Source organism: Alnus glutinosa, chromosome 11, assembly GCF_958979055.1.
Source record: "Alnus glutinosa chromosome 11, dhAlnGlut1.1, whole genome shotgun sequence".
NCBI classification, from domain to species: domain Eukaryota; kingdom Viridiplantae; phylum Streptophyta; class Magnoliopsida; order Fagales; family Betulaceae; genus Alnus; species Alnus glutinosa.
The window spans coordinates 5,966,611-6,097,273 of NC_084896.1; the positions used below are offsets into that span (position 1 = coordinate 5,966,611).

Sequence of the window (130,663 nt, forward strand, 5' to 3'; positions counted from 1 at the left end):
AACATAACTGCTACAGAAAGTTGGCTGCTCCCCACTAACACACAACTGCCCAACTTCTACTAACTAAAACATAAACTGACCCACTACTGGGCTACAACAGCCGAGTTTCATGTTCTAGGAACATGCGGAGTAGGAATAGGGAACTGCAAATTACAATATAAATGTAAAAGACACTAACAACCTTATAAACACCCTTGATTACAATAATGCCCCTGACCCAGCTGGTATGCACTCCCATCTGCCTGCTGCATAGTAGAAGACGTGGCATTCATCTAGCTTCTTGATCCCTGGTATCAAGCAAGTTGTCCGAATGCAGACCACTCCATCCTCGACTAAGAGCATTAGGGAAATTAGGGCAGAGGCACATAACACATTCCCGATCGCATTGATCTTCCTCTTCTTGTTGCTATTCGACGCGGCCTCGTCCTCCTCGGCATTCGATTCGGAGCCTTGCGAACTAAGCGGCGATTTTTGGGAGGGCAATCGGAGCACCAGCTTCAGCTTCTTCTCTTAGCGCTTCCTGTCCAATTCGTCTTCGTCGTCCTCCTCCTCCTCATGGCGGATCTCGTCGTCGTCGTCGAGGTTAGGGTTCCGGCAGATGGATTGCCGCAAAGGAGTAGGACCCAAGGCAGGGCCTTCCTTTCTTCTTCTTCTTCCTCTCCACCACCTTACCCATCTCTCTCTCTCTCTCTCTCTCTCTCTGTATCTCTCTCTGTGGCCAGAGTTGGATAAACAAACAGGGTATTATTTTTTTAAGGGGTGCGTTTGGCATTGCGATTTTGTAGAGAAGAAGTGCGATTTTAAATTAAATCGAAGAAAATAAACAGTTTGGAAACTGTTGTTTTAAAAAATTGTGATTTGAAAACACAGAAAAGTACTTATTTAAATCGCAGGCAATGTGGTGCTTTTTTAAAAATGGGGTATTTTAAAAAGCTAACCTACGATTTTAAAGGCCAACCTGCAATTTTGTTAAACGCTTAACTACATTTTTAAAAATCGTTTTTTTTTTTAAATCGCACATGTTAAATTCGTTATTTTAAAATCTCACTTTTTGAAATCGCAAACCCAAACGACACTTAATAAAAATATTATTTATTACAAAGGCGGCATGCGAGGCACGTGATGTTCGCACGGAGTTTCCTTACTTTGACACGCGTGTTGAGTAGAGAGAAAATGATAGAAATTTAGACGGCGTCGTTGGGATGGTGGAGTGGAGGGAGTAGGAGGAATCAAACCGTTTGTTACTTTTTTTTCTTTTTTCTTTTTTTGTAAGTAAACCATTTGTTACTTGTTACTTAACTAACAGCTCTTCCTTTTTTTTTTAGTAATCAAGTTAAGTTCATGTTCACATTTGATGCTTCATTTGTAAACTAAGTGCCTTTTAGGGTAATTAATAATTAATTGAGAATTTAATGATGTGATTGTGAAAATCAGCATTTTGATCAGTACGTGTAAAAAATAATAATCAAGGGCCGAATTTTTTGGACAAAAAATAACTATGATTTGTAGCTAATTCTTATAAACTAGTCTAATAAATTAAGGACATAAATTTCTTACAAACTGGTGTAAGAAAATTTCTACAAACAAACTTCTAATAGTGGCACGTGTTTCTTGCATGTGGGAATCACAAGTTTTTTTAATTGCATATGCTTCTCATATGCTTTTTTTATAGTTTAAATGACACATGTTGCTATTATAGGCTAATTTTGTATGAAATTTATGTTCATAAATTAACATGTGTTCCTTTTTATTAATACTATTCAAAAAAAAAAAAAATGAGAATCACATGTTATTAAAAAAATATGTGTTTCTCACATGCTAAGGAGTACATATCACTTTATGAGACTGTTTGTAGCTAATTTTTATCCGATTTTTATTGCCATATCATTCAAATTATATGACAATTATATAACAGTATACTAAATTACATTATTCATTACTTAATAATGACTTTGAAAATAGTGTACATTTCATTATATATATATATATATATATTAAAAAAGAAGGTATTTTCAAAACCATTACTAAACGAGGCCCAGTCACATATGATTTTATTATTTTGTTTTCTCTAGCATGTTAGATTGTATTAAAAGAAATAGAAATTATATGTGTCAAATCTATCTAAGACAACGTCTTTGAATTGTCTGTAGTACTATGGTGTAGAAGTCATTTAGTAGTAAGTTTCTCCAAATTAGATTTTGAGTTATCTCAAAGTAGTTTATTTGTATTATGAGTTCATATCATATTCCATTTCTTTGTAATTCTCTTATTTATAGACGTTAGTAATTAATAAAAATGAAGTAGAATTAATCTTAAACCTTATGTTTGAAAAGGTTTAGGTTTCCTTATAATCTAAAAGTTCCAGGTTCTCAGAATCTAAGGTCTAGGTTTCCTCAAAACCTAATAATCTATCATGTTATGTGTTTGCAAAACCATTTACGTAACAGTGGCCTTCATATAAAAATGCTGTCTATATAGGCTTTTCAGAAAAATTTGGGGTGTGCAACGTCCCACTACCCTTCAACGTAGGTTCGTCCATGCCCACATCAACTCAGTTCAATAAAATAAAATGGAACAAAATACACTAATAATAAAAATAAATGAGTAACACTACTTTTTAATTTTATCACACTTATTTTACATTGGCTGATGTTATGTATTTTAAGTGGTTTATTTTTTGTAGAGGTGTAATTCTGAGCCGGTTATAACCAGCCGAGAAATCGTATCCGGGTAATCGGAAAACAGGGAAACCGGTTTTGTACTTGGTTATTTGTAATCAGGCACCCGGAGCTGATTATTCAGTTTTTAGGCACCTGGTTATAACCGGGTAACTGGCTCCAGGTATATATATATATAATTAAATTGGCAGTGCTTGCCGTGTTTGGCAACGCACAGACCAATACAGAATCGTGCTATGTAAGGAAAAAATCTAGAAAAAACGTGATATGGCAGACTGATTGGCAATTTTTGACACGACCCGCGAACCCGACACGAACACGACACGGGAAAATAGGGTTTGGGTTAAATAATCGGGTTCGGGTCATAATCGGGTTGACCCGATTATGACCCGGTTAAATTAGACCCGATTTTTTTTTTTTTTTTTTTTTTTTAAAAAAAAAAAAAAAAAGCAAAAGGGCAACCCTATGCGCAGATGCCCGCATCTTTTCTTTTCCCTTCAGTGCCTTCACCTTCTTCACGCGGCACGCCTATCGCCGGGGATCTGAGCTTCGGGATCTTGTAGTCTTGCTGTTGGAGATCATTAGCGGCAGGCACGCCATCGACGTGAACTACAGCCCACCCTCGGTGGTCGACTGGGCGATGCCGTTGATCAAGTACGGCAAATTCGTCGAAATCTGCAATCGCCGAATCGGTTCTCGCCGAGAACTTCTCGGATCCAACTGTCCAAGCCCAGTCGAACCTGCTCTACCTCATGTCCTCCGTCCGCGTGGCCTGTGGGATGAGGCAGTGCCGGTGAGCAGTGGCTAGTGAGCTAGTGAGCAGGCGTTAACAGAGTTGCAAAACGTCTCCGTTGGGTTCGTGTCGTGTAACCCGATTCGTTATTGGGTCGTGTTCGATTTTGCAATTATGACCCGATTAATAATCGGGTCGGGTTCGTGTTGAACACGATTATGTAATCGGGTCAGCCGGGTCGACACAAACCCGACCCGCTGACTCGAATTGCCAACCCATTGGCAGTGTTTGAACAACGCGCCCCTCTGCCGGGTGATATGACGCTTTGACCGACTTTCCCTCAAAAGATTAATTTTTTTTTTATTCCAAATCTACCCTCATATCACCTACACCTCTTCTCTCTTCACCATACCCCTCACAAATCTCTTAAGACTATTCTCTCTTCACATATTTTCCTTCTTTCATTCAGCTTCAATTTTTCCTTCTTTTCTCGCCATTTTTGTTTGACCTCAAACCTCATCTCTGGCTCAAGTACTAGATATATCTCCCACCCTCTCTTTTTTGTTGGTGTTTTCTCATTCCTTAGGAATCTCCTATCTCCCATAGGCACAGGCCTGTCATTTCAAATGTTGGAAATGGCAGAGAAAAAATCCAAGGAAAAATGGAAAATCGAGCGACGGTTTTCGAAGCATATCTCAGGATTCTCTCACAGAAAACCGGTACAGATAACCGATTTTACCCGGGGTAACCAAGTAACCCCCGGTTACCCGGTTAACCAGGGTACCCGGTTTCGGTCCCCGTTGCTGAGATCCCAGAGCCGATTCCCGATATTGGCCAATAACCGGAAACCGATCCCAAGTTTACATCCCTAATTTTTTTGTTTATTTTGCTCCTTTTGCCAGAAAAAATATTGAAAGCTTTCCAACCAATATTGACGAAAACCTTCAATTTAAAATGTGATATATTTTCAACCACTAAGTGCAAAAAATTATTAAACTTTATAGGCTATTTCCATATCTCTTTTTGAAAGCATTTCTCTTGAGTCTCTCCTCCTTACATCTGTTATTGTCGGTCTAGCAAAAACCATTAGTGGGCTTAAATTGATCATTTTCGGAGAATTATATACTCTTCATGAACATGCTTTTTATTTGATAGGTAACATTGATGAAGCTATTGTAAAGGCTACAAACTTAACTTATAAATTGACATTAAATCTTTGTGTATTCACCCTTATTCCTACCCCATAGGTGAAAGAAAAGATAAGATAAAGAAAATTAAAGCGGGATAATAAAATGGAGACATGAAATTTTACGTGGTTTGATTTATGGTTTACGTCCACATAATAAAGCTCAAATGGTTATATTATGCTCTTATTTTTCTTTATAGAAATTGTACAATAAAGTTGCTTATTTATAATTGAATGAGGTCATGAATACAATAGTTACATAATCAATATGTGAGTCATGAAAATTATGAGAGTTACATAATCGGTATGTAACATATGATAATTATGAGAGTAATGCATGGGATTTACATAATCAATATGTAATGTATAAAAATTATGAGAGTAAATAATACATTAATAACATGGTATACTCCTTTCTCTTTGCTTTATTTTGTAATGACATGTCAAAGATCCATGTATTGCTATATTTTAATAGGGTAATTCATAGTAAATCCGTTTTAAATTTTTTGGAGAAATTACATTTACCCTATTCAACACGCTATTACTAGAACATGAATTGCCTGTATTCCTGATTGTATTTGTCAAGTTGTTGTTTCAGATATTCCATCTCTGGTTTTATAGAGCTTTTTAGGCTCTGGTTGATTTACATTTTACCAATGAAATCATTAATATTTCTTAAAAAAAAAAAAAAAAAAAAACTTCAAATGTTTAAATTTTTGTAGTGTCCCAAATTATTAGTGGGATTAAAATGTCTCCATTCCACGACCTAAAATACAACAATATCCCCAATCTACAATTTCCTGATTTTTAGAATATTTTGTTTTTTCATATATATATATATATATATATATATATATATATATATATATATATATATATATATATATATATATATATATATATATATATATATATTTGGTTCTTGTCATTTTGAGCGGAGAAATGGGATATTACAAACTTGCAACTCTATTGGTAAATTGGGAGGAGAATTGGAATGAATTTGGATTATGAAAGAATACTAGAAAAATCAATAATTTCCAGAACAATAATATTTGTCTTTTGCCCCCCCCACCCCCCAAAAAATAAAAAAAAACATGGAAAATGATCAAAACACTCGCAATGTACAACACCAAGGCACCCTAATGTGCCTTGGTGTTGTGCTATTGTTGTGCACAAAGAATGCAATGATCACTCTCCAAAAAACATTTATCTATTTTCACATGAGAAATGATCAAAACACTCACAATGCACAATAATGACACAACACCAAGGCACATTGGGGTGGGGCCCACACATTGGGTCTCACCCCAATGTGCCTTGGTGTTGTGCACAAAGAGTGTAAGGATCACTCCCCATTCAGTGAGTTGATACACACAACATTATCTAGAGATTGTGTGTATATATATATATATATATATATATATATATATATATATATATATTCTCAATACAAATATAAGAAGTTTCTCCAAATTTTCCTCTTATCTTCTCAAATTATCATCTTATTTGTAGTGTTTCTCAAAATTTTAAGTAATGTTCCCTGCTATTCTACCGGCCCTTTTAGTTATTTCACCTATTAGGATTTTCTTTTAAATTTTAACGGAAGAAGTAAAAATGACAAAACTCCCATTCATAAGTTAAAGAATTCAAAAAAAGGGACCCACGGCCTGACATTGGGTCAGTTTATTTTTTGTAAAAAAATTATATAAGGGCATAGTTGTTTTTTTAATAAATTCCATGGGGTTATAAAATATATTTTCCATCGCATGACGTGTTAGTTCACTGAAAAAAATTTACAATAGGGATAATTGAAAATTTGAAATGAGTTGGTACAATAGTAGGGAATATTGAATCTTTTTAAAGCTTAAGAGAACATTACAAATATGGTGATAGTTTGATGGAAATAAATATAGTTTTTCCAAATAATGCCATTGGTAGATAAAAGATGATAGTCAAAGACAAATTAGTAATCAAAATGTTGATTACTGGTTAGAGGAAGTGAGAATAAGTAATGCTATAAACTACATATTTTAACTCCAAAAAAAAAAAAAAAAAAAAAATTAAACTTAAAAAAAAAAATAAAGGAAAAATGACACATAACTCTCTCAAACTACCACTTCATTGTCAATGTATCTTTCAAACTACCAATTGTATCAATCTCCCTTCCTAAACTACAAAAAAAATGTCAATGTCCTCCTAATGACAAAAATACCCTTCATCAAATTATTAAAATAAAATAAAAATACTAAAAAAATTATTAAAAAATATAAAATAACAAAAATTTATTCCTAAAAAAATTAATGTGTACTTTTTTTTTCGTTTGTTTATTTTATTTTAAAAAGAATAATTTCTAGTTATTTTTTTTCGTTTGATTTAATAAAAAAACTGGTTTTTATTTTTCATTGTTTTTATAATTTTCAGTTATTTTGTCATTTGATTTTTTTTTTTTTATATAAAAAAAATCATTCTTTTTTTCGTTTTTTATTTAATTTAGTTAATTTTTTTTATTATCTTTTTAATTTTTTAGTTTTAGTTTTAGTTTTTTTTTTTTTGAATTTATAAGGATATTTTCGTCTTATTCAAAAAAAAATTAGGGTCATTTTTGTCTTTTTGTAGGTCTTAGGGGTACATTGACATTTTTTGGTAGTTAGTTTGTGGGGTACATTGATATGACCTCTGAACTACAAAATGTATTAATATGACCTCTAAACAACCAAAGAATGTCAAAAAGATTAATTTTATCGAAATATTCATATAATACCCTTGTCACGTGTCATATATTCAATTAAAAAAAAATTAAAAATCAAGGAAAAATTAAAAATTTAAGAATCAGCCCAATTGAGTACTACGGGAAGCATTATTTTGTTTGTAATTTCATTTTCAAGAACTAGAAAAACAAGAACAAGAAAAACCCAAAAAAAAAAAAAAACGGAAATTCCTAACGGGCCGGTGACTGGGGCTAATGGTATGGAAATATGATGATAAGAGGAGGGTATTTTAGTCCTTAAGAACAGAAATTAAAAACATCGATCATTTTAAGCTTCAGGTTTCTGGTTACTGTCTCTGATCTCTATATCGTTCTTTCTTTTTTCTCGGAATCGTTCGATTTTCATAGAAACAGAGGCCAAAAGCGATAATTGAATACGTTCGGGTGCTTCGCAGGACTAACATTTCTGATGTGCACGCGCCCCGATTGGAGTTGACTCCATGCTCTGATCCGCGAGAGTCAGAACGCGATTGGGCGGTGCTGTTGAATCCACGCACATGGCGTCGGCGCCGAATGTGGATCTCTTCGATGCGTATTTCCGTCGGGCCGATTTGGACCGCGATGGTCGTATCAGTGGCGCCGAAGCCGTCGGCTTCTTCCAAGGCTCCGGTTTGCACAAGCAGGTTCTTGCGCAGGTAACGCTCTCTCTCTCTTTCTCTATGAGTGTTTGGTTTAATTTGAATTGGTAGTGCTATGGATCGGATTGATTAGGAGTTTTAGTCTTTGAGTGGTCTAAGGTGTTAATGATAGCTTGGGGTTCCACGATTCTGTAATTGGTGCTAGGGTTTTTCGATGCTTAATTCGATTTTCGAATTCGCGGTGACAAATTGTGGCTTGCTTATAATGGATTTTTAGTACGTCTACGTTGTGCTTTGCTGTTCGGTGCGTTATTCAGTGAACTTTGTTGAACTGAGGTTTTGAGGGAGATTGTACTAGCAAGGGGGCCTAGAAATGTGATTTTCTTACATCGGTTTATGAGCGTTTCAGTTGGTAATGTGACAATGTAGAAGTGTAGAGTACAACACTCAGTTTGTGAATCATAATACCTGTGAACGATTTGAACTTATAATCGCTGGAAGATGATTGGTTCATAATGAGAGCGCGAATATTTATTTGGTATGAATTGTTATCTTTCTGGTTCCTAATAGTCTGAGTAACTTATATGCACAAGATGTGAGCAGGATAGTAAGTGAGATTGGATGTATAACAGTTATGAATTTTCAGTGGACTAGGAGCAGGACTGTTTTTTTCTTTTTCACTTTCACCTAAGCATTTCGAGAATGTTAACATTGGAATTATGTGTCACATACAGCTCATACAAACCTATAATTCATACAAACACTTTAAATCATGTCGTTCTCTTCTCGGGTAGAAAATTTGGATATGCATTGAGAGAATTAGAAATATAACAATCATGATACGTTATTACAATTATTATTATTATTTTAATTGGGAAAAATATATATTTGTGTCAATAGGTAAAGATTTCTTGTGGTCGAATTAAAACTTGGGAATTGCTGGGAGAATGTGCTTTGGGTCTTAATCGTTTTTGAGCAAGTGGCTTTGGAGGTTTATTATGGAAAGGAAGACCCTTTGGTGAAGGGCGGTGGGCTTAGAGTATGGGGTTGGTTGGGCTGATTGATGTACTTTGGAAGCGAGGAGATTATGTGGGGTTGGTCAGTGGAAAATTATAGCAATAGGGTGGCCCAAAAAAAAAGGTGTAGGAATAAGGTGTCTAAGGGCTTTGGCTATGGTTGCAGGGTGCATTTCAGGCATGATGTGTGGTGTGGCGAGTCTCCTTTTATAATATAGAAGAATCAAAATTTTAAATTAGCTGATTGTGAAGGTCCTTCTGTAGGTATCCTACATTGTAGCCCTAAATTTTGGAGGTCTCTTTACGATTGGGAAGCAGACCTGTGGTGAATTTTTTTGCATACTTTTTTAAAGGATCGATGTCTATGGGGTTGGAGAGGATATGCGAGGGTGGCAGAATGCTAACAGTAAAATATTCGAGGTTCAATCATATCATGAGGTACTTCTAGGATGGACCAAGAAGACTTGGAATTGGATAAGTTGTTCTCCTACATTTTTTTTTCTTTCTTTCTCTGTATTGAAAGCTACTCTTTACAAAGTTCTCATAGGGGCCAACTTGCTTAACAGAGAGCAAGTTGTGGTGAAGTGTATACGTGCAAGAGAGATGGAGTGTCCGAGGGTCGTCTCTTATTGCGTTTCTGGAGAATATAATGCTATTTCATTTTTTTTTTTTTTTTTGTTCTTGTGATGTAGTTAGGGATGTAATCGAGCCGAGCCGAGTCGAGTTTGAAGATTTCAAGACTGGCTCGTTTATGAGTCGAGCCTAAATAGTCGAGCTCGAATTCGAGCCGAGCTATAAATTACATGTTCAAGCTCGGCTCGTTTAAAACTCGGGCGAGCTCGAGCTCAAGCTCGAGTTCGTTTAAAATGACATTCGAGCCGAGCCGGGTTACTAGACAAGCTCGGCTCAACTAGAGCTCGATGTAAACTATTAAATTTTTTAATGAGTGATCAAAGCAGAATTCAAGCCCAAGGTTATGAACAACCTCTATGCATTTATTAATAACATAAATATATAATATGTAAGTATATAAGGCATATTATAAAATATATTATTGCATATTATAAAATATATTACATAACTATAGTTTATAAGTAACAAATTAATAATATGTTATTATATATAACTACAGAGTATAAACAATGGTATATGTATAATGTGAACAAATAGTAAGTCTAATATATTCTATATAACTAAGTAACTATAATATAAGTATAATATATAACTATTGTTAACCATGTGTGATGTGATATATGTGTTTATATATATATGCTAACTATGTAATATTGTTATATTGTTATATACTAACTATTAATAACTTAATATGTTAATTTAACATACTAAATATTGTTATCAAAGTATTATAATTAATATGTAATACTATATATATTATACTATGTTTACTATTTACTAATATATATGTAAGATATGAACGAGCTAACGAGTCGAACTAACGAGTCGGGCGAGCGATCTGGTCGAGCTTTAAACGAGTTGAGCTCGCGAGCCCCTATCGAGTTTTGTCGAGCGAGTCGGGTATGTATCACTTACTAATCGAGCGGGTTTCAACAGTAACGATCGAGTTTCAACAGTATCGAGCTCGAGTTCGGATCGGGCTAAACCGAGCGGGTATCGAGCGGGCTGTCGAACGGACTGGCTTATTTACATCCCTAGATGTAGTGTATATGTGCAAGAGAGTTGCAGATTCCTTATGTCAATGAAATGGGTCTTAAAGAGTTGGCATGGGAAGTTTGGGGATTAAAAATGTACAATAGCTTGGGGTGATGTGCCATGCGACAGAATGGCCCATGAAATATGTCATTTCTTTTTTTTTTTTCCCGGAGTGTTTTTGTTTATTTGCAGGAGTCGTGTTTTCTTAGTCCACTTAATTTCTTAGATTTTCTTTACCTTAAACCTAAGTGCTTGCCAGCTCTTTAGGGATTTGTCTTTCTATGTGCTTCTTGTGTACATGGGTTGCATCCCCCTTTGGCGCTTAACTTTCTGTTGAAGATAACAAAGACACAATTATGGATGGAATGAACTTGAGAAGTAGATGATTCATTCAGCTTTAGTTCATGGTGGCATCTCATCTTTATCTGCAGATATGGGCGATTGCCAACCAGAGCCAGAGTGGTTTTCTTGGTCGGGCAGAATTCTATAATGCCCTTAAACTTGTCACTGTGGCACAAAGTAAGCGAGACCTTACACCTGAAATTGTGAAGGCAGCATTATATGGCCCAGCTTCAGCTCAAATACCTGCACCACAGATCAATCTTACTGCCACCCCTGCACCTCAGTTCAATTCTTCTGTGGCTGCACCTACCCCTCAGGTTCGTGCTGTTACTCCAACGTCCTCACAAAATCTTGGGTTCAGCGGACCAAAGGTACCTTCAAATGCAGGTGTAAACCAGCAGCATTTTCCTTCGCAAGCAAGTCAGTTGATGAGGCCTCCACAAGCCATATCTGCTTCTGCTTCCCACACGACACAGGGTGCTAGCATTCAAGGATTACCTGGTGGAGGCACTGTGACTGGGCCTCGTCCTCAGAACATGAGCATCTCCAGTGATTGGGTAGGTGGAATGACAGGTGCAGCTTCACCAGGAACTTCCTCACAAGTACCAGTCAGTGGGATAAGTCCCTCAACAGCTCGTGACGAATTTGGGCTGGAAACAGCTGGATCAACTGCTGCACTGCCACCTAAACCACAAGCAACATCTGGAATAAAGCCATCAGGACCAGCTAAGGATTCTAAACCATTGAATGTATCTGGAAATGGGTTTGCTTTTGACTCAATTTTTGAAGGTGATGTTTTTTCTGCTACCTCATCTCAACCAAAGCAAGATTCTTCTGCACATACAATTTCTCCAGGCAATTTGCAGGCCTCATCAACAATTGTTCCAGTATCTGCTGGGACTAATCCTTCTGTTAGGCCAAGCGCACTTGATTCTTTGCAGAGTTCACTTACAAGGCAACCTAGTGCTCAGCTTCAGCAGGCCCAGTCACTTGAGAATCAGAACCACAAGGTCCCAGCTGGAATACCACTTGGAGCTGAGAATTCTGCTTCCAGTCAGTCCCAGCTGGTATGGCCTAGGATGACTCAGACTGATTTTCAGAGGTACTCTAAAGTGTTTGTGGAAGTAGACAAAGACAGAGATGGGAAAATCACTGGTGAAGAAGCCCGGAATTTATTTCTGAGTTGGCGATTGCCTAGAGGTAGAACTATATTTTCGTTATGTAATTTATCTCTGGGCTTTATGCCATTTACTAAATCGGCAATGCGGTTTATCAAAGTTTGCTGTTTATCGTATGTTTTTTAGTTTGAGTCCAAATTAGTTACAATCATTTAATGCTTCCGTTATCCATATCTCTTAGCTTAGGTTGCTGTGGATTATTATTTTGCTGTGTTTCCCTGTTGAACTTCCTACTGATATGTTGATTCATACAATTTAGTTTATGGCTTGAAGCTCCGAATTTCCCAATAGAATAACCCAGATCATCTGATATATGACTTTAGTGTAGGAGGAGCTTGCCTACTGGGTCACCTATTGTGTGTTTTATGTGCTGTAGAATCTCTTCAGTGGTTACAACCATCAGATGTTCGAAGCCCACATGAATTTGCGCCACCTCCATCATATTAGACTACTTGTATTAGATGGCTGATTATCATGTACCAAATAAAGCTATTGATGTTGCTATTTTCAATTTTCAACTTGATAGAAATGGAGTATTTTATTTATACAAGTTTCCATGTTAATTGGATTCCAAAGATTGGGCTGGGAAAACTTTTGTTTGATATCGTTTTAATTCTAATTTTAATAGTGTATTTTGTTCCTCTCCTCTGCAAATAGTGAACATAGCCATAGCGCTGATCTAAAGCTAGATCACGTTTGTTGCTCTAATTTCTTCGACATATTTCATGCAGATAATTTCTTCATGGCAGCTTTTAATCCCATGATGATATTGTTCTCACCATTATATATTGTTTATATTTGTCAGAGGTCTTAAAGCAGGTGTGGGACTTATCTGATCAGGATAATGATAGCATGCTTTCTCTCAGGGAGTTCTGTACTGCTCTGTATTTGATGGAGCGGTATAGAGAAGGACGTCCTCTTCCAGCAGTGCTCCCAAACAGCATTGTGTTTGATTTACCTTCCCCTGGCCAAACCATGCCCGGAGCATGGCGACCTACATCTGGTACTCTTCCACACTATGAATCATTTAGTTTATATCAACTAGCACAATTTGTTGAAACTCAGCCCCTATATTTATTTATTTATTTTTTGATTAAAGGTTTTCAACAACCGCAAGGGATTCCTTCGGGTGCTCGGCACATAACAGCTGCTGGTGCAGCAAGGCCTCCAAGGCCAGTTGCTGTCCCTCAGACTGAAGGGTCACAGGCCAATCAGCAGAAGTCAAAAGTACCAGTGTTGGAGCAAGACCTTGTAAATCAGCTCAGTACAGAGGAGCAGAACTCGCTCAACTTAAAGTTCAAAGAAGCGACAGAGGCTGATAAAAAGGCACTTATCTATCTCTGTTTCTTGCATCACTTCTTTTCTTGAGCCATTTTACCATTTATATATATTCATTCTTCCTATTCGAAGGCCTACATCAAGGTAATATTAAACCTCCTGTTGTGACATTGAACTTCATAATATTAGTTGGCAATGATTAGCCACCTTAAAGATAGTCATCTCTGGATGTGTTTAGGGCATGGCTTGGTTCAGTCTTGAGCAATCTCTTTTCCATTTTCAGCTGGCAGCTTTTCTATTTTTACCAGGATGCTATGATCCTCTTCCCTTTAAGCGTGCTGAGCATCCTTCTGACCGGATCCTTTTTGTCTTTGTAGGTAGAAGAACTGGAGAAAGAAATTTTAGAATCTAGACAGAAAATTGAGTTTTTCCGTGTTAAAATGCAGGAACTTGTGAGTATTTAATGTTCTTTCTACATAAAAAAGTCCACTTAGTGTGGTCATCTTCTTGTTTGTAAACCATTTCTTTTTCCCTGGACAGACTCCCTGATTGCGATCTAAATTAAGCTGGATCAACTTTGTAAAGATATCATGTTTCTTACTTTCAACATTATATATGCTTATTTTCCCTAAATTTCTTTTTCAATTTGGTGCAAGGTTCTATACAAGAGCAGATGTGACAATCGCCTTAATGAGATTACAGAAAGAACATCTTCTGATAAACGTGAGGTATATTTTGGATGCAGTGCTTGTATATATTTCCTCATCTTTCTTCTATATTTTGTTCTCAATGAACAGTATCTGTGCTTCAGGTCGAGTCCCTGGCCAAGAAATATGAAGAGAAATACAAACAATCTGGAGATGTAGCCTCCAAGTTAACTATTGAAGAAGCAACATTTCGTGATTTACAGGTGTCTGCTACTTCTTTTCATGATTGACCTATAAGGGGCATTCCATTGGTCATTCAAGTATTAAAAATGTGTCATTATGCTGTCATTTCTGTTAGATTTATGTTAAAAAATCTTCTGCTATTTATTTTAGGAGAAAAAAATGGAGCTATATCAGGCAATTGTCAAGATGGAACAAGATGGTACTGCTGATGGTGTTCTTCAGGTATGTCTTAACAAATGTGGTCCCATGCAGGTCTTCTGAGAACTTTCTAAGTCCATTTGCAACTGAAATTTCAGGTTCGTGCTGATCGTATCCAATCGGATCTTGATGAGCTGATGAAAGCTGTAAACGAACGTTGTAAGAAGTATGGATTACGGACAAAACCAATAACATTGACTGAGCTTCCCTTTGGTAAGTTTCTGTCATGCTTTCCCCATGTTTTTTATTCCCTTTACCCAATTAGGCAGTCTCCAGTCATCTTCCACATTTTTAGCTTTTTTATGTGGCATGCACAGGACATTTTATCATATCTTTCTCTTTCATTTTTTGAGGATGAAAAGTATTTGTTAACCTCATTACCCATGGGGAATTATTGCTGGAATCACGTTTCAGTATAAGTGACATAAGTGGGCAAATCCTTTGACACTATAGGATATTAGTATATAGCTCTAATTGAAACCTTTGAGAAAGCAATTTCAATAATAGAATACTTGTGCTTGAAGTTGAAATTGTAAATGGATAAAGAAGGATTGGTAGAAAATTAAGACTTATGGCAAACATTTTTTTTTATGAGAAAAATTTGGGCTTATGTGACTTATGGCAAACATTTTTTTTCATTAACTTACCTAGAATTTTCAAAACTTTTCTTTAGCTTTTCCCAAGCTTTTTCTGAAGCAATTTTATAATGTAGAATGCAACCTTTTAGAGAGGGTCCTTTAACATTTGTCTTTATTTATTTATTATTGTCCCTCAAAACCAGTTGAATCCTTTTTGGATTGCTTGTAAGTAACTTTGTGCACTTGTCAATGAAACTTTTCACACATACAACTCATTGGTTGTTTTTTTCTTTTTTTTTTTCTTTCCATAAACACGGAAAAAAACAATACCTTTACAGGGGATGGAAATTATTCCTATTTGTAACTGATAAAAGCTTTCTTCCTGTTTAATAAGTGCAACTTATTAATTGCCATCTCCCCTTTTGCTTGTGAAATAGTAAACAACATAACAAGGCTATATTATGATTATTGAGAAGAAATGGTGTTGTATGATTGGACATTGCTGCCCAAATCATTATATATTTTTCCTCTGGGCTTCAGTTGATTTAATCCCAGTGTACTACTATTCATCCTTTTGGGGTTGTCCTGGGTTTGCCTTCCGTGTTTATTACATTTTTACTGCTTGAAGTTTGTAGTTGAGGCTCTATCACATTCCGGTTACCTAAAGGATTTATTTATTTATTTATTTTATTATTATTATTATTGTTATTTTTAGGCTGGCAACCTGGCATCCAGGAAGGTGCTGCTGACTGGGATGAAGATTGGGATAAGTTTGAAGATGAAGGTATGCAAAAATGATTCCATATAGGATTGAGGTGGTCTTTACTTTTTAACTTGAAAGAGTTCTTGGTGAGGCATGTTAAGTGATATTCATCTTTTAGGTTACCAATCATTCATTGCTACATGATAGTACATGAGAATAGTGATTTCAGTATTTATTCAATGACAATGATCATTCACATTTTGGTACTGCTCGTTTGTCAATGATGTAATGCAGTATGGTTGTGGCTGTAAACCAGAGGTGATAATGGTTTTATATATGATGCATGCGGTGGTTCTGTGACTTCGGTCCTTAAGAATCTTGAACGGGGGGATGTAATATTTGTGTTGGCTCATCCATAATTTTTCAATTTTCAGGCTTCACTTTTGTCAAGGATCTTACTCTTGATGTCCAAAACGTCATAGCACCGCCAAAGGAGAAATTTAAATCAGTTAGGAATGAGAAGGCCTCTACAGCGGAGAGTCCAACAGCTGCTTCTTCACCTTATGTTGATGCTAAGTCGGAAAAGCCTCAGATTATGGATGAACAGGCTGTTGAAAATGGATCAGCATATAACAAAGGTGAAGATGACTCGGCAAAAAGTGCTGCTAGTAGTCCAGCGATGAGGAGTGCTATTGAAAGTCCAAGAGAATTTCCAGATTCTAACTTTGACAAGGCTTTAGGTGCAGATTCCTCACCCCGTGATAAAGATTATCAAAGGTATTCTTCTAGGATTTCTATATTATAGTTTTCCATGTAGTAAATTTTGCTTGGTTGACACCTCTTGATGCAACAAACCTGGTTTCGACATTATCAAAGATGTATTTTATTTTTGATTTGTCCGTAGAGAGATTTGTATTTGTTTCTTTTGAAGTTATTATTTCCTCATTCCCTGTTGATTCATGATGCATTTTACTCAACAATGTATCATATTGTTCTTATCAATAATGGACATACGTCAACTACTGATAGCATAAATGGTTTTTTTTTTTTAAAAAAAATGCTAGACCATTTCTTTCAATAACATGTATTTAGAGAAGGATCAAAATTTCCCTCCAAACTGGGTTGGAGGTCCAACCCAGTCTAATAAATTGCCATCTCTCCCTTTACCATGTGCTTCTCACACATTCCTTTAATATTCTTAACAGAGTCCCTCTTCTGTTAACTTCTTCTAACTTTTAAAATTCCATCTCTCTCAAATATTGTACCAAGAGTTTCTCCTCAGGCATTCGTCTCCCTTCTATCTCTCTCAGACATGGCCTGAGATTCATCTCCCTTGTCTCTCAAACATTCCGCTAGTGCATTCACATAAACCACTTTGGTCAGTTAAGATTTGTTAATTTTGGTCCCCTTCTACAAATAAAAGAACGAAAAAAGAAAAAAGAGTTAGACCCCCGTGTCATCCCCTCCCCTGTTTTTGCAAGCCAAAGCCCCCTCCCCTGTCGTTTCCCCTGCAGCGCCACAACACCGAGTGAGAGAGAGAGAGAGCTGAAAATCTGTGGGGTTTGAGAGTGAAGCTGTTCGAAGAGGAAGAGGCAAAAGATAACCATGGTAAAAATTTTAGAGATTTGTTCATATTCCTTTTATTATTATTATTATGACGAGGAACTCCTAAGGCATGTCCACTTCGTTCACTCACCATTGTCGGATAAACTTCGGACTTGTGCATGGCACCCCCTCCACACGAATCAAGTAATAATCCGGTTTCGCCAGCAGGCCGGCCCCAAAGAATTGTTTGCATTCATGGGGATTCAAACCTTAGACCTGATGGAAATGCCACCAAGACCAAGGCCTTTACCACTTGAGCCAACCCCGTGGGGTTAATATTTGTTCATATTCTTGCAAGCCCATTCAATTTAAAGTTTAGTTTTTCAGTTTCGATGGTGAATTTTTTTAGTCCCTTTGGTTGTTGGAAGATTTCATTTTGGGTTGTGGGCGTTTTGAGTAGGTGACAGAAATGTGTCGAATTTTGGTTCCGTGTTGAAAGAATTCTTGGTGGGTAGCAGTTTGGTTGAAGTGGTGGCTGGTTTAGTTGGGTTTTGTTTTGGGTTGAGGCTGAATGAGTGGTGGCCTGTCTAGGATGTATTTTCAATGGAAGGAAGGGATTGTGGGTTGTTGGTGACCAATTGAGGGCAGTTTTCTTTGGGTTAGTTTTGATATTGGGTGAGTAGCCAAACTTTTTGAGGGGCTTCAGCTGATGATGTTCAGCCGTGCGTGGAGGAGGTGATTTTTTATTGGGATTTTGTTTGTTTGAGATGTTTAGTAGTTTGATTTTTGTGGAATCGACTGTGTTGTTTTCCTTTGGGGATTTTGTGTTGATGCTGCTGAAAACGTTGAGGGGAAAAAAAAATGATTTTTGGGTTGGGTTTCGGTTTTTATTTCTAATGATTGCTATAAACGGTGACATCCAGAAGTACATATGGGTGAAGCACATATACATGTGATGACTGTGCTCATGTCTGTATAAATGATATTGTCATCTTCAATACCCCATTTTCATGTCAAATGGTAAGTCATTAATCGGTTCTTTTGTTGCCCCTTCTATGCTTTAAGTTTAGTAGCCCCTTTAAAACACCAATTTATATCTTGGTTAAATTGAAATGTTTTCTCTTGGTTGGCCCCTCCACTTGATGTAATCTGTATAATCTATATACCTATGTTTAAATGATACATTTTGTGCAGTGATCATGGTGGCACTGGGTCTCTGTTTTCTGGTGATAAGAGTTTTGATGAACCACCTTGGGGAACTTTTGACACTAATGATGATGTTGACTCAGTGTGGGGCTTTAATGCAATTAGTACTTCCAAGGTATGCAAATTCTACACCATATTTATTGAATACTCTATTTAACACAACTTGCCATGCAAGGACATGGGGATGTATACAGAAGCTCCCAATTCCTTAAAAAAGTTATAGCTTGATGTACTTTTGCATTATTTTTTCCTTTACTCTTGATAGGCAGCAACTCAACTGGTAGTACAAAACGTTTTTATTCTACAGCCTTGTCAATAGAAGCTGTTGAACTTTATGTTTTGGTCATTAGTATGCTGGGTTCTTAGTCAATATGCTGATTTAAAAATGCCTTGTCTAACATAAATCATTAATTGCGTAGGAAACCGATCAAGAAAGAAATGGAGATAACTATTTCTTTGGATCTGGGGGCTTTGGTCTGAACCCTATCAGAACGGGAGCGCCAAACTTTGGTCTAGACCCTATCAGAACAGAGTCACCCCAGGCAGGTGGTTTTTTCCAGAAGAAGAGTGCATTTAGTTTCGATGATTCCGTTCCTAGCACGCCACTCTTCAGTTCAAACAATTCCCCACATAAGTACGACGCGCCAGGGCCCTCTTTCGACAACTTCTCAAGATTTGATTCTTTCAGCACACAAGACTCTGGATTTTTTGCCCCGAGGGAAACAATAGCACGATTTGATTCCGTTCACAGCAGTAAAGACTTTGATCAGGGTCATGGATTCCCATCCTTTGATGACTCGGATCCTTTTGGATCCGGGCCGTTTAGAACGTCGCTGGAGAGTCAAACTCCTAGAAGAACCTCTGATAATTGGAGTGCATTCTAGCTTGGTGGTTCTGCACCCTTATCTGTATGTTTCTGCCTCAAAATCTTCCTGAGCGCTGTTTTTTCCATGATATGCTATACTGGGAGTGGTTTGTCTTGGTATAAATTTAGTTTACAACCACCGAGTGTTTGTAATGTATTTTTTGTTTTTCTCCTTGTGTATCTTCCCCTCCTCCCTTTTTTTTTTTTTTTTTTGGTCTCCTTTCAATTGTTTTTCCTTCCATTTATTTTTTTTCTAGCTTGTTGGGTTGATTTTTTTTTTTTTTTTTTTTTTTACCTGTTATTTGGCAGTCTCAAGTCCCTGTTAGAAGGAATATCCGAAGTATTTTTTTATAACACATATTGAGGAGCATGTTCTTGTCATCAAGGAGTTAAATCTGAGTCTTGAATAAGATTTTTGGTTGCTGATTTGAGCCGTCATAAACTTCAACCCATCTGATAGGTTATAAAAATTGAACGGACATTGCATATTTGGAATTCGCACGATATTTTGATGTAAAAAAGAAACAAATAATTGTAGAGTTGGACCTCTCCCTAAACAGTTGCAGCTATTTTGATGCTCGTACACTTACTTTTAAGTATGTAATTGGGGCATATGAGTTTCTGATGACCCTTTCAACTTCGTTGTCTTTCTGCCATCTCCGCCGCTAGCAATTTTGACTCCCAATGCGATTGGCTTATTGATTCTGTTGTAAGAGATGCTCTCCTCATTTTGAGGAACGTTTCCTGTTGGTCTTGTCTCCAAAACTCATCACAACCATTCTTTATTAAAAATCACATTTTTATTTGACGTGATAGTTTTATTTAAGTATTGATTCAATGACCGGTTGAAATTGTCACATCAGTGTTATGAGATAATTGTAAGATAAAAATGTGAATTTTAGCATTGCTAGTATTCGCTCTCCCTCCCGAGAGTTGTGGTGTGCTAAGTAACCCAAAGCCTCCGTGATCTTGTAGCTGGCTTTGTTTTTGTTCTTTTCTTTATTTTCCATGTTTCGCTTTCTTCCTTGTGTTTGTTTTTCCTTGCTCTTACTTGCAGGAAAAAAAGAAAAAAGAAAAAAATTGCTTTTGCGCCACCTGTACCTTATCGAGTACAATGACAATCTTTTGGAATCTCTCGGTCCCAAAAGAAAAAAATGTAGTGCCCACAAAGCTTAAAGTTGATTGGGCATGAAAGAATTGAATAATACAAATTTTAGATAGAATTTACTATTCAAAACCGGTTTAGAAACTTACTATTAACCACCTTATTTGATCTACTTTGCCTTGTTTACCGCACCCTAATTTCTCTATAAATATCATCTAATGTAATACAATTTTTTTTGTTTTTTTGAAGCTTCAATTCAATACACTTTGCTCTCTCTCTCTCTCTCTCTCTCTCTCTCTCTCTCTCATACAAACATAAGGGTTTCGAAGGTAGGAGCTTGGATGCCCTTCTGTTGCCCAAGTTTATGCCTTCCCTCACTTGCGTGAAAATCAGTGTGCTTTTTTCTCTGTGGGAGTTTTACATGCATTCTTGCGTAAGGGGAAGGGGAACCATCTAGGATGGTGGTTTAATGGCCCAAGAAAATTTTCAAAGTAGTTAGGTACACACTAAGATATGGGTTAAATTACCACAATGACTATCACGCCTAATTAGTGTAAACCACCTTGGTTCCTATTGATGTCCTAGTAAAATTGTGTCAGGTTATGACTCAGTTAGATTTGAGGGAGCATGTGCAGTTTCTACCGTCTAAGCCTATCATGTACGGTTCTCAGCGAGTAGGTGCTACTATAGTCACGCCCAACTAGAATTGTCACAATTGGTCTCCTTGCTTGCCCTTTTGAATAAAAAATAAAAAGAAAGAAAGGGGAAGGTGAAAAGGGGGTCTATGATTTGAATTGGTTACATTAGTCTTTAGGATTTTTGAGGCATTTGATCACTCAATCTAAGATTTTCTTCTGAGTGTGTGTCAAGGACCATTCAGTAAAATTAACCGTAGATGTCCTTATGCTTTGATATTTTAGGTTTAAAACACTGAAGTTGATGGCTCTGTCATATCCAATAAAATTTTGATATGTGTAATTGAGTCAATACCAATTATTTCGCACATCATTTAAAAATACCACATTAGAAAAAACAAAAAGAGAAGAGAAAGAGAGAGAGAGTTTTTACTAAGAATGGTTCAACCATCTCTAACCACTAGGGTTGGCTCAATATATCGGTAGGTCACTTAGACCATTGCCTATGACCACCAAATGGAAGCAAAAAGTAAATAAATAAATATATATATATATATATATATATATATATATATATATATCGTGGCCAATGAAAATTGTGAGCGCATCTTATCTCCCATCGTGAAGAAGTTTTAACACTTTGTAACCTATGTATTCTCTTTGCGATAGTTTTATATTTTGACCCTTCATTTCTATGCATGTGAGAGATATAGAGTTTATAACAATAGAATCAGCAAAAACTTAAATAGTAATTTTGCATCTCATATAATAAGAAGAACGAATTTTAAAGGGAAAAAAATTAACATAGAAATCAAATAAATATTATTTAATTGAATTTTTAAATATAATAAAAAGTCTAACTTAAAATTATCGCCTTAATTCTCAAAATTTATTGAGCCTGCCAACCATCTCTCTCTCTCTCTCCTTTTCCTTTTTCATTCTTTTTCTTAGGTTTCCTTTTTGTTGTTTTTTATGTGTTATTTTTTAAATAATATGGTAAAATTAATTGATGCTGACTCAACAACATGTACACGTGGCCATCAACCTACGTATCAATACTCACCTTTAACAAAATCTAACAAAGGAAATGATTTGACAATGATACATACCTTAAGAAGTAATTTATTGGGATTTAAATCCCAAAGAATGATTTTGATAAAAAAAAAAAAGTCAATAAAATAAATAACACTTAATTTAAAAGGTGTCAAGATAGGACACAAACTTTATATATATAACACATGTTAAACAAGATTGGAACTTAGGTCACAGAACCTATTTCCATCCCCATCTCACCATCAATTAATCTTCTAGAAAACGCATACTTTATTCAACATTAGAAAATCCACAATCTTGTCACATATACATCTGCACCAATCTTTTCAATGTCGCCACCAGGGGAAGTATCCTTCTAACCTTTTTCCCAATTTAAATTATTCAAAAAAAAAAAAAAAAAAAAAAAAAAAAAAAAAACACTCCACTTCCAGATAATGACGCCAGGCGTTATCCACTGACACCTAACAAAGACGGGAAATGATGGACTTGTTTGTTAAGAAACAATACATTACAGTACTGTTTATGTATTTTTTTTCTCATTTTTTTTTTTTTATATTTTTCACTACTAATCAACATCAAAACATTCCCACTTTTTTCACTTTTTTATATCACATCAATAATTTTTTATTACTATTCAAATAAAAAAATTCACTACAATACAAAACTTTTTCACTTTTTTACACAAATTCTTTTTATTTTATATCATATAATCACTTTTTACTAATTTAAAAAACTAACAACTCACTATTCTATTCTGTTCTGTACATGTCTTTGCCAAACAAGCCCGATAATACCAAAAACAATGGTTTCAGTTACCCAATTATGACATTGAGGAGGAGGTCCCATATTTTCTAGGACCTTGGGGATAAGGTCCAATTTAAGGGAAATGAAATGTTAGGAGTTTACAGTCATATGAAAATAGATGTTATTTATCTAATAAGAGTATTATTTCTTTTAATAATCTAGTAGTAGATAATAGTAGAAAATAAAGAGATAATATGTTATGCCTAAGTAGTTGTGTATTATCTTTATTATTATGTTTATTATTATCTTTATTAATAGTTGTTAGTGATAGGATAGTAAAATGATACATCTTTATGAATTGTTAGTGATAGGATACACCTATATGAGAGTAGTTTATGTTTATCACATTTCTTTGTAACTCTATATAAACCTATTGAGTTGATGAATAAAGGATGCAAAGATTTTAATATTCAGCTCTTGAGTTGATTTGCGAGGTATTAGGGTTCCTCAAACTACCCTTATTTATCCGTTAAGTGTTTGAGTAATTAGGCACGTAACAGTCTAAAACATAGTAGTGATTTTATGTGTTATAAAATTTCATGAAAATCCCTGAATCTCTTAGAATTATTTTGAATCTTCATACAATTTCACACCGGTTGACGTAGTGTGTTTGAAGTGGCTACCACTTTTATTTTTTTTATTTTTTTAAGTTACTAACAGAAGAAATCAATTAAAACGCGCTACCGGTATGGGTATGAAGAACAGTATTACTCATTTAAACCACTTTAATGCAAGAAACGTCAAATTTTTATTTTATTTTGATATGTCTACACAAGAGGGGGAATGGAAATTCGAACTAGTGACCTCTACTTCATGAGGTATGGTCCCAACCGATTGAGCTACTCCTTCGGGACCAAAAAACGTCAAATTAATCAACCATGGAAGTTACCAAATAGTGAATTTATCAAATAAGGAATCCCCATATCTAAAGATTTTGGATCATCAAAAAGTAAGTTCAGAAACCTAAGATGTTAATGCCAAAGCTACAGATGGAGCAGGCTGCACCATCACAATAACTTCACCAAACAAATCTCGAAATAGAAGACCTTGTCCCTAGATTCACAATAACAACTGACACTAGCAAAAACTCTCCTTGTAATTGCTTGCTCCTAACAAGCAAATGAAGCCAAAAGGGCAAGATAAAAGATGGTGTATGGTAGATGCTCCTCACTACCAAGGACCAGAGATCAGAAAAAAAAAAAAAAACTTTGGGAGAAACAGAGCATTCTAGTCTTTTGAAGAAGACTTAACAGCTACTCCAAAACAAGAGAAGATGACCATGAATTGGAATGGAAGCCTTGACTCAACAAACATTAACCTGACCCGATCATCTTCGGTCAGTTTCGCAAAATCCTTGTTTGCCATTGGCTTATAAACTTCAATTCATGCCTTCTTTTCTCCATCCCTGATTCACATATACAAGGTCCAGTTGCAGATAACCCAAACCTTATTTATCCAACTTCTGTTTTCTGACTATATTATATCTTATTCTGCAATTCATCCATCCCAAATGTCTCATTTCAATTCAGCTAGCTTAATGGACGTATTCCTGACACAACAAGTACAACTGATGTAATTTTACAACATTGTAAATACATGTATATTGATATGCATTTTATATATATATATATATATATATATATATATATATATATATATATATATATATTGTGGTCTGTTCTAGCATCCTAACAAAAATGCATACTAATACTGAAAATTGAAAATTCTGGTTGTTCAAGCACCAGGATGGATCGACTATGTATGGGCAGAGAATCTGACTATCATCTAAAATAAAGTATTCTGCTAACAAAATTCATAGTTGAGAAGCTTAGCAAAGGTTAAAAACCAAAAGAACAAAAGAAAACCTTTCCTTTGAAATTGCAAAATCAGATGAGAATGGAATAGTAAATATCATACCATTGATATAACAGTTCGCAATTTCGTTAAGATTGCAAATATCATATCTTCATAATTTATGACTGACAATGCCATTTCTTACCATCCTTGGTAAGACAGATCACAATCAACTGTATAACATTCACAGTTGATACTCATTTGACATCACTTAAAAAAAAAAATACTCAATTGACATTATTATATTATGCGTTTGCGGAGAAAATTTCTAGCAGAGCATACCAAGTTCCTGAAACCCCAAGAACAATTCCTAACACCCCAATCCCCACATCCAAAGACCATCCTTTCCACCCCATCTCATCCTTAAACACCAGAAAATGAAACAAGGGAGGCAAAACAAAGCCCAAAGCACAGCATACGCCGCTCCCCACCAAAGATAAGAAGTCAGCAAAATTTGGGACCGACAAAGCCACCAAACTCACCAAGAAAACCAGCAACCATCTCAGCCACAGGCAATACGAGCCACCCCAAAACCGCCTCTCCACTATCTCATAGACCGGGTTCATCATAATAGGCAAGGTAAAGAACAAATTCACGCAGAGACCAAGTTTAACCAGAGTGCTTACCAAGCCTGCGCCCAAGTTAGCTGTGATCATATCCTTTGTTTCTTCACCAAAAGCAAAGTAACCCAACGCTCCAAATCCCCCATACATAAAGAAAATGAAAGCCACGGTGAAGGCCAAAACTTTACCAAACTTGTCCTTATCTTTCATCTCAGACTCTAATGGCAAAACCATCCCAACTCCTTCAAAGGAATAAATGGCCACACCCATCCCATAAAAGAACACAGAAATACCTCCAAAGGCCTTCACAGCAGGCCATTGTTTCAAAAAAACCAACACGTCCTCAACCATCACCACCCCAATTGCTCCAAGATCAACCACATCAGCAAAAATACTCAAAGGGGCCAAATGGGTTAACGATGCTATCGAATTCAACCCCAACTGGAACGGCAAACACCCCCATATGTAAAAACTCTTGGGCACCAATCCCAGAATTCTGGGGCTGAAATTGATAAGATCGGCCAAAGTATTGCCGATGAAAATCAGATAACCAACGCAAAAACCAGCTTGGGACAAAATAATCAGAATATCTACAAGGAATTTCCCAATTGGGCCACAAACCGTGAAACCCAAATCGCCAAAAGAATTAATCTTCGAGAACCCATTAACGGATTCGAGCTTGCGGCGAGTGTAGACCAGTAGCATCATGCAGTGGTGAGTAAGAGCGGCCACGGCGAGAAGCATGAGGAGGCTCATGACCCAGCCGGTGCGCTTGAAGGCGTAGGGGAGACCTAAAACTCCAGCGCCCACAATAGCAATGAAAACATTGGCAAAGGTCTTGGATTGTGACGACAAGGCTTGTGGCTCACCCAGAAGCGGCGTGTCTTCTCTGGGTGGCGGTGGAGCTGTCAATGCCTTTGAGGAAGACCCTGTTTCTAACCCCATTACGCACTCTGATTGAGATTAAAGTTTATACTTCTTCTTCGTCTTCTTCTTCTTCTTCTTCTTTTGTTTTAGAAATTTAAGATGATCAATGAAAAATATGTTATGGGATCAAAGGGTTTGGATTTGCAAAAGAGTTGGAGAGGATGTGAGACAGTAAAACTCTTTGTTTGAGCTGCTTTAATCTGCATCAGGCTGTGCCATAAAAGAAGAGTCAAAAATGGAGAAATATCTATGGGAGTCCTAACAGTATTTTGTTTTCACAGGTGGATATTATGATATTATCCATCATGATTCTCTGAGGATCTGGTTGATTTTGGCCGAAGACTAAGCCAACCGCTTGATTTCAAAGAATCGATCATTAATCCCGTGCGTTTAGGAGTGTAAATAAGCGGACCTATCCGTTAGCTTACTTTAAAGTCACTTAGAATAAATTAAATTTGTGCTCAAATCATTATTAATGAATTACTCGTAAATATGAAATTATACTCGATTATTAAACGATATAAACTTGATTCGACTCGATTAATGCTAGTGAATCTGTTCATATAAAGATCGACTCGTGTATATATATATAAGTTATATATTAATTTGTTAATATGTAATTTATTTTTATAATATAGTATATTAATAACAATATACTATATGTAAGCATAAATTAAGTAACAAATAACAATGGTTATTGATCAATATATATTAATTAGTTATATGTTTTTTTTTTTTTTGAAAGATAGTTATATGTATATAACATAGTAAAAGTGAATAATATCAATACTTAATTGTTAGTCATATGATACAATGACAATCCAGGTACTTAATCATATTATTCATGTAATATAATAGACTATATGATCATATAATAATATAATATTGTAGCATATGACATATAATTACTTTATTATATGTTATAAGTATTATCATTAGATATTTAGTAATCATTACATCACGTGATCTAATATCTAAGATCATACATATTGTTAGATTATGGGTGGCTATTGGGGGAATCGGGGACAATAAGGGGTTTTCCGCCTACTGTCCCAACTTTGTCGGTGACGTCGGTAATTTCACCAACTTCTTTCCGACTTGGTATATTTCACCCGTTACCGTCACCGGTTAATCAATTAAGGTAACGGTCGGTAATCGATTAGAGAGAGAGGCTTTACTGTTAGTTTGTTTTTAGATCGATGAGAAAACTGGCTTCCACGCCGCTGGTTCATGAGGCGGCAATGTTATGGTTATAGTGGTGGTGGTGGCGGGGGCGATGGGCTGGCAGATAACATAACCATAAAACCATCAAACTTAAAGCTATAAAACCAAGATAGCTAGTTATTGCTTGGAAAGAGAAAATGAGAGAGACCAAAATGAGGAAGACGCAGATGAGAGAGATGCAACGATAAATGGCTGGTTCCAAACTTGGACAAACTAGAGAGAGAGAGAGAGATTGTTCACATGAAGTACAAGTTGGTTATTGTATATTTTAAACAACAATTATATATAGGAAAATGATTATTGCACAACCGACTTACACAAACCAAAACACATTGGTGAGGCCCATGCATGGTGGGACCCACATGCATGGATCCTACCAATGTGTCTTGAGTTGTATAGGAGTTATATAAGTGGGTTGTGCAACAAACGCATATCTAACATATGTCATACTCACCCGACCAAAAGAGAAAAAGAAAAGAATAGAATCTATACTTTAAAGTATCTATACTTTGAGTATCATAAAAAGTGTGAAAAGAGGCTTGCACAGTGCTTTTTCTTAGACACATGCGGTTTTACGATTATACCCTTTATCTTTCATCACTGGAGTTAAATCAGACAAGGCTATTTATGTCTTTCTACGCATGAATTTACGGTTCTGCCATCCTTCTTTCTCCATTAGAGTAAAATCAGGGGGTACTATTTTTGTCAAAATGCCAAATTAAGAGTACCATAAAAAAATAAAAATAAAAATAAAAATAAAAAAATGGAAGAGTTATAAGAGATTTCTCTATCACTTCACTTGGAATCTTAAAATCATAAATGAAAGATTGAATCCTAAACATCAAGACTAATAAGAGATTTCTAATCAATATGAAAAGCTATTATCAAACTACCAAAACTGAAAACCATGCCAAGAATTTATAAATAGAATGTAATATATTATATATACATTAGTAACATTTTGAAATCACCAAAAAAACTAAAATTTAAAAAAAAGAAAAAAAAAAAAAAGAAGAAAAAAAAAGAAGAGTACTTTAAAAAAAGAAATAATTGACATGAAAAAATGTTATTGCTTACATGATGAGATAAATAAAAATTGAGAGTATGAGAGAGAGAGAGAGAGAGAGAGAGAGAGAGAGAGAGAGTACTCACCAATCACCACGGAACAACCTGGTCCCCATCTAGAGGGGAAGCCAAGGCCCAAGGGTAAGACTTATTTAAAAACTTGTTGTTGCTTATTCGGTGTTCCAGGTCAAATTCAATGGCCAGGCATGTTCCTAAAAAAGTGAGGTTGTTCGTATGACGGTGTATACTGAACATTATCCCATTATTCCCATGTGCACAGGCTGGATGGACCTAAGAGGTCGCGGATGAGTTGTTATAGCTGCGGAAGGAAAGGGCTTCAACTGAACCAAAGCTGAGAACAGGGTCAGAGCCACCTTAGGCCCCCCAAGGCCCAAGGTGTTTTTTTTTTAAAAAAAATTATAATTTTACTCCTAATTTTATTTTATTTTTTTTAGTTTTGGCCCCCCTAAATTATTATTATTTTTTTTTTCAATTTGGCCCCCCAACTTGCAAAAGCTGGCTCAGCTCTTGGCTGAAAATTGAGAAAATAGGGGAGAAAATAATAGAGAGAAGATTGCTGAGAAGGGTTACCTCGTTGCAATTACAAAATGATTTCCAGCTTGGTGCTGAGTAATATTGTGCTCCCCTGGCTTCTGACCCGGTTTATTTCTTTAATTTAATTTCATCAATTATATGGTTCTAATCAGCTAGATTATTGAAGGCCGACTATTTTTTTTGTGAAAACAAATCAATCCATAAGATAGTAAACTTCATTTTTATTTCTCTTTTTCTATCCTAATATTTATCATCAATTCTACTCCATTGATTTGTTGAAAATGTCTTGATTCCTTCCGAAGATGTAAGTCCCATTTTTTTTTTTTCAATTAAAATCAAATTGATTTATTAGTTTTTTCAAAAAAGGAATTTTTCTTTTTCTTTTCCCAAGAACCATAGCTATTTTAGCAAATTGATTTATTGTTTTGGTTTGGTTAACAGATATTGAATACTAGCATGGCGTTTGGTTCACGAGCTACAAGGGGGTACACCCATGCAGGTTGGTGGTGGTGGTTTCGAGTAGGGGTGGGCACGGGACGGGTCTTGTTCCCATAGGTAGCTTGAAGCTTAATTTGCAGAGTAGCACCAGATCTCACCTAATCAACCAAAACTAAAAACAAAACACAAATCAACATGTTCAACACCAAATCGCATAAGCCGAAACAAATAAGATTTATAAATTATAGAACCAAACAGATCCAGCATGTAAAGGGAGCGAATGAGAGCGCGAAACAGACCTGAAATGGCAGAATGTCAAGAAAAGAAAGAGATGAGTCCCGATTCTAGAAGATGAAGATTGAACTTTGAAAAGGCTTAGTGGAATTGTGGAAATGGAAGAGCGGCGCTAAGGTTAGACTTTAGAGAATGTAGTGACGAAGGCTCTAGAAAGTAGAAAATAGAAAATAAGATGGGAAAAAAATGGTGCGGCGCTAGCTTTAGTTAGGGTTTTTTATTTTTTTATTTTTTATTTTCCTTGCGTGACAGGGCAGGTCCCTGGGTTTTTTTAAAACCCCAACTTGCATCCCGTCCTGCCCCGCACGAGTTGGACAAAATTCAACAGTACCCGCATATTTTATGCTTAAAACCGTTGAAATAGGGGCGAGTCGGGGCGGGTTTTTGCCCACCCTAATTTCGAGAGAAGAACATGGTCTATGAAATCTTCATTCATGCCCCCCTAAAAAAAAAATAAAGTCCTTAATTGGTAATAAAAGCATTAAGAGGCAATGCTTACTCCTTTAGTTGTTGTCACAAATATACCCCAACATGTTAAACCAAAAAGAGATAGATCTGTACATGGAATTGTTGTCGCTTGGGTAGTGTTTATGTACAAGTTATTAGGACCGTTGAAAGGGAAATATAAAAATGAATATGCTATTGTGGTTATAATTCATACATGTATGCTTTTCAAGGTTCATGATGTATTATAATGAAGAAACATTTGATAGAATTACAATTGTATGTACCTTTTGGCTTGAAGTGACAACATATGTGTGCTATCTAAATTAACTCTCTCTTGTTTTTTTTGTACTTTTTTCTTCTTGTATGTACAAAAAGAGGAGAAAAAAAGAGAGTCAAAAACAGGGGGGGTGGGAGCTTCATGTAATATATTACGAGATTGCAAGCTCTCATTCATCACCATTTTATTTTTAAAAAAGAGAGTCAACATATGCATTTATTACATGTATGCTTAGTACTGATTATTGAGGGTGGCTGTGGAAACCTCTCTTATCTCTTTCTCTATATGGACATTTAATTAGGACCTGCAGACTATTGTTAATGTTTAAATATATGGTAAAGTTTCTGCAGTTCAGATGGATATTGATAACTGGGCACGTAGGGCATTTGTTCTGCACTTCCAGCATGAATTTTGGATGCTCGCCGAACCCGACCTGAGTCTGTTGCACAACTTGCACCGTCGGAGAATTGGCTGCACAATTAGCTCCCAACCCTGCAATTTGTTTTAGCATCTGGTTAGCTTGAAACAAAGAAAAAATCACAGATAATTTGTTAATTGTGTATGTGGGTATCTGAGAGAGAGAGAGAGAGGGAGAGAGGGAGCATGGTATAATAGAGAGGAGAATGTAAGGAAAGAGCAGAGAAGCTTGGAAGCTGGTTGGGTTTGCATTTTCAGTACTGCCGAGACTGTGAGTGAGGGGAGAGTTCAGGTGGCTGCATTCCCCAGCTTAACTAAATGTTGACCATTACATCACTTGATCAAGCCCCTAGGCCACATATAGGATTTATCTTGATGAGAACAAGATCGACCTGTGAAAAACAAGAGACAAATGAATGAACTAAATCCATCATCAAGATAATATGACCTCATAACCAGAAGAGTGACAGAGGATATAGTAATATACCTTGTTTCAATATTGCATAAAAAGGTCAATATTGTTTCAATATTGCATAAAAAGAGCTTGTTTTATACTTTCCCTGAATTCGTATTGAATTTTCATGCACATGATTCAAGATATTCTATTCAAATTTCTACTCACTCTTGAATTAATAACAAATTTTTCTTACCTTTCAAGGGAAAGGCCCCATGCAATAACACGAACATCTTCTGGTAATCCCATAGCCATAGGAAGCAGCATTTCAGGTCTAAACATGCCAGAGTTTCCAACCTCTACCCATTTCCCAAAGCCTTCATGATAACTGGAAACAATAAAAGATATATTTATGAATTTTCTCATAGCTAAAGATGAAATAGCTAGCCTTATTAGAGACACTCATAATTCATTACCTGAACATCTCCATGCTAGGTTCAGAATATGGATTATAAGCAGGCTTGAAACTTAGCTTGGACATGCCTGGACACAGGAGATGGAATTGAAAATGTCAAAATTTTCATTATATCAGTGCCTCCAACATCACAAATTCACAATACCCTTTTCTGTCGTTAATTATCCATGTAAACTATAAGCAGCAATAGTTTATATATGCAAGAAAACCACCTAGCTTCATTTTAGAAGAAAAAATCGATGCTAATTATTTAACATTAAGTGCATAAATTGCATTTACAGCAAAATATCATAATTTCCATTAGGTTTTAAGTTAAAACTGACAGTGCAACAAGTCCAGACTGAGCTCTGACAGTCCTAACCTGAATACAGGAAGTTCTTCAGGTCAACATGAAAACCACCTAGTGCTCAGCCTGGAAAGGTTCCAACTTGAGCAGAAAAATTCCCCAACCTGATCATAAGCGACACCAAGCATTTTTTGCAATGTGGTCGCAACAAATAATTCCTGCCAAACATAAAAAATAGAAAGTTTGGTTGGACCAAGTCCAGAATCCAGGTGTTGGGCCAAAAGTACAAGAAGGGTCACTTATATTCAGATGCTATGAACCCTCAATCCAGTCTAGTGTTTCATGACTGACTAATCTGAAAACAGGCCAGTAATCAGCCCCTTCTATTACAACAATAACATTGAGTTGGTTTTGGAATCAAGAAGGTCATAACTTGTACAGATGCTTTGAACTCTCAATATAGGCTTGAAGTTGAAATATTATGACAGACTGTGCCAGCACAAAACAACTTAAAATCCTGTTGAAGAACCAAGGACACCCCAAATTTTTTTTTTTTAATTTTTTATGTGATAGTTTACCCCATCACACATCTATCAGCTTGTCAATACCTTCGATCTGGTGGAACTCTGCAAGATGAGTTCGATCTGCTGCTTCATTTCTGAAAACAAGATCTATAGATAAGTATCTTTTGGGAGTAAAAGGTTTCTGCACACATTCAAGAAAGAAAAACAATTACAAACACAAATATCTATTGAAGCAGAAAACAAGGGCTACTTTAACCGTTATATTATTCTTTCGCGTGATGGCTAACACAGGATACAAAATATAGACACACTTTAATGTTAGGGAAAAAATAAAACATGTGCTTGTTGGGGTTTATATAATTTGGCCACATACTAATTTAGGGTGATGGAATAAGCCAAATCTCGACTCTAAAATATTAATGAAAGAAAAAGGAGGTAGACTCATAGCAAAAAAAGGAACCAAGGCTCTAGATGTGATACTTTTAGATGCAAAAGCAATTACCACTACCAGTAAGGTATTGTTCATATGGTTGCAAATGTTGTGCACCTTTATATGTCTTGTTGTGCAACTGTTATGCATATTTATGTTGTGCAAAAATCATTTTTGAAGTGGCATCTATCAATTTGTCTAGTGGATTTGGGTTAAATACCCTATTGGTACCAAAGTTTTAGGCTTTTTTAAATTTAGTACCTGCATTTTCGTTTGTTTCATAGGTGGTACTTGAATTATGGGTAAAAACCCGTTTAGTACCTCTGTTACATTTTCCGTCCAAATATTAACGGTCTGCCACGTATCAACTGCTGGGGTTGACACATGGCACTATATAAAAAATTTAAAATAAAAATCTTTAAAAATTAATTTAAAATTAAAAAATAAAAAAATTGAAAAAAAGAAGAGGAGCCACCCTTGGCCAAAATGGGGGTGGCCGGGCCAGGGGGTGGCTCAGCCCCCCTCTTCTTTTTCTTTTTCAACTTTTTTTTTAAAAAAAAAATAAAAATTGTATTATTTTATTATTTTTATATAATTATTTTAAAGATTTTTATTTTTATTTTTTTTAATTTTTTTTATATAGTGTTACATGTCAACCTCAGCAGTTGACATGTGGTAGGCCGTTAATATTTGAACAAAAAATGTAACAGAGGTACCAAACGGGTTTTTACCTCTAATTCAGGTACCACCTATGAAACAAATGAAAACGCAGGTAATAAATTTAAAAATGCCTAAAATTTAAGTACCAATAGGGTATTTAACCCTTAAAATTTACAGGAGCTCACTCTTATTGATATTATCAAATGACTTATATTGAATCGTGAACTGCAATTAAAAATTAACGGTCAAGATCACAAGGAGTGGGATCCTCTCCAATTGATTTTCAATCGGAGAGGAGCCGGCCCTTTATACACAAGGGTATTTGTGTAAAGGACCAGCTCCTCTCCAATTCCTCTCAACTAGAGAGGATCCTGGTCCAGATCACATGCATCACTTATTTTAACTACAAACGCGCAGACTAATATAAACTCTCAATTTTAAATGGCAAATGGATCGATGCAGTAAAAACCAAAAACTGGGTAAATATGCAGGAAAAAAAAAACCATATTTACCCATTCTGCATCTGGCACTTAACAATAATCTTATATTAGGAGCTCCTGATCGAGTTTCCTCACATGCACATGGATCGGCGACCTGCGAAGAGGGTGGGTCTGGGTTGGGACGTTCTTCCTCAAGTCCTAAAGGCCAAAGAGATAATTTTTCTCCTACCGTCCTATAGATCTCTCATAGGTTTCCTTATATTTGTTTAAATTTGATTTGTAAGTTTAGTTTATTATATTGTATAATTTCTTATGTAATTATTTTTGGAGAAATGATCGTTAATAAAATTTGTTTCTTTTTTATTTTTATACTGAAATTAAAAAAAAAAAAAAATCCCAATCTAGCCGAGTGCTCGAGCTTGAGCTTGGCCAAAATGATTGAGCTCGAGCTCAATCTCGCACAAAGATCCCACCTGTTTGAGCCGAGCTCGAGCCTGAGCTTAAGAGAAATTCAAACAAGCAGAGCTCGAGCAAGCACTACTCGCTCAAGATCGGCCCGTTTACACCACTGTGTTTATTGTTGGAATATTTTTAACTTAAAAAAAAAAAGTGGGATCCAAAAGTGAGTTTGATTTAGTTCTAAAATTCACGTGTTATTATTCTATCATAAGTATCCGTTTTTTATTATATTAGGATAAAGTTTTCTTTTCTTTTTTCGTCTTTCTTCTTTTAATTGTTATTTTAGAATTATGTTAAAATTATGTGAACTTGGCTATGATATGGTGATTAGGGATGGCAATTTTTGACACAATTCGCAAATTCAACACGAACATGACACAAAGTTATAGAGTTTGAGTTTAGGCAAAAGGGGTTCAGGTCATAAATGGGTCAACCCGTTTATGACACAATTATGACCATTATAAACATATCGTGTTCAGGTTTCGTATTTCAACTCGTTTAGCTAATCGTGTCGGGTTCGGGTTAGCCTAAACGGGTTGATTGCTCAATCAGGTTGGCTTAAACCCAACACGATAACTCGTTTTACCAACCCTAGTGGTGACAATGGTGTAATTGGTTTAGAGTTATACTACAATTATAATGTCATTTATGTGAATTTGGATTTTATTTTTTTTAATTATAAGTGCTCTTCTATGGGTTATTAGACTTGCTACGTTAATCTCCTAAAATATTTAAGACACAAATTTTCTACAAACTGGTTAAGGAGCCAGCACGATTGCCACCAACTAAGAGCTTCGACCACAAAATCAACCTAACAAATAAAGCTAAACCAACATGTGTAAGACCCTACAGGTACCCTTACTATCGAAAGGAGAAGATCGAAAAGTTAGTTGGGGAAATGTTAACTTATGGAATCATTGGGCTCATCTAAAGTCCTTATTCTTCTCTAGTATTGATAGTAAGGAAGGCTGATGGAAGCTATAAAATATGTGTGGATTATCTTGCCCTTAACAAAGACACCATCAAAGATGAGTATCCCATTCCTAACATTGGTGAACTTCTAGGCGAATTGCATGGGCCTGTCACCTTTTCTAAACTCAACCTTGAGTCTGGTTATCATCAAATCAGGATGGAACCAGAAGATGTACCAAAGACTGCATTTAGGACTCATGATGAATACTAAGAGTTTCTAGTAATGTCCTTTAGGTTGACTAATGCTCTATCGACTTTCCAAGGGTTAATGAATGAAGTGTTTACGCCACACCTAAGGAAATGTGTCTTGGTTTTTTTTATTTTTTAATGATATATTGGTTTACAACCTAAAAGACCACCTTAAACACTTAAAAGGGTGTATTAAAAATTTTGCAACTCCATCAACTATATGTTAAGATTTCTAAGTGTCAGTTTGGGTGCATAGAAGTATACTACTTAGGCATTTAATTTCAAAGGAGAGAGTGAAGGCAGACCCAACCAAAATCAAAGTTATGCTTAAATGACCAATTCCCAAAACCATCAAAGCCTTGAGAGGATTTTTAGGCTTAACAAGGTACTACCGGAAGTTTGTCAAAAGATATGGGGAATAAAAGTTCCACTTACTACAGTACTAAGGGAGGATGCCTTTGGATGGAATGAAAGAGCCGGGGAAGCTTTCAATCGACTCAAGGAGACAATGTTCGCTCCCAAGTTTTTCAAAGCCCTTTATAATCGAGTGTGATGTCTCAGGCGAGGAAATAGGGGCAATGGTAATTCAAAATGGGAGACCCTTGGCCTATTTAAGCCAAGATACAAATCAGCTTTTAAAAGTGACATGTGTCATTTAAATTATTAAAAAAGTTCTCACATGCAATTAAAAGATAAATATGATACATTTACAACTTGTGTACAACTCTAACTTTTTTTAAAAAAAATTAATCATTGGATATGTAAAACGCACGTATAAAAAACAATTTTAATGATTAGTTTAAAAAACAGTTATTGAAATTGTGATAAAAATTGTGCAATAATCATTTATTATTAAAAGAAAATGTTTTTCTCAAGTGAAAAAAAAACACGTTTTATTTTGAAATTTCAGACCCTCAAATAAATAGAAATGGGGGTAAAAGTGTAAAGACGAAGCTTCGCGCACCGCGAACGCTTGAAAGTCGTGTTCAGAGCCCAGTCTGAGTAAACGCCATTACGCCAAGCACTTTCAGAGAGCTTTTATTCGCGCTCACAGATTCAATCAACAAATTGTTAAATTTGATCTCTCTGATATTCATCTCCAACAGATCCATCCCTTCAATATTTCAATATATACACATATATACATAAAGATTATGTAATTTTTCTTTTTCTTGTCGAAGAAATCAGAAATGGCAAACGTAGTTTGCGACTATCGGATTCTTCTCGTTGCAGCCGTGGCCTTCATCTACATCCAGGTAAACCCTCGAAAACCCTAATTTCTCAATTTACACGGAAATTCAAACACGAAGTTGAGCTCGCTTTGTTGTTACTAATTGCTGTGTTGCTCTATTCAACCCCATTGTTTTGGTTTCTTTTTTTTGTTTCCCGTAGATGCGGCTGTTCTCTACGCAATCGAAGTATGCGGATCGTCTTGCTGCTGCGGTGTGTGTCTAAAGCGTGTTTCATTTCTATGTGTCTGTGATTGTGGTTGTTACTCTTATTGTTATTTTTGTTTTTTGACATTTCTTGGACATTGATTTGTTTTTGACAGGTTAAAGCAGAGGACCATTGTACAAGTCAAACGCGATTGCTAATTGATCAAATTAGCTTGCAACAAGAACGACTTCTGGCCCTTGAAGGTGGGTTGGGTTGGGTTGGCTCTTCTCTCTTTCTTGTGATCTGCTATAGATAGCTATAAATGAAGTGTGTGTCTTTGGATTATTGAGAGATGCATAGGCTGTGAGGGAAAGCATAGGAACCCATTGGTTTGGACAACTACTATCAAAGCTTTATCAAGCAATTGGTTAGTCTAGATCATCGAATGAGTCCCAAGTTGTGATTCGTGCCATACTGTCACTATGATTGTGGGAGTTGATTTTTCATGATTGCATGGCATATCTATGATAAATTTGGTATATGGTACCTTGTTTTGTAGTCACGAGATCATATGACTTTTATTAGTTTCTATTTGGAAAAGACAACCTTATAATCCACAATATTGTTACTTTGTTAAAAAAATGAACCCATTTTGATATGTGGTAGTTCTGACTAAATTAAGTTCCATTTGAACCCATTTTGATATGTGGTAGTTCTGACTAAATTAAGTTCCATTTGAACCCATTTTGATATGTGGTAGTTCTGACTAAATTAAGTTCCATTTGAACCCATTTTGATATGTGGTAGTTCTGACTAAATTAAGTTCCATTTGCTTCAATACTCTCTCTCTCTCTCTCTCTGTAAGTGGTGGATTAAAACCCACAGAGATATTATCGGTACTTATTCTTCTGAGACTGCTATTATTTTAGAACAAAGGAAAATCCAAGACCAAGAGTGTGGACAGCTGAAGGCCCTTGTTGAAGAACTTGAAAGTATGTCTTTATCAAAACTCCAATAAACTCTCTTTTTTACCCTTTTTTTTAATCTCTTAATATTTCTCCTTCCCTGTGCATAACATCTAATAACGATTGCTAATTTGAAACATTTTGTTTATTAATAGATGTTGATGGAGCAAGTGGTATAATGAAATCTGTCACTAATAGATTACTTTTTAAACTTTGAAGAAGCCTATATGCTTTTATAGCATGCGTGCGTTTATGTTCTGGTTGTATGGTCAAAATATGTAAACAAGTCAATCTATTTATTAAAAAAAAAAAAGTCAATCCTTCTCAGACATATTGAATAAAATCAGTAATATGGTTTGGTTGTTTACATTTTGGAACATATCTAAGGTTTATATGAATCTTTAATTTCTGGCGAAAGGTTAGAAACCTCAAAACAGCTAATTTGGAATGATAAGAGCTTTAGAGACCAATTAAGAGGTATAAGAAGAGAAGATTGTTCTTATCTGAACCAAATACTGGAGAACCATTTTTTTTTTTTTATTATTATTATTTTTTTTTTATTGAGAACTCTAGGAAATTAATCTCCTAATATGTATTGCATTTGGATCTCGATCAAAGTGGAGAGGGCATGTAGAAGAGAATCTTGAAAGGTTTCTCTCATGTTTTGTTGTGGCAGATAACATTGCTTCCATTTGGTTATGAGACTTTCTTTCTCTATGTCTCTTCACATTTCACTGATAATCTGGGATTCACATTTTTTAAAATAACATGTATGGTTTTGTGCTTTCACTCTTGAGAGACATGGGGAAACTCTCTATTCATGCTTGTGTTGTATGGATTGTACGTATTCACTTCCTTTGTTGCCCTATGGTCAATTGACCTTAGCTTTTCTCTTTGTAATTGGTTTTTTCTTTTTGGGTAATTCTTTTACTGTGTATTTCCAAATTATTGATTAAGTTTCTGTGATGCTGCATTCGGGCCCTTTTCTTTTCTGTCATTTTGATATAATATTAAATTTCCTGGTTGACACAATTCTAGGCACTTAGCATCCTCCTTTGTTTATTTTTCAGGGAAAGGCCTACAGAGACTGACTGACAAAGTACGGGTTCAGATGAAATAGGGTGCTTTGTAGCTTTCCTTCTTCTCTTGATTCATTGCTTTTAATCCTTTTAACAAGTTTTTCTGCCAAACTTATTAGGTACCAGTGGCAGCAGTGGTGATTATGGCATGCAGTCGTGCTGATTATCTGGAGAGGACAATTAAGTCTGTTTTAAAGTATGTTTTAGTTTTGCAGCATGTGTTCCATATGTTTTGTTCTTTTAGCTTAATTTTAGACATTTTCAGCTGACCCCTGGCAATATTCTCCATTTTCCAGATATCAAAGTTCTGTTGCTATGAAGTATCCTGTTTTTGTATCCCAGGTACATACATTTGTAGGCTTCTTTTTTCTGTGACTGAAATTTACATTTGTCTTTTGGGCATGATTAACGCATATATATTACTTTTGCAAAGATTTAGATGAGTCTAAACAGCTTAACATGGTGGCTTTTACTTTCTCTCAGGATGGATCACATCCAGATGTTAAAAGCAAGGCTTTGAGTTACAATCAGCTAACATATATGCAGGTAAACGGCACCATTGTGACTTTGGTTTTCATGGTCAAGTACTACGGCATAGATCAATAATTGTGGTTTCTCTATCAAATTGCTTATGCACACTGGTTTTAACATATTTCAAGTAAAAAAGGTTTACTTGTTTGTGCTGTCCAAACTGGTTTTCATGTGAACAGGAGGGATATCCTGCAACTGTTTATCATGTAGATGTTTTAAAACCATCCTGTATATAATATATATCTTCAAATTATTTATTTTGTTGGTGTGTTTGTAAATGAATACAACACAAATTAATTTGTTGGATAAAGAGTTGGCTTTAGTTGAAATAATTTTAATTAGAAAGTAATTTTAATGTTCAGTCGGCAACATATATCCTTAAGAATAACCTCAACTTTAAAGTGAATACGGCTTACCTTGAAGACTGACTTCGTTTCATTGCAGCACTTGGATAATGAACCGGTGCAAACTGAAACTCCTGGAGAGTTGGTTGCATACTACAAAATTGCTCGTAAGGATATTTTCCTTCTTTTGTAACTACTATAAACTTCACAGCTTATGTACTTCCTTTCTCTAGGTCATTACAAATGGGCACTGGATGAATTGTTCTACAAGCGTAACTTCAGCCGTGTGATCATACTTGAAGGTGAAACGGTCTTGCTTTAGTTTTTTTCTTCATGTTTTTATCATGTCCCTTTGAGTTTATGGAAAAAGTGTGTTGATAAAGAATATCCCTGAACACAGATGACATGGAAATTGCGCCAGACTTTTTTGATTACTTTGGGGCTGCAGCAGCTCTCCTTGACAAGGATAAGTATGCCTTCTGGGAGAACTAAACCTCTTATATGTTGGATATCATTATATACGAGTTATGGCAAATTCTGGGAGATTTGATTTTTTCTTGTTTTTGATATTGAACCGTGGTAGGTCCATTATGGCTGTTTCCTCATGGAATGACAATGGGCAAAAGCAATTTGTGCATGATTCTTGTAAGTTCTTTTCAATTTTTCTTCCCTTTTAGTATCATTCATGCATTATATAGTTATTAAGATTTTGATGATTTTCTGAAACAGAATTTTAATGTAGCGTTTGTTCCCTTCTCTGCTATCTGATGTCTCTGCAGATGCACTCTATCGTTCAGATTTCTTTCCTGGACTTGGGTGGATGCTGGCTAGATCTATATGGGATGAGCTGTCTCCAAAATGGCCGAAGGCATATCCTTGTTGGTTTAGTGTATTTTTTGTGCTTAGACCCAACTATCCATGCATCTTGTTGCATCTGTTTTTAACGTTTTCTTTAACAAAACCTTACTTACTGGGATGACTGGTTGAGGTTGAGAGAGAATCACAAAGGTCGACAGTTTATTCGCCCAGAAGTTTGCAGAACATATAATTTTGGAGAGCATGTATGTACAATGATCTACGTGTTAAGAATTTCTCTCTCTCTTGGTGATCATCATTCCTAACCTCAGGTGTACTTACTCTGGAAGCATATATTGGCATATTTACTTGGTGAACATTTAGTGATATATTTGTGTGCGTGTTATGCAGCGAAATAGTTTAATGTTATCAATGATGCCACCAAATCTTCTTCTAAAGAAAAAGTTTTTTCCTTGCAACAGCAAATATACATAGAAAGTGAACTTAGTGAATTAAATGTTTGTGTTTATATTGGACAATTCAACCCCTTTCTGCCCAAAGGAAAATAAAGTATTTTCAAAATGTACTGGAAACCTTAATGCTGGATAGATACAGACAGTGCTCTTATTCTATCACCCCAGCAAATCTTTTATGGGCTACATGCTGGTTATGAAGCTTCATTTGAAAATCACCCATTTTCAGAATTTTGAAGTGCCACTTTAAGGTGGATGCTAAATGTTGTGAAGCTTTTGTTGGTTCGAGGGATATTGATTACTTAACTCAGTGATTAAAGTAAACCTATGAGTGCATGCAGCTGTCTTTAATCACCGAGGATATGTGAAGCGTTTATATGATTATGTGAAGCATTTATGTATTTTTTGTAGGGTTCTAGTATGGGGCAGTTCTTCAAACAATATCTTGAGCCAATTAAAATGAATGAGGTCCAGGTAAGTGACAATTTCTCTATTGACACTTCTTGTTTGATTTAGTGCATTTGTCTTCACATTTTAAATTTGAATTTTGTTTCTCTTTTTCTTTCCAAAAGGTTGATTGGAAGTCAATGGATTTAAGCTACCTGATGGAGGTAAAAAAAAAAATTTTTTTTAACAGGTGACTACAGCCTTCTTTACATTTATGGTGAATAAAATCTCTTTCTATCTTCAGGACAAGTTTATGAAGTTCTTCGCCGACATTTTGAAAAAAGCTAAACCTATCCAAGGAACTGATGTTGTTTTAAAGGCATATAATATAGATGGCGATGTACGTATACAATATAAAGACCAATCTGACTTTGAGCGCATTGCACGCCAGTTTGGAATTTTTGAAGAGTGGAAGGTAATTCCTCACTGTTATTGTGTACCTTTCCTTTTGTTTACACTAATATTAGGAGTAAAGTGTTTGATTTGATTGGAATATGGTGGATGGCATGTTAAATAAGTTTTGTTTCTTCAGCATAGAGCATATTTTAAACCTATCCAAGTGCTAGAGCTTTCAGTATAGCAGTTATATAATTCAGGTTATCTAGCTGGCTAATTAATTGTATATTTCAATTAGGGGATAATGTCACCTGGTTTCCGTTTTCTTGCAAATTTGAATCCCAGTGTTCCCCATGTGGTGAAACAGCTTGCTATTCAAAAATGTTTTAAAACCCTCTTTGGCTTTCTTATGATTGAGTGGTAGAGCATTCCTTTAAGCACAGCTCTTTTTAGTCATATTCTGACATGGTTTTTTGACTTTATGTTCAAGGTCTTTTGTTTTGTTTTTTTTTTTAATTGGTTATGATGTTATGTTCAATTAAGCACCTGTAATTGTGGTTTTGTTTCAGGTTGACATTAGAAAATAATAAAAATGTTGAACTGATCTCTCTCTCTCTCTCTCTCTCACGCACATACTCCTATACTTGTGCTGGCACATTTACACCCATAAAGTGGAATCTGAATTATTCAATGATATGGCCTCTTTTCTTTCTGTGTTGTGTCAAATGTGCTTGTATGATCTTTATTTGAAACTGATTTTGTCCAGCATTTTCATAAAAAGTAGGCCTCAGTTATTCTTGCTTTTCCTGATTTTCCAGGATGGTATACCGAGGACATCATATAAAGGAGTAGTTGTTTTCCGATACCAGACCTCAAGGCGTGTATTCCTTGTTGGTCCAGATTCCCTCAAGCAGATTGGGATTGAAGGTGCTTGATGCAAAGACAGGTTAGTTATTGAGCACTATATATTATAGTTTGTAAATAACCACCATGAATTTTGTTACTTTAAACTGTTGGAACAAAATAGAGAGGAAGTTAATGATGATTTATTAGCTTCAATTTCATTTTGGTGCCAGCGTTGAAAAGTTTTCAAGTAATGCTAGAAACCATATTTTTATTTCACAATGTTGACGTGGCATCCCAACCAACCTTTGAATAAGTCTTTGTAAAAAAAAAATAATAAGGTTGGTTAGGGCTACCACGTCAGCATTGTGGAATAAAAATGTGGTATATAGTATTACTTAAAGAGTTCTCATTAATTTATTGACATGTATAATTGTCTCTCATTTTAATGGACACAGTTTATATGTTTACTGTGTAGACACCGCGGTTCTGGCAAAAGAACTATTTTTGAAGCAGACGGGCCACTCATACAATTTTAGATGATCTATTCAATTTGCACTAAAGGATCTGGCCCCGAGTTCACAGTCTGAGTTTCTCACTTTTAACTACTAAATGTAGCAGACACCAGATATTGTGCTCTTCAAAGGTGGTATTCTCAGGAAGTGTAGACATATGCAAGATGGTCTTAATATGGGCAAGGAGATACCATGACTTTTGTAAAATTTTCAATCTTCATTAATCCCTCTAGTTTGGTTGATTGATCATGATCCTTTTCATTTCAAACCATCTCATGGTTCAAATTTTATTTTGTTGCATCTAATATACATTATGCCACATAGTTTCTTATGGGAAATGTGTTACCATCTCATAGGATTGTGACGTATTATTTGGATAACAAATTTGAGAGAAATTTGAGAAATGCATTTTTCTGATAACTTGATGGATGGTGCAAGAAATTGCCTAGCAAAAAGGAGGATGTATGTCAGGCTCATTTTTTCTTTTTTTGGTAATGTATGTCGTCTAATTAGATGTACTATTTGCATTTGGTGCATTTCAACTTATTCTTGTGATATAAAAATGAGGCCCGACGTAATAGAAATGCTATTGTGGCCGCCGGTGCCATTCATGAAACTAAAGTTTTCTCTTTGAAAACGAACTCTTGGAAAAGGATTCAACAAGATTCTGGTTATATGCTTAACTATTACTCCTTTCCATTGGAGCTCTGCGTTGGCATGTTGAAGTGTGTGATTTACTTGAGGATAAAATCATTGCATTTGATTTAGCTGAGAAGAAATTCCGCAAGGTGCCGATGCCCATGGATGATGAGGAAGACGAGGAGGAGAAATGGTTGTGACCTAGCACCTGTATACTTTTCGAGAGATGATCATCTTGTGGCAATAAATCAGCCTGTGGCAACAAATAACGTAGAGGACTTAATCATGTCTAATCCTGAAGGGGAGATTCATTATGATTTGCAGTGACCCAGTTGGGTTTGAAGCATGTTCCTTTCTCGAGAGTTTACTTTGACCTAATGGGTGATTCCTTCTCAGTTATGAAGAGCAACGATAGTTAGGGCACCCAAATGCAATGTCATTTTAGTTCCACCATTGTTTGGTTCTTCTATCTTTATCACTTGACTGCCTAGTAAGATTTTTGATTGGATCAAAATTATCTTATCTTTTTATACTTGATTCATGTGTCCTGGTTCTAATACTTATGTTTGTTTTGGTGTAAAATGGTTTTTGGAAAATATTTTTTGTAGTTTTCGATGTTTGGTATGACGGAAAATATCAGTCAACCGAAAACATTTTTGATTTGACCAAAAAAACTTATTTAATTTTCGTAAAATGATTTTTCTTTTTTAAAATCGTAAACAATTTTTTGAGTTTCAGCTTCTCATTCTCATATCGCTGGTCCAACGCTGGAACTCCACCATAACTCAATTTTTGAGGTTAATATTTTTCTAAAATTAATATTTTTATGTATGTGAATAAAAATTAATATTTATAGGTTTATATGCTTGAATAAAAATATAAAAAATATTTGTGATTTTCCAATGCTAGCCCACGTGCCTCCGCCCATCTTTCTGCCACCACGCATGGGCCTTAAGCGCCACCTCACCATCGCTCCTCACCGCTGAAGCTACTACGGTTTGGATTTTTATTTTATGTTTTGTTGTTGTATAAAAAAATTATGTTGTAGTTTGTGGATTTTAGTCTCCTTATCATGATGTTGTTTTATCCTTGTTGTGAAGACTTTTGTAACCGGAGTTCGTTTCTCCTCTTTGAAGGCTCTTGATAAAAAATTAGTGCCTCTCCTTCAACAACTTCCTTTCGGTGGATGTTGTAGTATTCAAGCGGGTTAGATTCTTGGCTTGCTTCAGTTACCGCCTCATGCAGCTTATTTCTTGACTTTTTGCCCAAAATATAAATGACCGGGTCGTATATGGTTTCTTTGGGATCATTTATGGACCCATTTCTTATTTATTGTTCTTATTTTTGGCATTGTAATTTGTGTCGGTATGTTGCTAGGTAGCCCACCCTCTCTCTAATATTGTGTTCCCATGTAACCCTTTTCCCCATAGTGATTAAGAAAAAAAAAAATGTAAGCCCTTGTAATATTTTTCTAGGAGTTCGGATTATAGAATTAGTAATGATATATACTATATTTTTATTCCACAATACTGACATGACATGACATGACCGTTCCAACTAACCTTTGAAACAGTCATTGTTAAAAGAAATAAAGTGATAAAAATATGATATATTGCATTAGGAATAGAATAAGATAATTTCCCATTTATGATATAATGATAAATAATAATTTCTGAACAAACTAAACGACTAAAAAATATTTTCGATACAATGTTCAAAAAGTTCAAAGCCCCCATCTGACGCCGTCCGGCAAACTGAGCCACACTCTCGGTAACATTGGCGTCGTTTGTTATTTCCATGACGTGGACCTGTCTCAAGACCAATCTGGACCTCTTGGTAGTCTAAAAAGAATCTTTCTCGAGATATTTTTTATCCGAGGTTGGTGCGTAGCAAGTCAAAGACGTTGGTAGATAAATTGAATTTTCATGAGCTTTTTAGATAATCACAATCTTCATGAGCCTGTGTAGACCTTTTTGACCTATAATTTCAGCATGGTTCGATCTTGGTCGAATTATTTCCTAATGCCATTGGAGATGAGCTGCTCGAGGTTTCCAATCTTGATAAACCCACCTGCCCATTACATGTGAAGGGCAGAGAAGACATCGATGACTCAGAGAGCAAAATACAGTTTTGTGCTTAGTTTAAATAGCTTGGGATGTGGATTTTACATAAGAGATAATTTTATGATACATTGCTACTCTAAAATATAACTTCTAATCACCTTGTCTGTGCGGCAACTTTTATTTTATTTTATTTAAAAAAAAATCCTGAAGTTAGCAGAAAAAAAGTAGGGGTAGACAAATTATCCGACTACCGCCTACTGATCGCTTACCGAATCGAACTGCAATCGACCACTTACTGACTAATTTTCAATTCGGTAGGCGATATAAAATTTTGTTCTGAAAGTCGAATCTGTTAGAATTTTAACCGACCGATTAACCAAATCAACATAAAACGAAACGACGTCGTTTTAGTAAGAATGAAACATTTAATCTTCTTTTTTTTTTTTTCTTGAAAAAAAAAATCAAAACAATGTTGTTTCATTACCCATGTTAACCGATTTAACCAACCGCCTATTAACCGACTTAACTAACCGCCTACAAATCGACTTAACTGATATTTTCAAAAATATAGTTTGTCGGAATGAGGTCGGTTAACCGCCTACTAATCGACTTAACTGATATTTTCAAAAATATAGTTTGTCGGAATGAGGTCGGTTAACCGACCGAAATAATCGACTTAAACGCCTACCGAACCTATACCCACTCTTAGAAAAAAGTTACTACGTGAACAAAGTAGTCATGAGTTGTGTCTTGTGAAAAAAAAAAAAGAAGAAAAACAAATCTTATCTTTTTATATAGACCAGTTGTCTAAAACTTGAAATAGAGGTAATTCTTGCACAATAACCATATATAATAATTATATAACTCTACTCATATATTACCGTTTAAAGTGAATCCGTTAGTTCCTTTAAAAAGGGGAATTAAGATCCCCTCAAATTCTTTGCCCGAATTCGATAGAATTCGGGCAGGTAGTTGTAAGTGAGCATTTATGGGATCCACCTGACCAAATAAAAGTTGGGCTGCCCAACTGTTTATCCGGTCAGGTGGATTCCATAAATGCTTACTCACAACTATCTGCCCGAATTCTATCAAATTCGGGCAAAGAATTTGAGGGGATCCTGATCCTAAAAAGGGACGACGTCGCCTGCTTTAAAAATGTTTTCATTCAATCTTGACCGTCGTTTTTTTAACAGCAGAGAAGCCGGATCCCTCCCTTAAACCCCACTTTGCTACTCTCTAAAATCTCAAAACCTAAACACGTGCTTTCTCTTCCTCGCGCTTCAACCAACAATGGCTTCCGTGGTTTCAATCAACAAGCCAAAGAAGAAGAAGGCGAAGCACAGCGTGTCTCTGTCAGAGCTGAAAACCCTAGGCCACCAGCTCCTCTCCTCCCGAGCGCACATCAACAACCTCCCTCTCCTCCTCTCCTTCGTGTCCCCAACCTCACCTCCTCCCTACGCCCTCGAGTCCCTCCTCTCGCTCCAGTCATTCTTCACCCCTATCCTCCCTTCCCTCCCTTCCTCTTCTTCTTCCAAGGCCTCCTCAGCCAGCCTCGGGGACGACCCTGACTTCATCTACCTCACCTGGCTGCGCTCCAAGTTCGACCTCTTCGTCCACTCGCTCATCGAGCTTGCAATCTCTCCAGACTCCGATGAAACTCTCAAAGTTGGTCTCTTTTATGTGAATTTGATTTATTTTATTGGGTTTAGTTTTTTTTGGGGTTCCGTTTCGCCGGACTCCGAGGAAACTCTCAAAGTCAGTCTACTTTTTGTGAATTTGAAATGGGAATTTGGCTTATTTTTATTGGGTTTTTTTTTTTTTCGTGGGTTTTATTGGAAATGTTGTTTTGTTGGTTTGTTTGTCTGATTTGGAATTTGTGTGTTTTGTGTTTTGTGGGGTGATGGGAGTAAAGGAGATTGTGTTGGATACGATAATGGAGTTTGTGAAGGTGGGAAATAATGGAAGGTTTCACTCTGCTATATACCACAAGTTTTTACATTCTATTGTAAGTTTGTTTTACCACTTCTCTGGCAATTGCGTAGTGTTTCTCTGAGGTTTTATTTTGTTGTTGTTGTTTGATTAGTATATGTGTGTGTGGATTCTTTTATTGCAGGTTCACTCTACAATGTCCATTTATTTCTTAATAGACTTGCTCGCATCGAAGTACTTCCAGTACATTGATGTACGGTATGATTACTTTCTTCCTTGCCCAATTTTTGGCCAATTTCGTCTTTTAGATGGGATATGATCCCGTGATTAAGTATTCTCAGTAGTACATAGAATTAGAGGCAATCTCGGTTATGCCTATGTGGTTCTGTTCTGTTCGGGCTATTCTAGGTGAGTTATGTTAATTCTTATTTTCTGTTCTCAAGTGTTTTCTTTTAGGTACTGGGTTACGCAAGAAATGCAAAAGCGTGATATGTTTGAACGAAATGTTTGTTATATTATTATTATTTCCGCTTCTTGCAGTTATTTTACCTACATTAGCCTGGAAAAACTTGCTAGAACTTTGGAGTCAAAAAACATCTCGGGTACTTTTCCTGCCATGCTCCTTGTTCGAAGCTTATTCTGCTAACTTCATCTACCTGAGTTCATATTCTTTGTTCTTTTCAGTTTTTTGTTTTTTTAATTAATTTTACCCCTTACTAGATAACACTGAAGTGAATGCTGATAGCAACAATGAGAGTCATTCAAGAACAAGGTAAGTATTTACTCTGTAATTGTCACTTTCCGAGGAAAACCAATTTCATTTTCATCATCTTCCGTGTGCTCTCCTATATCAGGATTTTTAGATGACATTTTTTTCCCCCAATATATTCTACGTTGTACTCTCTAGTGGATACTATCTGAATTCTTGAAACTTGAACAATTTAATTTTGGATTCAACCCTTTAAGTAGTAGCCAAAATCTTTTTTCTTCTTTTTGATAACTAATTTGCAAGGTTAGAGACATTTAATATTTGACGCCTTTCTTGTAGGTTAGTTTACTTTTTTGGCAAATTTATTTTGAATTTGATAGTAGTCATAAGTTAGTGACGCGTTTCTTTACACGCTTCACATTCAACTCTTTAATATTCTTTTTACATTCAACATGTGTTCATCTATGATATTCTCTTAATTTTCCTATTGAGTATGTTCTAGAAATTGAAATACATGGAAATTAGACCAGATGCTATTGTCTTATGTGCAAAGTAAGTTATGCTTTCTAGTACATTGATGTCGCCATTTGATAGCTGTTGAATTTATAGGATAAGAGTTTACTTTTCTTGCAGCATGGAGGTTTTTATTCACAACATACACTATATTTTATCACAAATCCCCCATCTGGAAGGCTCGGATGAAAAATCTGATTATGAGATGTGGAGCACATCAGGTGATTGCTTGCTGGTTTTCTCTTGGAGCTTTTTTGTTGTTGTTTTTTTTTAATGAACGCACCAAATACATCAGATTTGTGCTTCCAAAAATACACCCAAAGTGGCATCATCAATAAATGTCACAAAGTAGTGGGATTCACCTTTAGATTTGTTAGAGAGTATAAGTTCTATTTTTGGTTGAGAAAGTGTCATGCAATACAAAATATTTGAAGACCGAATGGGTTTGGCGAAAATTGTGAAAGCTAATTGAAGTTTTGAACCTAGTATGTTTCAGCTAGGGCTAGGGGAATGTTAAAATCAGTAAGTGTAAGGTTGTTTTTTTAGCTTGATAGTATTTTGCCTAGACTAAAACAAAGTGTAAAAGGAAGAGAGAGAGGAATATGATGTATTTCTCCTATATTTTCTGTTACTATGTCTCAGTATTCATTATTAGGCTGGGTCAATCTAGCCAATCGTTTTGGTGGCCTATACTCAGTTGCATTAAATGATTATTGTCCAACATTTCACTGTAACTCCCTGGTTGAACATTTAAAGTTTAATTTTTCTTCTTAATTTTTTGCTCAATTAAGTTTTAAGTTTGCTTGTTCCTTTACTGATTTGAGTTCTTATCTAAAGGAAGTGATAGTAAAGAGGTTTCTGCGAATTCAAAAGCAGAAGATAAACAATCCCAGACTGAGAAGCATAACAATAATGTAAGTTTTCGTTTATTTACTAATGCAGGCTGTTTGATGCTTTTATTTACTTTTAGAATAGTTCTACTTGTTCATCTATATACTCAATTGTATTTGTACTATTAAAAGGATTAATTGTGCCCTTTTGATTTTCTCTTAATATATTCCTTTTACAACATTGTGTTTAGGTGTTGTCTGCAGCCAAAATTTCCAAAAAGATGGGATTAAAATTTACAAAAGCATGGATTTCATTTCTTAGGTTACCACTTCCACTCGATGTGTACAAGGAGGTAAGCCTCAAAAGATGAGATTAAAATGTAAGCATAATTCTAGTATATCTTGATTTTCTTCATAATACATGGAAATGATGCTGCTTTTCTTGTTATGACTAGTCTCAAGGTGAGCCTTTTTTTGATAATAGTCTTGAGGTTAGACTTGAGCTAAATGCCCTTGCAATCAAATGGATGCTCAATTCCTAATAGGTACTTGTGTCATAGTTTGCGCCCACCAATGAAGATAGTGGCTATACACTTTATGATTGGATATAATTTCATATACCGCGCCAATTGTCTTTGGACTAAATGGCATCTTCTCCCACATGGTGGAGAGTAAGGTGACAGTTTCATCTCATATGGATGCATGAGTTTTGTTTTTATATAAAATATAATTTATAAGTTGAGTTGTTCCTTAATATTCGCATTAGTTCACTTGTTTTTTGACATTTGCATTCTGTGTGTTTGTGTTTGTGTTATGCCCTTTTCCCTTTTTCTTTTCCTGGTTTTAAATGCACCATTTTTTTCTGACCTGCTTACATTTTGATGTTCAGGTTCTTGTTAGTCTCCATCAGGCTGTTATTCCTTATTTGAATAATCCTATCATGTTATGGTAAAGTTACATACACTAGATTTAATATAGTATTATACTTTACTACTCGAGTCCCTCTTTTTTAAATGATGAATTAAGTCTGATTCATTACCTGATGACATGCAGCGATTTTTTGACAAGATCATATGACATTGGTGGTGTTGTTAGTGTCATGGCTCTTAGCAGCCTCTTCATCCTCATGACACAATATGGTTTGGAGTATCCTAATTTCTATGAAAAGCTTTACGTTTTATTGGTCCCTTCTACCTTCATGGCAAAGCACCGGGCAAAGTTTTTTCAGGTAATGGTAAATAGTTCATCATTGTGTCTGAAGTTAAAATTTTTGTCAGCCAAGGCTTTAAAAAAAGGACAAAATATTGAGGAAAAGTTTGTGAATGAAAGGTGAATATGAATATATGATGTCATAAATTCAGCCACTCATGTGATAACTGGAATTCTATTGACTTTTAGTTTTATGTAGACTTCTTTATGGTGGCATAGTTGCATCCTTTATTTGGTGGTATAGTTACAGCCAACAGATAAATTTACATGTCATGCGCAAGATAATTTTATCTCAGGAACTATTCATCAAAAATAATTTTATCTCAGGAACTACTTTTGGTGTTGAGTTGAAACTTTAGCAGATCTAATTATATTAACTTTTTTCTATGAAACTTCAGAGGATATTGACACTGTCATTAATTTTACTAAGCTTCCTATCGTATGTGGGTGAGTTTTTATACTTCAATTTTGGGGCCTCAGCTACTTTGGAAGTGTAATATACTCAGAATTTGTCTTAATTTGATTCTAAAAAAAGAGTACAGGTAATTATTCTTTATTTTAATGTATATTTTATATTTTCAGTTGCTCATTTTCTTAATATCATACCTCATGGACATGAGGTTTCTGGACTGGTCTGACAAATATCAAAGACAAAAGAAGATGCACCTAGGCAGGGTTAAAAAACTAAATTGGAACAACAGATCTGGTGTATATTTATGTTGAGCAATTGGTTATTTTCTAAGTGAATGAATGTATTTTCTGCAGCTTCTTGATTCTTGCTTAAAATCTCCACTTCTTCCAGCATATTTGGCGGCTGCTTTTGCTAAGAAATTGAGTCGGCTATCACTGTCAGTTCCTCCTTCAGGAGCGTTGGTTGTTATAGCTCTGATTCACAATCTTTTACGAAGACATCCTTCAATCAACTGTTTGGTGCACCGGGTAGCAATTACAATCTTACCATCATGATTTTTTTTTTCATTAATGTAGTACATTATTTGTTTGATCTTGGTGCAAGTGGGGTGTGTTGGGCTTAGTATGAGTGGTTCATATAATTCTACAGTGTGTTACATAAATTGCTATTCGATAAAACTTTATTCCTTGATTGTTACTTAATGCACTGCTGCACTCTAGATGGGTGTCTACAATATGATTATTCATAGACTGGATACTGTTATGAATTGACAGTGGATACTGTGGTATTAACTCTTGTTGGAAAGATTTAAAGAGAAACGATAGGTCCTCTTTTGGTATTTAATGACTAATGAAAATTGTAAGATTTGGGTTATAGAGGAAATGATGCTCGGTTTTAGAATACAAACATTATGGCTTAAATATGCTGATAGAATTGCCATTTCTGATTTAGTGAAAAATTTAGAGGTGAGACATGTACTTTTCCTATGACAATTAAATTAGATTAGGTCATATTATTCACCCCCAATATTTTTGCAATTATTTTGAATGCAGACTTGGCATAACTGTTTGTAGATCCATAGTTTATTTTTCTGCTAAGATCGTAGCTTTTGTTCCTGAAGTTGACAAAGTTAGTAACACACAAGTTGGATACGAAATAGACTTTGGCATCACAGGTTTTTGGATAAGATTAAAACTCTGGAATGAAATTTCAGAAATATTGGCAGTCAAATTGAGAGAAAAAATGAGAATCTCTTTTAGCAGGAGTTTTGGACACGTCACATTATGCTTCAGATTAAGCGTGTCTGATTACTATTCTTGGAGTACTATTAGGTGCTGCTTGTCAGCTTGTGTGGGCAGTAATTATGTACTAACTTTACGACAATTTTAATCTCTTTTAGCAGGAGTTTTGGACACTTTGCATTATGCTTCAGATTAAGCGTATCTGATTACTATTCTTGGAGTACTATTAGGTGCTGCTTGTGCGGGCAGTAATTATGTACTAACTTTATGACTATTAATATCTGTTACTTTTGGAACCCTGGATTGATTGGATACCAGTATGTCCAATCCAATTGAGAAAACCCAAAAAAGTTAACCAAATTTCACTTTTTAAACTTTTGAGACTACATGGATTTGACCCTGTTTCCTCTGATTCTCTAAACAGCATCTTGATTGCAAGTTCTACTAATCTTACCTTTTATCAAACTTTGAAGGTTTCTGTATATAATTTGTTAATCCCTTTCATGTTTACTGTGAGAAGGGAATGAATTAGTTAAGTTTGTTCAGGAAGATGGTGATGAAACGGCAAAAGATAATTCAAAAGCAGAAAAAGGTGACTCTGGAACTGGCTCAGATATGTCCAGCAGGAAACCAGGGATGGATCACTTTAACAATGAGGAAAGTAATCCCATAAAGTCCAATGCTATGAGTAAGTATCTTCTTGAATCTTTCTCAATTCCTCTTAAACGTTGGCCCATTATTACCCGAAGCCAACTCCCAAGTAATTGTGGAAATGGGATTATTGAGCAAGTTTATCCGTCACCTCACTCTGCATGCACTTCTATCATATTTGCATGCTCTTATGATGTTTCAGGGAACTCGTAATGTCCATTGAATCAATACATTAACCACTTATTTGGACTGTTATTTTCACATTTCATTTATTTTGGTGTGGAATAATGATGCAATGTGATTGCAGAAGATGAATTTGTCCGTGATTAAACCCCCTATCAGCACCTTGAGTCTACAATTTTGAAAATTTGGCACGCCAGATGAGAGAGCAAAGACAGAAATCTTATTGATAATTGACTAGGAGCTCAAAAATTATATATTTACTGGGATTAGACAACCTAACCCTGCAACAATAGAAAATTCTAGAGGCTAGAAATGAAGGAAAAATTACATAGGATCCCTCCAACTGACAAAAATGGTTAAATAAGGACAACTAAAAATGACTGAAGTGAAAATATAGGCATAAAAATGATGTGCTTGAAACCCTGAAAACATGCGAAATCTGGGGATTTTGAGGCCAAAAATGGGCCCAAATGTGTTTTTCTTTGAGGATGTCATACTTTGTCGAGAGTTTTGTTTTGACAAGTTATGGGCCTCTTAACTCCCCCTCTTAACTTATGGGCCGCTAATGCTCTGTTATTAGCGGAGCATTTGAGCTTTCCCCTCTCTGTAAGCTCCAGAAATTCCATGAAAACTTGTTCTCATTAAATAATCTTCTGGATGCTCCCAAGTTATGTGGCCTCAGGAAATAGAGCTACACAAAATTATAGGTCGGGACTTTGCTACTTTTTTGTTGGTTTGGCTTTGAAGGCTCAAATCTCTTTTTTCCATCTTCATTTCGTAGTACTGTCAGGTTTAACCTAAGGAGTTAGGAGATATCCTGCATGTCATGCAAGCCATGAATGTGAATATCACACAGCTAACTTCTTCCATGCACATTAACGTCTCCTAAGTCCTCTCTCCTGTTTACATTGCTTGATCTCATTCATTGATATACTTGCACACATTGAAAAACACATAAATATAGATATATCTGAGTGGTGGGGTTACTTTTTTGCGTAACTTCACAAATTGATGAATATTGTTGGAACAGGAAGTTCGCTTTGGGAAGTTGATACCCTCCGTCACCATTACTGCCCTCCTGTTTCAAGGTATGTACATTTGCATATATATATATATATATATATATTCACTGGTGATTGTAGTATGGTAATATCTCTTCTTTTTTTCTCGTATGGTGCTAGGTTTATTTTGTCACTTGAAAATGATTTGACTGTCAGAGCTAAAACAACTGAAATAACAGTTGAAGATTTCAGTTCGGGTTCGTATGCGACAATTTTTGGGGATGAGGTAATATGCTCATTTCTGTTAATCCATAGACAACTTCAGTAATATATATTTTATATAAATAATTGGCCCCATGAGAAGATGGAAGGCTTGTTAACAATGCTGCTCTGCTTTTTATCTCATCGGGTCAGTCATGAGATACAATTTTAAAGCTTTGATTGGAGCATAACTGGTAGTTGAGAGTCCGGGTCAATATAATATGCCTTTAAATTTTAATAGCCTCTATCTAGATGGGTCTTTACACTACCATCTCTGGAGCTTTAACTGAGGGTTACTTCAGTATTACTTCTCTGGGACAATTAAATGCGATGACTATAATTGCTGCTTCATGGGAGAGGTTTCTGTGTCCTTAAGGTAGGATATTGTCAAAAAGAGTGTCACTACCTTTCATATCGTCAAAAAGAGTGTCTAGAATGCTGGCTCAAATTTAGCTGTTAAAATTAGTTTTGTGGCCTTCTAAAGAAATTGATTCGAGGACGCAGTGTGATTGAAGCTTTTGTTCGACTTTTTGGATGTTAAATTCAAGTTCTCTCAGAGCTGTTTTCTTTCTTTATTGCAGATTAGGCGAAGGGTAAAACAGGTTCCAGTAGCATTCTATAAAGTTACTCCCACCTCTTTGTTCTCGGAGTCCGATTTTGCTGGTTGGACTTTTAAAAATGATGACAGCAAGGAAGAGGATGATGGCAATGAGGAGAACGAGATTACAAATATATCTGACGAACACGATCACCGTTCTGCAAAACGACGAGTAGAGAGTTCATGAACCAGATGCTGTTTCTCTCTGTGCATGTGTACACCACCATTATATTTGAGTCACCATTTTTCTTTTTGGGCTAGGCTCTTTCATTTTTGTGCGAAGGGGTTGGGGATTTTATAGGCCTAATTTTGTTAGCTGTACACTACAGCAGGTTTTGACCTGCTCTTCGGCCAATTTATCTATTCCTTGCCAGTGTAATCTGCAATTTCTTTGAGATGAAGTGATCACAGCCAATATAGGTAATAAACAAATTATTTGAAAATAACATGAAATATAATTGTGTTTAGCACCTCGGTATGGGCAATCATCTATAGTAGAATAATTTATTTATGATCAGAAGGCGAATTATATTGAATGGTCTAGGGCAGTTTGTGTTTATTCCTTAAGAGGGAGATCGAAACTAGGATATACTAATGGGAAAATTTGCCCTTCTAGTTTTGAACTTTTGACAATCCTTAGTTTGAAGATTGGCAAGCAAATCATCAAATGGTTATGTCAGGGCGCTTCTAAATTCTATGGAGTCTCGTATTGCTGAAATTTTTACGTTCTCTTAATCATCCAAAAATTTGTAGGAGTCAGTAAAAAATTTGCGAGTCTTGTAGGGTGCCTCGTGTAGGCACCCTTGGCCCTCCAGCAGTAGGTGGATCGTACGGCCATCTAGTAGTGGGGTGGCTCGCACAACTGCTTTTCAATAGAGGAGGCGGCTTGGGGTGGCGAGCCACACCTGTTGGATGGGGGTCGCCGCGTGAGCCACACCAACTGCAAAGGTATGGCCGACCTTTCTTTTGCTCCCCCTCCTTGCACCGGTTACTTCGGCTCCACTCCCCTCCAAACTCCCTTCCTTGCACCAGATGTGGGCAGTAACTCACCCCTTCATTGGAGGAGTGAATTACCGTTTTATTTTTATTTAATTATTTATTATTAAGATAATAAAGAATTAACTTTTTTACATGGTAAAATTATCATCAAAAAACTTAAAAAGTTAAAATACGATTTTAAAATGAGTAACGCTACATATCACATAAACATTTCACAAATATCCTACAAAACTGATATGACAGGGTCTAGTAGCCCTTTGATCAATCCATGTTTTTAAATTTTAATATATATCTTACTACATCAACTTTGTGAGATATTTGTGAGACGCTTGTCCGGCATATAGCATTACTCTCGCTGCATCCCAAAGAGTAAATTGAAATTTTGCAAAAACTCAATAGTGAAAATAAAATCCAATCATTGTAAGGGTGCGTCTGGCATGGCCTAGGTCTGCTAAACCCAAGGAATCATCAACGAGAATGAACAAGATATTATTTAAAGCATTCTGAAACTGCATCCTCTACAATATTTGAAGTAACTCTTTATGTTTTTCTGGTATCTGGGGGAGATGGTACATGAAGTTTCAATATGAAAATTCATCGTCTAGTAAATTCAAATCACATACGCAGAGTAAATTCTACTCAATGTTTTCATGCTACGCATAAGCTATACATCAAATGCAAGCCATAGTCAGGAGTTCATAGCACATTATTCCAATAGGCTATTGACCATCCAATCTAAGCATTATTTCCCAATACCTCTTGGAGAAGATCCAGACCTTCTGCCGATATACACCTCTTGAATTGCAATTTTGGGATTGCAAGCCGTGGCGGCGGGTCCGGAGAGAAACATACAATCACAACCGTCAGGTTGTCGCACGTATTGCGCTTGAGTGCCTCCCTAACCAGCTCCCTTGAGCATCTCTCAGGATCATTGTGAAGCATTAACTCCTTCCGTGCAATTGTAACAGCACACTGGCTGCTCATCACATCCCACAGGCCATCACAGCCTAGTATCAAGAATTCATCTTCCTCACTCAGAACCATCTCCTGAAGCTCTGGCTCTCCACTCAAGGGACAGGATGAGCCCTTGGGACCTTTCATGTGCCAATCTCCGAGGGCACGTGCCACTGATAATTGACCATTAAGGTAGCCATCATATACCACACCACCAAGTTTCTCGATTCTTAACCTCTCAGAGAAGCAATCAGGTTTATGGTCTTTGGATAGCTCAATTGCCTTGCCTCGTTTCCCCAACACAGCTCGACAGTCCCCTGCATTGGCAATTAGCATCATCCTGGCAGGAGAGATCATATGTCAAACAAAAGTGGCTTCATCCATCGGGGCATGAAATAAATAAAAATAAAAAAGAATTTTGAAGCTAAACCCAACAGACATCGCATCCAGAGAGAAGCCTACATTAAATGGTCAAATTCTTTCTGTAACAAGTTTAATTCTACCATCTTCCACAGCAGGTTGGGTTTATTTGATCTCTGATTTTGTGGCCAGCTCTTCACTTGGTCAAACAGGAGGGACCAAGACCCCATTTTGAGGAAGCTTGACAGGGTTCTGGTTAATACAAATTGGGAGAACTTTTTTTCCTTCTTACTAGGGGGGATCTCTGATCACTCTCCTATGATTGTCAAGCTCTCAGACCTTCCCAAGGTTAGGAAACCTTTTGCGTTCTTTAACTTTTAGCAGATTATCTGAACTTCCGAGTCTTAGTGGAAGATGTCTGGAAGGAAGACATCCGAGGTACTCCGATGTTCCAGCTTTAAAATTACAAAATTATACTTTGCCCATATCTCTGCACTGGATGATAAGATTTGCCAACCTGACCCCAAAGGAAAAATAAAAAATAAAAAATTCCCAACCATATAGTTTCAGGAACTAGAAAAGCCATAATGAGGACATTCATAGATGAAAGCAACATTAGTAGCCTCCAACCGGCAAATGTTGTTAATTGGCAAGAGAAGTTTTATCCTAAGGTTTAGTGAAGAAAGGTTTCTACCTGAGCGTGCAAAGAGTTAAAATGTAAGTTTGATATTTATGAAGTCTAACTTATTATATACACTAACCATTTTCCTCCATATATAGGCTTCAACATCTCTTCATTACCAATTGATCAATTATTATTCCCTGTGGACATGCATCCTGAGCCTTGAGGCTAGTGCAGATAAAATTAAAGTCAACCATCATGGTAGTATGTACTTCACAGAACTACCTAACATCCGTCTGACAATCATTTTAATTTTGTGGTAACATCAAATTCAACCAAGACAAATGCATTTCAAGAAATTAAGTTGCATAGAAAAAAGGCCAACAATAGCAAGTTCAGCTAGAAAAAGCAATTACCTTCCAAAAATAAGAGCAGTCAGGGCGGTGGTGCCAGAGGAACTATCAAGAGAAGCAGCATCAGCAAAGGCATGGTCAGCTTTCAGAAAAGCACTTTTAATGGCCTTCTTCACACAAATGGGGAAATGAGAGTCCTCAATAATAAATTGAAGAATGTTCTCTCTGATAAATAAAGCTGCATCTATACCCCCATGCCCATCAAACACCTGCAGAAGGACAATAATGATCAGATCACATAAATTATGGCATGCTAATATTGCAATTCTTCAGTCACCACCATTCTAACCATTGATTTATTGACCTATATTTAAAGTATCAACAATCTAGAAATATAATTTGAAATCTATGATGCCAGCAATTAAATTACAGACCCCATAGAAAGCTCCAGGAGAAGGAAAGTGTGCAGTTGCACCTAGATGTTCCAGAAGATCATCTATACAGATGTGCTCATCCTCCATATATGGTTTGGGTCCAATCTCCGAGCAGCTTCCGGAACGAAAAACAGGACTGAACGTGGCATTATGATCTGATCGTGAGTTTGTGCTAACAATCCCAGTATCCAATTCCTAAGCAAAGGAGTTGAAAGGCAGTAAACTAAATGCAGGGACAAATTCAGTAAAAAAAAAAACAAAAGATGGATAATGCAATTATCTTAGCTGGTATCTGTGAATACAGATGTTCTTACCAATTCAGTAGTAGAAGCCAACTGACCCGAGCTCACAGGGCGACATATTGGTGGGAGGTCCCGAGGAGGTTTTCCCATGTTCACTACTTCCGTGCTCTCAACAGTTTTATCATCTGTTAATGCGGTGACATTCCCCTTTCCGTAACCTTCTTCTGAATTGGAAAGAGGAGGTGGGTATTCAGTCCCTGCAGCCATTTTGCTTGCTGAGACTTGATTCCATTCAATCTGTATCACAGCCAGGCAATTCAAGCCAAGCTTTTTATATCAGTAACTGAACAATTCCTGGTACCTATCAGGGAAGAAAAGAAAAAGGGGGGGGGGGGGGGGGGGGGGGTTTACAAAAAAAGCTTTGATTTCAGACCTTGTTGGCTTGAACTGTGTACAAAATTTTCAACTCGCTTCGATTTCAGACCTTGTTGGCTTGAACTGTGAACAAAATTTTCAACTCACTTGCTTCGATTTCAGACCTTGTTGGCTTGAACTGTGAACAAAATTTTCAACTCTTCTCCAACAATTCCTATAATCATGATGTCAATACCCAAGTCAAGCAGAGATCAACCACCCACCCAACTGAAATTTTGGAATTACAAAGTACAAAGTCCAAACCTTGCACCCAATAAGATATTCCCACCCAAAAAAAAAAAAAAAAAACGTTAGCAGGATTATTCACAAACCAAGATCACAATCAACGAAATATCCACAACCCATATACAGAGTTTCACAAATTTTTAGTATTTAACACAAAACAGATATATTCAACAGAAGATGATTGGCGTGAGTTACCAGAGTACTTGCCGTACAATTGTGGTAAGCTGGAGAGAGCCCTTGAAATGATGCCCGAGAAGAAAGCAACCCAAAAAGAAGAGTGGTACCCAGAAAGCCACAAAAGTTTCCGAGCTTTCAAACAGAAATAATGAGAAGTAAAATAATTGAAAGACTCATGACTGTTGCTGGTCTTGATCCTTGAGCAAAGAGTGAGATTTTTTTTATGAACAAAGACATTAGAATTTGCTGACACGTCGTTACGTGGGAGTTTTACGTACTGGATTAGTACGCGGACGGTGGTGTTTTTCAACAATTGCGGCTGCCATTTTCTGGCCGTCAGATCCTTGCACGTTGGAAAAATTAACGGTCAGATGTGGACAAACGTTTTTCACCTAAATTGCAAATGTCGTTGACAGAGGTTGACGACGCATTCGAGATTCGAGGGATAGAACCCCTGGTGCCCCAATTTTGACGTCGATTCAAACGTGATATATTTAAATATAGACTTTAAAATATATGATTTGAAAACTTAATTTTTAAAAATATAATTTATATTTAAAATTATAGATATTTTTAATGTTTTTAAATATAAATTTTAAAAAATACACTTTTAATTGATATATATATATATTTTTTATAATTTTATTTAAAATCACACTTTTAATCTACAAAATTATAATGCTCAACGTACTCTTAGTCTCCATGACGAAGGCATTATGAGAAGTCTTCTGTTGGCAACGTTCAACTTATAAGATACGACTTTATATATATATATTTTATAAGTGACTTTAAAAATATATGAATGGCTACAAGCATGCATTGAGGTGATCATAGGGGTTGTATAAAATATATCTCAAAAGTCTATGCGGATAAAGAAAAAAGTAATTATTTAAATTAATGTTTTAGGGCTTAAACTTTCAATTAAGAAGCTAGATTTAACACGTACGTGAAATATTTTTGATATTATGTTAAATTAATATTATTTATTTTAACAAAAACAAATAAAAAAAAAAAAAAAAAAAGGGGTCAACATCCATGGGACCTTGCTTGATTATATATTATGCTATTTGATAAAAGGAACCTTTGAAGGCAACCACGTTTTAATATTCTCTATTTCTCATCATGTAATGGTGTCCCTAGACATAAAGAAAGTGTGACATTCCTATTTAAACTAGAGTTTCTAACTTTAGCTTCTTAAATGCTACTTATAAAACTAGAGTTCCCTAGATAAACTTGGAAAAATCATCCTACCTTATTAATTATTGAGCCGTAGTCTCTTAACAAAGTTACCCGAGTAATTTTATAAGGAGGACTAGAGTCGTCTTTGTATCTTCCCGAATATCACGTGCTTTCAAAATCACCATTAAATTTGAGATGATCATTATTGAATTTTGATCAAACGGTAATTTTAAAAACTACATGACATTTTGGACACAAGGAGGACTTTCTCCTCTTTAATCAGCTTTTGTTCTTGCAAGAGATATATAAGACAATTCTATTATGGCTCGTGAAGTATTTCATACTTTGAAATCAAATAAAGGACAAGGTGGTTTAATGGCTTTCAAGATATAGACGGAAAAAGATTTTGACCGTATGGAATGGAATTTTCTGTTGTATATTCCAGATAAACTTGGCTTTCATCCTACATGGATCAACTAGATTCGTATTTGCTTATCTTCTCCATCATTCTCCATCTTGATTTTTTTTTTTGGTAGGATTCACATTTGAAATGTATTTTATGTTTTTGTTTTTGGTTCGTTACCAAACAATGTCGTGGGCCTATACTTGGATACTATATCCCTAAAATATAATGTTACAATCAATGATGATGGTTTAGTGGCTTTAAGAAAATTCTCAAAATTGTTGGGCATGTACTAGGGTGAGAATTCGACTCCCAAAATGGGAATCCTCAATTTTGTCAATATAAACTATTTTGGGTCTTGCTGATACCCTGTTGGGGTTGGGAATGATATGACTTAGTTGGACTTGAGGCAAGTGTACTATGGCCATGCTTAACCAGAACAGTTACAATTGATTTATCCCGCTCTTGCCTTTTCTAATTAGGAAAAAAAATATCCCTAAAATGTTAATTAATGCCTTTATGTAATTAAAAAAAAAAAAAAAAAAAAAAGGAATTATGAACTTTTAACCTAGTAAATTATGAACTCCTCTACTTCCTTTGGTAAATGCGATTTCGTTAGTTTAAAATACAAGGAACCTGTTTGGCAACCCATTGCCAAATTTTTCATTTCCTTTTCACTTCTTTCAAAAACATCAAATCAAAAACATTCTTACTTTTTTACACTTTTTACATCATATCAATAATTTTTTATTACTATTCAAATAAAAAAATTCACTACAAAACAAAACTTTTTCACTTTTCCATAAAACATTCACTAATTTTATATCACATCAATCATTTCTTACTACTATTCAAATTAATATTCCATTTTACACTTACTTACCAAACAGGTTCAAGAGCAGTAAAAGAAAGAGATGTACTGTAAAAGTCAAAAAGGTAAAACCTATCAACTCTAGCTCCTAGTCATTTGAATATCCGTGAAAACTACATATGAGCTGATTTCCATATATAAAATGGGAAAAATCCAAAACGTGTTTCTTCTTTTAATCATGAGCTGATTTGCATGCATTGCAAACAGACAAAAGAAAAGGTTCTCTACGCCATGTTTTACTTAACATGATCAAAATATGACATATTTTGAAATACACGTTTCAGGACATGTTTTTCATTTTCCAAAATCCAAACAAAAACATGCCCAAGAAAACGATGTTCGAATTAGCAAAAGAAAACAAGAAATTAGAAGGTGTAAGACTGAAGTAAAAAAGGTTTACTGTTGTCAATCAAAGCGAGTGAGAAGATCAAAGTGGAGAATGGATCGGAGGATGTTCTATCTTAAATGCCAAAATACCATGGGGGGAGAATTTTACTCAGCCTACCAGTTTGGGCAATTGTGCTAAATAATTTCACATTCCATTATATATGCTTTGTATGTGTTGATGAATTGGCTGCCAACATACTTTGAAAAGGGACTCCAGCTTAGCCTTGAGGAAATGGGCTTTTATAAGACCATGATTCCTTTTTCCAACATGTTTGTATTCTCAAATATTGGTGGTGTTATTGCTGACCACTTGATCACCAAGAGGATCTTATCTATGACCGGAACCAAGAAGCTCCTGAACACCATAAGATTTGGTAGTTGTGAAAGAAAACATAAAGTTAAAATAAAATAAAGCGAAATAATAGAAAAGAGAAGAGATTTTTTGTGGTTCGGTTTATGACCTACGTCTATAGGGTAAAGCCAATGACGGAGAAAGGGGGGCGGTGGGGGCCATGGCCCCCCCTTAACTCTTAAGAAAAAAAAAATTAAGATTTTTTTTTTTAGATGAATCAAATTAAGGTTTTTTTTGCCTATCGGCTCCTAGCAATTTTTTTTTTTATTATTATTTTTTTTTAATTTATTTCTTTCCTTGGCCCCTTCCTTTTTATCATCTCTTCAACTATTGTCAAAACTTTTTCCTTTAATATTTCACGGGTAGCAATGGACATGCCTGAGAATGTAACAATGGAGGATCTTTATAAAGTTGTAGAGGCTTTGTTCAAAGTAAACGAAAAGGGTTTAGTCAAGTAGTGCATTGGAAGAAGACATGTGTGGATTTGAGGAGTCACGAGCTTGACCAAGCTTGATTTCCTAAGAATGTGTGGAAAAAATAACTGAGACCTTTTTTTATTTTTCATTTTTTGAATCTTTGGACAGCGGTTTTCTTTACTTTTTTTTTTTTTTTTTCTAAAAACTCTTTTCACTTTTGCTTATTGATTTTTAATTTGAATGGAATAATAAAAATATTAAAACTGGGTTATGTTTAATTTACTTAAAATTTGCCTTTATATATATACTTTAACACCTACTTAAGAAAAAAAATTATTTGGCCCCCTCCCATTAAAATGTCTGGCTCCGTCTCTGGGTAAAGCCCAAAGGACTATATTGTTGCTCTTATTCCTTGGTTATTTACAATACAAATGATTCATATTTATAGGGATATAGAGAGAATACAAAATGTTATGTAAAGAGACTATAATCAAATCAGAATTGAATGTATTTAAATCTGATTTGATTATAATCAATTACAATTAATGATGATTAAATCAAATCCTCTAATATATGGAGAGTACTGTAATATACGGTATCAATATGTTCTCTAACATATATATGGAGAGTACCGTAATATACAGTATCTGTCACGCCCCCGTTTTGGGATATAAGGGAAACGCGAACTTGAGCTATAAAACATCTCTATAATTTAAAACATGTACACAATTTCCCAGGAATAGCGCATGGCTATATTTCATTATAAGAACATATACATATTAGTAGTTCTTTAGTTATTACATTATTTTTTTCAGAAATTCAAAATAAATATGCACAATACAAAAGTTAGGCCGGTCTTGATCTATTGCTCTTAGGGGTGGGGTCTATGCTATCCATAACGAAAAGACTCCGGTCTACAATGTCATCTGAAAAGATTTGAGAAAAGAAGGGAGTGAGTTCGACAACTCAGTAAGGAAAACACAACAATAATAGTGTAATTTTCTTTTCAAGAATTCTAAATAGAATTCAAATAATTTAGCAAGTAAAGAAACAGTTAATTGACATACAATTATATCAAATGTAAAGTAGTGCATGAATTATTTATGCTACGTGTGAGTTTTAACCACCCTTGGTCCAATATCCGCTAATTAACCATGAGCGGCGCACGTTTGGCTCATCTCGAAAGACGACTATGAGCCCATCCTGTCGTCACAGGGGAGAGCCGTACCGGGTTGGGAACTTCCCTAGGTGAAGGCCTCCCCGGCCGGTAGCCCACACTTTAGTCCTTCCGTGTGGTTGCCATGCTACCCACATAACACATAGCACATAACACGTAACACATATATGATCCGGATCGTCTATGACATGGTACCGCGGGAGTAAAACTGTGTGCATATAAAACATGTACTATGAAATCATTAACCTTTGCTCATATGGTGCACATATAACACATATACTATGATATCATCAACCTTTGCTCATATGGTGCACATGTAACACATACTATGATATCATCATCTTTACTCATATGGTGTACATGTATCAAATATAAACCAAGTATGATCACATAAGATTTTAATCACATCATATAACAAGAGCATATTTATAATGGTAATATAAAAAGACAAATAATATTAAAAGAGTTGAAAAAGTTTAGAAAATTCTCGACTTTTTCTTTTGAAAGAGTTTTATTAAAACTTTGCCGGGGTTTTGAGATAGTATTTCCCTTACCTGGTACTTTCTGAGCAGTATTTTAGCTACCTTCTACCTAAATAAATTGCAAGAAGAAGTTTTAGAGAAATATTCTGAGATTTGAAACCTAACACTTAAACTAAGGTATCTTCTCCTTATTATTACTTAAACACATATATATTATTTTTATAACAGATAAACATAATAACTTGCCAAATAATGACTTTTATATATATCAAGACAAATTAATAGAATAATAACTTTATTTTATTCTTATAAAATTCAGGTAGAATAACGGCATTAGTATCAATAACATTTAAAATACTTTAAAATATTATGGCGACGTAATAACGCTTTTGTAAAATAGTAGCTTTTTACTTAGGCATTATAACGACGTATTCTATAAATTTTTTGTGCCCCTTGAAAAGCCTGTTTTAAAACATAACTTAAAATATTAGTACTTATTAAAACTCATAAAATCACAAGCTTTACGGCAAAGCTTTATTTGACACTAAATATCATTCATTTTTTATTTTATTTTTTTTCATATCTTTTCCTCTTGCTCTCCTCTTTTCTTTAATATAAATAAAACAATTATACCAAAAAGGTAAGATGATGAAGAAGTGGGTCCATTTCCTTTTGGCTTCTTGTTTCTTTCTTTGTACGAGAGAGAGAGAGAGAGAGAGCTCTCTTCTTCTTTTATCTCTTCTTTCTTCCCTTTTATTCATCTTCTTGTTTTCTTTCCTGTACGTCTTCCCCCCTCTTCTTTATCTTTTTGTTCTTTTTTTTTTTTTTTTTTTCTTCCTCTACTACACAACACACACCCACAAGTTAAAGAGAAAAGAAAGCAGAGAAAAGAGAGTGACTTACGGAGAGGTAAAGCCAAGAGGAAAAGGAAGAAAAATTCTGCAACTCCAACGACCAAGCCAAAGAAAGAGAAGAGAAGAGAAGAGAGTTGATTCTGCAGCTTTGCTTTGGCTTTTAAGGAGGAAGTGGTTTGCTGGAACTTAGAGAAGAAACAGCAAAACTGAAGAAGGAAGAAGAAGAGTGAGGCGTGACGTTTGAAAGTGAAGTGCCTCCCATAATATAGAAGCTTGGACGGCAAAGATTGATCAGTTTTGATCTCATCTAATGGCTGGAATTCAGCTTGGAGAACAAGAAAGATCAAAGGCTGGGATTGAACTCCTTGGGCAGCAAGTTTGACGGAAGCTTCTCCAAAAAAAAATCTGCATCTTGCTTGTGAAAGAGGAAGTGATAAAATTGTGTTCTGTATTCAATGATATTTACAAGTCATGGCAATACACATATATACAGGATACGCACACTGTCTAACATAGAAAGTAAATACATAATTCCTGACTTGACTCCTCTTTCCTTCTCTATGTAATTTAACGTCTCTTTCCTTTATACTCGCAAGTCATTACTTCTCTTGATATGGCAGGAGCATGATTCTTGGATTTGTCTTCATTTGAATATTGTGGGCTGCATGTAACGTCTCTTTCCTTTTATCCTCGCAAGTCATTAATTCTATTGATATGGCAGGAGCATGATTCATGGAGATTTGTCTTCATTTGAATGTGGGCTGCCAGCAACGTCAGGGGCAGGAAGGGCATCTACTGTGGGATTGGGTACAGCTGGAGCATATAGTCTAACAGCTTGAACGGCCAGGATCAACATGGAGCTAATTAATCAAAGGTTGGGAGTCATAGACGTGTGTAGCAAGTTGGGTGAGTCATATGGGTGACGTATGAGTTACAAAATATCTACAGTTAGCTTCTAACTTAATCACAAAGTGAACAAATTAAGCTTAAAATAGATAGTTCGAAAATGAAGTTAAAAGCTATGTGTGTGAACTGAACTTTGTTCCACACGTTGGTTAGGCTTTTGTTCTACACGTTGGCTGGGCTTTTCAAGAACCAGAAATGGGCTAGCTCATGTAAGAATAAAATGAGTCCAAAAATTGTATATCTGAATTTTCGTCCAAAACAGATGTAGTATTTTTCACGTGTGTTTTCGTATCCTTAACGAAGTCCAAAAATTATGAAATTCGGAGGGTAGTTAGAGGACTTTGAGACGAGCGTTTTGACTTTTGAATCGACCAAAACAGAGTTCGTTTGACCACATTTTCGTAATTTCAAAGTTTAAAGTCCGTTTAAACCTTTATTGAACTATAATTAAACTAAAACAATAAAGGTAAATGTTCTTTAGTAAATAAATATTTATATTCATATTTAAAAAAAATACGGGGTATTACAGTATCAATATATTCTCTAACATCCCCCTACAAACTCAAGGTGGAAGATTCTGAAATCTTGAGTTTAATTTTTTTCTTTTTTTAATATTGGGTCGGATATAACCCAGTTTGGAGAACAACTTTCTTCTTCGTCTTCCTTCTTCTTCTTCTTCTTTTTCTTCATCTTCTTCTTCTTCTTTGAGCCAACTGTAGGCTAAATGGGCTTGGGTAACGAGGTTTAGGGTAATACCTTAAATGCTAAACACATAATGGGCCATCTATGAGCCAAAGAAAATGAGCCAACTTTGAGTTGAAATGAGCATAGGTTTTGAAGAATACCTCAAATGCCAAAAGAAAGATTAGGCCATTTATGAGCCAAAGAAAATGAGCCAACTATGGGGTTGAAGTGGGCATGAGTTTTAGAGAATATCTCAAATGCCGTGGGGCCATCTATGAGCCAAAGAAAATGAGCTAACTATAGACTGAAAATAATATGGGCAACTTGGCCACTTGATTTTATTTTATTTTATTTTTCTGGGTTCTTTCTTTCCCTTTTTTTTTTAAACCAAATTTTCTTTGATTTTTTTTTTTTTTTCATTGCATCTGCACGACGCTACACTCATTCAAGTCATGCAAATAAATAACCAAGCCTTTCTCAGTTTCTCTACACGTTTCCTTTTTCTTTTTCTTTTTTTAACCAAGAAAACACTGAACTGAACGATTTGAAAAACCAAACAAAATACCTGCAACCAAACGGAGACCTTCGTCTCCAACAGCTCACCTGAGACTTGCCGGAAGCTTGTCGGCGTCGGAGAACACCACAGATCGACTGGAACATCGCCGGACAACTCAAAAGTTGGCGGAAAATACCACATAAGCCGCTGACAACCATGAAAACCACTATTAATGGCCAAACGTCGCCGATGAACACAATAGAACCACCAAAAACTAGACGGAGACAACCAGACCCCGTCTCAAACGATCTAAAACTGCCGGAGCAAATGAGAATTTGCCGGTGACACCAACTAGGATCGACAAAGATCCAATCTACAAACACCCACCGTGAAAACACACGGAAAGAATTTATTTATTTATTTTCATCTGGTCAAATGCGACCAGTATGCAGATTTTTTTTTTTTTTTTTCTCAGGAACAATAAGAAATCTCCCCACAACGAAATACAATTTTTTTTTTCTTCTTTTCTCAGGAACAATACGAAATCTCACCATAACGAAATTTCATAAAAATAAAAATAAAAAAGGTTAAATACTCCTATGGTCCTTGAGTTTTTTGAAAACTTTTTTTAGTCCCTAAGTTTCAATTTGCATCATAGATGATACTTCAATTTTGAAAAAATATCAGATTAATACCTCAGTTAAGTTTTCTATCCAAAAACTAATGGTTTGCCACTTGTCAACCTCAGAGGTTGACACGTGGCACAATATAAAAAATTCAAAATATTTAAAAATTAATTAAAAATATATATATTAAAAAATTAAAAAAAGGGGCCACCCCCAGCCACCCCCTTGGCCGGTCTGGGGTGGCCGAACCACCTCACCCCTTGACCAAAAAAAAAAAAAAATTCCAGGGTGGCGGGGGTGCACCCCTTTTTTTTTCAATTTTTTTTTTAATTTTATTATTTTTTAATTAATTTTTGAAGATTTTAATTTTTAATTTTTTATATAGTGCCACATGCCAACCTCTAAGGTTGACACGTAGGGGACAATTAGTTTTTGGATGGAAAATTTAACCGAGGTACCAATTCGGTCTTTTCCTAAAATTGAGATATCATCTGTGATGCAATTTGAAACTCAGGGACTAAAAAATAAATTTGTGAAAACTCAGGGACTCAAAAGGTATTTAACCAACAAAAAAAAAAAAGAACTTGAGAACAACATTTTTTTTTTCCGCCAGATACACTACAATATCTATAGGAATGAGATTTGCAAAGCATTGACTATCAAGAAAAATGAAATACAAGAAAACGAAAAACAAGAGAAATAAATCATAGGACCATTGGATCGAACACTGGCGTTAGCTTATAGCTCTAATACCAAAAAAGAAAACATAAAGCTAAAATAAAATAAAGTGAAATAATAAATAAGAGAAGAGATTTTATGTGGTTCGGTTTATGACCTACGTCCAAAGGATAAAGCCCAAAGGACAATATTGTTGCTCTTATTTATTGATAATTTACAATACAAATGATCCTTATTTATAGGGATATAAAGAGAATACCAAATGGTATGTAGAGAGAATATAATCAAATCCGAATTGAATGTATTTAAATCTGATTTGATTATAATCAATTACAATTAATGAGGATTAAATCAAATCCTCTAATATATGGAAAGTACCGTAATATACGGTATCAATATATTCCCTAAAGTCAAATTGGCCGAAACGTTGAAGTATATGTAGATGACCTGCTGGTTAAAAGTGTTCGGGCAAACAAACACATAGAAGACCTCTGAGAAACTTTTCGGACTCTAAGAAAATACAACATGAAGCTCAACCCCGCGAAGTGTGCCTTCGGAGTTTCTTCAGGCAAGTTTCTGGGGTTTATGGTGTCGCAGAGGGGCATTGAAGCTAATCCAGAGAAGGTCAAAGCTGTCCTCGAGATGGAGGCCCCGAGAACAACGAAACAACTCCAACGACTGACAGGAAGGATTGCGGCCCTGAACCGTTTCATATCACGGTCGACAGATAAGTGCCTTCCCTTCTTTAAAATTCTACGAAAAGCATTTATGTGGAATGAGGAATGTGAGGAGGCTTTCAGGAAGTTGAAGGAATACCTAGCCAACCCACCACTGTTGAGCCGCCCAACCGAAGGGGAGATTCTTTATCTCTATCTGGCAGTCTCTCCCTCAGCAGTAAGCTCGGTGCTAGTCCGAGAAGATTCAGGGGTTCAGAAACCAGTTTACTTTACAAGTAAAGCACTGCATGGCATGGAGGGAAGGTATCCTCGGATCGAGAAGTTGGCGTTCGCTTTGATTATTTCAGCCAGAAGATTGAGGCTGTACTTTCAGGCTCACGCTATCAGAGTTCTAACCGAGTATCCGATGAAGAAGGTGTTGCAAAAACCTGACCTCTCGGGAAGATTAGTCAACTGGGCGGTGGAACTCAGACAATTTGATATCGAGTTTCATCCTCGGACGGCTATCAAAGGACAGGTTCTGACAGATTTTCTGGTAGAATTCTGTAACATTCCTGAAGCAGAAGAACTTCCTAAGGAGTCAACTTGGGTTGTTTTTGTAGATGGCTCTTTCACACAGGGCAGAAGCGGAGTAAGAGTCCTCCTCAGGAATCCCGAAGGACAAGAGTTCGGCTTTGCTGTAAAACTGGACTTCGTTACGACGAACAATGAAGCTGAATACGAAGCGGTGATAGCAGGTTTGGCATTATCCCGAGAGATGGGGGCAACTAATGTCGAAATTCGGAGTGACTCTCAAGTGGTCGTAGGCCAAGTCCAAGGGCAATTCGAAGCACAAGAAGATAGAATGGCCAGGTATTTGGAAGAGGTACAGCGATTCCAATCCTGTTTCGAAAGGTTCGTCATCACAAAGATACCTCGGGAGGAAAACATCCGAGCCGATGGGTTCTCAAAGATTGCATCGGGAACAGAAGAAGAGATTGAAGCATCAAGAAGGCAAATTATTGTTCTGACCGAGCCTTCGATAGCCCCGAGGACCAAGGTTATGGAAGTAGACTCAGCACCAGATGAACCAGAATGGGCAAGGGACATCATCCAGTTCCTCAGAAATGGGTTGCTACCCGAAGATAAGGTCGCGGCTCGGAGGGTGAAGATACAAGCAGCACGGTTCTGCCTTCTCGGGGAGACACTGTACAAAAGAGGGTATTCCGAACCCCTGCTCAAGTGCCCTCCAAGGCCGAGTCGAATTATGTTCTCAGGGAAATCCATGAAGGTGTGTGCGGAGACCACTCAGGAGGAAGGATGCTGGCACAAAAAACTATCCGAGCGGGCTATTATTGGCCCACGATCAAGAAAGATTCAGCTCTTCTCGTCAGAGCCTGTGACAAGTGCCAGAGATTCGCAAGAATCATGAAAGCAAGTCCCGAGAAGCTCACCCCCCTCACTTCTCCGTGGCCATTTGCGAAATGGGGGTGGATATAGTTGGCCCAATGCCGGTAGGAAAAGGCGCGCCTTCCGTATTCCAGAATTAAATGCGCTACCTCGATAGTACCGTTTCATGATGACAAAGAGCGGGGGTACAGAGCTGACGTCGTCATTGGAAAAAAAAGCGGTAAGATTTAAATGTTTGAACTGTTGAAAAGACGCGCCCTTCACAGTAGCAGGTACAGGTTGGCAGACGGAAAGTAATTCTCTTATTTCCATTTATTTCTGAAATCAGAGAATTAGGGGGGTAACTGTTAAGGATAAAATCAACCCTAGAGACACATGGATTCAAAGACATCTCGGAGTTATGTCTCGGACATTTGTTCCGCCCAGCAAAGAAAGATCGTCTAGGTATAAAGACGTCTCGGACATATAAAGACGTCTCGGACATATAAAGACATCTCGGAGGTATAACGACGTCTCGGTCTTCACATTCCAGGCAACGGTATATCCCGGGATCTCCTAATCTAGATGGAGCAAACATATCTCGGGTATTTGTGTTTCGGAGTAATAACGCTTCGGGGTAATAACGCTTCGGAGTAATAGCGCCTCGGGGTAATAACGCCTCGGTGTAATATCGATTCAGCGCGACAACATCTCGGCCTTATACAAACCTGTTATGGTGCGGCGATACCCCGAGATCTCCAATCGGAGCGAACATATCTCGGGTATCATCACCTCGGAGGTTGGTTGCAGTGTGCCGCAGTTGTCTTAGAATGCGATGAGGATAGAATCCCAGAAGATCAGGGATAAACCACAATTCCATAATTAATGGGATAAGATAGTTATTGATACGGGATAAGATAGTTATTGATATGAAATCAAGTTTAAAGAGGTACAAACGCAATCAACTTCGGACTCTACAATCCCATTCGAATTCCCTGAAGATATAGTTAAAGTTCAACTAAACTAGGACTCCAACTCCTAATCCAACTAGGTGTCAAGAATTCTAGTAAGATTGCAAATCTGGTAAGACTGCAAGTCCAGCCTATAAATACGATAGCCGCACCAGGTATGGAATCACGAATTCTCTAAGCTCTTGAGATTAAGATTAAGAATACTCTGCAGAAAATTGATTTGAACTGACTTAGGCATCGGAGTGGGCGTAGTCGGCACCCCCGACGAGTTGTTTATTCTTTTTGCAGGATTGAGGTAGTAGATCAGAACCCAGCAGCGAATCACCAGGCGACACGTCACCATACCGGAAACTGTACCAACAACCATGATTCCTTTTTCCAACATGTTTGTATTCTCAAATATTGGTGGTGTTATTGCTGACCACTTGATCACCAAGAGGATCTTATCTATGACCGGAACCAAGAAGCTCCTGACCACCATAAGATTTGGTAGTTGTGAAAGAAAACATAAAGTTAAAATAAAATAAAGCGAAATAATAGAAAAGAGAAGAGATTTTATGTGGTTCGGTTTATGACCTACGTCTATAGGGTAAAGCCAATGACGGAGAGAGGAGGGGGGGGGGGGGGGGGGGGGGGGGGGGGGCGGTGGGGGCCATGGCCCCCCCTCAACTCTTAAGAAAAAAAAAATTAAGGTTTTTTTTTTAGATGAATCAAATTAAGGTTTTTTTTGCCTATCGGCTCCTAGCAAAATATATATATATATATATATATATATATATATATATATATATATATATATATATATATATATATATATATATATATATATATATATATATATATATTTATTTATTTATTTATTTCTTTCCTTGGCCCCTTCCTTTTTATCATCTCTTCAACTATTGTCAAAACTTTTTCCTTTAATATTTCACGGGTAGCAATGAACATGCCTGAGAATGTAACAATGGAGGATCTTTACAAAGTTGTAGAGGCTTTGTTCAAAGTAAACGAAAATGGTTTAGTCAAGTAGTGCATTGGAAGAAGACATGTGTGGATTTGAGGAGTCACAAGCTTGACCAAGCTTGATTTCCTAAGAATGTGTGGAAAAAATAACTGAGACCTTTTTTATTTTTATTTTTTATTTTTCATTTTTTGAATCTTTGGACAGCGGTTTTCTTTACTTTTTTTTTTTTTTTCTTTTTTTTCTTTTTTTTTTTTTTTCTAAAAACTCTTTTCACTTTTGCTTATTGATTTTTAATTTGAATGGAATAATAAAAATATTAAAACTGGGTTATGTTTAATTTACTTAAAATTTGCCTTTATATATATACTTTAACACCTACTTAAGAAAAAAAATTATTTGGCCCCCTCTCATTAAAATGTCTGGCTCCGTCTCTGGGTAAAGCCCAAAGGACTATATTGTTGCTCTTATTCCTTGGTTATTTACAATACAAATGATCCATATTTATAGGGATATAGAGAGAATACAAAATGTTATGTAGAGAGACTATAATCAAATCAGAATTGAATGTATTTAAATCTGATTTGATTATAATTAATTACAATTAATGATGATTAAATCAAATCCTCTAATATATGGAGAGTACTGTAATATACGGTATCAATATGTTCTCTAACATATATATGGAGAGTACCGTAATATACAGTATCAATATATTCTATAACATCCCCCTGCAAACTCAAGGTGGAAGATTCTGAAATCTTGAGTTTGATTTTTTTCTTTTTTTAATATTGGGTCGGATATAACTCAGTTTGGAGAACATCTTTCTTCTTCGTCTTCCTTCTTCTTCTTTTTCTTTTTCTTCATCTTCTTCTTCTTCTTTGAGCCAACTGTAGGCTAAATGGGCTTGGGTAACGAGGTTTAGGGTAATACCTTAAATGCTAAACACATAATGGGCCATCTATGAGCCAAAGAAAATGAGCCAACTTTGAGTTGAAATGAGCATAGGTTTTGGAGAATACCTCAAATGCCAAAAGAAAGATTAGGCCATTTATGAGCTAAAGAAAATGAGCCAACTATGGGGTTGAAGTGGGCATGAGTTTTAGAGAATATCTCAAATGCCGTGGGGCCATTTATGAGCCAAAGAAAATGAGCTAACTATAGACTGAAAATAATATGGGCAACTTAACCACTTTTTTTTTTTTTTTTCCTGGGTTCTTTCTTTCCCTTTTTTTTTTTTTTTTTTTAAACTAAATTTTCTTTGAATTTTTTTTTTCATTGCATCTGCACGACGCTACACTCATTCAAGTCATGCAAATAAATAACCAAGCCTTTCTCAGTTTCTCTACACGTTTCCTTTTTCTTTTTCTTTTTTTTTTTTAACCAAGAAAACACTGAACTGAACGGTTTGAAAAACCAAACAAAATACTTGCAACCAAACGGAGACCTTCGTCTCCAACAGCTCACCTGAGACTTGCCGGAAACTTGTCAGCGTCGGAGAACACCACAGATCGACTGGAACGTCGCCGGACAACTCAAAAGTTGGCGGAAAATACCACAAAAGCCGCTGACAACCATGAAAACCACTATTAATGGCCAAACGTCGCTGGTGAACACAATAGAACCACCAAAAACTCGACGGAGACAACCAGACCCCGTCTCAAACGATCTAAAACTGCCGGAGCAGATGAGAATTTGCCGGTGACACCAACTAGGATCGACAAAGATCCAATCTACAAACACCCACAGTGAAAACACACGGAAATAATTTATTTATTTATTTTCATCTGGTCAAATGCGACCAGTATGCAGATTTTTTTTTTTTTTTTTTCTCAGGAACAATAAGAAATCTCCCCACAACGAAATTCAATTTTTTTTTTCTTCTTTTCTCAGGAACAATACGAAATCTCACCATAACGAAATTTCAAAAAAATAAAAATAAAAAAGGTTAAATACTCCTATGATCCTTGAGTTTTTTGAAAACTTTTTTTAGTCCCTAAGTTTCAATTTCCATCATAGATGATACTTCAATTTTGGAAAAATACCAGATTAATACCTCAGTTAAGTTTTTTATCCAAAAACTAATGGTTCGCCACTTGTCAACCTCAGAGGCTGACACGTGGCACAATATAAAAAATTCAAAATATTTAAAAATTAATTAAAAATATATATATTAAAAAATTAAAAAAAAGGGCCACCCCCTTGGCCGGTCTGGGGTGGCCGAACCACCCCACCCCTTGACAAAAAAAAAAAAAAAAAAAAAAAAAAAAAAAAAAAAATTCAAGATCATTTTTTTTTTTATTTTACTTTTTGTCCAGGGTGGCGGGGGTGGTTCGGCCACCCCCATGGTGGCCACCCTTTTTTTTTTTTTTTTCAATTTTTTTCAATTTTATTGTTTTTTAATTAATTTTTGAAGATTTTTAATTTTTAATTTTTTATATAGTGCCACATGCCAACCTCTAAGGTTGACACGTAAAGGACAGTTAGTTTTTGGATGGAAAATTTAACCGAGGTACCAATTCGGTCTTTTCCTAAAATTGAGATATCATCTGTGATGCAATTTGAAACTCAGGGACTAAAAAATAAATTTGTGAAAATTCAGGGACTCAAGAGGTATTTAACCAACAAAAAAAAAAAAAAGAACTTGAGAACAACATTTTTTTTTTTTTTTTCCCGTCAGATACACTACAATATCTATAGGAATGAGATTTGCAAAGCATTGACTATCAAGAAAAATGAAATACAAGAAAACGAAAAACAAGAGAAATAAATCATAGGACCATTGGATCGAACACTGGCGTTAGCTTATACCTCTAATACCAAGAAAGAAAACATAAAGCTAAAATAAAATAAAGTGAAATAATAAATAAGAAAAGAGATTTTACGTGGTTCGGTTTATGACCTACGTCCAAAGGATAAAGCCCAAAGGACAATATTGTTGCTCTTATTTATTGATAATTTACAATACAAATGATCCTTATTTATAGGGATATAAAGAGAATACCAAATGGTATGTAGAGAGAATATAATCAAATCCGAATTGAATGTATTTAAATCTGATTTGATTATAATCAATTACAATTAATTAGGATTAAATCAAATCCTCTAATATATGAAAAGTATCGTAGTATACGGTATCAATATATTCTCTAACAGCTGGCACCTCTCATTTTCCCAACTTTTGCTGGGGCTGCATGTCTTTTGCTCTTCTGTGGCCCTTGGCTTCCTGGCACTAGGAAGAGCTGGGTTTGCAGTGAATCACATGGATATTGTGTCGAGATATGCAGGAATTCTGATGGGAATTTCAAACACGTACAGCTGGTACATTGGCTGGCATTATTGGAGTTCACCATACTGGGCAAGTGGGCGGCTTCTTGAAGCTACTAAAACTGATGATTCAGATATTTTGAGCTCAGAAAGCTGGAAATCAGTGTTCATGATCATACCAGAGGTGCTCTGCATCATCAGCTCATTTGGGTTTCTACTTGTCTCAATTGGGAACAAGTTTTTTCACAAAGGTATATATGCTTCTTGCAATTATCACACAGCCCATCACCACCATTTATTTTTTTTATATACATAACAAGGGCTTCCGGGATTTCGCCTCGACTAAATTTTTGGAACACCATGCAAATCATCCCTCCACACGGATCGGGTAAAGTACGAGCTTTTACCCACATACGTTACCCTAAAAAATTGTTTGCAGAGAAATCAAACCTTAGACCAGGTGCCTCAGCTCACCAAGCAACTTACCACTCCTGCCGATCCTTGAATTTAACTGGTGATATATCTGCTTTTGCATAGCCCTTCAATTCCTGTTTCATCATAGCACCTCGCACAGGAATGGTATGTATATTATGTATGCTTGTACATAGAACAAACCCATAAAGTCTAAAGATATGAAAATGGTCAGCATTAAGAGGGATTAAAGATTATAAAAATCAACTTTTTTAAAATAAAATCTTGTAAATTACAAAAAGCTCATTTGCTCATTATTTTCTGACGTCCACAACATAATCCAGCAGGCCTTGGCAATGCCATAAAAGAAATTGGTAATAATTGGAGCAGTTTTAGTCATATTGTGGATGACATCAAGTTGGAGTTGAGGAAGTTGCGATCTTGGAGAATTGAACATGTTAAGCGGGATGCGAATATAGCCGTTCATACCATAGCCAAAGAGGCTATTTTGTGTGTCATATATTGAGTTTGAGTTGAAAAAATTTCAAATTGTATCTATAGTATTCTATCTATGGAGTTTTTGCCTTTAGGTGATTGAAGTTCATTCATTAAGTATATATTTTTTTTTTTTAAAAAAAATAAAATTATAATATACTATCTCTTGTTAATGTATTATTTACTTTCATAATTCCTATACGTTACATATTGATTATGTAACTCTCATGCATTACTCTCATAATTCTCATATGTTACATATTAATTATGTAATTATCTTAATTCTCATAAGTTAAATATTGATTATATAATTATTGTATTCATGGTCTCATTTAACTATAAATATGCAATTTTATTGTACAATTTCTATCGATGAATAAAATCAAAATATAGCCATTTGGACTTTATCCTGTGAATGTAAGTCATAATCGGAACCATGTAAAATTCTTTGTTTCTATTTTATTTTATTTCTGCTTTTAGTTTTATTTCATTTTTATTTTCTTTCATCTCTAACATTTAAATATTAATTCTAATGTTATTAATAACGACAATTTATTATCTATGAGTTATTTAATTCTAATCTTAAAATTCTTCTCATAACACTCAAACTTTACCTTCCTAGTTTTTGACTGCCCAGATTTGTTCTCAAGCATCCCCCAGGCCCAGCTTATCAAACTTTTTTAGCCGCTATGAGCTTTCCTTAAAAAATGTAAAGATAAATCACTATTTATTTAAAAAAATTAAGCTAATTTAATCATTAAATTTATATTTTAATATATTTATTTTTAAAAAAAATTAAATTACAAAATTAAATTCCAACTCAAAACTTTTCTTCTTAATTAGAGAAGCGTTCATTGATTGGGGGCAACTGGGCAATCGTCCCTACTGGCTACTACTAGTACTTCCGTTATAAGCAGCACTAATAACATAGTTCGTTACGAAGTACAGTAAGCAATGTCTGCGATGATGTTACAATTAGGACCAATGGGACATGTTCAAAGATCATCGAATAGAATCCAACACGTGGAGATTCCTCGACCCACTTGCAATTAATGCGTACGAAAGAGGCCTCCAATACATTCTTCTCTGTCTTGTTTTTTAAAATCAGGTCGGTAGGACAGGGTTTTTCTCCGAATTAAATTGGTGTATAAAAATAATACGTGTTTTTTTTCCGCATGAGGATTATATACTTTTTTTTTTTTTTTTAATTGTAAGAGCAAAGTTGAAAGAATAAATGTGTTTTTAATTTAAAAAATTCAACTTTATTCTTGTAATTATAAAAATAAAAATAAAAAAATATATTTTTCACATGCAAAATGATTCGTAGGAAATTTATATAAACCAACCTCTTAAAAAAAATGCATGTCCTCGATACTATTAAAAAACAAAACGTGAGATGCATATACAATCAGTGGCGGACCCAGGCTTGTAAAAATGGAGGGGTCAAATTGAAAACAAAGAATTTTGAGTGAGTAAAACTAAAAAAATTAAAAAATTAAGGAGTAAAATTTTAATTTTAATTTTTTTCTTTTGAAAAATTTTGGAACTTGAGGGCCTTTGCCCCTGGCCTCTATACATGTCCACCTTTGCATACAATTAAAAATATACGTGCTTCTTACGTTAATAAAAAAAGAAAAAAGAAAAAAAAAAAAGAAAAAAGAAAAAAGAAAGTTATTTGTAAAAATCTTTTGCCCGGATCTATACGGGGTTCATGCGAGTGTGGACGGGGTTCATGCGAGTCCCATACGTAAATTTCACAAATTCAATTATAATTCTAGAAAATGAGATGACGGCAGAAAGACGATTGACAAGAGATAAAAGAAATCATACCCCACTTGCCAAGATATGTGGCTGTTACAAACTCGTACTCTGCCTGGAACAGCCACGGCTCTAACGACATAGATTAAATCTTATCCTCTCAAACATCTGGTTAAAAAAAATATATCAATTTAATTAATTAATATTCTCATCATTTGCTGCGAAATTTGCGCAGATCTTTCGAGATATTAGGAACAAAATATCAAATAGTAATGCTGACATTTAGCCAAAAAATTAAAAAAAAAAATTGGGGTAATTACCTTTTCTTCCCATGAACTACCAAAAAATGCGCGATGCCCCCATAAATTACCAACTCGACCAAAATAGAGCATTCAACTACCAAAGATAACCATTTTCCCCCCTTCCGTCAGTCACACGCCATTTTACCATCATTTTCTTCCTCTTTTTTCCCTATGAACTACCACCATCTTCCTCTTTTCCCCCATGAACTACCACTATCTTCCAACATGCCCCCATATAAAACGGCACATGACCCGTTGACCGTTTATTTTAACCTCTTTGACTGACGGAAGGGGGGAAAATGGTTGTCTTTGGTAGTTGAATGCTCTATTTTGGTCGAGTTGGTAGTTCATGGGGACATTGCGCATTTTTTGGTAGTTCATGGGGAAAAAGGTAATTACCCAAAAAAAAAAAAAAAAAAAAAAAAAAAATCATAGATATTCATCCATTTTTTTCTTTTCTATATCTCCTAATTACAACGAATTTTCAGTTTTATCAATTTAATAGTAAATTTAAAAATAAAATGAGTAGAAGCTAGGTAGGCGTGTAACATGATTCAAAACAAAATTACTAATACCGTACCCTGTCACGCAATCTAAAATAAATATTTGTTCAGCCTTTTTCATGAGTAGCTAATCACCTCCGACCGAACAATCGAAAATGGCTGCGGCCACTCTCGATGAGCTATCGGAGAATAGCTACAGCTAGTAGTCTCTCCGCTGCATTTTTGCTTAGAAAAAAAGATGGGGGTTAGAAATATTTTGGTTAGTGCTTTGCAGTTTGCATGCACAATATATTTGAATTTTGGTGCTTGTCTCTACTGTATTGGGCAGAATTAGATCTTAAAAAGGACAACATTCGTAACAGATTTTGCTTATCTCACGTTTGACAATGGGGTCTTTGCAGCAGTTCCCCCGTCCATTCATTCAACCAATCCACTAAAAAGAGGGACGCAGTATTATACTTTTAAAAATTCCATAATGGGAAAACACAGCCACCATTCTTCTTTTGACTTTTTGTAGAGGGAAAGGAAGAAAAAAAAACACAGGGGAAGAGAAGCTCCAAGGCCTTTTGTCCTTTTTGGACAAAAAGTACCACTCAACGAAACAGTGACTTCAACAGTTCAAACTGTAGTCTTCACCCGACCATGGATATGGTCCAACCAATCGGAGGGACCTGTACCAACCATATAATTCTATGCCGTCATCATCCAGGGAACAACTAAGAAGGAACCCCAAAAAACGAAAGAATCAGCTAGCATCAGCATCGCGGCGCCTTCGCGGTCGGTCCTTTGTTTTCTTAACCATATCAAGATAATATGAACATCTGTTATCATTGTCTCCCATTATCTCCACAGGCTTCAACCATGCCTTTGTTAGAGAGTGACTGATGCAATAAGGAAGTAGTACTCGAGGATCCAGTTGTTCTCTTTCTCTATCTTGAAGTATTCTCGCCATAATTAAAGAATAGAAATTGCCCTTTGCCGAGAGAAGTGGTTTTCTTCCCTCCCTTTCTTGCGACACTCAAGCTTTTCTCTTGTGAGTGTTCTCCTTTTGTTTAAATTTTTATATTTTTTTCCCGTTCAATCTTTCTGGCACTTCTTCTTTGCTCTAATGTATCTTCCCATCTTTTTAGAAGATGCGTTGCCTAGCATTTCTAGCTGTGATTCCTTTCTAATGTTCTCTCTTTCAGTTTGAGATGAGTATATATTCCTTTGAACCTGATGAAATTCCATTTTTTTCTTAAGCTAAGCATATGATGGGTATTTTTTATATTTAAGTTGCTGCTTTAATAACACAGATTTTTCTTTTTTCTTTCTGTTGTCTGCCTGTTGCTGTTGGATTTAAAGTTGTTCAAATCGTATTTCAACTGTTTAATTGCCTTTGGTCCTGTCTGTCAGAACTTGGAATGGGTAATTCTTTTTCTTTTTCAAGACTTCCTTGGCAAATTGGATTTCTTAATGCTTTTCAGGTTCTTTGTGCTTTGAGTTTGTTAAGCTTAGTAGCTTACTAGCTAGCTACTTGCCTTGGACAATGGTGCCCGAGTGTTCTCTTTTTGTTGTTTCTATATTTTTATATTCACTTCTCTTTCCTTTCAGTCTTTCTAGCACTTGTTCTTCCCTTCTTTTTAGAGTGTGCGGTGGTTTGCCTCGCAGGTCTACCTGTGATTCCTTTCTAATGTCCGCTCTTTCAGTTTGAGGTCAGTATGTATTCCTTGTGAGCTTTTGCAATCACCTGAAATTTCACTTTTTCTTGCGCTAAGCATATGATGCTATTTCTTATGTTCAATTTGCTGCTTTAGTAACTAGTAAGACAGATTTTTCTTTTTTTCTTTCCTTTTTTGGTTCTTGTTGTCTGCCTGTTGCTTTTGGATAAAAAGTATATCAAATCGTAATTCAATTATTTAATTGCCTTTGGTCCTGGCTTTTAGGCCTTGAAATGGGTATGTTTTCTTTTCTTTTCTAAGACTTATTTGGCAAACTGGATTTCCTAATGCTTTTAAGCCTCTTTATGCTTTGAATTTGTTAAGCTTACTACTTGCCTCGGACAATGATTCTAGGTTGGTTTGTTTTTAATTTTAGAGGTGCTACTATCCCAGTTGTAAGTTGACTATGATGCCAATATGGGAGATATTCAGCATGTTTTGGTAGTTTTGTTGAGTATTTCCCTTTTTCATTTGCATTCTGCATGTGGGTTCTGTTTGATATAGGACGGTGAGTGGTGAAGTTCATCATTTAGTATCACCATGAATCTGGCATGGCGTGTGTCGATTTTCGCTCTTTGTATCGGAGCATTCTCAGATGGGGCTTTAAGACCAGATGTCGTGAAAGTTGGAGCTATTTTTACATTTAGCACTATCAATGGGAATGTCGCAAGGATTGCCATGAAGGCTGCTGAGGATGATGTAAATTCTGATCCGAGCATTCTTGGTGGAAGTAAATTGTCGATAGTTGTGCATGATTCCAACTTCAGTGGATTTCTTGGCATCATGGGGGGTAAACTTTTTTATTATCTTTTTTCGTAAATACTTCTTGCCTGTTCTTATTTTAGCTCTCTCTCTTCTTTTTAATTTGGTTTATTTCTTTATTTTTTGGGGGGTTTACTTAGTTTAGCTTCTTTTTCTGTTTTTTTTTGTCTTTTCAGTAGAATGTATTCTTGTGTTGAATAACTGTATTCATGATTCATATTCCTTCATTGATCACAGCATTGAAATTCATGGAGACTGAATCCATAGCTATAATTGGTCCACAAAGTGCTGTTATGGCCCATGTACTCTCACATCTTGCCAATGAACTCCATGTCCCATTCTTGTCATTCACGGCGCTGGACCCTACCTTATCACCTCTGCAATACCCTTACTTTGTTCAAACAGCACCCAACGATGGATTCCAGATGACTGCAATTGCAGATATGATTAGTTATTATGGTTGGGCAGAGGTTGTTGCAGTTTATAGTGATGACGAACAGGGCCGAAATGGTATTACTGCTTTAGGTGATGAACTCTCAGAAAGACGCTGCAAAATTTCTTATAAAGCAGTACTTCCCCCTGACCCCACTGCAACGCAAAGTGATGTCAAGGATCAACTAGCGAAGGTTCGAATGACGGAAGCTCGAATAATTGTTCTGCATACCTTCTCCAGAACGGGTCTCTTGGTTTTTGAGGAGGCAAAGAATCTTGGGATGATGGACGCCGGGTATGTTTGGATTGCTACCACTTGGCTATCCACTGTTTTAGATTCAAATTCACCACTTTCTTCAAAAACTGCAAACTCTATCCAAGGAGTTCTGACACTTCGTCCACACACACCCGATTCAGAAAGGAAAAATGCTTTTATGTCACGGTGGCACAAGCTGAGTAATGGTTCTATCGGGTTGAACCCTTATGGATTATATGCCTATGATACTGTTTGGATGCTTGTCCATGCAGTAAAGTTGTTTCTTGATCAGGGAGGTACCATATCATTCTCCAATGATAAACGTTTAAGTCGTATGGCGGGAGGGTCTCTGAATCTTGGTGCCTTGAGCATTTTTGATGGGGGGAAGCAGTTGCTTGACAACATATTGCGGACCAATACGACAGGTTTGACCGGACCTATTCAATTTAATCCTGACAGATCTCCTTTCCGCCCTTCATATGATATTCTTAACGTAATTGAAGCTGGTTTTAGGCAGATCGGATATTGGTCTAATTATTCTGGCCTATCCGTTGTGACCCCGGAGAAACTTTACGCAAGACCGCCAAACCGTTCAAGTTCAAGCCAGCATTTATACAGTGTGGTATGGCCTGGAGGAACAACAGAGAAGCCTCGAGGGTGGGTTTTTCCAAACAATGGAAGGCAATTGAGAATTGGAGTTCCAAACCGAGTTAGTTTCCGGGACTTTGTCTCACAATCCCGAGTAAATGGTACTGATAAAGTCCAAGGATATTGCATAGATGTATTTCTCGCTGCCATAAAATTGCTTCCATATCCAGTTCCATATAGGTTCATTCTGTTTGGAGATGGCCATCAGAATCCAAGCTACGCCGAGCTTGTACATATGGTCACATTGAATGTGGGTACAACTTAATGAGAAAATACAATTTTTTTTCTTACAGATAGAAGGCCGAGTATACTGCTCCAACTGATGCTCTGACTTTGTTTTGCAGGATATTGATGCTGCTGTAGGCGACATTGCAATTGTCACAAACAGAACAAAGGAAGTGGATTTTACTCAGCCATATATAGAGTCAGGACTAGTTGTGGTGGTTCCAGTCATGAAGCTAAATTCAAGAGCTTGGACATTTTTCCAACCATTTACTCCATTCATGTGGGGTGTCACAGCAGCTTTTTTCTTTATTATTGGAGCTGTTGTGTGGATTCTTGAACATAGAACAAATGATGAGTTCCGAGGTCCTCCTAGGAAACAACTAGTCACACTTCTATGGTGAGTACTTGGTATATTGGACATAGATTTTATTAGTGTGTATGTATATATATCAACATGTGACTTTCATGCTTAAAAGGGAAAGAACAACTTGTTTTGAATGTGAAAACAATAGAATGAAACTTGCCTAGCTTACATGAATGAAACCAGCAGATCTTAGAAAGAATATGAGACAGGAAAATTTTCTCAGCAGCCCTCTTACTCTTGCAGAGTTGTTTCATCCACAACCCTTTACCTCCTAATTCTAGTACCCCTGCTCTTCTTTTTCTTGGTTCATGATTATGATGTCCCTACAAATCAGAGGCATTCGTAAAAAATCCGAAAATTCATCTGGATCCATATATAGCAATGGAACTCCTTGAAATGGTACTCCACAAGATTATATGGGAGAAAAGATCATCTTAGGCAATCATTCTCTCTCTCTCTCTCTCTCTCTCTCTCTCTCTCTCTCTCTCTCTCTCTCTCTCTCTCTCTCTCATACTTTTTACTTTGTGGAATAATTATAATATATCAGACTAGCTAAAGATTGAGCCTGTTTTGAGATCATATTTCACAATTCATCCTCTTAAAAATCAAGTCAAATTTTTGCATCAGTTTCTGTTCGACTTATAACTTTCTCATATGCCTTTATTTTCTGTCTTTGCAGGTTTAGCTTCTCTACTATGTTTTTTGCACATAGTAAGTCTTTCCATTTTTACACTCCTGGACCTTAATAGTAGCTTATTCAATAATGCCAACCGTGGATTTCTTGGAATTTTCAGGAGAAAATACATTGAGCACACTTGGTCGCATGGTGCTTATCATCTGGCTTTTCGTTGTTCTCATCATCAACTCAAGCTATACTGCAAGCCTGACATCACTCCTCACAGTGCAACAGCTTTCCTCCCCCATCACGGGAATTGATACCTTGGTGAGCAGCAATGCACGTATAGGATTCCAAGTAGGATCTTTTGCTGAAAACTATTTGACAGAGGAGCTCAGCATCCCAAAATCTAGACTTGTTGCTCTTGGCTCACCAGAAGAATATGCTGCTGCCCTCAAGAACAAAACTGTTGCTGCAGTGGTGGACGAACGGCCATATATAGAGCTCTTCCAGGCAGACCACTGCCTGTTCTCGGTTAGAGGCCAAGATTTCACCAAAAGCGGTTGGGGATTTGTGAGTATATCAAAATGGAGTTAGTTAAATAATTTTTTTTTTTCATTTCTACACCTGTTAATCTAATTGGTTTGTGATCTTTCAAAACTACTTGGGTTTGAATAGATCTTGAGGAAATTTTTTGCTGAATTCTAAATGCTTGCAGGTTGATGTTTATGCAAGTTATTTATGTCAGAAGTAAATTGCAAAGTACGCGAAATGCTAAAAAATAAAAGTAAATCATATATAGAGTAATTGATCCACAATGTTAATAAAGGAGGATGGAACCATAATATCCCTGTAAGTTATTAGACATATGTGGGAAGCCAAAAAAAAAAAAGAATGTGAACTGAGGCTGCTCAAAAAGGTATGATCGCCTAAGATCCAACTGAAAATATGATATAAACGAGCCTTAATAAATGGTAAAATTGTTTAGGCTGCAGTAATGGACCATGTACATGAACATTTTCTCAGCATCTCCCCTGTTATCTTTTTTTCTTTTGAAGGCATTTCCAAGAGACTCTCCTTTAGCAGTTGACATGTCTACTGCCCTGCTCGCTGTATCTGAGAATGGGGAGCTTCAGAAGATCCATGACAAGTGGCTGTCGAGAAAAGCTTGTGATTCCCAGGCAGCGGGTCTAGTATCTGATCAGCTTCAGTTACAAAGCTTCTGGGGCCTATTTCTCATCTGTGGCATAGCATGCTTTCTTGCTCTCCTAGGACACTTTTGTTTGGTGATGTACCAGTTCATCCGGCACTCCCCCGAAGAACCTGATCCTCATACCGCCGTTACTGGCAGCTCACGTTCCGGACGCGTCCAGACATTCTTTTCATTTGCAGACAAGAGGGAAGACCCGTGGAAGAGCTATTCGAAAAGAAAACGCAGGGAGTCGTCATTGAATGGTTATGGTGATGAAGGTGAACCAAGGGATACGTCTAGGAGCCTTGAAATAGAGGAGAGCAGCTCCCCTCCAATTGGGGAGCCTCCTTTTTCTTCCCATTTTCATGTGTAAAAAAAGACATCAGAGGGCTAAAATGTTGCCATGCCACCCTGCTAACGTCGACCAGCTTCTTCTCCATTGCCGATGAGACTCGGCTTCATTAACTGAATATTCTCTTGGCTGTCCTAATTAACTGTGTCATACTAATTTCTCAGGAATTAAGAGTGCATGAAGAGATCTTCTGGCTTGGTGCCTCGTTTTGCTTTGTTTTGTTGTAGTCTGTAGCCTGTAGGTGTTTCAACTCATAGATGGTCTAACAAAAGGAATGATTCATTGCAAATATACATGATGATATTATCTCTTGTAATACTTGAAAAGGGCATATTACATACGGACTCGTCCTTGTAATTTTTTTCTTTCTTAATATCTCTTCCAAATTACATGTCTTGGTACGAGCAATCTGTCGTAAATGTTATTTAGTAGATTGTTATATGACTATCATACAATTAGGATGACGTAACAGTAAAAATTAGTCTTTAATTTAATTTTATTTTATAAGTACCAAACAAATGGCAAATTTTTACTGTCACATCATCAAATTACATCACAATATTTTTTTTAAATTCTGACTATTGATTAATTAAGATATTATTATATTAATATTTATAACTTTTAGAATATGGTAAAATACGACTGAGTTGGTAATTTTTTTAGTTAAATAAGAAAAAAATTTATTATATAATCAATCAATTAAATGTCATATGGTGATAGCATACAGGAAAACTCCTAATACTTGAATCATCCCTTGCACGAGTATCAAATAAACTTGAGATTCAAAACTCAGTCAACAATATTAAGTTGGTAAAATTGATAAATGTTGATGTTAGAACAGTTTTGGTCGTGACTGGACTGCTCCAAACTCGATCACACGTGGGCCAGTTCTTGCAAAAGAGAAAGAAATAAGCTAAAGAGCTTATCGGGATGTGCGAGCAGAAGATAACTCTGACGCTTAAGTTATATATGGTTCTAAAAGAAGACAACAAGAACCAAAAGAAGAGTTTTTTGCCTTACAGAAAAATTAGTCAGAATCTCTCATACATTGGCTAAGTGCGGTTTATGCAGGAGCTACACATTGATCGTAGTCGTGATGACTAGTCTCCCTGCCCCCTTAGACCTTTTGACTAGAAGGGGAGTTGGTATGGCTAGACAACATATGTCATCACTCATCAGGTTGTGGAGTCCTTAGTTATTGGAATGAGGAATTAATGGGACATTGGTCATGTCCGAGTACTGAGGACCACCACGTGCACTACAACCGTAAGTCAAAATCGTCGAATAAGTGAGATAATCCAAAGATACTATTTTATGCAAGTCTAATCAATTACTGACCGAACCTCATAATTTGAGTTAATGGGGGCTCTTGGTGGCGATCGTGGCAGACACTTGGGTCCAACCCAAGATCGGTTGTGAGCTTTGATAATGAAGATGAGTGGTGGTCCCGATCGGTGTTCGGGCTTACAACAAACAAATGTTGTTGGTGGGCTCCAATCATTGGTGGGCTGGATTGAACCGATTTCTTCAATCGCAACCGGGCGGCCCAACTCCCAACAATTAATATAATACAATTTTAATTATGTAAATAAATAAATAATTAAGATTCGAGAAAATTTACTGAAATTTGGAGATCGTGGACCAGTGTGTGGTCATATAGAAGAATAAAAACTCGGCCCATGGTGATCATCCCTGTATCTCCCATTTCCATCCTCTCTCTCGCTCTCTCTCTCTCTGCCTGTTAAACCCTAACATAAGCCTCTCTCTCTCTCTGAGGCACGTGCAATGGCCATTTGCTTCCAAGCTCCAGTGAAGCCCATCTGCGTGCGACCCTCCATCACCTTCTCCTCCACACCCAAACCTCAGTCTTTGCGCTGCAACCTCTCTGTTCCGATCAGAACCCAAGTCTCCGAACCCGAACCCGTTCTGACCTCCGTCAAGACCTTTGCGCCAGCCACCGTGGCCAACCTCGGCCCGGGTTTCGATTTCCTGGGCTGCGCTGTGGACGGCCTCGGCGACTTTGTGTCGCTCTCCGTCGACCCCAATGTCCACCCGGGCCAGATCTCCATCTCCCACATCTCCGGCGACGCTTCCGGCAAGCTCAGCAAGAACCCCAACTGGAACTGCGCCGGCATCGCCGCCATCGAGGTCATGAAGATGCTTGGCGTCCAATCGGTCGGTCTCTCCCTCTCTCTCCACAAGGGCCTTCCCTTAGGGAGCGGCCTCGGCTCCAGCGCCGCAAGCGCCGCGGCCGCGGCGGTCGCCGTGAACGAGATCTTCGGCGGGAGGCTCGGGCTGGAGGAGCTCGTCCTCGCCGGGCTGAAATCGGAGGAGAGAGTATCCGGTTACCACGCAGACAATGTAGCACCGGCGATCATGGGGGGTTTCATTCTGATTCGAAACTACGAGCCCTTGGAGCTAATGAGGCTCAACTTCCCTGCCGAGAAAGACCTCTTCTTTGTCCTCGTGAGCCCGGACTTCGAGGCACCCACGAAGAAGATGCGCGCGGCTTTGCCTACAGAGATCGGAATGGCGCACCATGTGTGGAATTGTAGTCAGGCTGGCGCACTGGTGGCGTCTGTGTTGCAGGGGGACCTTGTGGGGTTGGGCAAGGCGTTGTCCTCGGATAAGATCGTGGAGCCGAGACGAGCGCCTCTGATTCCGGGCATGGAGGCGGTGAAGAAGGCGGCGATCGAGGCCGGGGCGTTCGGGTGCACGATAAGCGGCGCGGGGCCGACGGCGGTGGCGGTGGTGGAGAGTGAGGAGAAGGGGGAGAGGGTTGGGGAGAGGATGGCGGAGGCGTTTTGGAGAGAGGGGAGTTTGAAGGCCGTGAAGGCTGTGAAGAAGCTTGATAGGGTGGGTGCTAGGCTTGTTTCATGATGATGGCTGGCTGCAGCAAATTTTGGTTTTTTTTTTTCATTTTTGGATGCAAATTGGATGATAAATAATGTTGTTGTGAGTTGCTGTTTGTGATAATAGAGTTGGTGAAAATCATCAGCTGTTTCTCTTCTTGCTTCATTATTAGAACATGTTTGTGTTTCGATTTTCATCCGGTTTTGGTTTCTGTTTTACGATTCTCTGTCGAACATGAACTTCTACACAATCTGATGAGTAAGAGCTACTATAGTGAAGTCGCCAAAAAAATTTGCTGAAATTTTGACGAAAAATATTACTTTTGTTATTTTAGCTACCTCATTTTTTTAAGTTTTAAATATCAAACTCTTCAAATATTTCTTACTTTAAATAAAAATTAATTTTTTATTAGTTTTATAAAAATAAAATTAAAAAAACAGAACCTTCTGGTAGATCGGCGGGAGCAAAAACGAGAGAGAATTGGCCGGATTATCAACTCTGGGTATCAGATTTTTGACGTCGGGAGCATAATTGGCCTGATTATCAAGCCTGGGTACCGAATTTTTGAGGGTCTGAGCAAGCCCTGGGTACCGGATTTTTGAGGGTCGGAGCAAAATCGGTTGGATTGTCACGCTGGGTACCTGATTTTTGACGGCCGGAGCAAAATCGGCTAGATTATCAACGCTAGTAATGCCGATGGGAACTGGGTTAGTCACACCGTGGTTTGCCAACGATTTGCCGTACCTCCACTTAAACAGCTCGCCACGCCGGTGCTCCACACCCAACCGGCCATCCACACAACCTGTCGAATGAAAGGATCCTACTTCGGTCGTCGCATTTGAGAATATGATGAATAGGAAAGTAAGAGAAAAGAGATGGAATAAAAAATTGGAAAAAAGCAAGAGACGATTAAGAAACACTCGTCTCATTAGACGAGGGCTTTTGACAATCCTCCATTTGACGATGGTGTTGACGAGCTCGTTGGAGACAACATTTTGAGCAAAATCGTCTGGTTTTGGTGATTTAGTCGGTTTGACGACCTCATTGCGAATGCTCTAATGCCACGTTTAATTTCGTTTCTTCACACCTATTTCAACGCTCTTTAATATTCTTTATAAAATTACCATTAATATTTCGTTTGTTGTCTGGTAAATTGGTTTCTGAAAAATGGTTTTGGTATTTTTGAGTGTTTGGTGAAAATAAAAATAATTATCAACCAAAAAATGATTTCTGTTTGACCAAAAATACTTAATAAATTTCGAAAAATAATTTATGCTTTTTAAAAGCGTAAATCATTTTTCTTAGACGGCAGACGCATTCGACCTTCTTTTAAACGATCGGTCAACCTTTACGTTCAAGCAGTCAATCACCACCAGAATCTAGCCGGTGTCGAAATTCGACAACGTCCGGTCACTGTCGCCAGATTTTGGCCACCTTCGTCGAAATTCGGTTAGCCCAGATTCCGACGACCAGAATGGTTGGATTCCAGCCAATTGGCCGGATATGGCTGGATTGTGTCGGATTCCAGCCGTTCTAGTGGGATTCCGGCCATAATGGTCAGCTTCTGGCTACTGGCAGGAGTCCAACCGTTCTGTGCCGGATTTTAGCAGTTCTGGCCAGATTCCAGCCACTTTCGCCTGAATCTGGCTAACTTAGATTCTAACAAAACTGTCCGAATTCTGACCTTTATCTCGAATTTCGGTAACAGTAGCTGGAATCAGATGAAAGTGGCCGAAATCCTGCCTGTCAGTGACAGAATCTCGTCATCGGTGATTTTTATATTATTTTACGTTAATATTTATATGTTGTGAATAAAAATTATTTTTTATAAGTTAATATGACCGAATAAAAACATAAAAAATATTTATGATTTTTCGTACGCGCCAAACATAAGAAAATACTTTCGGCGAAAAATATTTTTCTAAAAAATAACTTTTCTGAAACCATTTTACAAAAAAATAAATAAATAAATAAATTATTTTACATCGAAACAAACGTAGGATAAATTTAGGATAGATATTTATAGAATTAAAATTCCCATTTCTGTGATCATTCCAACTCATTCTGGGCAGATGGAGACATGGTGATGTATGATTTGATTTTCATGCGTTGCGCTGGTTGGTTGCCCTGAAGTGTAATATTTTAAAACGAAAGGTAAAGGGGTTACGGAAAAGACATTTTTGTAAGGTGGGTAGTCGTTCAAATGCTCTGTAATGATGGCATTGCCTTTCCTCAAAAAAGAAGAAGAAAAAAAGATGGCATTGCCTACCTTATACAAATGTAAAATGTTGGTTGCTCTTTCCCCGGGCTGGGTCCTCCGTCCTTGTAAGAAAGCACCAACTATTCGGGCCCACGGCTTTGCCCCGACCGGGCCCAATCGGGGCAGGGAAATGAGAAACTTTTGATTCAAATTTGTTGAACTTGTAAGAACGTGATTAAGAGTTGTATACACATAGTTAATATTATACTTTTAAGTCATGGGATACTGAGAATTGTCATGTATCGTAACGCTTTCGAATTTGATGTTTACTGCAACCCACTCTATCCCATAAATGTCAATTTCGTAATTCGAACTCATGATATGATATTTGACTCTATTATGAAATGATACAAATCTTATATTTAACTCACTTGAAAAGCGGCCGGCCAAAGGAGGGTACTCAATAATTTTTATATATATATAAATAAAATTGTACTTAAATTATGTGCGACACTTATAATCATAATGACAATCACATCCTTGAACATGTCTTGACCTACCTGAATACATGTTCTGGTTGGTAAAGCACATTAACTTCAATCAGTGTAAGCAATTGAAAGAAACTTTGATAGAGTCCACATACCCAATCGAGTTCTGAACTATTCAAACGCCCATTCAAGCAAATGAGCCCCATTAATATCTCTCACGATTGCGATTGACAGTAGCATTGGAATAGGATCCTCTCAATTTCAAATTAAATGGATACTATCCAATTTATGGTCAGGATTTAAAGTTGAAGCATTTAATGGTATATATAATTTCATATTATTTTTTTTTTAAAAAAAAATGTGACAATATTGACTTCAGATACATTATTAGATACAGCAACTTTAAATCTTGACATTTCATTTGAAATGAATATTATCTATTTCATTTAGGATCCTATTCTAGAGTTGCAGCCAATTCAAGCAAATAAGTTCCATCAATATTTCTCACAATTGCAGTCGACTGCACTAGGATTACAGCCGAGTTAAGCAAATGAGTCCTACCAATATCTCTCACAGTTGCGGTCAGACAGGACTAGGATTGCAGCCAATCCTGCCTTCTAAGTTTAACACCATTATTGCTTTAGCATCTGAAAGACAAGAAGTAGAAAGTTTTTGGGCTTTGTTGTTTTGTTTTGTGAAGTCACGTATCTTCGACCATGTTACTGGTATCCTGTCATGTCGTCATCAAGTTCTAGTCTCATGTGTGCCCCCATCCGCCAAAACGTCACTTCACTGTCAATTCATATTCGAGGGGAGAAATGATGGATTTCTAAAGCATAAGATTCTAATTTGGATAAGGAACCCTCAAATTTCTTTGACAATTTGAGATCTCAAATTCTTAAATCTTAGCATTTCGTTAAATCTAACGGCTCATATTGTATCATATGTCAACATGAAATAAATGCGAAAATAATTCAAAATAAACTCACAAATATAAAGAAGGACTATGTAAAGAAGGCATTCAACAATCTCAATTTTGAAAAGAGCAAAAAAAAACCTTTTAAGGCATTCATATCAGTTAATAAACTTGGTGAAAGAACGATCATTTTATACAGAAATCAAGCTTTCAATAGCCCAAAGAAAAAAGAACCCACAAATGAAACCAGAAGGACAAAACAACACTAGTCAAAATTTTCTATCCATCAGTGACCAAGTCAGTTGTTCTTGATGGCTGCAGCCTGCTTTGCACCAACGGAGAAGAACTCGGTAATCACTTCAAGGGGCATGCCCTTGGTTTCAGGGACTTTCATGAAAACAAACACCCATGATATGAGGCACACAACTGCATACATGCCGAAAACACCAGCAAGGCCAATGGATTTGAGCATCAATGGCAGTGTGTAGGTGACAATGATGTCACCTATCCAAAATGAAAGGGCACATATGGCAATGCAGATGCCGCGAACTCGGGTGGGGAAGATCTCCGCGCAGAGGATGTTGGGGACTGGCCCAAACCCCATGACAAAGCAACAGAAGTAGAGTACAACACTAACAGTAGAGATTGATGCGTTCACAACTTGCCCCATATCCACAAGACTTCCAAGGACTAGGATTATGAGAGATAATATCAAGACAGGTATTGTGCTGAGCAGCAAACTCCTGCAATGGGAAAACCAAAAAAAAGGGTAAGAACCAAAAAAGAAACAATAAAAGCAATTGATAGAAAATGTACACTAATTCGCATTAAACTAACAAACTCTATAGCAAACTCAAATAACAGAATTTTATTTATTGATCTTATGTTGAAATTATCTTTTGGCATTTAGTGGTATCTTCCATTTCATTCCAAAGCAATTTGAGCCACAACTAAGAAATTCATGCAAACAAAAATTTGTGTGTATGTGAGTTCCTGAAGGCCACCAAACTGCAGTAGTAAGTTAATATATAAGCCATATCTTTAAGTGGAAAGAGAAAATGGCTTTGGGTTTTCCTTGAGTTCCCGAAGGCCACCAAACTTCGGTAGTAAGTTAATATATAAGATATGTCTTAAAGTGGAAAGAGAAAATGGCTTTAGGTTTTCCTCAGAACTGAAGCAAATCAATAGGAATAGCAATTATGCAACTGACGTGTACAAGGAATAAAAAGTTAGGGATTTACATCTTGAAAAAAGAAAAAAGAAAAAATCTACGATCATTATGTCAATGGACATTTTTGTCCATTAAACTAAGATACCAAAGATTATGGACAAAAAGAGGAATAAAATACCTCCTGCCGGAGATATCCATCAGCCTCATGGCAACAGCTATAGAAGGAAGCATCAACAAAGTCGTCAGTGCACTAATAAGCAGAGATGAAGAAGCTGAACTAATGCCTAAATTTGAAAGAAGAACTCCAACTCCTGCCTCCTCGAGAATTTGAGGTGTGTAGTAGAGAACCCCATTTATGCCAGAGAACTGCATACATATAACAAAAATATAAGCACCAAATTCTACAACAATGAAACAGAGTAATACATTTCCCAGCTATCAGTCTACCGCGAGTTCCAATAAAATTCAGGATATTAAATATTTTTTTTAAAAAAAAAATCCTGAAATGTGTTAAAATTTGAAAAATCCTAATTTATCAACAAAAGAAGAGAAAAAAAGGCAGTTCATAATTTGATTTTTCTAATCTATCAAAAAGAATAAAGGGTATAAAAGTTGATTTGTTCAATTTGTCAGACAATCCACCCTTCCCTGAATTATTCCTACACAATCTTGGACCGTCCTCAAAATAAACCCCTCTTTATCCCTACTAGCATCCAAACCTTTTCTACAATATTCTTATTGAATTCCAGAGTAGTAACAGCACCAAAATATACCAAGTTCAAATTCAACAACACGCATGAGTATGGACGTTTAATAGTTCCTAATTCACATCAGCTCATACTGCACGCCATTAACCACAAAGACCAACCGAAAGACATTGTCCTAAGTTTTTACAGAAGAAACTAGCAGAACTGTAGAAGTTCACCAGTAGATACTATTTTTTTACCTGCTGAAGTATTTGAAGTCCCACCCCAACAGCCAACGCATGTTTCACTCCTGGTTCAAAAAGAACACTCCAACTTGGTCCTTTTGCAGCTGTTTCTGATGGGTGAACCATAGCTGGTCCGACTGGCTGCTGATTCATAAGCTCCGCAGAATAAAGAGCAGGTTGACTCACCAAAGCAGCAGCCTGGATGAACTCACCATCTGCTGGGACATCACCCCCAGGAATAGAAACTAGAGACCCACGCCGAGATGCAGATACACCCTCTTGGTGCAAATAAATTCTTTTAAACCCTCCTTCCTTCTTGCCATCTTTGCCTTCTCTTTCAGACCATTTCCATGCCAGCTGCCAACCGCCACCAATCCCCATGCTACTGGCTGGGTCTCCAGCATTCCCTTGAGCAAGACTGCCATGCTGCATGCTTGCAAGGCTGCCATGGGGAGGAGGCCCCAATTCCTTGTCCATGCTTGTTGTCTGACGTGAGATCAACGGACTCTGCAAATTGTCATCAGAATCACCACCAACAGCATCAGATGCATACTCCTCGCCGTCTCTGGCAAGACTCTCCTCATCCCACTCTTCCTGTCTGGGTTGATTTCCTCCCACGCTGAACATGCTGCCAAAGTGTGGAAAAAGCATGCTTCGCATGCTTCCAGTTTCAGGGAACTTCTCATGGACACTGCCAAAGAGGGTGACAAGAGGATCTATGAGCCCACTTCGACTTGCCATGCTTCCATGCCGAGACACAAGGCCAATAGTACTCTGTCCAGTGACAGGTCTGGCAACCCAGGAGAGACCCTCCTCAGGGGCATATAACTTAATTAGATCATTTTCACCCGATAGATCCTGTTCATCCATGAGGTCATTGCCTGGGCCAATTATGTACTCCTCGAAAGATGTTTCACCCCCAACACCAAGACCCTCAACCAGTAAAGCCATCTCACCTGTTCATTGGAGGAGAACCCAAATCATCCAAAGAGTGCATCATCAGTTATTATATAGTCAATATAATGAAACAAATAGCAGCCAATGATTGGATTTTCCGCATATATTCTTCTAAAAGCATAAGAAAAATCTGAAACATCATCGCAGATGCAAATGGTGCAGTAACACCAAGGAGAAAGTTAGGAAACAGAAATGACACGCACAGGGAAGAACAAGACAACCATTAACAATTGAATTATCGTTCTTGAAATTAAATGGCCAAGTTGTCGTAAATTTAAAAAGAGATGGTTCTTTTTTCCTTTTCTCTCAAAGTAATATGGTCACCATCATCTGTGTCATAATTTCTGGCATAAAAATTCTAATCCACACATCCGCATCCACACAAGCACAGACTCCCACAATAGATAGAGGTATGCACTAATATGGTGCTCTTAATCATGTGAAGGGGAAAGGGGAAATTCAGCTACAACTCAGTGAATGTCAAGCTTTGTGGAAATTGGGGCATCCCTGTGAGTATTTTGGATGAGAATGGTTAATATACTGTTCTTTAGTAGCTGCAGTAGTAACAATTAGTGTGGTTACTGGTCTGTTTTGTATGGTGATTTGTTCTTTGTATAGATGTTGTTTTTCTGTTTTGATTGATTGTTTCGAGAGTTTGTGTGGGGTTTCCCTATGTGATGGGGTTGGCTATGTTTGGGTAGTAGGAAGTTTGGATGTGTGTTGGTTGTATTCTTTTGTGTTTTGGAATGAAAAGGCTTATTCATACCCAAAAAAAAATATGGTGCTCTTGAAACCAAAGGAGAACTCGAGTGCAAGAGTCTCAGGAAAGGAAACATTTGGCAATTCAACTCCATCAGTTTTCATAATGTGAGAAATGTATCATTCAAAGAGATCTCAGAACCTTCAACATATCTAATATATACGAGCAACAGGGAGTTTAAAAGTAATCACCCAGAAAAGAACTTAAATGTCGAAGGTGATGTGACAAAGAAAATTATGGTTTTTGAATTTTGTAAGCCAAAGGATCGTTTATTCTCCATTATTTAGCTAATCAGACATCAGAAATTTTCAGCGTAGCTGTCCTGAAGAGAATTAATCAAGTTTCTCAAGGCAAAATCTAAAAGCCTATAACTTAGCATAAATTCAAAAATCAACTCTCTATGTAAATAAAATCAAGTTTTTTATTTGAGGTAACAACCAACAATTTACGTAGAAAAAAGCACAGAACAACTAACCAGAGACATCTTCTCTGCCACGCAGCCTCTGCAAAACCTGCTTTGCCTCAAGCATCCGCCCTTTACTGACAAGCCACCGTGGAGACTCTGGCAAGAATAATATTGTCAATGCAAAGTAAACAAGAGAAGGAACAGAAAGGATCCCCAGCATCAACCTCCAGCTCGGTGTTTTCGTCAATGACATCCCAAACACCATGCAATACGACATAAACATACCCCCAGAACCAGTGAACTGGGGGAGGGTATTTAGTGATCCCCTTATTTCAGGTGGCGCTGTCTCTGATATATAGACTGGAACTAGTGTAACAGCCAAACCAATTCCAAATCCATCTAAAAGCCTAGCAAATAATAGGACATAAACATTGGGAGACCACAGCATTACAAGACCACTAACAAAATAAAGGACAGATGAGATTATCATCAGAGGACGGCGGCCTAGCGAGTCTGCCAGTGCTCCAGAGCATGTTGTAATCAAAGTGGCCCCAATAAGTGACATCGCCACAATTAGCCCTTCTATAGTGGGTTCACTCTCTAAATTGAATTCCCTCTTTATGTACAAAACAGACCCTGCAGCAAAAACAGAAAAAGCCTTTCAAGCATGTGATTTAATAGCTAAATCTCATGTGCTTCACAAAGAAAAAGTCGAAATTTTTGGAATGGCAAGGAAAGATAACGATTACACATAAAGCAGATTTAATTACAGAAAACAAATCTCTGAAGCACCAAACTGACAACTTTTCAATCTAAAGAATCCACTTTTAATGACCGAAAAAGACTACGAAAAGCATTTCATGCCTTTAAAACATGTTTGAAACAGTAAATTACCTGCGATAGTCGCATTATCCCATCCTTGTAATAAGTTACCAATAGCAGCAACAACAGCCACAAGCACGGCTCCATTCATATTTCCTCAAAATTTGATAGCAAACCTCTCACTCACTTATAGACCAGCCTGAAAGAGAGAAAACCAGATCACAGATCAAACATTCAAATCGATTCATGTTAACCCAGTTCAACAAATTCGACAAAAACTGATCCCATAACTGTTAACACCTGTATAGGGCAGGGAATCCTGGTTATTGGTATTAGACCAATGGATCACTGATTCACTAACACTCGATACGGCAAAGCAACAAACACAAGAGAAACAAAAGCAAGCAAATCAAACCCAGTTGTCCAAATCCAACATGAGAACAAAACCAGCGCTTATATCACCTTTATGAAACCTATCGTGGAACGCAGGAAAAAACCACGGGCCCTATGCAATCACTTGGCGTCAAAAGCTTGGTCTAATGGGTCGAGGATGAGATTTTTTTTTAATACACAGACAAGGAGATGCAAACAGAAAAAAGGCAATGATCTCATTCGCCGGAGAGAAAGGTAAAGAGAAATGGCCAAAGGAAACAGAGGTTAGCCTTTTACAACAGAGACACCTGACCCTTATGGCTCTCTCTGTGCCCAGCACGTCAGCTTCCTCCTCGATTTTCAGTTAAATATCATTCCTTTGTTCACACACGCTTCAATATTTTGCTTCAATAAAAAAAAAAACAAAGAAAATCGTAATACCCGGGATTCAGAAAGTCGGATCAATGAAACCCATCACAGTGAAGGGTGCAATAATGGAGAAGATGCCAGGAATAGTAATGGTTAAAATGTTAAGGGGTTTGGCAAATCAGTCCAAACAGCCCCTCAATGGGTGGGGGAATATTCTAATCTGGACTAATCAGCCAATTCCTTAATTAGCACCCTTAAATTATTAAAATTTGCAAAAAGGAAAGGTTAAGTGCGCGTTTGAATCCATGTATGAGCTGGGTTTTGTGAGTTGGCGTGCACACTACACAGCACAGCTCTTGTACGTGCGTTACGAAAACTGTTCTATGGACCATGGACGTGTATTTATTACCAAACAGACGGAAAAATAGAAACCCGGTTCCGCAAATTGTCTACTCCATAATCAAAGATGAAAAAGGAATCGAATTTACCACTTCCACTCCACCACGAACACTACCACCAGTTCTACAACCTCGGGCGAGGAATCTACCTCTTCTCTTGGGGGGTATGAGTCTGCTCTGGCTTGGTGTGTCGCTTTTTTTTCTTTTTCTTTTTTCCTTTTTTTTTTTTTTTTTTTTTTTTTTTTTTTTTTTTTTTTTCTCTTCCGTTTCAAATTAAGTTTTTGTTTCTGCGTACAATATTTTTTTTAAAATGATTTTTTTTGTTGTATTTTTTTGGTGTTTAGTACAATAAAAAATAATAGTCAAATTAAAAATATTTTCAGTTTGACAAAAAAGTTTTTTTAGTTTCAGAAAATTATTTTAATTTTTAAATTTCGTAAATTATTTTTCGAATTTGAGTTTTTCATTCTCAAACTGCCGGACCACCCTCTAGCCATCACCAAGCCAGCATCAGGCCACTCCCGAACCACTACTGAGCCGTCGTTGGACCATCGTCGAATCACCGCCATGCCACAATTGGCCACCGTTGGACCATCATCGGACTACCGACGGCATCCAACATACCACTACCAAAACTCAAATTATTAATTTAATTTTTTAAAATTAGTTTATATTAATATTTTTATGTTGTGAGTAAAAATTAATAATTACATGTCAGAAAATATTTTCAACGAAAAACATTTTTCTTAAAGAAAAAAAAATGATTTTTCTGAAAACATTTTTCAATGGAAAACATTTATACCGAAACAAACAAGGCTTTATTCTTTAAAATTTTGTGGTTAGGAAAGATATGGGAAGTTTTAAATTTAAAGCAGTAAGTAGTATGCATAGTTTTAAATTTAAAGTAGTAATTAGTGTGCGAGATGTGTTATTTGTACATATTTTGTACACATATTCACATTCAGTGCGGGATCCATGCATGTGAGCTGGATTCCACATGCATGAATCCACACCAAATGTGAGTGTCACCATGTGTATAAAGTGTGTACAAATATCATTTGTCTTAGTATGCATAGAATTAATCATCTTATGTTTTTTTCTTAAATATTTTATAAACTTTTGAATAGTAACAAATAATTATTTGCTTTTTTTATTATTATTATAATATTTAATTAAATTTATCTATCAAAATTTGTTACCATTTTCATTGATATTGTACTACGTGGCAGTTATGTGAATAATTTTGGAAATAGACTCAACAGAGTCACGCTTTTTTCTTTTTTTTCTTTTTTTTTTTTTAACTCTTTCCTAAAATTGGAAATGTGAGAAAAAAATAAAAAAGTAAGAGTTTGTTTCACTTTGCAATTTCGCATGTTAAAAATGTATTTTTAAACAAAATCGCAAGAAGTTGGTAGTGCGTTTTTTAAAAAATTATGGTTTAAAAATGTGAAAAAAAAAATTTATACTTTTTTAAATCATACATAAAGAAGTGGGCTTTTAAACACGTACGATTCAAAAGTTAAACTACGATTTTAAAGTTTAAATTATAATTCTACCAAATGTTTATAGGCGTTTTAAAAATCGTAATTTCAAGTGGTATGTTTTGAAAAAATCACTATTTTAAATTAAATATTTTGAAATCATAAACTTAAACCGACCCTAAATAGAGCGCATTAAAAATGGGAAAAAAAAAATGCAATAAAAAATGGAGAAGAAAAGAATTACTGGAGAATGATATATATAGATGGTTGTGATCATTATTCTAAAGCATTGGATGGACATCTAAAATGAAATCTTGGGATACGTGACCAAAATATTTTTCAGCAGCATCTACAGAATGAGCCAAAACCAGTCGTTTTATGTACTGTTTGAGGCTGTCCCTTTACAGTAATTTTACAAAAAATAGGTTGTTTTTAAAATTATTATTAGGTATGTGACCGATTAAATGGTGATTTTGATCAAATTATGATTTTAAAAATTATCTAATTTTTTTTATGGACGTTTAATGTACATGTAGAATTATTCATCCCTTTTAAGCCAATAATTAAATAAATTCATAGAACTTAAACCAGAGTTCATATTTAAACTTAAACATGATAGAGATTAAGAGAAAAGGTTAAATTGAATTTTGCTAATTTTCCTTTAGTTATCTCTTGCTCCTAGTTTTGATAAAGTGTAAGAATAGGTTGGGAATGGGAAATTAGAGTAAGAAATTAAAAAGGATCAAAATCTTCTAACTTTTTAGGGTATTCTATTATAGTATAATGTGAATTTTCTTTAATCCAAATATTGTTTAAAATTAAATGGTTACAATTATGTGAAATCAATATTTTTAAATTTTTAAATATATATATATATATATATATATAATAAATATTGAATTAATAAAAAACAATAAATACTGATATGACAATATAATCATTTAATTACAAATAACAATCAGATATGAAAAACTAATAAAGACAATAACTCTTTAAAAATTCTAAGAGCATTCCTAATAGTCTCATCAAATTTTACTCACAAAAGTAGTTAAAAATCACTTTTCTCTATTCTGGTGAGCCACTTTTTTAAAATTCTCCCAACAGCCTCACCATTTTAACTATTCACTATCACTATTCCATTTAAATATTTTTTATTTATTATTTTTTTTTTCAGATTTATTTATTCTTTATTTATTTAATCTTTTTATACAACAAGCAACCATACACCTTCATCTTGAGATTAGATTATTGCTAAGAAATTCACAGAAGTTTTCATTTGCTTCTCAACCAAATTCAAAAAAGAAAGAAAGAAAGAAATTCATTAAATAATATTATTCCATTTAAAGAGAGAAATAAAAGATAAATGAAAGAATTACAAAGTTTATGTCAAGGACAAAGAAACCTTCGTGTCCATAAAATAAGGACATCATCATGTGAGAAATATGAGAGATGAGAAAAGAAAATGAGATAAAAAAAAAAAAAAAAAAAAAAAAAAAAAAAAAAGGAAAAAAAAATGTGCAGATCATGTGAGAGAGAGAAAGGAGGAATAAAATTGGTGAGTGAATATTACTCATCAAAATTGGTGAGTATTTTCACTCACCAAAACTTTTTGGTTAAAGTGGTGAGGCTGCTGTGAGTATTTTTTAGTGTTTTTATCAAATTAGCTCACTAAAATAGCTAAAAAACTATTTTGATGAGGCTACTAGGAATGCTTTAAGGTGTCTACTTTTAACGCTTCTCTTTTTTTGGATTTGGTTTATTTTTTTATTTTTTAAAGAATGACTAACTTTTCGTTAACAACATATCTAATTACAAAGAAACTTTAGCAAAACTAAAAAAAAATAAAAAATAAAATATAAATTGAAGAATAACCCAACCAAAGAATCCAAGAAAATGAGTACAGAGAAAAAAAACACCAAAACTCAAACTAAAATTCCATCTAGACCTCAAATCCTGCAAATGATAACATTTCATTCAGTGGCCTTAAGTTTACCTTTAGGGAGAATCCTAGGTCTAACCTCCCATACAATATGTTTGAGCAATTGATATTAAGATTCGGGAAGATTAGCGTAACAGATAGCATTACGGTTTCTCTAAAGATTGTAAACAACACAACTAAACACCAACCGACAAAGATAAGCTTTCAACTTAGTATCTTCCAATTCTGCAGCCCCAAATCAACAATATCATCCCAAAGTGTGTGTGTGTCTTGGGAGGGAGGAGCCAGGGGGGGGGGGGGGGGGGGGGATTACTAAGTTTCATAGCATGCTTCCAAACTCGACCACTGAACCCACAAAAAAAAAAAGAAAAAAAAAAGAAAGAAAGTAATCTCCATCTTTAATGCCATACCGACAAAACACATTTCACCTCACCCTTTATATCTCCTACTTAAAAGCTTTCTACCACTGGGCAAAGCATCCTTATCACCAACCAAGCCACAAAAGCTTGTTTTTGGATGGAGAGAGAAAACCAAATTGTAACACTCGAAGAATTTAATGTCTCTTAAATTTATCTATAAGAATTTATGATAATATTGGAAAGATGTTATCATTTGGATTATATAGCTATTTTTTGAATTAAGGATAGTTTTAAAATCAAATGATAAGGTAAAAAAACAAATTTTACCTTAAAATTTAAAATAAGCCTTACTTCGGTATATGAACTCTTGAATGAGTCGATTCAAATCTCATTATACTTGTATTTAAGTCATCTATCTAGCAGTAGAATTACATAGCAATTAGAAGTGTAAAGAATTCCAGACTTAGTTGGATCGTCATTCACTCACTAATGAGCGTTTTTACTTATCACCATTAGCGTCAAATGAAAGTCTTTGTTTTTTTTTTTTTTTTGAACAAAATAACATGTGCTATCATTAATACTGCAAACAGCCCATAGGCTTACAACTTGAAAGTAAGGGACAGGGCCCCCCAACTCTCTAAGCCAGAAGGATCTGGCTTAGTAAAACAACTGCCTAAGCAGAAATACAAATTTTACAAGGAGGACACTTGAGCCTCTCTTACAATAACGCTCATTCTCTAAAGAAAGAGGGTTGATCTAGCAATTAGCCAACAAATATTCCCATAAAATTTGATTCAAACACAAGCAGGTTGAGACTGGAGAAACAAGAGTGAAACACAAAAAACACATAGACAAAAAACACCAAAAACAAGCTGCCGGCAGTGGGGGAAAAGGCCAAGATGCCGGACGACGACGTCACCGGGACCACCCAAACGGAGATCCGATGCCGTATAACCGGTTGCCGCCAAGCACGGCCTGAAAAAGGCGAAGCGTGGCCCTTACGCGCACCACAGAGCAAAGAGCTCCCAGGCGCGTGGGCGCCATGGGCCGATCACCGACGACCGACATGACCAGAGCTTGCGGCGCCAGGGGCGAAAGACGACTGGAAATGTGGCTGGGGAGCGCATGTCAGTCAGAAGTCGGCAGAGAAGTCACCCCACCGACGACACGTTGGCTCGGCCGCTCCTCCAAAGAAGACATCTTAAGATGAACAGTCCTACCAAAACGAAAGAAATAACAAAGAAAAGCAAATAACAAGCCACCATAGTTCAAAAAGGCTAGGGGAAAGTTAGCCACCACCGGATCTAGCTAGGGGGAACAAAAGCTCCGCAACCCTAGAGGTTGGGAGAAAAACTAATGCCACTGGACCAACGCAGGAGGAGCAAAAAACACCATGACTCACAAGGAGCAAGAGGGATAACTGAAGATTGATTAAATTATAACCGTAAGAAAATAAAAAAACATTTATTCCTATCAGTTAAAGTTGGCCATCTTCTTTTCTTCTAATCTTGAAGGCAATCTTGCAGTACGTGGTTGTTGCGGAAGGACGGCCTCGCTGCCCTGATGATCGCCAGGAATCTTTATACTGCCCAAACCAATTAAAACAATTTCTTGAATAAGTTAAATTTGCAGGGACACTCACAACCATCCTATCAAAATGATTCATAAAAAGATGTTAAAATATCGACACAAAAATCACAATGGAAGAAAAGACGTGACCATATAAAAATTCTGTAACATCCAATTAAAACCCAACAGAAAGATTCCGATCAAAAGAAAAATGAGATGAAAAATTTACTAGGAGACAGGTAGCACAGTGTAACAACAAAAAGAATACACAACGCGCGCTGTTTAATACTGGCAAAGACATTAATCTATGCTTCGGAAACTTGAACATCATATCCCCCACTTTGAAATAAGGGAGAGTTCACCATAAAGAAGCAACACCCTCCAAACAAATATAATACTAATAAACAATTGCTTCAAACATAAAATGTCAGAACCCGACCATGCATGAAACAAACTACGACCAACCAAACGAGGCATACGTGGCTGTTTGTTATGTAAAGGAAAAATGGTCGGATCTGGCTTTGATTTATGCTTTCGTTGACGCGTCCTTCTGGATTTAAACCCACCGACGAACCCAACGCCTATCAAAAGCGACGAGACTCAATTAACAAATAAAAATAAAGAAATTCAGAGATTGGGGCGACCAAAATTAAGGGAAGGATTTAGAACACAAAGACCATGACCTACAGAATAAGGAGCGGCGCTTGGAGTTTTGATCCTTGGGGCTAGGGTTTTATAGAGGAACGAAGATCATGGGATCCTTCCCACAATAATTGGTGATGTGAGAAATACATCATTAAGTAGCTTTTAAGGAAAATTAAACCATATATAGTGTGTACTTGTTTGCAGAAAACTAAGAAATGTATAAACTTGGGAGTTGGAGTCAGCACTGTTAAAGTGTCCCACATCGCTAAGATTTCCTTCACCTTGGCACTTTATAAGTCATAGTGTCCCCTCCTCTCTCAAGGCGTCTTTTGAGAATGAGTAAGGCTCATGGACTTTTACATGGTATCAGAGCATTCCAAGGCAAACGCCCAAACTCTCGTTCCAATGGCTTCCTCCTCAAACTCTCCTTTGGCAGCTTCATTTACCCTACCTAGTTTCACCCAATTTCCTTTTCTCAAACTTGATGAGAACAATTACTTGTTGTGGCTTTCTCAAGTGGTTCCTACCTTGAAAAGTCACGAGTTGATAGGCATAGTGGATGGTTTAGACCCCGGCCCACCTCAACATGTGCTTGATGATGCACGTAAGGAAGTTCCCAATCCAAGCTATGCAATTTGGATTAAGAAGGACCAATTCCTGCTAAGCTGGATCAATGTTAATCTGGCTGAATCTGTGTTGGCTACTGTTTATGGCCTCCAAACCTCTAAGGAAGTGTGGGATGCTCTGGCAAATCGCTTTGCATCTCACTCCCGCTCTCGTGTCTCTCATCTAAAACGACAACTCCAGAGTCTGCATCAAGGATCCAAATCCTGCTCTGAGTTCCTGACCTCTGCCAAGCGTTGGGCAGACCAACTTGCTGCAATTGGAAAGCCCATTGATGATGAGGACTTGATTAACTCCATCATCAGTGGACTTAACCCCACTTTCAACTCATTTGTTACCTCTATCTCAATTGCCACCAAAGATAATCCCCTCTCATTTCTTGAGTTTCGGGATGAGCTCTTAAACCATGAGATGCTCTTGAATTAACAGCAACAAGCAGCCAATACTGAGACTCAAAACTTTGCCCTCTTCATGCAGCGTCATGGTGGTGGACCATCTAGGCCACCTATGCAAAGTTTCCACAACTACAATCGGAAAGGTAAGGCACCTTTACTCTCTCGGTTCCCTCCTAGAACAGGACAGCACAGAGGAGCCCCTAGCCTTGGTGGAAATGGCCAAGCACGGTAGTTTTCTCCAGCAGCAAATCCCAATCTGCAACTTCAGCGCCAAGGCAACCAATCCAGCAACACTGACTTCCCATCCAGTCAACCTCCACGGGCTCCCTACCAGATCTGTGGTAAGACTAGCCATAGTGCCCTTGACTGCTTCCACAGGATGGACTATGCCTATCAAGGTCGCCACCCTCCTCCTCAATTGGCTGCCATTGTGGCTCAAACCAACAGTACCTTTGAAGAGCAGCCCTGGTTTGCTGATAGTGGTGCCAATGCACACATCACTCGTGATCTGGAGAATCTCTTTATTCAGCCTCAACCATTCCAGGGTCTAGAATTTGTAGCTGTTGGGAATGGAGCAGGCTTGACAATTGAGCACACTGGTTCCACCATCTTTCACTCTCCCTCTATTCCCTTTTTATCTTAAACATGTTTTACATTGCCCTACTGCCACTGCTAACTTGTTGCCCATTCAAAAGTTTTGTCAAGACAATAATTGCTATTTTGTTCTTACTTCCTCTCATTACTTTGTGAAGGATCTTCGGACGCATGCATTGCTCCTGGAAGGCAAGAGTGAGAATGGTCTTTACCCACTGAAGCTGCAGAGGACTTCTTCCAAAAATGCTCCCGTTTTTTCTGCTTTCCTAGGAATAAAAGCCTCTACTCTAATGTGGCACTCTAGGCTTGGTCACCCTTCCTTTTCTACTGTCAAGAATGTAATAAAGGCACACTCTTTGCCTCTTTTGAATAATGATATTAATAAAGAGCATTTTTGTGATTTTTGTCAATTGGGAAAGAGTAAACAACTTCCTTTCACTGCTTCTACACGCAGCACCACATCTGTTCTTGACCTTATTCACACCGATTTGTGGACATCTCCTGTTCCTTCCATTAGTGGTTGCAAATACTACATTATCTTTGTCGATGACTTCACTCGTTACACTTGGCTCTACCCTTTACATTTCAAATCTGATGCCTATCATTGTTTTGTAAAATTCAAAATGCTTGTTGAAAATCAATTCTCTTGCAAGATAAAACAGTTGCAGTCAGATGGTGGGGGTGAATACACCTCCAACCTCTTCTTATCCTTTTTATCCAATAATGGTATTCAGCATCGTAAGAGTTGTCCTCATACCTCACAACAGAATGGCCTAGCCGAAAGGAAGCTATGCCATATTCTTGAAACTGGACTCACCTTACTTGCTCATTCAGGTCTCTCCAACAGGTATTGGGTTGATGCTTTTCTTACTTCAGTATTCATCATCAATAGGCTACCCACACCGGTCCTTGATCATATGTCTCCCTATGAAAGATTATTCCACAAATCACCTGACTATTCTCTGCTGCGTGTATTCGGTTGCAAATGCTTTCCTCTCCTGCGTCCTTACACGGCTCATAAACTTGAATTTCGATCTAAGGCATGTGTCTTCCTTGGCTATAGTCATGCTGGCTACCGTTGCTTGGATCCTGTCACGAATCTGGTTTACTTGTCCCGCAATGTCACCTTTGATGAGCAATCCTTTCCTGCTAAAGACCATGCTCACTTGCAACTGCCGTCCAAGATCAATGCTGCTTCTGATGGTCCCTTCCTGGTCCAGGTAAGCTCACCTATCTTATCCACCCTCTCTTTACCTACTTACACACCTCACGCCATTGTTGCTCCCTCTATTTCCACTGACTTAGTTTCTAATCCTCACAACATCACTAGCCCTCCTATTGCAGCACCTGATTCTGCACTACCTATTGATCCAGCACCTGATCCCAGTCCTCTCACTGTTTTTAGTCCTGTAGCTGACTCCCCTTTGCCCACACTTGCACCTGCACCTGCACCTCTAGAACCTGCTGTCCATCCCGTCTCCCTAGATAATCCCACTGCGGTACCATCTCCTACCATATCTGCTGCACCTGAAGCTTTAGATTCTGCTGCACTTGAAGCCTTCAGCCCAACAACACCTATTGCCTCTTCATTACACCCCATGACTACTAGGTCCAAGACTGGCTCTCTCCGCCCTAACTCCTTCCCTGACTTCCAGCTCTACTCGGCTACCAAACATCCTCTACCCATTGCCCTTCACTCTGTGCTCACTGAAGTTGAACCTACTTGTTTCACCAAGGCAGCTACTGACACTCGTTGGAAAGCTGCTATGGCAGCCGAGTTTGAGGCCTTGATATCTAATAAGACTTGGACACTTTGTCCTCGTCCATCTCAGCAACATGTTATTCGCAACCATTGGGTGTACAAGATTAAACAAAGGGCTGATGGTTCCATCGATCGCTTCAAGGCTCGATTGGTTGCCAAAGGCTTTGAGCAGCAAAGTGGCGTGGATTATACTGAGACCTTTAGTCCCGTCATTAAGCCTTCCACCATTCACATTATCCTTGCCTTGGCTGTTCACTTTGACTGGCCAATTAAGCAATTAGATGTCTCTAATGCTTTCTTGCATGGAACCTTGCTGGAAGAGGTGTACATGGAGCAACCTCAAGGCTTTGTGGATGCTACTCGACCTGATTTCGTCTGCAGACTTCACAAGTCCATTTATGGCTTTAAACAGGCTCCCCGGGCCTGGTTTCATTGTTTATCTACTGCCCTCTTGGAGCTGGGCTTCACGGCTTCCATTGTTGATTCTTCATTATTTCTGTTTTTCCATGGACAGATTATTATCTTTATGTTAATATATGTGGATGACATTATAGTCACAGGGAACAAGCTCTCAGTTATTCAGTCTCTTATTGTCAAGCTATAGCAGCAATTCCCATTGAAAGATTTGGGTAATTTGGGATTTTTTTCTCGGCATTCAAGTCACACGTTCTCCTGCTAGTCTGCACCTTTCTCAAGCTAAATACATTGTTGATATCCTTCACAGAACTCGCATGCTGGGTGCCAAACCTTCGGTCTCCCCGTGTTCCACAGGTACCAAGCTGTCCCACTTTGATGGAGAACCACTTGTTGATCCTACTGAGTATCGCCAGGTGGTGGGAGCCCTCCAATATTGCACCCTCACCCGTCCAGACATCTCCTTCTCTGTAAATCAGCTCTGCCAGCATATGCATTCACCCACTTCTTCCCATTGGACTGCAGCTAAGCGTGTGCTTCGCTACTTAAAGCATACCCCCACTCATGGTCTAATTTACACCAAAGGATCCCTCCAACTTCAAGCCTTCTGCGACTCAGATTGGGCTGGGAATCCTGACGATCGACGTTCCACTTCTGGTTTTGGCATCTTTCTGGGTAACTGTCTTGTTTCTTGGAGTTCCAAGAAGCAATCTGTGGTTTCTCGATCAAGTACTGAAGCCGAGTACCGCTCCATGGCTATGACCACTGCTGAACTGTTTTGGTTACGCATGCTCTTCCGTGAGCTTCGTCTCTCTCTGGCCTTGGCACCTTTGCTGTGGTGTGACAATGTGAGTGCTCTTGCGTTGGCTTCTAATCCCGTTTTTCATGCTCGCACTAAACACATAGAAGTGGACTACCACTTCATTCGGGAAAAAGTTGTCAATGGTGACATCCTTATCAAATTCATCTCCACAGTTGATTAGTTGGCTGACATTTTTACAAAAGGGCTCTCCTCTGCTCGCTTTGCCCTCTTACGTTCCAAGCTCATGGTCCTTCCAGGCCCTCTTCGCTTGCGGAGGGATGTTAAGGTGGCTTCCTCCCATGAAGCCACAGAGGCTTCATTGCATGCAGCCTTAGTAGCTGCCACTGTGGCTACCTCTCATGCAGCCACAGCAGCTTCAGCTCATGTAGCCTCGGTGGTTGGTTCCAAGGATGCCACCTCACCTATTCTACCATACAATGATTCTGAAATATTAAACACTGCATTGCATGAAAAGCCTGCCACAAGAACGACTCCAGCTCATGAGGATTCTGCTGTAATATTTTCCAGTCCTGTTGCCGCAAGTCTTGGTAAACTTCCATCAATAGCCAAGCCAGCTGCAAGAATTGACAAGCTACCATTCATGGACAAGTCCGCTGCTAAGATTATGGGATTGAAATCAAATTAGAATTCTGGACAACATATTCCTGCCTTATATGCAGATATGCACTGCTCTTTTCCTTAGAAGATGATGCGTGCCCCTCAAGCTCAAGACTTCCCTTAGAGAATTTTGTGTGTGACGCAAGTGTACAATTCTGATTTGATTTCCATGATACTTTCCATCTTACCAACATTTATTTTATGTATAGCAGATTCTTCTCTTATTGTACAAAATCTTTCCAACTTTGTACTCCTCTGTATACGACTATAAATAAAATGCCTATGTTTGAGTTTTGGTTAAGTTGACCAAAACCATTCTTCCAAATCCTTACATGGTATCAGAGCCACATGTTTCTTGCGATGATGGGTATTTCCCTCTCGTTATTGTCCACGTGTTTGGCCACTAGTTGCCACACGTGAGGAGGCATGTTAAAGTGTCCCACATCGCTAAGATTTCCTTCACCTGGGCACTTTATAAGTCATAGTGTCCCCTCCTCTCTCAAGGCGTCTTTTGAAAGTGAGTAAGGCCCATGGACTTTTACAAGCACTATAGTTCTAACTTTGCAAGAAGTGAAGAGCATGCAATAATCAACAGCACAACAAAAAACAGATAAAAAATCCCTGACTTATTTATTTTACATTATGGAAACAACAAGATCTTGAAGCCGAGAGAAAAACCGGACGAACATACATTCAGCAAGTAAACAAAGTGAAAATCAATAACTGAGATGGGTTCAAGCCTCAGATGCAATACACTGAAAGGTATGAAACCCATATCTAGTTATCGCTGAAAGAAAAATTGAATTGCTACACACAATTGACTCTATAATCTAAGCAATACTACAAACAGGTTAAGCTCAATTACCTTGAAGAATTACTTGATGTACAGGGTTGCAAAGAATAATTGGTGATTGCCATCACCCTCTTGTCGTTCGCCATTGCTGCTTTCTTTTTTCCTAATTGGTTTCAAGGTTTCTTGGGTTTTTTTTTTTTTTTGGTCGAGCTCAAGCTCGACTATTATTATTCAATTTTTTTTGAATTAAGCTTAAAAATATAAAATACAAATTTGAAGCGAGGAACCTGTGTGACTGTGTCATTGTCCTTCGGGATTCACATTCACCAAGAAAAAAAGAAGAAGAAGAAGAAGATGAAGAAAGAAACTGGAGCAGGATCATTTGGGTCATGAAAAGTTTGTTCTTAGTTTATCTGCAGAAGTTGGCAACCCCTCCGATGAAAGAATTGAAGAGTTGAGGAGCTTGATCATTTTGGCTCAAGAGAATTTTGTTTTGCAGAAGTTAGGAACGGATGTGAAGAAAGAATAAAATAGTTGAGAAGAACGGGAAGAAAGCTTAGAGCACTTGTAGTGAACTCGTCAAAATTTCAGCAGATTTTGATGAAAAATATCACTTTTGTTATTTTAGCTACTTAGTTTTCAAAAGCTCCAAATATCAAACTCTTCAAATATTCTCTACTTCAAAATAAATACTATTTTTTATTATCCTTCAACCAACCAACAAAAGATCCAATCCAGACTTCCACCGGACCCAACCTTCGACGACCAGCGACTTCGATCACGACCGGTGGAGGCTCGACGGCCGGCTGTTCATCGCGAACCGGCTTCTTCGACAATCAGTGAGGCTCGACGACCGGTGAAGGCTCAACCTTCTCTGCTTCGACGACCAGCTTCTTCGACAACCGGTGGAGGCTCGACTTCTCTGCTTCTAGATCCACCGAAAACGGCTTTCCCCGACGGCTGGCATCTTCTGGATCGATTTTGCCCTAAATTAGTTTCTCCCTCGATCGATTTCCACCTCTGAGACCAACGACCTTCACCCGCGAAATTGAATAAAATATTGCAAAACAAGAAGAGACAATCGACTTTGCCCTCAGCAAACCAGACGAGCCATTTCAGGTCTCACCAAATTTACTGTAGCAGAGATGAGTTTGTTACAAACACAATTTTGATGAAACTCAGCTGATTTTGACGATTTCCTCACTTTGACGAGCTCATTACAAATGCTCTTACGTTAGTGTTATTTGAGTAGTGGACGGTAATGATTAAAAGTAATGGATGGCTATGATTAATTCTTGGAATAATAAATGGTCTTGGGCAAAGAAAGGTGCATTAAAAATAAAGAGCAATTCTATTAGTACATTAAGTGTTAATCAAATGTCTATAAAAAAATAAGATAACGTTTAAAATTACTATTTGATTAAAATCATTATTTAATCAATCACACGCTCAATGGTGATTTTAAAAGCCACCTCATTTTTTTATGGGCACTTAATATACTAATAGAACTACTCAAAAATCAATTCCCAAGGCAACATGCATGCCAATTGAGAAATTATAAGAGAGCTGCTACAGGTATAAAGGCAAGCTTACAAAAAAGGCTTACAAACTGACGTGGTATATGATGTGGCATATTTTTAATTGAAAAACTTAATAAGCCTCATATTTAACTTGACGTCAGAAATTACCGGTGAAGGAAAAAGAGTTCTGGCAAGTTCACGGGGTGGTCGGCGATGTGGTGATCTGGCGCTCCTGACCCAGACCCCAAACATCGGCAACAAAGAGATCCGGTGAGGGCAAGAGAGACCCGACGCTCCTAACCAACGGCGACCGAGAGAGATCCGGCGAGGGAAAGAGAGATTCGGCACTCCCAACCCCGACCCATACACCACCGGCGACAGAGAGAGATCCAACCGGTGTGCAGGAGTTTCCGGCCAGATCTCTCTTCCTCTCTCTCTTTCGCTGTCGCCGGATCTCTCTTTCTCTGTTGCCGGATCTTTTTCTCGCAAGTTTCCGATGGTTGCTGGATCTCTGTGACGTGGCTGGAGCAGTGTGGTTGGGGAAGATTTAATGAGTTTTTTAATTAATAAAATGCCACCTCATATTCCATGTCAATTTGTAAACTTGTCTTTGTAGAAGTTTGTAAGTACCTCTAGCATTATTCAAATTATAATAGTCTATCAAGTGTCCATCGAAAAATGAGATGGCTTTTAAAATTACTATTTGATCAAAATCATCATTTGATCAATTACATGCTTAATAGTGATTTTAAAAGGCACCTCATTTTCTTTTTGGACACTTAATAGATACTTAATGTACATATAGAATTACTCGTGTCAGCGTCATGAGTAATTCTATTAATACATTAAGTGTCCATAAAAAATGAGGTGGATTTTAAAATCATCATTGATCAAATGATGTTGATCAATCACACGTCCAATTGTGATTTTAAAAATCATCTTATTTTTTTATGAACATTTGATGCACATTTAATGACTAATAGAATTACTCCAGGCCATTGAAGAGAATGAGTAAATGCATGGGTTTCTTTAATCAACGGTTGATATTTTATATGAAGATTCCATTTTTCACGATGGATATTAAGGCAGACGAAAAATTGTTTTAATAAGAACGAGACGCAATCTTGACGGTTGGTTCATGTTCCAACGTGAAATCTTAGACAACAAAAAAACTTGCAATATTCAGATTCTCCAAATCATCTTCATTAAAAATACATAAATGTAACATTAATTATTTTGTACAAATAAAAAGGCAATCAATTAAGTTTTCTTTTTAAAGAACCTTCCAGAATTGACCATTTCATTTTCTGCAGAAAATAATTTTTTTTTTAATAAATTTACTTCTTTTTTTTTTTTTTTTTTTTTTTTAGTAAGGAATAACCTCTGTTATAATATGAGACCCAAAGGGCCCATCGCAGTAATTAGGGGTATAAAGACTCCTAAAAACAAAGTTCAGGACTAAATCCTGACTTAGGGAGCAACTGCCTTAGCAGATAAACAAATAATAAAGCCTTTCTTTACACATGAGTTTCACTATAGGAAATAAGAGAGCGCAAGTTCTGATTTAAAAACAACTATTACAATTTAGATCTAAGATCTACCATGGCAAGCTATTGAGGTAAACAACAAAACACAACTAACAAATCAGAATACAAAACCGGAAGAGTGATCCAGGCATTTTTAAATCGTGATCCAAAGAGAGTCCTAGTCGCCATAGTCAGAGATTTAGATGTAGTTCCGGATGATCTAGACCCAGTCTATTTAGCAGTCGCGCTGTTTCCCTCAAGTCTTGGTTTGAGAAGAAAACCAACACTAGCTGACAAATAGCACAGGGAGTCATCGGTGACGACACGTGTATACCACGTGCCCTCACAGAGTTTGCAAAATAATATTTTAAGATGGTGTAGCAAAAATGGACATATGACACTAACAGAGTTTGCAAAATTTGATGGAAAAGTGACAGAATGACCCAATTCAAACATGCGAAAAAGTTAAGGAGTTAATGTCGAACATTAAAAAGTTAAGGGGCATTTTCAAATCGCACGTCAACTTAGGAATTTATTATACATTTACCCTAAATATTAACTAACATATATGATAGCGCATATTAAGTTAGTAACATTAACAATGTTAGTTCAATAACATTAATATGTGCAGCAAAAAAAAATATAAATAACATTAATATGTTCCCATATATAACTAGTTAATATCATATATGTTAATGTTAGGTTAGCCGATTATAAGGGAATTTTGAGAGAAATTTGAGTGAAATTTAATGCAAAGTTTTAATTTTGAAAATTAAACTTAAATTGTTTTATTAAAGGAAATTTCCTTCCCCTTTTCGTTTTGTCTTGAGAGTTAAAAAAATCAAGAATGAAAGAGATCATGCAACTAGGAGAAAGATAATTTTCCAAAAAAAAAAAAAAAACTTTAGGATAATTAAGGAAATTTTGATTACAAAATCTTTAAATTTTGAGTAATGTTTCTTGCACAACTTTTGTACAACTCTAACTACTTTTTTCTTTTTCTTTTTTATAATCAACCATTGGATTTGTTTTCCTACATGCGGGTCTTAAATATGAAAAATATTAAAATTACAACAAGTGCACAACACCAAGGCACATTGGAAGGGACCCACATGTGTGGACCCCACTCTAATATGCCTTGGTGTTGTGCACTTGTAGTGTATGTATCACTCCCCCTTAAATTTTCAATGGTTGATCTTAAAAAAAATGTTGTTATAGTTGTGCAAGAAACATTACTCTTAAATTTTATTTGAAAGAAGGAAATCTTAGTTTATTATGTGGATTTGGTCAATTTCATTCTCATGTTTCCATTTGCTAAGTGATGTGGTCTTTTGTTTACCAAAATATATCAATAATAAAATTACCAATCGCAATAGTACGAATCCTTGTAGGATAGGGCTATGTTAAGGGTGTCGAACCTCAAGGACTGCGTAGGTATTATTATCATGCTTTTCGAGATTAAATATAACTTAATATAAAAGATGTTTGATTCTGATTTCTAAATATAAATACATGAAAGTAAAAGACATAAAAATAAATAGAGTAGGGATGAGAGAAAGAATAGGAGATTGATTTCACCATTCACCGCATAACAATGGTCAATAATAAATTAACAAGGAAAATTTATACTATGCATGATAAATGGCTCGTCTCACTCGAGTAGTCAAGAAATTACCTCTAAAGAATAAGTATAATCCGTCTTCGGTTGGCATGGATCGTCCACCTAACCACTAAGATGCGGTACGACCCGTCTTCCCTAAGCATGGATTAGCTACGTCTTTAATAGAATACACACAATCAATGGAATAGTATAACCCATCTTCGGTTGGTACGAACTGTCTACCTAAATTACACTAAACTAGGGTGTAGTACAATCCGTCTTTCCTAAGCATGGCCTATCTAATCCTCTTGATCATATATCAATTAAAACCGTTGTATAACAATCATTCACATAATCACAGAAAATATGAAGGATTGAGTTCAATCAACATAAAAGACTTTCTAAGACAAGATAAGAAATTCATAATGATTGAATATAAATATTAAAATCAATTCTCACAGCTATACAACCATCGTGCATATAGAAAATCCCAAATTAAAATACAATTAAACCATTGTTACTTGGAAAGGGCTACATCAACACCCTATTAGGAATTTAGCTACTCTTCGTGGTGCTGGGATGGCCTCCTGCCATATTCTTCTCCTCTTCAACTTGTCAGGCCTCCAAGAAGAATTTTCTGTCTAAATCTAATTAAGCATATGCCTAAGCACCAAGCACCCTTCTCTTGAAGCTTAGGGGTCTATTTATAGGGACTAGGAGAGGCCTAGAAGCTCTTGGAATTCCAGAAAAATCGTCTCTTGAGTCTTCTTGTCCAAGTAGGGGATTGAAACTTCAATCCAAGTAGGAAAAGGATTCCAAATTCGGCCAGAATTGCGGTCTTTTATTTCGGGGTGATTTTAGCATAGTAAACGTCCGAAATTGGTGGCTTTCCGATTTAATTGCAATCCGATATCTGAAGTAAAAGTTATGATCCAAACATTGAGACATATGCAGAATCCAAATTTGAATTCAATCCGATTTTGACTCTTAGTGGAGAAATTCCGATTTAATCATTCTCTTGATTTCATTAAACTTAACCACATCATATAGGTCTTTTATTATGATTGGTTAAGCTTAAACATATCTTTTAGGTCTTCTCAAAGTGTGCTTTAAGCCCAAAATCAATGAAATTAATTGCATCTTTATTTAAAACCTGAAAACATTAAAACAACGCAAAATTAAAAAAATAACAATGCTAAGGAATTAACATATATAAGTTAAGGGGCTTGAATGTGCAACATTCGATGCTTATCACTAAGATCCTTTATAATTATAAGATTCCAAATTAATATCAAATAATATTTGAAATCAATAATGCACATACTTAATTGTTTAATATTCACAGCTTAATTTGAAATTATGTAAACACATCCTTATAATAATATGATTATGTGAAATCAAACTTATAGCTTGTTGGTGCAGTTTTTCAGTATGATGACGTGTCGCTTTGTGGTTCATCTTGTTCCTCCTTTGCTCTGCAAAATAAAATAACTAAGTTGGGGGATGCCGACAATCCCACTCTGATGCCTTAATCAGTAGGCTATCTCAGGGAGTATTCAGTATAATTTCAAAGAGAATAAAAAATGTAGCTCTCTTTGATACATGGGGTTCTTTTGTATTTATAGATGTATTGCTGTGATTAGACTGCTCTGAGGATCTCAATTTTCTCGGGATCCATAGTTGAAGGTGAGACTATCTCGGGTGCGCGAATCTTTCAGGATTTGTAACCTCCCTTGCATCTTTCTCGACTCCACGAAGGGATGCTGAGAATCCGAGATCCAGATTTCGGGCTTTATGGACCCATGATTTTTGTGGGTCTCAGATACGACATCGTGCCCGGACAAGTCTTCTCGGTCGGTTGGGCTGGCCGGCCCAAAATTCTGATATGGGCTTACTTGGGCTCATTTGGTGTTTGGGAGTGATAATCTCCCCAACATTGCTTATTTTCTAATTATATATTTAGGAGTTATGACACAACAATTCATAATCTTCATACTCGGATACTTAATCCATATACTTACATATTTAATATAGATCTAATGATTGCATCCTATGATCTAAGTATTATCATATGATCTTGAACAAAAAAGTATTATCAAATGATCTTGGATGTCAAATTACGTGATCTAACGATTCCTAAGTATCAAATGATTATTGAAAATTGTAACAATAGTCAATATATAAATATTAACTAGCATATATTAAGATAACAACATTAACAATGATAATTATTATATAATCATATGGTTTCAAATATTTAATGATAATATTTTTTTTTAGTCTAATTATAATGCTTAGATCATATGATCATCTAATGATTTAGCACAATTTTAGACCATATGATGATCTAAATTCTAATGATAATTCTTAATTTATGATTATAATTAACACATTCATGATTCAAATCCTAATCACCTAATTACTTATATGATATGACTTATATAATTATCTATGATAAGCATGATCATTATGAGTCATAATTATCATAATTCCTACATATTATCATGATAATACGATATTAGTGTTTTTTTTTTTTTTTTTTTGAGACGAAAGTGAAACTTTCATTAATCTTCCAGAAACAGGTACAAATCACCACCAAAGGTGTACACAGAACAACACCATTAAGGTGTGTACCCCAAGCTGAGCCAAAAAACTCAAACCAATACATCAACAAACAAGAAAACTACCCAAATGGAGCTACAAACAGAGAAGACACCCTACCAACAAATCAGCCACCAAAGCCACTGGACACCACCGAACCATGGCAAAAGGAACAGAGCATGGCCCTCACGCGCTTCCCAAAATGACAAGAAAACCTGGGGCGTGATGGCTACACACCGAACACGGACCGTCTTTTTGGCCGTAGCAACTGGCAGCTAAACCAGATCGAAGGCCCCAGCGACCCCAACAACCAAAGCTAAGAGGCGTGTGTCGAGCAGAAAACAACAAAATTTCACAAATCTGGCGTCACAACATGCTTAAACAATTGAGGAACGGCCAAGGCAGCCACCAACGACACAAGCAGAGCACCACCACTCCTCCTCCGACACCTCACTAGGTGTTTTCCTGCCATAAACCAAAGAAAGACTACAAAACAAAACCCTTGTCGTCCAAAAGGACTAAAAGGGACACTACAACCACCGAATCTAAACCAGGGGGACAAAACACCACACAACCCTAGTGGTTGGGGGACTCTAGCCTCCACTGAAAAACCAATGAGGGAATAAAACCCCCTTAGCCCTACAAGGCTAAGGAGAAGAAACAAAAATAATAGAGACCAACGGTAAATAGACTTTTCTTTTTAGAGAGAGAGAACTGATATGAGTATTAACATATGATTATATTATCTAACAATTCATATGATCTTAGATCTTGGATCACGTGATCTAACGCTTCATAAGTATTTAATGATAATACTTAAATCATATGATATAGTGATTATATAACCATATGACACAATGTTATATGATCATATTATATTATATGAATAATACGATCAAGTATCTGAATTGTCATTAGATCAAATAATTAAGTATTTATATTATTTACTTTTACTATTCATTATACATATATTTAATTAATTATTGTTGAATAAGTATATGATGCAATATTATATTATTATATGATCATATTGCCCTATTATGTTAATGATTAAGTGTCTGAATTATTATTAGATCATATGATTAAGTATTGATATTATTCACTTTTATTATTTAATATACATATAACCAATTAATTATTACTACTTCATACATACTAACCATTGTTATTTGTTACTTAATTTATGTTTACATAATATATTGTTTATTAATATACTATATTATAAAAATAAGTTATATATTAACAAATTAATATATAAATTATTTATATATGTATATATACACACACATACGAGTTGAGCCTTAATAAATGAGTCGATCCTTATACAAGCGGGTTCACGAGCTTTAATCGAGTCGAGCCGAGTTTATACGAGTTTGCATCGTTTAATAATCGAGCCTAATTTTGTGTTCATGAGTAGCTCATTTAATAATCAATTCAAGCACGAGTCGAGTTTATTCGAACCGATCTCGAGTAAGTTCACGAGTAGCTCAACTTGTTTTCACCCTTAATCTTGTTACCTCTGATCTCAACAGTCTCAACATTCAAGGTGAAGACTACACATGGCATGATCAACTCCGCGTGGATAATAGGCAAGGTTTGGATATTAAACATCTTGGTTCCTTTAATTTAGTTTATCCTCATGCAATCTTCATCTTAAAAAATCTACTCCATATTCCCCATATACAAAAGAACTTGTTGTTTGTTTCTCAATTCACTTGAGATTGCTCTTTCAGTTTCACCAATCATTTTTTTTTCTGTGTAAAGGATCCACTCACGGGAACTACTCTACTTCATGGCAAGAGTAACAATGGTTTTGAAAAATAAAGATGACTTTTAATTAACCGTGTGTGTGTGAATAGTGTGCAACAAAATTTTAACTGCGGAATTTAAAGGAGACAAATATTTTGTTGACAAAGTGTAAACTCAGTTAAGAGAAAAACCACTCCGGGGCAGCCAAACCGATAATTTCTACTATTCAGAAGACAAAGCTAATTACAAAGTAATAGCACTCACATACCCCTGAAGCAGTGGTAGTACCTTGAACTCTGACGTGTACCTATACACGAACGCCTTCCAACCAGATCTCCTACCTGAAGGGGTCTTTAATGGAATCATTTACCTTAGGGCTCCTCCCTAAGATAGACTTCACAGCTAATCAAATCACACACTGGCAACAGCTAGAGAGCTAGCAGATCTTCAAATCTTCCTAAACACCATCTCTAAGCTATAGAGAATTCAATACCGAATTCTGTAAATAATACATGTCGAGAGACCTCTATTTATAGGCTGAAGAAGACCAAAATCGACTCTGATTCAGATTTCTCTAGGCGGAGTCCAAACGCAAGCTGAGGCCGTCCGGACGGTTAGCTGTGCAACCAACTTTCTAAAAAGCGTTGATTTTCTTTCCCGAATAAGGCCACGTTCGGACAGTATTGCCCTAGCGTCCAGAAAGTTTCACTTCAGCTGCACGCAATTTTGATAATAAGGACTGGGGTCTAGACGGTGTTGCCCTGGCGTCCGGATATTTGCAATTCTTCTCCACGTCTTGCCTTATCAAGGATAGCGTCCAGACAGTGTAGACCTGACATCCGGACAATTGTAGCTGTCTTCCCATATCTGTGTCTGCGAAGGAAATCCTTTTACTTGTCGAACATTGATTGGCGTCCGGACGGTATTGCTACATCTTCCAGACGGATGCACTTGAACGTTGGATTCTTTTGGAACTCTGAAGAGCGTCTGGACGTGTCGCTGAAACATCTGAACAGATGCAAGCTTGAACAGTTTGAATCTTCTAGACACTGATGGGCGTCCAGACAGTATTGCCACGTCGTCCAGACGGATGTTTCTGACTAAAGAGTGTCCGGACGCTTAACTGGGCCCTCCAGACTGAACCAAGGGATCCGACTTCTCTGAGTTGGAATTTGCATAGAATCTTCCTTGAACACTTGAAATAGCCTTCTTGAAGCTTGTGACACTGCAACTTGTCATAACGAGGTTCTTTCCGTATTAGAGACATAAACTCTAATTACTGTGAAGATTCTGAAATATACGGCATCTCTGTTAAAGCAGCAACATTACATAATAATGATTTTGTCAAATAGAATGCAGCCAACACAAAAACTAACAGGTTTGTACACATTACTCTCCAATTCTTCTTCATCTCAAATTGCATTGTTGGGTGAATGTGCTTCTCTGGATCATTGGCATTACCAGTTAGGACATCATTCTCTTTAGATTGTTTGTAATACTCTGCTTCAAAATTAAAAATTAAAAATGGAAAACCATGTGTAATGATGACAAATCCAGTTGAAACACGTGGTAACTAAAAGGGAATGATTATTGAAAAACCTAAGATGCAAAAGTTAAGGTAAGTTTCCTAAAGGACAAGTTGGAAACACTGTCTTAGAATGGAAAAAAAATTAGATTTTGACCTGATGAGTGCCAAATATTGTATATTTGAACCCCTTAATTTGCATGAGTTAGGCCTTTTGCTTTGTTTTTTTCTGATGTATTTTGCTAGTTTTGGTGTTTTAGCATTTTGCAGGTCATTAAGTGAAAAATGGAGGTTTTGAAGCAAAAATGTGAAAATTCGAATTTTAAGGAAATGGGTTTGAGCACAGCCCTGTTGAGCTCGAGCGCACGTGCCTACAACAGCCCTCAGCCCACATCGATGTGTCGCAAAGGAGCCTTTCATGCGAATGGGCTTGAGCACAGCCCTGTTGAGCTCGAGCGCATCAAGCTCATAGTAGCCAACATTTTCCTCAAGCCAAGTGAGCTCGAGCCCACCTCTGTTGTGCTCTAGCGCACTCGCCACCAGCAACCATCAGCGCACCACGATGCGCACAGGGAAGTCATTCAAGCCCGAATGGGCTCGAGAGTAGTCTGCATAACTGGCAAAAACACATACTTGTACCAGAACTCCAATTAGACCATTTCTTATGACAAAAGCACTTCTTCCTCTGATTTTTGCAGCAAAGCACGTTGGTTTCGTGATTTTGGTTGTCTCTTGCAAGAGAGGAACGCTAGAGAGGGGTAGGGGAGTCTTTTTACATGGCCTTCAAGTCCTAATGCTCCTCTATAAAGCCATAGCGTTCTCCCCTTTGAAAACCAACCAGTTGGGCAGTAGTTTAGGCCATTTTCTCTTCAGTTTTAGCTTATTTTCAGCAGCTCTTTCTATTTTGTAACTCTTTACTTTTGATTTTCATTTAATTTTATGTTGTTTCTTCAAGCTTTTGTGGTGTTTTTAGTCATGGTAGGCTAGAACCCTCAACTAAGGTTGAGGATGAAGCCCCACCATTGATAACACTCACAATCTTGTTATGCTATTTGAACATTCCAATTTTTAGTGAAATGTTATTCAAGTTTCATTCTCTTTATTGCTTATGCCTTAGAGTGAATGTGAATTTATTGAAGTTGTAGGGCATTCGATGTGTTTCAACCAATGGGTACATTGAGTTGTCGATTTGAAAGAGGATATCCATTGTGATTTGTTCCTTGAATGGGTACAATGGATGATTTGGTTTCAAATTGGTACATTTTGTTATTTAAGTTGGGCTCATTAAATGGTTCTAACACATGTGCTTAAGTACTTGAATGACAATACAAAGCTTAAGTGTTCTTTGAGTGTTTTAAATACAAAACATGAGTGTGTGTTGTTGGATTTGGTTTGGTGGATTCTTGAGCCTTAGTTCTTTTTTATTATTATTTTGTTTATCATCATCGATAACTTATTTGTTATTTTGCATGTTTGAACCTCAACATTTGGAACTATGTTAAAATGAGATTAGTTAAACAAAATCTTGATTTTTGACCATTTCTCCGTGGGATCGACCTCGCACTTGCAAAACCATTTATTACAAATGATTCGTGCACTTGCAAGTACTTTTAAAAATCACAACATGACCCCTAAAACGACACTCACCTATCTTGGCATAATGACGACGATGTGCGTTTCAAAATGAGATTTCCGGATTAGGGTCACATGCACGATTCCAAAACTCGTAGCAAACATTATGCCTATTTTATCAGGAACTATGCAATGTTGTTTGGGGGTTCCATTAGAACGGTTTTAAAAACCATTAGGATTTAGGATGGTTTGAAAACCATAAGGAAGGCTTTTGCAATCTGAAATGTGAAAAAGGCCATGTTTTGAGCTATAAAAAGAGGGTTTTGGGGTTAGGGTTATATTTGTGCACCCCACACTTTAAACCCATGAACCAACAACCCGAGGAAAGAGAAAGAGAGAAATTGAAGGGAAATTGAGAAATTTGAGAGGAGAGAAGATAAGGGAGTGTGGTTGGAGCAAGAAGGCATAAAGCAAGCTTCAAGGGTATAATCCTAACACTTTTCTCTCTAGTTTCTTGAAGTTTCAAAATAATTTCACCACCAATTTTTTTTTACAAAGTAAAATTGTTTGTTAAATTTCCTTATTAGAAAGATTTTTGTGCTCTAATGGTGGAATGACAAAGTTTAGCTTTTCAATGTTTCCAGTTAGATAAAACTAGAGAGATTTTACTAGAACAAAGAGGGCTTACATCACACACCAATTTGGTTGGGTTTTTACTTACTGAGCCATGGATTCACCATTCCACACTTCCACTTGTAAAACATTGTTTTAGAGAAATTTGAGATTTGTAACAGCAACAACCAATGAGAGACTGGTGGTAGCCAACTCGACTATGTGTATTTTAAATTTATATATTGAACCACTTCGCAATAATATGAATCAATTGTACTATAGTAAGAGTTATCGAACCACAAGGATTGGGGGGTTGTTTTGCGTAACGGGATATTCAAAGGAATGTATTTAATTTAACTTAAAAACAAAAACAAAGTAAAGTTGTAGAATTGAAGCTACAATGAATCAAGTGATAAAATGAAAGCGAAAAATGAAACAAACTTAAAAAAACTTAGGGTAATGATCGCATCAAATCCTAAACCAATAAAATGCTTAAAGTCTATACGGATCTTCATAACATGCATGATATGAGCGCGTAATGGGTGTCAACCATTACGACGACCTCGACATGAAAACACTTTCGTTAAGACGTAATGATAAAAGCACCTAGTTTCACATTAAACAACTCTACGTAAAGATTAGTCTATAATTGAAAAACGTTTACACTACAAAAGGTGTGGGGTGATTAATACTTCCTAGCTTACTACTCTATAAAACATCCTAATAAGCATATACAATATATGAAAACCCTAATTAGGCCACAATAATAAGGTATCTAGTTTTACACCGATCTATTCCACATAAAAGTTACACTACAATTGAAAAACGTTTTAGGCTACCAAAAGTGTGAAACGACCGGTGTATACCCTATAAGGTAACTCTAATTAGTGAACATGCATCATGTCAAATAGAACTATTGCACAAGACATCGTTCTCTTTCGAAAACGTTGATTTTATTCATGAATCTAAGAAAACTCATAGACAAGCATAACTCTTTTTCATGAATAAATTGATTGGAATATTGAAGACAAAACCTTTTAGCATGAGTTTTGCAATCCTATAGTCTTACACAATTGTCAAATATATCAAGAAAATCTCAAGATCATCAAGAACACTTCATAGTTTTTGGAAGAGAATTGATCAAAACCCTAAGGAAGGGTTTAGCTAGACATAATTAAACTAATTTAGACATGAAAATTAATCAAAGACAGTAAAGAAACAAGCTACGAATTAACTAAGAACAATATATTTAACTAACGGAATTCAGATTACAAAGAACATGAAAAAGGAATTGAAAACCTAAGCTAGAACTTGAAAATTAACAAAGGAAGTTGCTCTCTGGATTTTGGCCTAGAAAACGTGCATCAAAAGAAATTAAAAACACAATAAATTAAAGTGATACACCTGAGAAAATTGAAACCCCCAAAAAGTGCATAATTAAATCTAAATCCTAATCCTCATATTTATAGAGAATTGGATTTACAAAATGACAACAAGAGTTAATTCTAGCCAAGTATTCAGAGCTAGTCGGCGTCCATTTCTGTCCATAGAAATCAACTTTTGATTTGGATTGCATAAAGATTTGGAAATATCTGGACCTTCTGGAAGATGCGAAGTCGATCGATCGATTATAATATCAATCGATCGAATTTCGATCAATCGATTTTATGATGCTTTGAGAATCGATCGATCGCATCCCTATTGATCGAAGTTGGTTTGACTGAAAGTCGATCGATCGAATTATTGACTGTACAAATAATCGATCGATCGAATTGCCTTAGAAGATTTTTATCTTTTCAGAATCAGCCTTGAACTCTGAAAATGACCTAATTGCCCTTGATGTATTTTCAGGTCTAAATCAAGTGTTTTGAACTAGATTTCAATTAAGACCTGAAAATAAGACATAACACAAAACTATAACAAAATGTTATATATACAACACAAACTAGGTATAACAAATGCAAATTAAGGGCTCTTGAATCGAATAATTCAAGACTTATCAACTGGAGTAAGAAAAGGCAGACGCATAGGAGTCCGCGTATTAAAATAGTTAAGTGTAAGCCATATGTGATTTGAAATAGCTTAAAACGTGTTAGGCGTATGCGAATGTAAATGTTATGATGTGTTTTAGTATTATTGTATTACGAGAATTTAGTGCTCTGGTTGATTCTCATTTTCGACGTGGTGTTACATTAGTTCCATGAAAGCCTAATGTGAACCTAGTTGGATGTAAATGGATTTTCAAAATCAATTGAAAGCTCGATGGAATTGTAGAGCTATACAATGCCCGTTTAGTGGCTAAAGGATTTCCCAAGCAACCCGACATTGATTATGGAGATAACTTCAACCCATTTGTAAAGCCCCCTAAACTCCGCATTGTTCTATCCATCACTGTTGCATCAAATTAGTGGATAAGACAATTGGACGCTCATAAAGCCTTTCTACACGGATATTTACATGAGGATGTTTTTATGGTTCAATCTCCAGGATATGTACATTCATCATTCCCATGCTATGTTTGTTATCCTAATAAGTATCTTTGTGGTTTAAAATAGGTCATTCAAGCTTGGTTTTTGTCACGCCCCTGTTTTGGGAAATAAGGAAAATGCGAACTTTAAGCTATTAATTTAAAAAACAAAGTAAAGATAAAACATCGACACACATTCCCATGAAACAATACAAGATATAAATTTTTTTAGCTTCTAACACATATTCTTTATAATATTATATCCTTATTGTAATTTAGTTACTACAACAAAAGGTCAGGGGTAAACAACAAAAAGAAAGCACTGTAAAATGCAATACCAGAAGTAGGTATGGGTCTATGAAGAACTGCGGTGATGGTCGTCATCCCACTTTATGACCCGACTACACAGTGTTTACCAAAAGCTATACATAGTCAAAAGGGCTCTTGGCTGTAAAATACTATTTGTCAAAACAAACGTGGGCCCACTTATCCTCACTGCAGGGCTAGTACTCTGGGTCGTCAAAAGTGGTGACCCCCAAGGGCCAATGGGATGAAGATGAAAAGTGTCATCTAAAAAAGTTTGTAGGGAAAAAGGGTGAGTTTGACAACTCGGTAAGAAAACACAACAAAACAATAGTAGTATGAAATAAATTATTTAAACTAGATGAGATTTTGAAGTCACCTGCAATGCAAAACTTCTATCATAAACAACAATAAAACATTGCTGATTAAAAGAGACCATATGAGCAGAAATTAAATCATAAACATAATTCAATACATATATATATAACTTAAGATTTCCTTATAGTTATTATTCTTTTATAAACTTATCATGTGTGTTTTTACCCTTTGAATCAACTCCGCTTACCATACACTATGAGCGGTGCATGTTGGCTTGTCCCAAATGACCTATATAGGCTCATCATATCATCATAGGGAAGAGCTTATCGGAATGGGGGCTTCCTTAAGTGGCCACCTGGTTGATAGCTCACACCTTCGCGTATCCCTCCTTCGATGTGAGTGCCATGCTATCCATATAAACATATATGATTTGGATTGGTCATAATATAATGGAGTCGTGGGGTTAAACTTTATACACATAGTGTATATGTAACATGTATAAAATTTAAGAACTTATTTCATTTATAACTATGTGTAAATTCATCAATTTTATGAAATCTATAATCATAGCATGGGATTCTCTTCGTAGCATACAAAAATTCATATATTGTAGCATGCAGAATTATCTTAACTAATGCATGTTATAAATATATGAAAGGAAAAGCTATCTTTATAAACATGAAAAATAAATGAACTGTAAAATTCTTGACATTTTCTTAAAAAATTTATTAAATTTATGTCGGGGTTTTAGGGATGTGTTCACTTACCTTAATTTTGTTGGTGGGTGGAGTTAGCTTTGATTTCTACTTGCTGATTTTGGGTCTCTCTCTCAACTGAAATGTCTTATGTTCAATTGTTCTTAAGAGAAGAGGATAGGTTTGGTCCTTATAAAGGAACGAAGAGGGGTGTTTGGGCTTTTGGGAGTATGACAACAAAAGGGGTTTCGTGTCTTTCTCTTTCTAAACTTCTAAGACATGGTTGAAATGTGGCGAGGAACAGAGGGAATTTTGAGACACGTATCAGCCTAAGAGAGTCAATTGGTCATTGGTTCAGAACTGAGTTTTTAAGTGAATGCTTCACCTTTTCTTTTTCTAGAAGATTCTCGTGTGTTAGTTTGTGTTTTTTTTAAAAAAAAAAAAAAAAAAAATTCGTGTTGTTCTCTTTTAATTATTTAAAATTTATTGAATTTCCTAGAGTGTTATAGTTTTCACATCTCAACTTATGACTTTTGGAACCGGGCTTTATGGACTCCCAAGTTGACACATCTTCATTCATCTAGAAAAATGACCCAGATACAATCTTATAGCTAATTTATGTAGATGGCATCATTATAACCAACCTTAATCCTAAATCCATACTTGCGTTGATTTCATCCTTACAATCTGATTTTCCAATTAAAGACTTGGACTTGATTCATTAATTTTTTGTTTTTTGTTTTTTTGGGTATTGAAGTGCTCTAAGATCCATAAGGCCAGAAAAAAAGGGGGGGGGGGGATGGGCTCCCCAAGAACAAAACCCAAACGAAAAAAGCAATATAAAGAAGAAAACAAACGGTAGGCAATAGATCCAAAAAATATTCAGGCCTTTCTAAGGGCTGTATGAAACAGTAAACAAGGGCAAAAAGGCTCTGTTAAGAGTCCCAAGCTGTAAAGGCAACAACCATCGTTAAGTGGTTGTTGCAAGAGAAGTACTGCCAAGAACCGAACATGAACTGTCAAAGAGGAACAAATGCCGGCTACAAAACTTTCCACCAACAAATCAGACCACGTAAGTGCAGGGAGACGGTAACCCAAACAACACAAAACAAGCAGCAAAACACACACAAAAAAAAAGGCTACGAAAAAATACCAAAAAAAATAAAAATAAAAACACTAAAAAACAACAACAGCGACGAAGGAGGACGATGAAGCCACAATCTGGAATCCATGCGCAGGTAAGGGGGAACCACACGCTGGCACGTGGATGACACTTACTGGCAAGTGAGATCAACGCGCAAGTGCATAAGGGCCAAGTGCCGGCGCGTGGTGGTTGATGACGATGTTGAAAAGAGCGGCGGGGAGGCCCAGGAGCACGAAAGTGGGGCACGTCTAAGGGCGGGGCTGGCAGATGTGCAGATCTAGCCTTCAAAAAACCAGATCGATGAACCTCTACAGATCTGTGAAGCAGCCGGCAAGGGGGAGTGGATTGGACGCGAAGAGCATCACGGCGACAAGGGACGTTGGGCTAGAGATGGAGGCTGAGCAGGAACGGTTTTTGGAGGAAACATAGACAATAACTAAGGAAAACACTAGGGAAGGCACCAAGAGAGGGAGAAAACAAGGAAGACAAAGGAAAAGGGAGGAAGGAGGGGAAGAGATCCATCCCTCCTCCCTTGGAAAACCACCAAAGGTGGAGGAAAAACTTCACTAGGAAGTGGCTAAGCCTCACTCTTTTTAGGGAAAAGATAGACGTTCTCTCTTTAAAGAGAGTCGAGATTATTTTATTTTATTTTTTCTTCGTAGAGGCTTTTTTCGTGTCTCAACAAAAATACATCATAAACTTATTGAAACAAGCCAACATACGTAAGCGTGCGAATCTTATGATAATACCTTTGGCTTTGTAACAAAGTTCAACAAACTTTTTTATAAATATAATCGAACTCCTCTACATTATTACATAGGACATAAATTTTTTACAAACCGATTTGTATAAAATTTTCTACAACTTACATATAAAAATGACATGTGTCCTTTAAGCATGTAAGAAGCACATGTTTTTTTTTTATTAAAACATGTGTTTCTCACATGCCAAAAGACACATGTCAATCTTATATGTGGGTTG

At 36.7% G+C, this 130,663-nt stretch overlaps 8 protein-coding genes, 1 long non-coding RNA gene and 1 other non-coding gene across 18 annotated transcripts; 5 read left to right on the plus strand and 5 right to left on the minus strand.

The window, feature by feature from the left end:
- The first annotated feature begins 7,650 nt into the window (after positions 1-7,650).
- On the plus strand, positions 7,651-19,583 carry LOC133881493 (uncharacterized). The gene is made up of 13 exons (XM_062320431.1): positions 7,651-7,999; positions 11,058-12,168; positions 12,952-13,149; positions 13,246-13,472; positions 13,802-13,876; positions 14,081-14,152; positions 14,236-14,334; positions 14,465-14,536; positions 14,611-14,725; positions 15,806-15,874; positions 16,228-16,570; positions 18,533-18,659; positions 18,964-19,583. The coding sequence occupies exons 1-13, from the start codon at positions 7,862-7,864 to the stop codon at positions 19,426-19,428; spliced, it is 3,111 nt and encodes a 1,036-aa protein (XP_062176415.1). The 5' UTR covers positions 7,651-7,861; the 3' UTR covers positions 19,429-19,583.
- A 5,321-nt stretch (positions 19,584-24,904) lies between these two features.
- Positions 24,905-26,672, minus strand: LOC133880940 (amino acid transporter AVT3B-like). The gene has a single exon (XM_062319908.1). The coding sequence runs from the start codon at positions 26,366-26,368 to the stop codon at positions 25,106-25,108; it is 1,263 nt and encodes a 420-aa protein (XP_062175892.1). The 5' UTR covers positions 26,369-26,672; the 3' UTR covers positions 24,905-25,105.
- A 10,183-nt stretch (positions 26,673-36,855) lies between these two features.
- LOC133882684 (alpha-1,3-mannosyl-glycoprotein 2-beta-N-acetylglucosaminyltransferase) lies at positions 36,856-43,932 on the plus strand. The gene is made up of 19 exons (XM_062321888.1): positions 36,856-37,152; positions 37,289-37,339; positions 37,449-37,536; positions 38,203-38,265; positions 39,309-39,337; positions 39,437-39,513; positions 39,614-39,659; positions 39,801-39,863; positions 40,293-40,359; positions 40,426-40,494; positions 40,593-40,662; positions 40,776-40,837; positions 40,972-41,061; positions 41,159-41,253; positions 41,872-41,934; positions 42,033-42,071; positions 42,152-42,322; positions 43,062-43,189; positions 43,545-43,932. Exons 1-18 carry the CDS (start codon positions 37,087-37,089, stop codon positions 43,176-43,178), a joined length of 1,326 nt encoding a protein of 441 aa, XP_062177872.1. The 5' UTR covers positions 36,856-37,086; the 3' UTR covers positions 43,179-43,189; positions 43,545-43,932.
- A 3,574-nt stretch (positions 43,933-47,506) lies between these two features.
- Positions 47,507-56,313, plus strand: LOC133882649 (protein NUCLEOLAR COMPLEX ASSOCIATED 4). Its single transcript, XM_062321856.1, has 15 exons — positions 47,507-47,968; positions 48,216-48,308; positions 48,417-48,490; positions 48,773-48,834; positions 48,953-49,004; positions 49,575-49,675; positions 50,292-50,368; positions 50,536-50,637; positions 51,174-51,232; positions 51,338-51,512; positions 52,259-52,432; positions 53,693-53,834; positions 55,011-55,068; positions 55,162-55,267; positions 55,824-56,313. The coding sequence occupies exons 1-15, from the start codon at positions 47,594-47,596 to the stop codon at positions 56,025-56,027; spliced, it is 1,854 nt and encodes a 617-aa protein (XP_062177840.1). The 5' UTR covers positions 47,507-47,593; the 3' UTR covers positions 56,028-56,313.
- Positions 56,314-57,307: 994 nt separating this feature from the next.
- On the minus strand, positions 57,308-60,853 carry LOC133881872 (probable protein phosphatase 2C 27). 3 transcript variants are annotated; one of them, XM_062320928.1, is made up of 6 exons: positions 60,677-60,853; positions 60,238-60,393; positions 59,877-60,101; positions 59,563-59,757; positions 59,192-59,397; positions 57,308-58,133 (listed from the first exon to the last, which is right to left on the minus strand). In XM_062320928.1, exons 3-6 carry the CDS (start codon positions 60,069-60,071, stop codon positions 57,575-57,577), a joined length of 1,155 nt encoding a protein of 384 aa, XP_062176912.1. In that variant the 5' UTR covers positions 60,072-60,101; positions 60,238-60,393; positions 60,677-60,853; the 3' UTR covers positions 57,308-57,574. The 3 variants fall into 3 exon arrangements, with proteins under 3 accessions (XP_062176912.1, XP_062176910.1, XP_062176911.1); XM_062320926.1 differs by having other exon boundaries at positions 60,660-60,853; XM_062320927.1 differs by having other exon boundaries at positions 60,238-60,482; positions 60,660-60,853.
- Positions 60,854-64,978: 4,125 nt separating this feature from the next.
- Positions 64,979-67,118, minus strand: LOC133882531 (uncharacterized). The gene is made up of 3 exons (XR_009902681.1): positions 66,812-67,118; positions 65,981-66,017; positions 64,979-65,175 (listed from the first exon to the last, which is right to left on the minus strand). It is a non-coding gene; the product is annotated as an uncharacterized LOC133882531 (long non-coding RNA).
- Positions 67,119-81,439: 14,321 nt separating this feature from the next.
- Positions 81,440-87,801, plus strand: LOC133881641 (glutamate receptor 3.2-like). Of its 3 annotated transcripts, none has more exons than XM_062320619.1 (8): positions 81,440-81,898; positions 82,459-82,559; positions 83,070-83,355; positions 83,565-84,913; positions 85,008-85,285; positions 85,932-85,963; positions 86,047-86,441; positions 86,927-87,801. In XM_062320619.1, exons 3-8 carry the CDS (start codon positions 83,106-83,108, stop codon positions 87,431-87,433), a joined length of 2,811 nt encoding a protein of 936 aa, XP_062176603.1. In that variant the 5' UTR covers positions 81,440-81,898; positions 82,459-82,559; positions 83,070-83,105; the 3' UTR covers positions 87,434-87,801. The 3 variants fall into 3 exon arrangements, with proteins under 3 accessions (XP_062176603.1, XP_062176602.1, XP_062176604.1); XM_062320618.1 differs by having other exon boundaries at positions 82,516-82,559; XM_062320620.1 differs by lacking the exon at positions 82,459-82,559.
- Positions 87,802-89,058: 1,257 nt separating this feature from the next.
- On the plus strand, positions 89,059-90,459 carry LOC133882921 (homoserine kinase). Its single transcript, XM_062322160.1, has one exon. It carries the CDS (start codon positions 89,198-89,200, stop codon positions 90,290-90,292), a length of 1,095 nt encoding a protein of 364 aa, XP_062178144.1. The 5' UTR covers positions 89,059-89,197; the 3' UTR covers positions 90,293-90,459.
- Positions 90,460-93,987: 3,528 nt separating this feature from the next.
- Positions 93,988-100,219, minus strand: LOC133881662 (monosaccharide-sensing protein 2-like). Of its 5 annotated transcripts, none has more exons than XM_062320653.1 (6): positions 100,146-100,219; positions 98,989-99,115; positions 98,164-98,730; positions 95,987-96,927; positions 95,219-95,406; positions 93,988-94,612 (listed from the first exon to the last, which is right to left on the minus strand). In XM_062320653.1, the coding sequence occupies exons 2-6, from the start codon at positions 99,065-99,067 to the stop codon at positions 94,168-94,170; spliced, it is 2,220 nt and encodes a 739-aa protein (XP_062176637.1). In that variant the 5' UTR covers positions 99,068-99,115; positions 100,146-100,219; the 3' UTR covers positions 93,988-94,167. The 5 variants fall into 5 exon arrangements, with proteins under 5 accessions (XP_062176637.1, XP_062176633.1, XP_062176634.1 ...); XM_062320649.1 differs by lacking the exon at positions 100,146-100,219 and adding an exon at positions 99,730-99,889; XM_062320650.1 differs by lacking the exon at positions 100,146-100,219 and adding an exon at positions 99,208-99,699.
- Positions 100,220-105,624: 5,405 nt separating this feature from the next.
- LOC133882987 (small nucleolar RNA snoR137) lies at positions 105,625-105,779 on the minus strand. Its single transcript, XR_009902800.1, has one exon. It is a non-coding gene; the product is annotated as a small nucleolar RNA snoR137 (small nucleolar RNA).
- Between the last annotated feature and the right edge of the window lie 24,884 nt (positions 105,780-130,663).

Bases quoted from the DNA above. Each gene is read 5' to 3' on its own strand.
- LOC133881493 (XM_062320431.1), top strand. From the start codon at position 7,862: ATGGCGTCGGCGCCGAATGTGGATCTCTTCGATGCGTATTTCCGTCGG. The intron at 12,169-12,951 runs GTAGAACTATAT...TATATTTGTCAG, and splicing joins GAGTTGGCGATTGCCTAGAG to AGGTCTTAAAGCAGGTGTGG. The intron at 18,660-18,963 runs GTATGCAAATTC...TTAATTGCGTAG, and splicing joins ATGCAATTAGTACTTCCAAG to GAAACCGATCAAGAAAGAAA.
- LOC133880940 (XM_062319908.1), bottom strand. From the start codon at position 26,368: ATGGGGTTAGAAACAGGGTCTTCCTCAAAGGCATTGACAGCTCCACCG.
- LOC133882684 (XM_062321888.1), top strand. From the start codon at position 37,087: ATGGCAAACGTAGTTTGCGACTATCGGATTCTTCTCGTTGCAGCCGTG. The intron at 37,537-38,202 runs GTGGGTTGGGTT...CTATTATTTTAG, and splicing joins ACGACTTCTGGCCCTTGAAG to AACAAAGGAAAATCCAAGAC. The intron at 40,360-40,425 runs GTAAGGATATTT...TCCTTTCTCTAG, and splicing joins TGCATACTACAAAATTGCTC to GTCATTACAAATGGGCACTG.
- LOC133882649 (XM_062321856.1), top strand. From the start codon at position 47,594: ATGGCTTCCGTGGTTTCAATCAACAAGCCAAAGAAGAAGAAGGCGAAG. The intron at 50,638-51,173 runs GTAAGCCTCAAA...TTTGATGTTCAG, and splicing joins CACTCGATGTGTACAAGGAG to GTTCTTGTTAGTCTCCATCA. The intron at 52,433-53,692 runs GTAGCAATTACA...AAGTTTGTTCAG, and splicing joins TCAACTGTTTGGTGCACCGG to GAAGATGGTGATGAAACGGC.
- LOC133881872 (XM_062320928.1), bottom strand. From the start codon at position 60,071: ATGGCTGCAGGGACTGAATACCCACCTCCTCTTTCCAATTCAGAAGAA. The intron at 59,758-59,876 runs GTAAGAACATCT...TCCTTTGCTTAG, and splicing joins TGGCTTCTACTACTGAATTG to GAATTGGATACTGGGATTGT. The intron at 59,398-59,562 runs GTCTGTAATTTA...GTCCTTCTGCAG, and splicing joins CTCCTGGAGCTTTCTATGGG to GTGTTTGATGGGCATGGGGG.
- LOC133881641 (XM_062320619.1), top strand. From the start codon at position 83,106: ATGAATCTGGCATGGCGTGTGTCGATTTTCGCTCTTTGTATCGGAGCA. The intron at 83,356-83,564 runs GTAAACTTTTTT...CATTGATCACAG, and splicing joins ATTTCTTGGCATCATGGGGG to CATTGAAATTCATGGAGACT. The intron at 85,286-85,931 runs GTGAGTACTTGG...CTGTCTTTGCAG, and splicing joins CAACTAGTCACACTTCTATG to GTTTAGCTTCTCTACTATGT.
- LOC133882921 (XM_062322160.1), top strand. From the start codon at position 89,198: ATGGCCATTTGCTTCCAAGCTCCAGTGAAGCCCATCTGCGTGCGACCC.
- LOC133881662 (XM_062320653.1), bottom strand. From the start codon at position 99,067: ATGAATGGAGCCGTGCTTGTGGCTGTTGTTGCTGCTATTGGTAACTTA. The intron at 98,731-98,988 runs GTAATTTACTGT...TTTTTGCTGCAG, and splicing joins GGATAATGCGACTATCGCAG to GGTCTGTTTTGTACATAAAG. The intron at 94,613-95,218 runs GTATTTTATTCC...TTCCCATTGCAG, and splicing joins ATGGATATCTCCGGCAGGAG to GAGTTTGCTGCTCAGCACAA.